Source organism: Typopeltis vanoorti, chromosome 6 (assembly GCF_054136105.1).
Source record: "Typopeltis vanoorti isolate ZY-2024b chromosome 6, IOZ_Tvanoo_1.0, whole genome shotgun sequence".
Classification (NCBI taxonomy): domain Eukaryota; kingdom Metazoa; phylum Arthropoda; class Arachnida; order Uropygi; family Thelyphonidae; genus Typopeltis; species Typopeltis vanoorti.
Window position 1 is genome coordinate 24003276 of NC_143554.1, and position 144179 is coordinate 24147454.

Sequence of the window (144179 nt, forward strand, 5' to 3'; positions counted from 1 at the left end):
TCTACTGTTTTCTGAAATTGCGTCGGTGTTTTAGGAATTCCTTTCTGTTCGTCTTTAACTTTCTTTTAATTATAATGTATTAGATTTCTAAAGTACTTGAAACGGTGCTCTTAATATTAGTTGTGTGGATATTTTAACATTTTATACACTATCTCCAATTTTTTATGTATGTCTTATATCCTGTGTACTCCAGAACTTAGTTTATTTGGTTTCGCCTATTTTTATAATAGAAGCCCTGGATTTTACTGTTTAATATTTCAGTATCTTTCTGGTATGTTCTCTCAATATTTGTTTCCGTCATCACTTCTCAAGAGACGTTTAAGTTATGTTTTATTACACGGTAGTTAGGTTTGGGTAAATGATACTATTTTTTTTTGTACTATCTTTAAGCCCTATTCTTGAATTTTGTTTCTATTTAAAGTTTTTCTGACAAGTTAATTATCTAGACACGATATACTAACATTGAATGTTTTCGTGGGGGACATTAATATATTGTTCAAACTCATACATAGAAAGTAAATCCATATAATCTTGAGACGAGGCGCTGTTATTAAGAAATGTTCATATTCCCATTTATGAGAACATTGGTAGTTTTGAGCTCATCTAGAATATCCTCCAGTTCTGGTATAAACTTGGACTAAGCAACAGAGCAACCTGTAGATAGCCATCATATATGCATTATACTAATATAATTCGTAATTTTTGTGTTACTTTTTATTACCTTATTTCATTTTTATTAACAGATACAGAATTCTGAATAAAGGTGAATGCACCTCCAGATCTCTTACTCTCTTCAGTGATAATACTCTTTCAATCCTCTGATGTGCAAAATTTCATCTTTCACTCGTATTTCTTTGAACATTTAAGTAATCCAGTTCATAGTTCAAACTGTGAAGTAATTCAGTGTGTTCAATTAAATCTGGAATTATATTTATATGCATGTTTTTAGAATACTCTCAGCGTATAAGTGTGATCACAGTAAACAATAGATGTTTTCAGTCAGGTTTATTTAAATATAATTTTTTATCTTTGAAAAGGTCGTATATTAGTAGTGCTTAGTCTATAATTAATATTCTTAAGTCTTATTATAAATTTCACAATTGGAGGCTTTACTTTGTCTCTATGCCCAGTAGGAAAACGGCATGTTCGACTAGCTTTTGTACCACGTGATGGTGACAGTGTCAGTAATTTTCATTAACGCAGAAAATGAAAATTGGCTTCATTAAGCAACAGACAAAGCAGCAAAACCAACCCGACACAGATAACATTTTGAAACGAAATACGAGTCTGTGAAGGACAAGTCAATCGAAATGATAAAAAAAAAAAAAAGTGCGCCGTAACTGATATCACTCAGCGTGCTGATCTGACAGCAGTGAGAGAAGAGAGAGAGAAAAACAGAACTTGCACTCCCTTTATTATTATTATTTATTTCAATTTTCAATTCAACATTCCCGTTATCATTACCTGGACATGGGAAGCCGGCAAAATTTTTTTCACTTGCCGCCTCATATTACGAAAAATTAACGCATCCCCTCCAGCTGCTCAAGAAAATGTGGATCTCATTTCTGCTCTAAGGAGGACAGGTGGAGAGGAAGCGATCATTTGTTACTAGCAGAACTTTGGCACACGCTGCAGTTTCTATAACATCACAGTGGAGATTTTCTGACGTAATGATTCAAAATTAAATGGCTTTCACAACGGAAGCTTTTTGTTTGTTTTACTGCTTCTATCTCACACTATCCTTCAAGTTTATAGTTTTTGGTAGTCTATTCGGTGACATTCACGTTTTCACCATCCAGAGAGCCTCGATACGGTATAGACTTGGTCGGTAAGACTTTACCAAATCCAGTTTATGATGCGAAGAATCATTATCAGGGCTCTTTCAAACTGAATATGAGTTAGCTGGTTTCATACGGTGACTGGAAACTCGGAAAAAACAGGCAAACCGTTCCGAACATGCATTTAGATAGTATTCCACGCATTTAGATGCGTGTTCGGAATATATGGAATACTAATTATCGAGCAAGGAATGCAACGAGAAACCATCCTATTCCTTACTTTTTTAGGATGTTTCTGTCTTTATTTCAATAGTAATTTTAGTCTAGTTTGGCCCGTAGCAGCAGCAGAATTGATTTGTGCACATGCACTAATGTGGCCAAACTATCTCATCTCTCTCTCTTGTGCATTTTTTCGTGTTGGCAAAAAACACTCTCAGATTTCCCTTCAGTTTCGTGTTTTATTTATGAAAAACTTTCGATTGAGGAATATTGCATTCATCCTTTAAATCTTTTGAATCTTTTCGGAAGTTCGATGTAAACGTTAACTCTTTGTTGAAATTTTTATTATTCCAGTTTGCTTAAAAACAAAAATTACATCTCTTTATTTTGTATAATATCGGCCTTTTTTTGCTTCTTTCGAAATTTCAAGTTTATATATATATATATATATATATATATATATATATATAAACTTAAAATTTTGCGATGATCCCATGGGATTTCAATGCATCCTTTGAGAAAATCTTCAGAAGAAGAAGAAAAAAATTCCCAGATCGAAAATGTAGCTGTGGACAGCGGAATGAAAGAGGTAAAGGCTGTTGCACTCCATGTTGCCATTGACAGCAAAGAAGTAAAAGAAGTTTCTTTCCTGTTTCTCTCCCCCCCTTTGACCTATTCTTCGATGTTATTTATATCTGATGTATGCGGAGAAAGACTTGGTATAAAATTGGGAATTTTAGATTAGTCTTTGTCCTACTCTCTTTACGTATGATCTCTTGAGAATTGCATGCAGATGCCGAAAATCTTTTAAGATAAAAGTTCAATTTGTGAAGATGTATGAAGCATTTTAAATAATGTGCCTTCATATGTATAAATATAATCGAATATCACGACGTTGGTTTTCATTCTGTTTATGTATTAAAAATGTCGGTATACAATTCAAGAAAAGCTACATACAATATTCATTTAAAATTCCTCCAGGTGATTTCATCCATTACAGATTAAGTGCATGTGCGGTGGAATTGATGCAGATGTTTCTTGTATTGGCCTAACAGGAAAGTTACTCATAAATTTCGTGAAGGTGTTTCTGTGGGATATCGTGAATCGGATAATGTTAGAGGTGAACTACAGTTCACCCTTCCCAAGTGGAAACACTTCTGTTTTGCAGTAGATCTCGCCTTTCATCGGATTGCCCTTAAAACAAACGTGGAATGACGCTAAAGAAAACTGAGTGACCGAAAGTCTTGAAACATTTAAATTTCTATTTAAAAAAACTGGTAATTAGTTATTTGAAATCCTTGGGAAAACAAAATCGATGCTTCATGAAACCTCTCCGCTTCAACAATTCTCGAGAAATATCATGGTTGCGGACATTCAAGTTTATTATTACCTTTTTAACAGAAGTCACCGTGGGAGTATTTTCCTGTATTGTGTCCAGTGTTTACTAAGGCAACTCGCAATAAACGTCGAGTTTTTTGTTGATTCAAAACGAATTTGAATGAACAAAATGTTAATCCAAAAATAAATAAGATTTTTCGTACCACGGATTTTGTAGACTGCGTAGGAATAAAGACTGTTTACCTTCAAACTGCAGGAAGGATTCGTTTAATGACAGCTTCATTTACCTGGTTTAATTGACGGACTGGATGGGAATAATCCAATTAAAATAATTGTTTGATTACTAGTCCGTTAAATCCCATATCCATTCAAATTGTCTGACCATCTCATTATTTTTCAATCCAAGATTTTCGTGCATAACATTCTTCCACGGCCCCTCATAAGCTATTAGAGATAAGGCAGACTTTACATAAGCAGGTTTGTTTTATAGCTTCTTAATCATAAGGCGCATATATGGGTTTAGTTAGTCTCTTTCTCTCTCTCTCTTACCTCCAAGAGTAGAAGTTTATCAATATAAGAGCCTGTGATGCAACCCAACTTGGTATATGTGTTCTCATCTAACATAAAACAATATTGAGTGCCGGGGAAGCCCTTAGAAATTAGGGCCCCCCCCGCATTGCATGATTTTTATCTTGACCTAAATGGTAAGATTAAGAATCTGCAAATATAATATGTAACTTTATCTTATCAAAACTTAAAGCATTAACGGTTTGGCCCTCTGTAATCTCGAGGCCCTGTAATGCATGGATATAGAGATATAAGCACATCTCTATATCCATGCATTACAGCGTAATTTGCTTTACTTATATAGACATATAACCAAAGCAAATTACGCAACACCTTAAAATTTCAGGAGTCGATTTGAGAACGGATTGCTCTAGACTCAGCAGTGCTTCCCATACTTATGGATGTAAAGGCCCCCTTTGGAAAAATTAAAATATTTCACGGCCCCCAATCGAAAAAAAATCGTAATACAGATATATTATTATATTTATTGTATTTATATTCAATACAATTTATATTCAAGATTTTGCGTTTGTAAACTTTTTTGTGCTTCTTATCAATACCTTTGAAATGAAACTTATAGGAATGAGCATATATTTACTAATATTCATTAAGCGAAGAAATACGCAGGAAGCAAAATTTGTGAACCAACACCAATGTGTGATTTTTCCATTAAAATATAAGAAATAACAAATAATAAAAACTAAATACGTTTCTTTTAATATTAAAAAAAGAACTACTTGGTCTTAAAACATTTTAAATTTGTTTTCATTATTTCACCCCCCCCCCAAGAAAACTTGTGTCCCCCAAGGGGGGCGCGGCCCCCACAGTTTGGGAAGCGCTGCTCTAGAGTAGGGGGTCTCCAAACTACGACCCGCGGGTCAGATGCGTCCCGCGATATGATTTTATCCAGCCCGCCAACTGGACTAATTTTTCAATAAGAATCCGCAAAAAAAAAAAAAAAAAAAAAAAAAAAACCGGGGTGTTGATAGATTTCAAATGCATTAATTAAAATTGTGTTCAAAATATATTCCCGAATAGCAAAAAAAGTAACCGTCATCCAAATTACGGTCTTTCTGACTGTAAAAGGTCGGTTAAAATGGACTAACGAAGAAAAAAAAAATATTAAAAATTCAAAACGAAATAAAAAAAGTTACATCCGAATAAACGTTTTTATCAACAAAAAAATTTGTCGCGCGAAATAAGAACACTTAAAAAAGTCGGTAAAAACACGGTTAAAATGAAATAACCAGCAAAAAACGAAATAAAAACAAAATTTCCCGATCTGTATTCATTGACAAAAAACTCGAAGTTATACGAAATTAAAAAAAAGTTACATGTAAATTGTCGGTGTATATTCGGTTGAAAAACTAACGACTAGCAAAAATTTGCTAATAATGTTCGTTGTCATTAATATACGATAATTTAATCTCCCATGCTCTGTAATCAGTTTTTATCTGTTATTTAAATTAAGGGGATAGTAAATCCCACATTGTTTTAAAACCGAATAAGAAACTCAAAGATTGGAATCAGAGAGTTTAATGCCGAATATAGTAAACTATAAAGCCGAATTAAATAAAAAAAAAGGTGCAGTGCATCACAAAAAGCCTCTTCAAATCTTAAACTTTGCATTCGTTATTTTGATAACGTAGCTAATCCTGTCTTCATACTGTTTCTTTGCATGTTCCATAATAGAAATGTTTGCTATGGAGATGGAAGTGAGTATCAGAGATGAAGTGTTTGAAAAGCTCCAACAGTGTTTCAACAATTTGCGCATTAACTCAGAGCATTCTCGGAGTAAATGCTAACCGAATATAAATATTCCTTGGAAATATCTTCTGATTTCGTAAACATTCTAATTAACTTCTACCCGTGGGAATTGCTAAGTCTAGAAGGAAATTGAAGACCAACTCCTACTTTGCCCCTAATTTCTTAGCTACGTCTTAAAATTCAAAGATAAATCCACCAATCCTACAGTGTCTGAGAAGTTATTAAGAATACAAAGATAACCTAAAGAATTACTTTTTTGAATATAAAATTTTTGGAATGTGGACCGTTCTTCATCGGCTGTCTTTGCATATTCGACGACACCGTCGAATATGTCCGCTCCTCAAATTGTCGCTAACATTTGCTGTCTTAACGAAATCTTGAGTAATAATGAAATACAAATTTGAACCTCGAAGCGACATATTCAATTTAGATTGGAACCAATGTTCCGTCCCCACCTTCAGTTGATGCGCTCCTTAAGCCGAGGATTAATTCCGCCTTGTAATAGTTGTTTATTCAACGTTCAAACACAGGGACGCAGATGCGACGTTCTCCGAGAGTTATGAAAAATTCATATCCGTCCTGCGACCATTCCAATGCTTGGCACTAAATAGTGTGCAAACTCCGATGCGACTCACTTTAAATTATTGATTATGAGATGAACCTCGAAAAGCTGATAGCGACACGTGTTTACTCCCGCCTACGAGAATGGAGGTTCCCCAGATTATTAAAGTCGAATAATGATTCCTTCTTGAAGGCTGTTCCTCGAAATTCTCAAGGCTTATACGATAAGCCAATAAACTTATACGATAAGTTTCTAGATAAGGACAGGACTCAAAGTTTCTTTAACATATTGGCATTTAAACAAATAATTGTATCGTATTGACAGTGCCGTAACGAGGGCGTGGCGAAAGAGGTTCCCGCCACGGGCGCAACTAGGATTGGGGCGCAAAATGTATAACATTTTTGAGTTGGGGAGGGAGCAAGTTAGACACTTGCCACAGGCGCTTCATACCCTCGTTACGTCAATGCGTATTGATTCCCTTCTTCAGATAATAGCTCCTCAAAACTATTACCATCCCCGCATTACTGTTCGTCTGAAGACTTTCACCTTACCACTACCAGGTGTAAGGTGTCCCTTACACCTGGTAGTGGTAAGGTGAAAGTCTTTTTTTTTAATGGCAAAATTTAACTTCCAGTTACTTGTCATAATCATTGAAAAAATCCCCTTAATTTATGCCAATCAGCTGAGAATTTCTTTTCTATGGATCTGTTGCTACTCTTTGTTGAACTTACGTTTCATCGTAAAAGGTCAACTAATAATAATAAAAGATATTGTCATTCTCCGTCACACCCACAGAGCGTTGGAGTTGTGGTCCGGACATAATTATTATTATATAGAAAATATGTCTGTAGTTTAAAAGGCTTGCAAGCTAAAACTCATAGAGTTGTAAAGCTAGAAGTAGGAGTAGTAGTTTAAAAGATCCTCGGTAGTTTTAACTAATTACAACATGGTCCACAATATTTTGTTATCACGCAATGCTTGAACTGTTCATTCATCTAATGGATAATCAGCGAACTTGGACAAATGTCCCATTTCTCCATGGCATCTGGCAATCATCATATGCCACCTGGAGCATGCGCAGCTGCTGTGGCAAGCTAATATTCAGTATTAGCATCCTAGGCAAGAAAATAGACGGTGAGGTACGTTGTTGTGTAAATCGTCATCTATCGCCTAATTTCGTTCTTGAGGACGTAATTGTATGTTTCATAGAAGCCTAAAAAAGTCACCGATGCAGAAGTGAATTCAGCTAGAAAAAGAACATCAACATGTGATTGCCTTTCGAGGTAAAGTAGAAAGAAACTTCTCTGTAGAATTTGGGTATTATTATTACAACAGCATTGTAATAATGATTACTTGACAGGAAACTAAATTCATAAGAAATCTTCAATTTATTTAAATTGCATTATTTTAGCTTAAAACAGTTGATTGCAGTTGTACTAAAATGAGCTAATAATTTTCAAATGCGTAATGAAGACTCAGTTGCTGATCCTTAAATACTGCCATACTTTTAAAGGAATGCCAACCATATTACAAAAACGAGATTTGATGACGGCGGGGGAGGGGGGATTTATATTCCTAAATGATCAACGCTGTAGTTTTCTTCCTCAGAAGAGGGCCTTTTAAGACGTTTAAAAAAATTGATAAAGATATTATGAAAATAGGAATCGCACTGTGTTCCTTTCATAATATGCTATTGTGGGCTTTTCCTTTAAGTCATTTTCTGATCACTACGGAGTGAAGAAGTGATCTCCACTAATTTATATTCTCATCTTCTCTCATCCGTGTGTGCCATCCATCGTATCTGCTCTTTCTCGCGTATCCACTGTTCTTCAGGGTAGTCACACAATCAGCCCAACATCACCACTGTCTAAGATTGCAAAGATAATCTAATCTCATTCAATCTTTCACAATCTTACTTTTTCATCCCAAGCCGTTTTATAGTTAAGCTGCTAATTGCCACCATTTCCTTGTGTGTGTTTAGTAGCTGCCCCCCCCCCTAACCATTACACTCTCTCATCGAAAAAAAAAAAGAAGAAAAAGTTGGAATTATTCATATAAGTTAGACTTGTGATTTAAAATTCATGTAACAATATAAATACGATTCAACTCAGCAGAGTTGAATCGTATTTATATTGTATATGAATGTGAGATGTGATCATATCTTACCCACCCCTTAACGTGGAGGGTGAAAGAGGGCAGTTATGTCGCCAATTACAGAGCTGAAACCAACCTGGGTTGGTCGATTGGTAGAGCCTCTGCTACTAATGGTTTACGCAAAAAAAAAAAAAAAAAAAAAAGTTAAGCAAGTTTGAGCGCGGTTAGTAGTTGGAAGGATCAATCGTTCGATGTTGTTGGCACACTCTCCTCCCTCGATGAGTCTTTGGACTCCCTGGAGGTGCATAATAATTTCCTGTCAGTCGAACTAGGCTAGTTTCCACATTCAATAAAATTTTGTTTCATCGCTATTCGATAGATGGCGCCACAGGTCTTTAATTTTCCATCACACCGATTTTTTTTTTTTTCGGATTAATATAATAATAACGTAGCGCGTTGGTGTGCATTGTCCGACAACGTTATTGGTTTTCTGCTACAGGGTTGAAAATTTACTGCATCTTTGTCACTTTTCCTGAATTGTTTCTCTTTAATGTGCTGAAAATCATTTTTAAATAAACCTGCAAGTAAAATCGAGTAGTGTTGGGCGTGTCTAACTTTCTGGGGTCGATTTGTCTGTGAGTGAGGGAGGAACCCCTCCCCTCACAGCCACGGCCCAAGAACGACTAACTCGGCGCTAAATGATAAAACCTAACTAGAGAAACACTCCGGCTAGATTCGAAATTAGATCGCATCACTTAGCGAACGCGCGCCACTCAGTTTATTTTATTTAACCAATAACAAATAAATACACCATAAATAGATACATCATATATTTACATATGTTTAACCTCCTCAAGGGTATTACTATTTGTTACAACTAATTCATTTTATGAATTTACTTTTCTTAGTCATCAACAGTGAATAGTTAGATGATACTAATTACATTATTAGTTACATTCAGGTTTTAACTCTTAGTACCTTTTGTTTTACTGTTATTAACTACAGTATTTAATTGTTAGCTATTTTAACATACCGTTATTTGATTACACATTTTGATTTCTTAAAGTTCACTTAGCATTCCAGAAATTGTCTTATTAACTGATGCTTTTTCTCTCTCTTACACACACACACACACACACACACACACACACACACACACACACACACACACACACACACACACACACACACACACACACACACACAAAACACCTATATATAAAAGTTCTTTCTGTTCAGCTATCTGAAAGGTAGCCTTGATTAATTTGATGCAAAGTGAATTCCTAAGGACTCCCATTCTTCAGCGTTCATCTTTTTCAAAAGGATTGAGTTATAGAGTTCCTCATGACATCTTGGAGGTATCTATGGAACTCTGCTTGGATATTTTCACTCTGGTCTGTCATACATATGGTCACACCTGCATGTCCAAATAGTATATATCGTTATAATAATTATGATTGTTTGTACTCTGCTTAACTTTTCTCGTTCAGCCAAAATATTACATTTTCATTTATTATTTGATTCTGTAGCATCCGTTGTTTCACAAGACTCCAGGTTTCTTCTGTTTGTTTTTTTTTACAATAAATCATCATGTGGAAAAATGTTTCTGGCTGTTTACAGAATTGACAAGTTGCAGGACCATCCGACGGTATTCCTTTTGCCACAACCCACGTTTTGGTTGGCAAACATGCATGATGAACTTGAAAGAAAAATGTTTTATAGAACGGACTTATTTGGAAGACGAAATACATTGTTTAAAACTGAGCTTAGTTTGATCTCTCCTCTTTTTTGGAAATTGGTTCTAGATAGTTTTGCATATATTGCTCTTGATTTGATATGTAGTAGCTTCACAATGCTGTAATTTTCTTCTATAAACCGGTATCCTCCAGCCATTTCAGTGAACATTCTTGGTGGTCTTTTTTGATCGAAAGAGGAGAACTGATGACTTTGACAGGAAGGCAATTTTGTAGAAAAGCAATTGCGTATCCATAGTATGATTTATTATGTTTTATTGCAGTTATGGCTCTGATTATCAATATTTTTAGGTATATATTAACTAGATATGGTTCATATTATGAACCCCATATGTATGTCACAAAGAGTCTATGAATTTTATCTGCCCATTGTGCATGGTATGGAATGTTATGTATTTTGTACCCACAGTCGAGAGGCTAAGTACATATTGAAATCCTAGCTTTGTCTCTCACATAAAAGTGTCTATTTCGCGTAACTAATTTTTGAATATGGCTTCATACAACTCTTTCCATTGATCGACATATGTCTCTGGCCCTCCAATTTTTATTCATAATACTGACAAGTAGTTTTTCCTCCACATTCCCGCTGGTATTTTAGGTTCCTTTTTCTAGTCGCCGACCACCAAACAGCAAGACTTCGCCACGTTCACCCTAAGAGCTGAGGCCTTTGAAGGAGTCCAATATTCTCATTGTTTCCTCCATGAATTTTTCATTTTCTAGAGTAAGTGTTGTCATCGGCATAAGCTAACAATTTTGCTTCGCTTTCTCCATGAATATTTGTTCCTTGAATTGGTTTATTGCTCTAATTAGTGGTTCAAGTGCTAATACAAAGAGGGCCATAGAGAAAGGGTCACCTTGTCGTACGGAACAGTTAATTTGGATAGGTGCGGAGAGTTTTTTTTATTTATGATTATACGGCTTTCTGCAATTCCATAAAATATTTTTAACCAGTTCTTGAAGTTTACTGCAAATCCTATTTCTGTTATTACTTCAAAGACTGACGCCACGCCACCGAGGCTCAACAACAGAAGACTCGTTTTGAAGTATTTGTAGTCAGAGATTGGCTCATTGTTCTTGTACGACCAATTTAATCAGCAATTAGGTGTTATTTTTTTACTTGCGATGAGTAAGCAGTTCAGGCGAATTATTATTCAGTGATGTGTTTCGTTTGCACGTGCATATTAAAAGTGCTTTTTGAATGTTTAAACTCGAAGCATTGACTCCCAAGCAGAATGCCGTGAAAACCATATTATTTATATTGTCAGAAATATTCTTGCAGAAGGGAACCAGCAACCAGTCTCATACAATAAAATGTCAACAGACTTTACAAATAAATAGACTAGTTTCTGTGAAGCAAGACACTATTTCATCTAGGGGGAGCTAGTGGAGATTTCTTGAAGCATCAACTAGGAAATTGTCAAATATTCTGATTTGGCGATCTCATACATAAAATTATGCTAGAGGAGTGAGGAGATGAATCATTGGAATGTGCATCAACTGACGATGTTCTCAGTAAATGCTTTATCCGTTGGGTGAAAATATCAGAATTCGAATACAGGATACTGAAGAATCAGCCCCTTCTCACATCGGATGAAAATTTTTATTTCCCATCGAACAGAATACGCGAAGTTAGCAAGCGACCACTCAACTTCTGTGGTATCCCTTGTGGTGTCCCATTATAGAACTCGCTTTAATTCAAAAATATTTTGGATTACAATGCATATCAAAAATTTGTAGTAGAAATTAAAACAAACTTTGAGTGAGTTAACTTTCACTTTCGTTCTTATCAATATTTTAAAATCGTCTTGTGCGATAGAAGTCCATTGACTTTCCTCAAACTAATCTGAATAAGACACGTGACCATCTTGAGTGAAATGTGCAATTGTATGGAGTTTGAATAATTTTTTCAAACCCTTCCATGCAAAATTGAGTTTTTCTAATTTTATGTTTTCAAAAAAAGAGATTTAGAAGTGTTCGAAATATGAAGTTTTGTTCAGAGCCTCTTCTTTGCATTAAAATACCCCATAACTTATCTCTTAAATTTGTATCATATGCGAATCTCCACAAACGTTTCTGCATGCTGCTATTGTCATTTCAACTGTGTCCGCTAGGTTCGCTTCGATCGTTTGTTTCTGTTTGACTAGCAAACTGCACTCATCAACAAATTTAGAACTTCTTGATCCGGTTGACCAGTTTTAATCCTCCCTTACCGAGTGTGTTACTGTTCCATCGCTCACTTGTCTGCTGTTGTTACTTGGTGCACGATGCACGCTCTATTATGGATTAGTTGGATGCCGCACAGAATCGTGTCGGCCAATGAGGGTTGGAGTTCTTTTATTTTCAACAAATATTAGTAAGCATTCACACGTGAAATTAGATATTTACATCTTTAACTTTTCCTCGCTTTTTTCCCCTTCTATACTAAGAAAAGAAAAAAAAATAATGAAGAAACAGCTGATGGTCGTAATTAACGAGAAAGTCTGTTTCTAGTTTTGCGTGTGTGGCGTAGAAGTTGAGCACGAAAATAAGCGGTGCGTGGCCGATCGAAAGTAAGCATCAGCGGATCATAATTAAGAACGAAGCCTTGGAAAGAAATCTTTCAACTCATAAATGATCCATCTGATTTCCCGATAAATTACTTTAAGTGACTCGCCGACGACCCTTCCATTAACAGGTTCTCGTGTGATGTCTGTATCCTCTAAAAAAAAAAAAAAAAAAAAAAAGTCTTAAAAGCCTACTCTATAATTAAAGGAAGAAATTTCGGGAGCAATATTTCAAGCTGCTCTTATAGTGACAATCAAGAATGCTCTTTAGGAATCACTACCCTTCCCAATGTCCTGAGTTCTTTCTTTGTTTTTATGTGAATCCTACCCACGAACCTGTTAGTCTTACAATACATTATTGTTAGTACCGTAGATAGACTAAGGATCACCTAATTCAGAACTCTTGCTGTAAAGCAGTGTTCCTCGAACTTTCAGTAATCACATCTTTTCAAATTATAATAATATTTCATTCAAACAGGAATAATTATAAAGATGTTTTTAATATTTGCGTCATGATAAAAGTGTGAAACAAAATAAAGAGATTTTTTATAGGAATCCATCATACATAATGTAAGGGAAAAATTATGAATTTAAAATTTTTCAGTACTAAAAAACTTTCAATTAGACGAATGGAATTGTTTCTTCGCAAAAGTTGGTGAAATCCCGTTCTCGATTGGTATTGAGATTATCAAGTCAAATGGATGGGATAAAAAAAAAATACTTGGGTTTTTAGATATATCGACCAGATAGGATAAGCAAAAAATTATTGGTGGAAGAAGATCCCATTTAGGAAAACATTCCGGACTTCGTATTACCCACAAAACCATCTTCTAAATAATTTAGGTGGTGGTTTTGTGGTTCATGTTATTAATCTCAGATAAGTAATTTATAAATAGGGCGATCTTCCACACAAACATGGATAAAGCTGATTTTGAACTCATTTTTTTACTTGAAATTTCAACTCCTCTAGTGAAGTAAGCAACCAACAAATCTTTTTTTCATGCCCATAAAACTATTTTCAAAGTGTTTTAAGTTTCCCTTGCTCAGCTTTCATTTAGGCTCGATAATGCTGCTAGGTCTTGAACATCTTCCAGAAAGATGTAGAAAGTGAACGTAGGTTATCACAACGATCTATTTAATTTATAAACACATTCACAACTGATATGCATTTTCATCTTTTGCTCGCTAAAAATATTTAGCAACTGAAAATTTTTTCTCGAGTCAGTGATGTTTGCAAAAATCATCCAATTTGCCAATTTAATTGCCAGGAAAAGTCTACAATAACTTATTAACTTTGAATGGCAAAAGGATAGCTTTCGGAAAAGCTGGAGAAATTTAAGAGACCATGTTTAGAAAGACTGTTCCAGAGGCCTTCCAAAAAGACGAACCGCACCGTTATCTGTTAACCCATTTACTACTGAGATAGTTTCGGGGTTCGAATAAACAATGGGGGGAAAATCATACTACTGAAAATGTTTTTTTTTTTCTTTTCATTATTTAAACCCAAGGTTTTCCAACCAACTGGTGTCTGTGTATCTTTCCTTGACTGCAGCATCGCCATCAGATAACAATATGCAGTAAACTCCCAGAGCTGGCACTCCAAAAACTGTTTTTAGAAAATCGGTTTTAATTCCTGTGACTGTGTGTGTGGCATCAATTATAAAGAGGATTGCTTATTTCGAAGACGACGTGAATGCCAATGAAGAAACAAAGAACAAAGTCGAGCAATTGTGGGGGGGGGGGGGCACAGATGACGCTGAAAATGTGATCAGTGTATTTTGTTATTTTTCACTGCGAAAAACTAATCTCTTCCTACTTGTTTGTCACGACAGTAGAGCACCGTTGATTTCATCCCACGCATGTATCCGAAAATTGAAATGATTTTGAATCAAAACTGTTTAATGTACTAAGTGACTGACTCGGGGATCAAAGCAAGGCGAACTAGGCACCACTAACATTGCAAACTCCGAGAAAGATCGGTAGGCTCGCAGCAAAGGAATATAGGAAAAGCTGATTAAGACTTTCATTTGCATTAATTCATCCCAGATATTCACAGTCTTAGTTGAAGATGAGCCCTTTAATTCCGTAACACTTCTGGAAATTAAATTCTGTGCATGTAAGCGACCAAGTATCCATTCAAAATCTGACTTTTGCTTTCAGAGTAGTTCTCCATATGACCGCTTCTACCGTGTGGCGCTACAAGTCTCATATTTTATATACTGTAGTAGGTTTTAATCTTTGTTTCGAACCTGTTTTTTCAGTTCAGCGATATTTTATTGATCTAAGTTCGACATTTCTGAATGATTACATTTATGACAGTTGGATAATAGAAAAGCAAAAATTGAATACTTGTAAATGATCTCTATAAATGGTATTAGAGCAAGATGATTGTATAAATGTTCGTTCTATTCTCCACTTGGAGTTCCATTAACCATTTGAAATTTGCGATGTTCTTGATTTATTTCGTTCATTTTTATTATCATAGTAATATTTTCATTTTGAAAATAGACCTCTAAATGGTTCACTCCTTGATTCACCCAAACGGAACGTATTAGTGTTTACAGAGGAAAAAGGGGAAGTGGAACTGCTTATCGTTAGCCATTACGATAGAGATCTCCAATAATGAACCTAATCACATTTAAAAACACACGGAATCCAGACAATTCACTTGAGACGCATTCATCGCCTTTATTTCTTGTTTCGATAAATTAAATGTGTCTTTTTATGACAGTTCAAGCGATAATCAATAATTTAAATTAAACTTTAATTTATCTTAGCTTCTATGGAATTCTTACGTTTAGTTTGTAGATTGTATTCACGGAATAAATTCATTACAGCGGCTCTTTAAGATCATCGTGAAACTGTCTTGGGCGATATCGGTCACCACTGTTTGACGAGTGGGCTTTTCTGTTATTCATTGCACGAGTATTTTCCTCGGCTCATCGACTTGGAATAGGCGGACATCGACACGAATTCTCCGATCGCAACGTCTTCGGTTTTACTGTTGTGTTTACTCGTTTAAGTGAAGCTTGTGCATACACAGACGATGTTAGCCGAACAGATAATTCCCCACCCTTTACCAACTCACGAAACACGATCGTCTCTATACGTTACCCTAAATTAATAGAATTTGGATCCACTTGGGATGTTGCCTTAGAACGTGCATCTGTTTAGTTTGAATTGATAGCTCAACCGATATGCAGCCTGCGGACTTTAACTCCTTGCTCGCAACTTTGGAGAAATTATTAGAATAGCAGGCTGAATGGTTATTTAACTTAATATGTTTCGAAATAACTGCACTGCGAGTCAGATTTCAAGGGAGATAAATAGTTACTTAATTAGATAGTATGGGAACTCCACCGGACGTTACTATTACATCTTCGTGCGAATGATGGTAGCTCGGTACCGAACAGCGGCCACACAATTTATGGAACATTTCGCAAGCATGACGGCGCTTAGTAACAGTATACTTTTAATGCACTTAGTTCGCAATGAATTCTTTTAATTTTGAGAGAACTCAATTCATTTCTTATCCTTATTATTCGTGAGAACAAATGATCAGTTGTCTGTTTTCCGCCTCTCGATCCTGTATTAAGATGCAATGGAACATTGTCCAGAGTACAAGCTATAATTCGTACTTTGCCCCGATATTGATTTGCTTGTAACGCGGTGAAGAAGGATTATTTTCCCAAATCAAATATGGCATTTCAGATCGATAAAATATGCTTTCTCTCAACCGGTAGACATTCGCAACCGAAGAATTAATCCATAAAATGCACTTCAATATCCTCATCTGTGGTAGACAACATCCTGCGTGGAGACCAAAGAATTCTATTCTTTCTTTCTCTCGTACTTCTCAAAATCGAGAGAAAGAAGAAACGAACTGGTCAGTAGCGTGTGCTGTTAGAGGGTCAATTCTGTTGTTTCCCTGATAACTCTGGACATTTTAAGTTTTTGAGTGAATCCAAAAAAAAAAAAAAAAGGGAAAAAAAGTAAATTTAGCTTACTTACTTACTTCACACGAAAAGAAAATAATTTTGAAATTTTCAATAATAATAAATTTATTTTAGCATTTGTTTTATGACAACTTTTTTCACGTAAAAATAAAATCCTATTATATGTTGAGATAAAGAAATAGAAGCAAGCAGAGTCTATAAACATCCGAAAACCAAAGTCATAAAACAAATGCTTTAAAAATAAAATAATAACAAAAGCTTAATCAGTTTGTTTTATGCACTTATAGTTTAGAATTTTGGTCCCTCGTGGTCGAAGTTTTATTGAAAAATTTCAAATTGCTCTGTGGGAAATTTAACTATTTATCGGCGCGAAGGCCACGGAATTTCTGTTTCTCTCTTTTAGTGGGTTTAAACGGAAACAGGAAAAACATGAGAAATATGGTAATCGAAATGGAAAGCATAAATAAGAAGAGATAAGCTGGTGGGGTGGAGGGTGGGACTTAAAGAAATAAGGTCCGTTTCAGTGAACTTCTAAATGCAAATACAAAACGTTTCAGTAAATATTGAGTGAGTGAGATTTACCCATTGCAGAAAAAAGGTAATACAGCACGATGCTGTAATTGGGGGGGGGGGGGGAGAGGAGAAGAACTGAAAGAACAAATACTTAGTTTGGTTTGATTAGAAATACGACCAAAATGATTAACAATATGAGACCTGTATGTTGTGTTCTCCGGCAGGTTTTTCTCTTTCGCAGAAGGCGAAAACCTCCCACCCAGTATGAAGCCGGCTAACCGACTACCGGCTAACTCACGTGTCGCTGACCTCGCTCTTACGCTACGAAGATCATGAGAACTTATCCAAGCAAATGAGCTGCAGTAAAAGCAACATTCGTCGACAAATAGTGTCGTAATTGTTTTTGTATCGACATTGTCGCCAATGGTTCGGGTATGGTATTACGTCTAAGTAACGCGCGTGCGAATAACTTAACACTCGTCCATCATTTGTGAATGAGACAACAGCAGATATAGGTTAATTCACACATTATACAATTTCCAAAACTGCAGTTAAATATAATTATTGTAATTTCTGTATTTACAATTTTGAAATATTCTTTGTGCAAAATAACAGTTTATACCAAAAGGATATGCAAGTAATCGTAAAAGTTGGAATGTTATAGAATTAGAGGAGAGAAATAATGATTCTCTAAGCTCTAAAATTAGTAACCTTTTTTTCATTCGTTGGTCCTTTAGAGATTGTTGAATATTTAAAAGGGCTAATGGGGATGCTGCATGATTTTGAATGCGAGAGAAACTATACTGCTAATGCTGAAGTGCGTTCTCCTCGAAAGGTAAAAAAAGAAACCCATTAGGAATCACTGGGTGATGATATCATTTTCAGAAAAAAAAATGGTACAACATACTTGAAGATAACAATTTTATCCTTATCGTCAAGTTCCGAATATGTATCCTTCGTGAGGATTATATAGGATATTATGCTAATGATAGTACAAAGTCATTGAGTTTGCATTATTACTCGCTCTCGATCGACAGTTTCCTTGCCAGTGAGTTCGTTATTTGTCAGGACTCAAATATTGTTAGAGTACATTTCAGGCTTCTAAACTACTAACTGCATCAATCGGTCTTCCTCTGGGTTCTTTTCCTGCCCAACTAGCATCAAAGACCACTTTTACTGAATCTTTTCATGTTCTGTTAAAGGGACCATAATATTACTACTACCTGAAATCAGCTCTACTCAAACATTCCTAAATGCTAACACTGTCCACCCATATATATATTCGTTTTTAATATGATTCTACTATTGTTTACCTCCCTAATTTTTTGAGCGATGGAGAGTTGTAGAGTAGTGCTCTCCCTCGATGAGTCTTTGGACTCCCTCGAGGGATCACGTAATAAAAATATTAATTCTCCCCGAAAGGCTAATTTCTCCTTTATTCAATTGGCTCTCCAGTATAGCTATTTCCATGTTTAATTTGGAATCTAAACTAAATATTTCCTGTTTTTCTGGTTCTACGGAGAATGCATTTATTTTCTATTATTCTAACTGCTTTCATAATTTTTAGTACTTTTATATCTGATTGTAATATCATATTTGCCGCAGCAATTATTTACTTTGGCTAAAAACCCTTTAAGCCCTGTAAAGGTTAAGAGTATAACATCATCTCCATGAAGTTCTGCTTAACATCTTCGATTTCTATATCGATTTTAATTCCACTTTCTTTCATAATTTGATCCATATCTGGATTTCCCTTTCAGTCGTTTCCAACCGTAGGTGACTTTGTAGGCATTTTTCCCACAAAGAATTGCTGGTGAGATTTTTACAAGGTAGTTCACCATTGCTTTCCACACACCCCCCCCCCCCCCCCCCATTTATCCGGACTCGGGACCGGCATATGGCTGGAACGTATTCATGACTGTAATCCATGTGTGGTCTGGGGGACGAAAAACCCCTACCTCCATATGAGACTGGCTAACTCACTTTTAGTGGAAAGAGACCAAATGAAGGTTCGTCACGGACGGGAATCAAACCCAGGTCTTTCCGACCAAAGGGCTTCGTCTATGCTGATTGAGCTACGGAGGCTTCCATATAGAAGATGAATAATGAAAATAGTGTGCATCCTTGTGTTAAACCTGATTTTACATCAAACTCTTTAACTTCTAATTGCTTACAACATAAGTATAGGTTGCATACTGCTCATTTACATGTATAATTGTGACGTTTTGAGCAACTTTTTTTTTTAATTGGCACTTTATTTGGTATAATAAGAGCTCTTTTCCAATTATCCGGGTTTGATCCTTATGATCAAGACTTCTTCAATTATACAATGCAGCCATTGCAAAACTTTTATACCTCCATAATTCTGGTCGAATATTATCTAAGCTGTTTTTCCACATTTCAGGCTTTTGATAGCTTTTCTACTTCACGTATTGACATATACCCTTACTTACATTCCTTTCTCACATTATTCTACAGTTTTCTAATTATTACAGGCATGTGCAGTATTAAATTTACATCAATGTTAGCAGCCTGCATTTGTCATGTGGTAATCTTTCCTCCATTTCTAATGTTTCTCGGTAGCCTTTTGTAACCTGCATGATATTTCTCTTCTACGTTCTTTCCAAAATCTTCCCATGATGTTCGCCTACAATTTTCACATCTGGCTTAGCTTTCCCAAATTCTTCTCCATATTCTCAAATAGCACATGCTGTCTTACTAGCTGAGAACTTTCCATATGATTTATTTTGTATTTTATCGTCACTGCTTCTTTAATGTCCAGCGGCCATCATGCAAATTTTTATTTGTCTGTGTCTATCTCTCTTTGCCGCCAACTTCACCTCTAAGCTTCCTTGGCTGAGTCAATGTTTGCTTCAGATTTTGCCACTAAAAGTTTCCACTCTTTCACTTCCTTGCACACCCGTAATGTTTATAGATTTGAGTGCACAGTTGACCTTTTTAAATTAGCTCTTCTTTATAAGAAAACTTTTAAAATAATCCGAGTGATGTTCGTATTTTGAGAGAAATCCAGCAAATATTTTCCATTATTGCAACCTCGGCCTTTTTCCCTCCGAACATTTCTTTAAGAATTCCTACTCTGACTTCCAACAAAATCCATATTTTAAGCGCTTTCACAAATTTTTATTATTATTCTTACGTGGCACCTCCAAATAGTAAGCACTTTTTCCTCCGTTATGTTTATCTGTTAGTTCGTCCGTTCACATGAAAGAAGAGAAGTACTGGCGAACCGAATTTGATGAAACGTAAATATTTAAGACTTTGTTTAGGGGAAAAAAAGTCGATAATTTTTATTTAAAATTGCAGTAAATACTATTTTACATGAAGAACAAAATACATTTTTCACACTGAGCGATTAGGCTTGGAGCTGGTGATTGTAATAGTGCCTTCTGGATACTTCGGTTTTGTAATCAGTATGTCGCATTTTTTAATTTTAAATCTTCTTGGCCCAATGCAAGTGGCTCGTAAATTGTTTAGCAAACAGACGAAGTCGTTCTTCCAATATTTTGTTTCAAACTCAGAAATAACCTGTGAATGGACCATGCTTAGAAAGCAGGAAATTTATGAAATATTAGGATAATAATCTTTGAATCAAACTTCTTAGATATTCGTGTTTTTGCTTTTTATTTACATGGCGATACATATCACAAAAGAAAACTAGTTGCATTAATACAGTTATTCTGGCCTCTACACGAAGATGATTTATGTCGATCCCACATCCTAAAGATTGAAAACCTCCAACACTAATAGTGTAAGAGTGGGATAAGGTTTTGTCAGCGGATATTACTTTAAAAAATTAACATCCGGTCAATCGACAGTGTTATTTGTTTTGAAAACAGAATGGAATTTTATTTACAAATACGGCAAATGATATTCCAGTACCATCCAAACAGTAAATATAAAGGTAAACGCTGTCAACCCCACTATTACAGGTTCAACTTGTGTTCGATGACACTGCTGCTGGTCATTTCACTAGAACCACGCTGTTGAGCTGCAACATCGAGAACCATCACTTATGATGGTTTGCAGTGATTGTGTAAGAGAATGTTCCTAGGAGACGATTATCAATTATCATCGTCTGTTTTCTCTCTCCTGCCTGATTACCTTCAAATTGATGAGAATGTCAACACGCCATTCTTGCTGGAAAAAGGCGAACAACTTATTCAATTTTATAAGACCTTCTTTGTAAGCCAGTTATTACTTTTGTGGTGGGACAATCGGGGAGGGAGATAGAAAGGACATCCACGCTTATTAACGAAAATGAACAGATGTGGTTTCCTAGAAATGATCACAACGAATTGGGTGACTTTGTTTATAATAGGAGGATCGATTGCTTTCTCTGTGGGGAAAAAAAGCGAGCACCCTTATCGCTAATGATCCTGGACAAAAGTAATTGCCGTACAACACGTGACAGTATTCGAGAAGTCTCCGCCTTGGTAGAGCGACATTCATTTAGGAGATGGTTTGTTTTTAATTTTCGAATAACAGAGAGCTGTTTGTTTGTTCTGCTGTGTCAGTAGCTTGCTTTATTTTCACTGAATTTTTTTTAAAAAAAGCTGAAAGCAAAATGAAATCGTTCCATTTTCTCTCGCTTGGATCTGCAAATTTCTTGCATTTCTCTGCTTCACCGGTATTTACTGTTTGCATCTTAATTTGTACTTAGTAATGCGATATTGCGTTTCTTTTTAACTTCCTGCTGCTGTAAACAACGTGCATTGTCAATTCCATGGAATATTAAAAAGCAAAATGGTAATGGTAGCATTCTCAATGGATTTTTTTTCCTTTGGGTATTTGGTGCGTGCCTTTAAGTACCATCTCTTATTATTTTATGTTGGGGAAAGTATACTCTAAATACTTCACTGATATTCAAACATATAGTCACTTGTGAAACAAGCACTGTAGTATTAAAAGAAAACAAAATAAAAAGAAACGTAAGGATAGCAGCCACTTCTGCATAGAGACAGAGAGAGCACAATATTGTGTGCTTTCCAGTCTCAAAGAATTAAAATCCCATTATTATTTTCTTAGTGTTATCTCACTGCAAGTAAACAAGTCTTCCAATTTTGTATCATGCAGTCATAAACATGCTTGCAATGTTATCGTGTGTTAACATGGCAACGAATCCTTCATTCTACATTTCTTTTTGAGGGCTAACATAACAGATTGTGGAATGCAGCCATTGCACGAACATTCAAACAGTAACATAACATAGAATATATACAAACAAATAGCCCACACAGGAACGTGTACTAGCAAACACATAATTCTAAAAGACATTTTTAGGAGTACTTTGAAAATTCCAGTATCTCCTTTCCGTTTAAGAATGACAAATATTAGAATTGCATCTTGTCTGTGATTGCGTTCCTCCCACATCACTTTTCTGAATTCATTTCTTTTCTCCGCAAATCTTTCCTCAGTTGCCCATTTTTTCCCTCATGAACTCCTTTCTCTGTCTAGCAATCACTTATTGGTCTTTCTTTTTCTAGTTTTTCTCTTACAGCTGTCTTTAGATTACGCTTATTGGAGTTCCTCGCAGTCGGAAAAAATTTTGAAGGCTTTATACATAAATCTGACTAAAATAGAATTTGTTTGCAAAATAAATCAAACAGAGGAAGAATTAAAATAAATAAACCATCGAAGGATAGAAAATTGTCTTCATATGAGATGAGCTAAAAACTTCAAAAGAACTTTTGGAGAAGACTGGGATTATTTTGAGCCATGCAAGTATCAGAAGAATGGATCGCAGTTCCATCCAACATACCGGAAATAGCGTTTAATCCTTCTTGCAGCTGTCAATCATTACGCTAATCTGTGGGCATGCTTACAGTAAGAGTTCTGCCCTAATTTTCAAACAACTTTGCCCCCTTCGGTTAGCCACCAATATAATCCACACTCCGACATCCTTTTGTTCCGTTGGCGTTTTCTGAGGCCGCCTTAACACCGCGTAATTATCCTGTCGTCTCATCGTTCAGTGGAAAATTACCCCCCCCCCCCTCTTTTAAATTGTTGTTTGCACCCACACGTGCACGATTCTGTTCGTTACTCTAAACGCTCCGCTTCCAGTCTATCAACGGGTAGGATCACTGTCATCTAGACAGCGTGTCAGGTGTCAAGCCGTCAGTGAGAGAGGAAATGGGCCAGGCTGTAGTTAGGAAATTACCTCATCATCACCACGGAAACAGGGATAAGGTAGTTAAATCATCCGCTTCTACTGATCAGTTGACCACCATACCGAGTTCCCTTTCCTCACCCAACCTCATTTCAGATTCTTACTTCCCTATTATTTTGCTTTTTTTTCCTTCTCTCATTCAGTTTTTATCATCTCCTCTTCGTCAACATTTTCCCCTTTATTTATGGCATGAAAACACAGATGAAATAAACGATAATATAATCAAGTTAGTCATATCAAACCAGAAAAGGGAAAAAAAAACTCAACATTTTTTCTTTTCATGAGTCTTATTGTGATATTCATTCTTTTATATTCTTTATATTTGGATATGTTAATTTTATTTCGTAAATGTTTCTTAAAAGCTGTTTTTCAGATAAACGAAATGGGAAGAGAAAGAGGATATCACATTAAAAATGAGAGTGGAACAGATCATAAGGTCTACATCCGTGTTTAGTGTTATGATGATTTTTGACAGTGCTTTATTTCTTCAGTATATTAGGGAGTCCAGCTTGTTTTGTATTTTCTACTTTGTTTCTGCCTCACTGCTTCATATGCTGCTTGAATTTTTACTTAAGTCATTACTTTGAGTCTTAATAACAAAAATATATATAATCTAATGCCTGAAAATACATTTTATCCGTATTAATATAGCTTTTTAGTGCAATGGGAAAAATATATAAGCATCTTACATGTTGTTCAGTGAGTTAGGAAATACACCTTTGCTTTATTAATATAGTTTTTATAATGGTTGAGGAAAATAAATAGCCCATTTAAAAAAAAAAAAGTTACCTGTTCAAGTTGTTTTGAAATTGAAAGAGTTTTTGCTCTCTTAAAGGTTTTTGCCCGCGGAGAGCTGTGGAGCATCCGGGGATTTTGGTTATTTATTGATATGGTCTTTATCAGGGTTGCCTCGGCGGATGCTTTTTCCCTGGATAGGAGAGTTCTGCATGTTGGTAGGGTAAGCCCGTTACTGAGTAGAATCACCACTGAGTTAATTGATCATCCTTCGTGTTACTGGTTCGGTGATCTGAGGGATCGCCCGAGTTTTTGAAGACTCTCTCTCTCTCTCCCGCACATAAACAAACTGGAATATTTCTATTGGTAGGGATGGAATAGTGCACTACAAATGTGCGACTTGGATAGAACTATAAAACAATAGCACTTCATACTGTCCGTAAATAAGAGACGGGCATAGTTAATAAAGACAGGAAGCATTTTCAAGGTGATGCAAGTTTTCAATACATTGCAGTGGTCTCGCACCAAGCAATGAAAATATACTTAAGCGCTATGTTAAAAAATAAAATGTTTACAATGGCGCCGTCATCGATTTTCTACAAAAAAAAAAAAAAAAAACCACTAATTTCATATAAAATTCTAGAGAAAGTTTCATTCTAATTATTTAAATAATTTATTCATTATCCAAATTTAGATCGCATGATTATTTTAGAATTAATTTTTTTACACCTTATTTTTTAAAATTAGTTATTTATTAAAGAATTTTAGCCATCTTCGGTTCCAAGTGTTTATTCTCATCTTTTTCGATTCTTCATTAAACTGGATTTAATAGAATTTTTAGGATAATAAACAAAACGGTGAATGAATTGACTGTTGAACCAATCATTAAAATATGGTATCTTGAATTTGTTTTAATTGTAAAGTACGAAATGAAACCAACGGATGATAAACAAAACACAAACAACAGAGCAACAAAATGGAACAGAGAGCATATGAAAACAAAGAATCAATGAAGAAGCAGTAGCGAATGCTTACGAAATTCGGAGTCATGAATAAGCAGTTACCTTGCGAGCAAGGCAATCGGAAATATATTGAAAGAAACCTCAATTCGCTTGGTGCCCCTATCAAACCACCCACCCGTGACAATTTAACAAGCAAGAGGTGATCAACAAGATTGCATTCTCTTTATTAGCTTCCCTGTCCGAATTATCCCAGAAAATCGGATTTATTAGAACATTCACGCGGTGCAGCACTGCTAGAGGATTCATTTTCCTTTTCTCCGCTACGGCAACTCCGAAAGCGTACGGAGCGTTGCAAACAACACGTCACTCGAGAAAACTACTCGAGCTGTTTGATCTTACGGATCTTCGCATCTCCTTGTAGCTGCTCAGTGGGTGCAAATGAAACGGAAGTGATTTCAACAATGGAAATGCTCCACGCAGTAGATAACATCCGGTAGGGCGATGTGTACATGATTAAACAGGATGCTTCGTAAGCGGAAGGGTTCAGTTGAGAGGCAACGTCAGATGGAGATGCTTAATGAACTAAGTTTGTGATTTCAATCGTTGAGACGAACTAAAGTTCGGCTGAGAGACGTCAAGAAATACAAAGGATCAGAATCCGATGAATTTCGGTAATTAAGGACGTAGAGGTTCCATAAAATTATGGGAAGAATTGAGCTCAAATGAGTGCAAAGAATCGCTAATGATAGGAATTAACTCTACTGTAAAGAGAATCAATGAGGTATGCTAGTTTTCGCTAACTGATTAACTTGGGAAGCATATATAATAAATGAGGATGACTGCAGGGAACAGTAAAGCGAAATGCTTTCTGGATGGCATCACGTTCATCTGATAGGGTCAGAGAGGCAGAAAGGATGTAGTTGGGCAATACATTCCCCACAAATGATGAAGAGCACGTAGAGTCGGACCAATGAAATTCCTCTTGTTTTGGTTGCTGCGTAGACAAATCTCTCTTTCGTGTTCTGTGTATAAAAGCTTATAGATTGATTCCTATAAATTAGCTGTAGTTTCAAATGTCGAAGTGATACAAGGATGCGAGTGTGTCGCCTCTAACTCATTTCAGATTATTTTGTAAAAATAGTGATGATGTTTTGATTCGTCTTACACCTTCGTACCAAACGTGAAAAAACATTTTTCTGTCTGGGATCTGTTTCAGTTCTAGATTAGATTTACATCACGAATGTCAAGCATTGGTTGAGTATATGCTAAACAAGCTTGTTCTAATACTGACGTTCGGGAAGAGAATTTAATTCTTAGTTCAGAAGACATAAATTTTAAAAAAGCGTTCGAAACCAGGATGGCCTATTATTTAAATATTTATATTTTTTATAATACTGATTACAAAGCATTAGTTTTATTTTTTCGGTATTTCTCATTTGTAAAAGAAACGACTCTATCATCGTAGTGTTTGAATGATGCCGTCCCGTCCGATCTTTGTCTTTAATCTTTTCCGTTCACTCTCCAACATATCTTTCTCTAATGTTTTCGAAGAAGATGAAATGATGGGTTACAAATCGCATATCAGAGGGAGAGACTGCGAAAATAAAGCACTTATTTTCACGGTCTTTCCCTGTGATATGCTATTTGTAACTCACAATTTATCTTCATTTTAACAAAGTTCTTTCATCTATCAATGCCACGACATTAAATTCTTTCCATTTATGAACCATCCAACCACTTGTTTTTTACTTAATGCGCAACGCTACGGATCTAATCACTGACTCATAGAGATAAATCTCTGGACTTCTGAGCCATTTGAAGAGCCTCTTTATATTTCGTTTCATAGGGTCATTTTGGAATTTCTTGTCACAATGAATTTGTCACAAAGTGCTGAATATTTATCATAGCGACACAATTAATCGATATGTGACCGTGGGCAGATGTATGAGATGTAGATTATGAAATGCACTCATACATTCTATACAGTTGTACAAAAGTCAGGATGCTGTAAATATTCCCAACCAATATCCTTGAAATACCTTGATTTGATTCAAAGAGTTTCTAGGTTAACTAAGAACTGCGTTCTAAGATTCATATTGGCTTTCTTTCTTAACAGCGAAGTAGTTTTCTACAGACATTTGAATGGGATAATCAAGGCTTAATTTATATTATCAGTTATCCCTTAATACAGGAATGCTGGCGATCCTACAACATCGATGCCTCTTCCTTAGCCAGCTGTGCTGAATATTAACCTAAAGCATTATATAAGATCACTAAAGCTTCCAGTGATCTTATATTTCTGTAATAGTCTTTCACACTAGCAGTGAGTGTGATCAATAAAAATAAAATGTAAAAAAAGAAAAAAAATAGACGTTCACTGACCGTTTTTCCAAATGATATTGTCCAGAACCTTATATTCAACCAGGAAAGCGTTATTTTTTACAACAGAATATCACTGAAAAACGTGATTTCCTGATACAACATACTAGAGTAACAGGCTATAATTAATATAAAACGATGTAGTCAAAGATGAGAGCGATTTTGAGTACTTCATCATATCCCCTATCTGGACACTAACTGGTCAAGACGTTTCCTGATTCATGAAATCACGTTCACTTCTGTGTACTCCAATGCGGGAAGGTTCAGGATCTATAGAGTATATTTGGCATGCCCTGTAAAGGTGGCATCTGCGCTGCATATGGAAGGAGTGTATAGAAAACGAAGATATTAATCCGGAGACTATACATGGCAGCATCCACTTCAGATCTAATTTATTTCGCGTCCTCTGGAAGCAGCTAAATCGCACAAATCATGATATAGGAAGGCAGGTATACAGCAGATAGCAAAACGTAATATAGAAAGGAAGATATATATATATGTATATATATATATATATACATACAAATATAGATACTAAAAGAATGATAATACAAGACAAAACTTGCTCTTTCTCATCCTCTTTAGAAATTATTTCGAGAGAATTAGGGAAACTTACTGTTTCCCAAAGAATTAGGGAAACAGTAAGGCAGCTGCTCTTCATGTCGTCTCCAGGAGTTTCGTTAACGACCACGAATGATCTGAAAATTATAAGTGAGAAGAACGACGGACAGCTTCTCCATTGTATGTTCCTCCTAAATCCTAATTGATATTATTGTCTGGATTCGAGTTTTGCAACAGAGTTTTCTATTCAAAAAGGTTAAAAATCTGATTTGTCTGAAGAAAAAAATCCTACTTCCTACACCAAAGATCGACTAACTCTGGAACTGACCTGTAGTCAGCGATTACAGGTCAGTTCTTTTGGAGGTGTAGAGTAATGAGTGACTACACACACAAGCTACACTTCCTCCCAAACTTATCCACATTCATAGTAGCGACAAATTCTAGTCACCGATGTAATAGGCATAATCTGTTAAGCAAAACATCAAAATACGGAGAGAATTTCCTGATATTTATTTTAATAAACAGCCGCCTTTCTCTAAAACATTTTGTATAGTGGAGGAAGTTTTCAGGTCATTCACCTTTTAGAAAGCGATACACATTACCTATCAAAATTTATTGGAGAATTAAAATACTTAAAATTATTTAATTTCATGATAAATCTGATTTATTCCTTGGAAGAGTTTGCTATAACAGATTGACTCTATTCAGCTCGCAATGTAAACACATAAATTTCATGAAAATATTATCCGTAATGTGCAAAGTTCGATCAGAATGAAATTGTGCATAAAACTACTTCCTTTTATTGACTAATGGAAGAATGTGCGTGAGAGAAAGCGCGCATGTGCAATAGAAGTGTATTACGTTCTTCGTTTTATTTTTAAATCTGTCACTTAAAAAGTTTCTCAATGGGTGTAAGAATTCGTAGAGAAGGAGGGAATAAAATATTCTTTGCGCCCAACATAAAGAATTTTTAGAAAAACGAACAGAGTTATGCTCTAAGAAAGTTTTAACTCCAAACTTTCGCGATGTTTATCAAAACGTAACCGAGGGAACAAACAAACTGAAAACCTGCTTCTTTGGAAAAGAAGAAAAAAAATGCGACTTTATGGATTTTGAACGTCGAACTTTGGCCACTTCCTTTTTTTCCCTTTGCACGCAATCTGACATCAAAAGGGAAAGGAAGAAGGAGAAATAAATGTGGAGGAAAACAACAATAACACAAAAGGTTCTCTTTAGCATAATATTTTAAAATATAATAAAATCTTGATACAAGATTTTATTTCAGTGTGTGCGAACAAAAATATTTCGGACCATAAACAAAAACCTACCTGAAATATTATAACTTGTGCATTTATTAAATAAAAACAACCGATTCTATCGCATTAACGACATTTATTTAAATATAATAAAGTCTAATAATAAATCTGGCATTGTAAGGGCACAAAATGAGTGGAGATAATCAGTTACATGAGTATAAAGAACAAGCAAGGAAAGTGACTCACTTAGTAAGGGTAGCAAAAGTGCATTAAACGGTAAAAAGTGCATGAACGGTAGTTAGAAAATGACGCTAAAAGCAATCCTAGGGAGTTTTTTACGATATATAGCCAGTAGAAGGAAGAATGGTTATAGGAAGATGATGTTGGTCAGTGATAATGGGAGAATGATAAACACTGAGGAGGATATACAATAGTAGAGGTGTTTCATGAGCAGTTCATTAAAGTATCCATCCTGCAGAACTTAGAGCAGTGGGAAGAGAACCAGTGATGGCGAGCGAGCGGGAGGTATATGAGGAATTGAGTAAACTTGATTTCAACAAGGTTATGGGACTTGGTAGTATATCACCGCATGTCTTGAGGGACTGTTCCAGGGAGTTAACAGCAGCTTTAACTTACCTTTTTAACATGAGTCTTAGACTGGCCCAAGTTCCAAAACTGTTCCACTTCATAAAGGGGATAAGACTAAGGCCTCAAATTATGCACTTTTATAGGATGTTAGAGTAGCTAGTGAGGATCACCATTCAGAACTGGGTTGACAGCAGCAGAATTCTCTTTAATGGACAGCATGGGTTTACTAAAGGAAAGTTGTGATGTAGTAATCTGCTTACTTGTTACAAATGTGACGAATGTATTGGACATGCATATACAGGAGTATATTTAGATTTTGCAAAGTCTTTCGATAGATTGCCACATGACAAACTAGTAGTTAAATTGGAACAGCGGGGTTGGACAGATTAGTGCGTTGGATTGGAGATTGGCTGCCTCATAGGTATCAGCAGGTTGTGTATGGGGGGAGGAATATCCCGAAAGAAGAAAGTCGCTAGTAGTGTGCCTCAGGGATCTGTTTTCGAGTCATTACTGTTTCATTTTTATGTAAATGACATCGGAAGGGACACGAGTGGTGACATATAGTTGTTTGCAAATGTAGAGTTTGTAGAGAGCTATGAGAAATAGAGCAGATATAGCCTTGCAAGGACACTTGAATGGACTTTGAATGAGCGAGTTAGCGGAGCTGCCAGTTAAACTGGGCAAAGTATCTGGTTTTTTAAAATTTGGGAAGCAAAAAGATGGGATGCAGAGTATATGATTGGTGATATCTTAAAGATGGAGGAAATTAAAATTCTGTGATTGATGGTGGATAGGGACTTAAAATTTCTGGGACATTTTGCTAAAATTGTGAAGACAACACAGCAGATTATGGAAATAATGCGGAGAACACTGGCGTGTAGAAGTAAGGATGTTATGAATCCATCGTAGAAGGCTTTGATCAGAATATGTATGGATTACTGTGCACCTGTTTGATCGCCAGGTTTTCAAAAGGATGATGAGTTGTTGGAGTTGGTTTCTGGTGTTTGGAATGTAGAGACAGCTTAAGAGAATGCAAATTACAAAGTCTAGTGGATAGGAGGAGGACATGGTCGAGACATGTACGTTGTTAAAAGGTAATTACCAGTTCAATGTGGATGAGATTTTTCATAAAATAGCTGGAGACTGGGGGGGGGGTGGAGAACAAGCGGCCATCCCTGGAATCTGTATAAGTAGGGTGTGAGCAAGGGGGCGAGCGAGGAGTTGAATTTTTTGCATGGAGAGTCGCGGGTGAAGAATGCATTGCCTGGTAGTTACCATGTACTTCTCTGTACTTACCATGCAGAGCGTGGTAAGTACAGAGACAGGTGAATGCACTTAATTCAAGGTATGGTGAGCGTGTGAACTCCACCAATGAGTCTCTTGACTCCATGGTGTAATGATGATAATATTTCAGAGCTTGGCAACCTATCGTTTTTTTGTGAAAAGGATTATAAACCTTTTGCGACTCATTTTATATATATGGACTGGTGATTTCTTTAATTTTTATTTTGTAAACTTACTGTTAGTTCTGTAATTAAAAATAGTGCATTGCACCTGGTCACAAATTTATACTAATATTTTTACTAATAAAAATATACTAATATTTTTAATAAAAGGTGTCGTTTTGATTCCTTAAAAATTTTCTTTCCTGTTTCATTAATATTTTAGAAATAGTTCCATTTCTTAATGGAGAATTCCTTATTTGGTTCTTTTAAGAAATTAATTCTGATGTTTGCTTAAAAATATAGTCTTTGTGGTATTGGATATTTTTGGCATTATTTACGATATTCACTTGAAAAAAATGCAATTTATTTTTTTCAGTGTTTTTTTTTTCTACATGAGTTATTTAGAAACGATCCTCTGGGATAAATTTAGTTTTATCAGTGTCAACTAGAAACGCAGGGCGTTCAATCTTCTTATAGTCACGCCTTCTATAGACCATACAAGTGACAATAAAGAAACTGAAGTGTATTTTTAAAAACGTGTTACAAGCGAGGTTTTCTCTCAAATTTTACAGTAATGAGTATATTTAAAGAGAACTAAAGAGGTCAAAACAGGCCAAACTGGCAAAATATAGTTTGAACGGCTCAAAGAATTCTTTAAATTAGCTGAATTAAATTAATTTAAATATTAATTAACTCGTCATTCTGTAACAGTGTAGCCACAGTACTAGCTTATTAAACTGATATATAATTTCTATAAATAGTATTTTGTATATATAAATTGAATGCATTCCTATCTATTTTGCAAGAATTCTCAAGAATGAATTGACTAGTCTCGTACGAGACTAGTCAATTCATTTTCAATTAGAAAATTCTTATAAAAGTACTACGCAACTAGGCGGGATCTCAATCCATTTGTTCACATCCAAATAGCATCCTGGATAGGTACCAGTTAAGCTGTGTAGAGTATGGTTAATTTATTATTAATGAATTAATCATACCCTACCAAAACCAAAGTTGATTTTTGGTTTTCATAAAGTAGTAATTATTACATGAATTTATTTATATTTGTTATTACTTCAAAAAAAAAAATTAAGTACTCTGTTTTAATAATAATAATAATAATAATAATACAGCTTTTGCAATTGTATGACAGTCTCAGTCTCACTATGAAAATATTGATCTGGGATGTGATATATACTTAATCAAACATTGGTTTGTATACAAACCTAAAGAGATCAATTTTTTAAACAGGCATTTTAAAGACCATTTAGTAGAGAAAAAGTAACTTATGGAAGTTCTCAGTAGTCCAACAAGAACGCGATTAATTGAGTGTTGGAAGATCTTATAGTCACATAATTATTTTATAACTGTTTCTTTTTAGGAAAAAAGGGTTGACTGCAAGAGAATCCACTGTACAATAATAGAATACAAATCATATTTTCTTTCGTAACACGAGATGGATAAATGATTTTTTAATGATAAACTATAATGAAGAAAGGACCAGAACTTATCCTAACTTGGCGAATCCTCCTTGGTTTAAATTACACCGCACTGGGCATGTATTCGGCCTTCTTTAGGGATGTCTTTCCTCTCTTTCACCATATTTAATATGGTGGTACGGATGAGCCATAAATTATTTGACGCCAGCAGTAGATTTATTATGGATCATTTTTATTATCATTTTGTGAAATTAGACTAAAATCCATTATACTATGTGTGGCCCTTTGTGACAGCAAGGCACAGGAGGAGGGATGGAGATGATCTAAAACTGGAAACTGAAGACTAGCATTTTATATTGACTGAAATAAAAATGAAAATAATAAATATCCAACATTACTTTACAGTAAAGTAAGCATACCTTAGAAAATCTTAGTTTTGAAATTATGTGCTTAACGCAGTTACAAACTTTCGGCGCGAGCGTAAAGGTATCAATGTGTTTTTGATAATGCAATACCAAAGCAACTCATGTCGAAGGTTTGCATTCTCCTGGTCACTTGGTTATAAAATAAAACTCAAATATTTATTATCCTTTAGATGTCGTAGAATGTCATTGTGTAATTAAGGGACGAGACCTATCGAAGATTTGCACGGTAATCCCACCCACAGGAGGTTGCTTCAACCTTTGAAACATTGGAGGGATTGAAAGTTTGAAGAGGAAACGTTGGATTCAAAGACCTGCCGATTATATATTATTTATAGAATGCACACAACGGGAGGTTATTCCAAAAGATAGCAGTAGAAAGAGAGAATGAAGAGAAGAGAAGAAAGAGTTTTTGTTCTCTTAGTATGGAGTTAGACGGAAGAGATGTGTTGAATAGCCATTAAGAGCGTCTATGTGGCGGGGAGGGGAGTTTTTCATTCACCTTCTTTTTAATAGAATTTTGGAAACAAGTAAAAATCGTTCGGAGCCAATTCGAAGAAAAAGTTGCTTGTGCAAATATCAAGATGTTTGTTTCATCTTTTGATCATGCAACAGCCAGTTTTGCGCACGTGTTTGTTGCCATTACTTTCTGATAGCCTTATTAATCCAATAATCTTTTCAAAATTGTTGATTGAAAAATAGAGGGAGAAATGAGTAAGTAAATAAAACGTCAATCAAATCATTTAGCACGACCTTCCTTTAAAGTGCCTCATTCTGTTTTTTACACTATAATGATGGAGAATTTTTATTTTGGAATTACACATGTAAACGCAGTATGCTGCACTCTGTCATGGTTCCATTTATTCCCTTCTGCTGCGGTGGGCTAGCAAATTTTTAATCATTCAACTCTGGACGTATTCATAAATTTTTTGTTAGGGTGAACTGAGAAGAAACAGATTTTGCTTGTGGTTCATTACATCACCAGTTGAACAATTAAAAACTTTGTTTTTCGGTTGCGGAGACGTGCCTGATGTTCTTCATATTTAAATGAAGTTCATCAATATTTGAAAAGCGACTGCACCACTCGAAACGCGAAAGATTTCTTTCGAGGATTTACTACACGTGCTGTTTTTAACATTTCAAGAGTTGCACTTCTTCCGTTTTTTTATTCCCACTCGCTGTTCTTTTACTAGGCGAATGTTAAATACCGCGATCGGAGCCAACAGAGTTTACAGAGCCTTTTAACTCGTGAGAATCGACGAATGCCACTCTTCTGTACACGTGACTTCATATGGAGGCAGTGAAACACCCCAACTATCGTCAGACAGTTGTGGCTTTGTAGTATGCACGTACTAAATTCATTTCAGGGTATTTGAGATTCCTCCCCTATGCCACTGTGTGTGCATTCAAGTTTATTTGCTTTTTTCATAGTTCACTGCTACTAGAAGACTGCGTTTAAAAACGAAATATTAAAAAAAAATCACTTAAACGAAGTCTCAAAATCATTAACTTCAGTGACTTAAATAAATTTTAAGAGTGGAAAATCGATTTTATTACAATGTCCATAAAAATACCTGGGCTTCTGATCCTTTAGATGTGTGTGTGTGCTCGGTTTGGGAAAAACCCTACCATATCCGTATGAGACTAGTTAATTCACGTGCAATTAAAAAGTGTGATAAAGGGTTTCGGAAGGAATTCGAACCCAGGGCTCTCCATGCAAATGCCACCGTCGCTACTCAGCGGATGAAAGGTTAACTTTCGTAGACATAAAGATGCATTTGAGATCCTACAAATTTCATCCTTGTCAATAGGGATCGACATTTTCTCTCGTTATTTATTTATTTTTCATTTTTCCACCGCAAAGAAGATGGCTTCCATTTTCCGTTCAGTTTTAACAACAGTACTAGAGATGTAATCATTCTTGTTCGAAAATTAGGTTCTCTGTGGAACTGCCCCTCCTTCACGATCTAGGATCGAGATCGACTAATTACTGGATTCAATCATGTATTGAGTCCAGTAATTGCTAATGTTCTTCTGGCTGGTTTGCAGGATCAAAAATCCTGTCACCTCCGTATGAAATGAGCCCACGTACTTACACGTGAGGGTGAGGTCAAGGGACGTCCGTTCCACAACAGTCCAGGACCTCATTACATGGCTACAGGAAGAATGCTCCAAAATTCTCATTGACTGCTATTGTACGCTTGTGGAAACTATGCCTCGAAGGATTGCTGCAGTCATCCCAGCAAAAGGAGGTCTTACATCTTAAGGTGGGCGCCATGGCTGTTTGTTCGCCTTTGTTCGCCACACTATGGTGTCTGTTGACTTCTTTCCAAGCAATGCATTCATGAGATGGAAATAATGAAATATTAAGAGAGCAATAATTGCTGATTATTTATTAGTAAGAAAATTTAACTTCATATTATAATAGGGTTGCCAGATTTCGGAAAACCAAATACGGGACATGGGTCACCCATATCCCATCTTCGGTTTTCCGAATACGGAACAATTTTGGTGAGTCCAAAAATATTACAGGAACAAGGTTACTGCTGCAATCATTAGAATTAAAAGAATGATGATGCTTTATGAAATGAAATGCCATAGTTATTTCGGCAGCAATAACTCTTTTCATTGCCGGTATTTGCTTTTACTAAATAAGTATCAATACTTTTGAAACTGGAACTCGAAATGCTCAATTTGTGTTTCTGAGTGTTAATGTGTTGTGTAATATCCGATCGTCCCCCACGAAACGTTCGTCTACAGATTTTGCATTCAACTTCGTCGTTAGGTCTTCCTTTTGCAATAAAATTCCATTCTTTCAAATAATCATCATTAAAAACGCACTTTCGATTTGGCCTTGTTAAGGGCTTAGGGAAAGAAACAAAACTTAATTTACCTTTGTGTAATTAATACAGAAAATGAATTTACCTTTAATTATATATTTTACGTATCAACCAAATATCGCACATTCGAAAAAGGCGAGATTATTTTTTAATAATTATTGAAATAATATCAACGTACTATATCGACACCGCACAATGTCCAAATAAGAGCCGTTTCAAAATAAGCAGATGCAGTCTATCTGTACAGAATTATAACTGAAATGCTTATATTAAATAAAAAGGGACCGTTGCCGCCATGCCGCCGACGTAAACACAATTAATTTCCTCGAATTGCCAGTTTTTATGGCTTACAACATAAAATTATAAATATCTTTTCATTAAAATACGGGACAGCAAAATTAGATGTAAAATACAAAACGTCTGGCAAGCCTATATTATAAATTCATGAAAAATTACATTTACTTATGAAAATTGTTAAATGGAAGAAGGGCCAGTTACCGCAGTTTTTAACATTTTTATAAAATACAACAGTGGGATGGGATGTCTAAACATTTCAGGAATAGTATTTTGCAATTTATAAGTGAGCCCTAAGTGTAGGCGAAATTCCAGGAAACCCTGACAGAACTAATCGCGTTAGCTATATTCGATAGTGTACGTCACTGTACAGCCCTCATCTTTAAATATTCTTTAATAAGAAAAATTGCAGCAGACATAACCGTAAGACGGAAAAATGAAGAATTAATAGATTTTGATTTTAGTTTTTAAGAAATTGGCGCGTATAAATTAAACGGGTATTTTGTATATTTGCTACGATATGTAATGCAAAGGGAAGAAATTGCATCTCTAAATTAAGATAAACTGTGAATGAGTTCGATTGGTTTAAATACTAAAGTATATTTATTATATAACTGCATCAATCCTTTAGAAATGTGCAGAATATTGTTGGTTTCTGAAGTTAAACTTTTGACAGATAAGCGTGTTTGCATATTTATGTTGTCTACCCTCATTCGGAGCTCTCAGTACCCCGAACTTGACGTGCATATTACAAAGCAATCTTCAGGCGTAGTAGCGTTGAATTTGGACAGCTGAAAGAACCACTTTCGGGAGCACGATGTTCATTCGAACGAACGGGATCAAAGCGAGTGTGCTGCTATTATGACGGGAAATATCGTAACCGTATTATCACGTGCTGTCAAGTAAGAAACACAATCACCGCAAGTCCATTTAAGTGTCATTATCATTCGTCCACTGACTAAATTATTAGTCAGTTTGTCACATTCTGTTTATCTTCCTCTGCACACTCGCTTCATTTCATTTGTGATGTTCAGCAGATGTCTTAGGAATAGCAAGAACGATGAGCTGATTAATGCAGAACACCGAGAGGCTTCCGAAGAGTGCCGAATGCAGAAAAGCCGCTAGATTGCAAATTGCTGTTCTACATTCATCAGCTGTTATTACGGACTTCATTAACTCCAATTTTGAAGCATCGGTGGTCGATTGCCTCGGATGCGTGACTTCTCTGTCGGATGTGCGTACTTCATAACGATGAGCTGACAGATCTCTTTCTCTCTCTCTCTCCACCAAGCTATAGAAACTTGTCACTGACCTTCTCTTTCGTTTATTTTACTTTATTAACCATCGTTTGCTTCCGTCCTCTCACCCAAACCTAATCTTTTCCCCACCCACGGCTTATCACCAGCGCCCCTTAGTTGGTGAGTTTCTTTAACCTCACCTCCGGCAGAGTGAACCGGCCTGATATCGATCTCGTATAAAAGTGGCGTTCCTCGTTGGCTCCGCCACTTTCGCTGAGTGTTAGGGATGTCTGCCGACCATCCGAGCTCTAAGATTAGTGTATGGATTCCGCGCAGTACGTGATACTGTTTGCGTGCACCTTTGCCCTGGGTAAGTAACTCCGTAGTCGGTACTTTAACGCTGTTTTGCCGCTTCCATTTGAATGTCACGAAGTGCCAACAAATTCCGTGATTGGGCGCGAAAGGCCGAATAGAGTTTTCGAACCATTGACGGGATGAAAAATGAACTCTGAACTCTTTTACCATTAGTTTTCGTTTTACTCCCTCGGACTGCTTTATCATGCGGAAACAGTTTTTTTTTTTTTTTTTTTGTCGTTCACTTCCGAGCGGAGATCTTTTAGTAAACTTGACTTCATTTAAGGTTTTCTCTTTTTCTTGGTACTGCTGTCAGTTTTGGTTTCTTAAACATTTGTCTTGTAAGTGAATGAGATCAGCAAGCCAAACACACGTTTCTTTGTTTTAGTATCCGCATAGAGATGTTTCTCTTTCTTGTTTCCTATATTACTTTCTATTCTCCTTCCTCCACCCCAAATAAGAAGAAATTCAATTAAAGCAACGATAACGTGACCAGTTGCGTCGACAGTAAAAGCAAAAGCCTTATACCGGACAGGACGTTAGTCTGTCCCGTGTGTAAAATGAACGCACTACCACCAAATTTTGCATTTTCAGTCGGCCTATGGGGGAATCTGTGGGTTGTTTGGATTCTTAAAAATTTGCCGAAGATATTCAGATTTTTGAATGCAAACAAAGCCTGCAGCCAGTTTATGCAGTTTTTTTTTATATAATTATATCTCGATACCCGTTTACAGTAGAGATGTGGGAGTGTCTTTAATTTATCTTTTTTGCCTTTCTTTATTTGTCGCTTTTTTAACGACAAAAAGACAGCGAATATAGAAACGTGTTTTTTTTTTTAAATTGTATAACAATGTTTTTTTTTGTTCTTAAAAATCTTATTGTAAATAAAATGAATATTTTTCTGTAAACTAAAAACAAAAATATTTTGTGCTAAATTTAGATTGAATATCTTTTTCATCGAAGGAGATTGGCTTTATAAATTCCTCCCAACGGATCTTATTTTGTCGAAACTGATATGGTTTACTCATAATGTCTAAGGTTCAGTCACTTCCTGTTTCATATTTTTCAATTGTTTGGTCTTCCAGTATCAGCGCATTATGAATTGCTTTTGATAGTTTTTAGATATCAATGGAGTCTAATATTTTCCCATTTCACAACTCTCTCTCTCCTTTCATAAGGCCGTCCTAGTTGGCGGAGTGGTTAGCATACCGCTTTCCGACCAACAGGTCGCGGGTTCAAACCCCGCTGCAGGCATGGATGTTTATGATGTCTTACCTTGCATACCGCTATAACCTGTGACATGGTGCAGTATGACCTTTGCTGTTCTTGCGTCATTAAAACTATAAATCACCCTTCATTGTGAACATTCAAGTAGTAACACGTAATAAATTGTGAATCTTTTAGAAGCCGCGAGGGAAAGTTGAATTTGAAATCCAGTTTAACTATACATCTCCAAATAATCTCCAAATCTCCAAATCTGTATATCTCAGACACCGTTGTCGGTAGCAACGACAACTTCCTTTCGCTGGAAAGGCTCGAGTTCAAATCCTGTCCAGAACGACGAATATTTTTGATTGGTGTCCAACTTCAGGAAGGCATTGCATTAATCTCTCTCTTTCTCCTTGTACCATTTTTTTTTTAATGACATGGAATAACAATTAATTCATTTATATTGGGTGTGAATTCTATCCACAAAAAGCTGATAAAATCCGTAGTACACAAATATCAGTACAGAAGGTGGGCTAAGGGTTTAGGTACTTTGGAAACCCTTTTTCTAGTCGGCAAACAATTTTCCTACACTTTGCCTTTCAAAGCCTTAAATCCTCCAGGCGATGTAATTCATTTACAGCATAAAGACGTCGATTCACAAACATCTGTGCCCTGGGTGGAATTCGAAACCCATACCTGGTTGACAAACGGATGCGTTAACTAATTAGTAAAGATATTAATTTAATATAGGTAATAATGTTTTCAGTGGTATTAACACTTGTGGAAATTATTTTCCTCATTTAAAGTTTAAATAAATATCTCTGAGATAATTAATGTTGCATCCACGGGTATAAAAGCTTTAACAGTGTGCTTTGCTATTTTTTAGATGTTTTGGAAAATAAAGTGTTATATAATTGATGCATAGAAAATGAGAATTAGGAAAGTATTGAGTTTGAGTCGACATCTGATTTTCATATCGCATTTAAGTAAAGTATCAGGAGAATGATAACAGATAAGGAAAACAAGAGATTATTTTATTAAACACTAATCTTGAACAATAATATACTTAAAGATGGGATGCTAATGGCAAAAGAATCAAAGGCTGACTGACTTAAGTCGCATTTATTAGATTTCCTTGCATCAGCGTATAACCCAACAGTTGTTTTAAAAGTATATTTTCTGTATTGGTGTGAAACAAAACATTCAGTTCGATTCCATTTTACATAGCTGACGTAGCAAGTAGGATAGTGGTCCGGATTATTAAAATAACCTGTTAATAATTTGAGGTTAAGCTAGAATGACAAGTAAGAAAGCCTCGTGGAAACTGGCGCTATTTTTCATCATTTAAAAGGAAGCTTCCAGGTTGGTCGAGCGAATAATTCTCCCACTTTCCAACCAATAAGTAACGGGTTCGAATCCAGAACTTTGACATGGATGTGGGTGAATTTGTTTAGTGATTGATGAATTTCATGACTTCCTGTGAGATCACCACCTTACTTATTGGAAGCCCGAAGTAACAAAGTACTATTTGCTTTTTAGAACAGAATTATGTATCCTTTGCTGGCCTACAATGCGGATTGACTTACTACTTTTCTCAGTACGATTCACATTTTTTTTTAAGTTATCAAATCTTAAGCTAATCACGTAAACCTTCAGTGGAATGGAATACCTTTCGCACAATCGCTTCAATCCCGCATTTTTTCCCTTGGCAATAATGTCATATTTATTTATTTTGGTTCTCCATTGACTCGCCGACATTTTTGAATTTTTCAATACAAACTAGGATCACCACTATGATTACTTTAAAACTTGCACCGATGTGTTGAAAATAGACTCCCTGGATGTAATAGGCCACTTAATTGTTTTTGTCCCACCTATTAAGCAATCGCATTGACAAGATTCGTTTCAATGGTACGAAATACTTAATGTAGCCAAAGCGATTGAACCAGCTGTCTATAATGCAATGACGAATAATTTGGAGATACTGAAGAGAAAAAAAGCTCTTGAAGCTCTTTTTTCCCCCTTCCCATTTAAATCTTGTGTTAAGTATACTTTTTTTGTAAATCTTAGACGTATATATAAAGAAAAGTTTGAGTACTCCTTATTTGGATCCTACATCAGCAGTATAGTGGAACCTTGCATGGCGATCTCTCATTCAAGTAGTCACCAAATGTCGAAAGGCTCACATTCGACTAGCAACAAATAATTTATTTTTTGCGGAACTGGAAATTAAAAGTAAAATAGTCGTCATTTTACTGATTTTCAGCTACTTGAACTAATCCAGTTTTCACCCCCTCCGTTTATTATAAACATGCGACGAAAACGAATTTGTGATCATGGATATATGGAATGTCTGAAATTATTTAAAAAAAATGTCACGAGCATTAAGATGCACTTGATGTATTCTCAAATCTCAGTTTCCAGGATGATACCCGCAACTTACTTAGCTGCTACAGAACGTTTAGCCTAACATAATAAGGGAAGAATGATATGAAGATACTGAGGATCTCTATAACTGTTAAGTGACAATTTTTTTTTCGACAAAAACTGTTCGAATTCATAAACCGCACTTTCTTCAATGCAACCAATCTTGCCACAAAACTCATGACAATTAACGCATAAATAAAAATGATTCATTTCGTGTTCGAATAGGTATGAGAATTCTTTTACAGGTATTTGACGTGTTAATTTACTAATGACTAAACGAACTAGCGTAGACTAAAATATACAATTATATTATACTACCTGATTGCATTTCTGTACAAACATGACAGACGTACTGCTGTCAAGACTGAAATGAATAAAAATCGCAAGTTCTGTTATTAGGAAATAAATGTTAGTTGCTAATCGCTCTCTTCCTTTTATAGGAACATCTTCAAACTTGAAACACAAGTGCTCAACAGAAGACTTCCAATCTTGCATGAGTACTCTCGAATCGGTTGCTCAAAGTGAAGAGCTTGCATTGGCAACCACACTCTCCGAGCTCGAACAGGTGTGCAAGTAAGTTTAATTCAGAGTTGGTTTTAAATAGCACCCTTCATTTACAGAAAAAGTTTAGTAAAACCGAATCAAAACCTTTAATTGCCAGTCAGTCAACATTATGAAGTATTTTCTATCTTGAAATGGAGAGAGAGAGGAAATGCACGTGCGAATATATTTGAAAGATTACGGAAATGGATTTTCAGTCATGCAGAATAGTATACCTTTTGATTCCCCTCCTCGTGCACAATCGATGCATCAAACAGGGGATTGGGAATCAAAGGCATGGATTGGTTATTAAATAATATTCCCGAATAATTCCTTAGAATAATCACGTTTTTTCAAGCAGTAACCAATTTATTAATAAATAAATTTACATATTAAAAAATTGCTTTATTAAAAATATTTCATCCTCACCACGAACACGCACCAATAATAAAAGTTTCGTATCTCACAGAAATAACGCGCGCAAGCATACTATTAATCTGTAAGCGAGACTGCCCAAACTAGCAGTGTCGGAATCACTGGTAACGTGCAATGACAAGCGTAAACGAATATCGGCGAGTCTAGCTGCAATTGGCCGAATGTGATAATTCCGATCGCAGTGCATTTGTTTCGTAATCTAAAGCGTTAATCGAATAATTCCAATTATTAACTATTCAAATCAATGTCAAAACATAAGCTGAAACCTTTAACACGTTGAACTGCATTTATATAATGTTGTAAGCATTGTTATTATTTATAAACACAAACAAAATTTAATTTTTTCCCTTGGGGATGCTGCAGTGCTTATTTACGAGCCGCCACTGATGTCTATATATCATGAAATAAGATGATGCAGTTGTTAGGGTGTAATTTGGTAAAGCGGTATGTCGCGGTTCTATTTACTGATTTATTATCCGTCCTTAGTTGGATGACCGTAATTTTAATCCATCTCACTCCATTACTGATCTCATTCGGATTTTTTGTAGAGCGTCAACAACAACGTTTCATCAACAGCCTTTTGGATGTTGAAGAAAAATAGAGATACAACACTTTGATGCCAGTGGTAGTGATTAGTTCTCTTCTTTTAGTGGTGATGGTTACGTTGTACCAACGCCGAAGTAACATTTTTAGACTGACCATACAAAGGTGTTGATTTTATTTTCCTTTTTTGGATTTACAATAATATTACTAATACTTCATATTAATTTTAAAGTTGCAGACGTAGACTAATAATTAAACTTTCGTTTAATATCGACTGGTACTGTCATTTAAATGTGTCTAAATTTTTATTAACTCAGTCATAAATACTTCTAAATTTTGTTTTTATTTTATTTCATTTTTAATTTTTAAATTTAGCCCCACATTAAAACACCTTCCCTGACTACTCATGAATCCACAATTATTACTTGTACTCCTCATTTCGATATTAGTTTGAAAGTTGCATTCATTGCCGTCTGTGCTCCGCAGGAAGCAAATGGTTGCACTGAAAGGTCTTTACCATTGATCCTATGTCAAAATGTAATTAATCAGTTAATATTTAGTAAAGACGCAACCATTTTATACGTAATTTCATAGTTTCTAAGTATGCTAATTTTTTTTTTTTTTAATTAAGAGGGATGGAAACATAATGGAAATATGTACGTTTCCTGTCACGCTTACAACGCCTTCTTCTGCAGATTTTCCCACTTAAGTAGGGTCGCTGTTTGTGGTGAGTCTCCTCCACAGCTTCCTGTCTTGGGCTGCAGCCACATCCAAGTTCTTCATCCTCAAGTCCTCCTCCACCATCTCCCTCCATCTCTTCTTTGGCCGTCCGCGCTTCCTCTTCCCCTGCACATCCATCTGCATGACCTTTCTTCCCACATACTCTTCCTCCCTCCTCATCACATGACCAAACCATCTCAACCTTGCCTCCTGTATCTTTGCTCCCAAGTTCGTAACTTTCACCGTTCCCCTTATATAGTCATTTCTCAGATGATCCTTTCTGGTCACACCGTACATCCACCTAAACATTTTCATCTCTGCTACCTCCATCCTGCTGATGTCATTTTTCCTCAGGGCCACAGTTTCCAAAGCATACGTCATAGCTGGTCTCACTACTGTCCTGTAGATTTTACCTTTTAGTTTGATCGGCACCCTCTTATCACATTGCACTCCAGCTATCTCTCTCCAGTTCCTCCATCCTGCTTGTATCCTGCATCCCACTTCCTTCTCAGTCTCACCATCCTCTTTCATTGTTAACCCGAAGTATCTAAAGTCACTGACCTTCCCGATGACATTTCTTTCCAGATCTGTCTCCTGGCTGCCATCCACTTTGCAACACATACTCGTACAACTCTTACTCGTACTCTCACTCTTACAACGCGCCTACAGGATGAAAATGCAATATCCATGTTTAAGAAGTTTGAACCCGAATCTGATATTACCATGAAAATATTACTTCGAACCGTATCACTCACTCAAGCAACTGTTTGGAATGATAGGAAAACTGGTACATTTATTTGATCACCCATGTATGGTTACATATCTTTTACAATTTTAGATTTCCACTGTTATTACATACAATTTCTATTTCAACAATATCCGGTTGATTTTCGCCAGTATACGATCAAGTGACATCTCTCGTCATTTGAGTTGCAAACATAAAGGGTCAATTCGATATAAAACAATTGGTCTAAATGCTAAACAGATAAATCATTGAGACAGTTTATAATGTTATCTTTCGACATTGCTTTCATCCATTTCAAGCCATAGATTTAGCTTCTCAGTGTTCTTGAGCATCTTACATACTTCGTCAACCCTTAGTCTCCAGAAAACTTCGTCGCATGCGAGCCAAATTGCCATTGATTTTTTTTTCATTATTTCTTCAGTTTGAAGATTATGCAAAAAATATCGGCATTTATAATTTCATCTAAAACTATTTCTTAAGATTAAAGTCCTTATAATTCAAATGAGCTGTCCTGCAAATGTGTGTGATGGCTCAGAGTATTAAACTGTTTGCAAAATACCATCCTTATCGTTTTCTAGTCCACAAAAAAGATTAAAACGGAATGCATTTAGATGACAGAATACTTTTGGAGTAAAATGCAAGATTTCAAGCAGAATTCGTGTTGTTCCCAAACAAGTCAATTTGTATAGTAATCAACTGTCAGCCTGGTTGGCAGAGAGGTTAAGGTATTCACTCCCTAACACGTATCGGTTTCTATTTCTACCGTAGGAATAGTTTTTTGCGATTGTCTTTAGGTGAGAAATAAATTTCATCACCACTCCGATTATTGGAGTCCTGCAGTGCCTTAAAGTGCTGTTTGGTCTCTAGAGCATAATTTCTGGACTATGAAAAAAATATAAAAATAAAATAAATAAAAAGAGAAAAATCTTTACCCCACCCATAATACGAATGCATATACTATAGGTTTACAAATAAATCTTTTCTTGGGTGGGAGCCAGGGACAAAAAAAAAATAATAAAATAAAATAAAATCAAAATAAAAAAAAAATATATATATATACTGTATATATATATCCATTAAAATATGGGAGAGGTCACCAAGCAGACCTGGTTGGACATTTTGGGATCTCCACTGCTTAATACCTGAACTGGGCTAGGTAGTGATCTTTTCCATAACGCATGGCAGTATACACATCAGGAATTAAGTGTGCTGCGCATTTAATTGGGGGGATATTGGAATGTAGTCTGCCTCGATATACAAGTAGCCTGATTATGAAGTTACTTTAAGCAAAAACATTGTTTGCTCACTCTTGGGTAACGGATAAAAATAATATAAATTTACTTTTTACCCTGAGGGAAAAAAAACTCGCTAAAGCTTTTAATTTTCTCTTGGTCAGTCAGCATTCTTTATTGTATATTAGTTTTTTAAGTACTGTATATATCTGTCCATTTACCTAAGTTTCAACCTTTCCCAAACAAAAAGTTGAATGTGCAAGCAGTCATTAATAATAAAAGAAAACTTAGTCTGGCGATCTTATTAACTAAGAGCCATTCCTGTTTGACTTTTTTTTGGGGGGGGGGGGGGTAGTGAAATACAGCTGTGGTGAATTTTCTTGAGGAACAAGACGCTGATGTCGGAAATGCGCTGAGCTCACAGTGATGAAAACCTTCAGTGGAGCCACATGCCGGCTGCGGACGATTAAGTTAAAAGAAGCAGAAATAATTCCTGATAGGACGAAAACGGCAGTTCTAACAGCTGCCACTGAACCTGCCTGCTTAAGAACAAACCTAGGAGCTCGTGTTAATAACATCTCGAGGACGGGTTTTAAACAGCAATGCACGGTTTCAGTTCGATTCGCTGTGTAGCCAGGATTAAATCCAGATTGATATGCAGTGTTAGGTGAGGAGTGCTAATGGAGTTATAATAAAACTGAAACATGAATAACTACACGCATCATTTTTTTTTCCCCAAAATCACACAAACCAACTAGAGAATACTCATTATACAGACCAAATATATTCCAATGGGCATAAGACTGGCCATTTCACCCCACTGAATTAAGGTTTTGTTAGTCCATAGACTTGGAAAGGAACAAAGAATAAATGGAAAAATTTACGTGGAAGATAAAACAATTAACTGTAGTTTGGAGTATGCACGTAAGGTAAGGCATTTTTTCTCTTTTTCCCCCCCCACATCAGCTTGGTTTTCACATTACCTTTCATATACGAGACATGGAAAAAAAAAAAAAAAACTTCTGCTTTGGTACCATGGGACTGTAGGGACCATTAAGCCAACTACTGTAGTGAGTCACTGACCCGCTTTATTACGGAGATCATTAAAACCAAACTTCGATCTATTCTAACGCCGATTCCAGGTTGAACAATATTGATCCGACACTTTATTCGAAGGAAATATTCAACAGAACACAACTAGGCTAATGTTAAAATTGCTAAATGTAATTAACGAACGTACATAAAATAAACACGCATCTATATATATATTTGTGTTTCTTTTATCTTGTTATATAGAGCAGGACGTTTTCATTTATTTTCCGTAGTTCCCTGTATGTGTTCCATCCAAATTCGGAATGTATTCCTACGTTGCTTAATAACTTGAAAACTTCAACGCAGTCTTATTAAAAATATAACATATACATTACTAATTATATGAAGAGCCAAAGGCTTCAATTCGGCGACATGAACTTATTTAAGTTGAAGGATATTACATCCCATATTGTTTCTTAGCCGAATAAGAAACTCAGAGTTTCATGCCGAATATAGAAACTATATAAAGTTCGGCGATTCCAAGCGTAAGCAAATACCTGGATAGCGCTACACAATAACTTAAATAAGTTCATGTCGCCGAATTGAAGCCTTTGGCTCTTAATATAATTAGTAATTTATTAGGACACCTTCTTGGCAATTCTCATAGAAGGGATGCAAGTTCTGTTCGCTACAAACTTGGTATTAACTAGGTCTACCTACTCAAAACCATAGGGAAGGCCTTAAAATGTAGCCATATTTCACGATCCCTAATTAAATACTTTCTAGGACATTTTCTCCCCTACTTAGGGACCACGAGACATGCTGATCCCAGCGCAGAGGTTGTGCCAGAATGGTATTATCATTATGCCAACAGCTTAAAAAATTTAAAACCGAAGGGATGGAAATCCTAAAATTAAAGCCACAAGCAAGATATTGGGAGTTCTTTCAACTTTCCAGATGTGATATGCCAAATATAGAAACTAACATGGAAACGCTATTTCAAAATAACAGAAATAGCTTGGGACAGCCATTTCACCGGGATCTGGCATGGCGAATAGCCTATGGTCAGCTACCGGTGAAACTGGTTATGTCCCGATATAATTCAAGACCGTGCGACCCCTTGTGCGACGTCTGCCAGAGCGTTGAAACCGTGGGACATTTCTTTTACTTGTGCCCCCCCCCTCCCGACATGTCTGGCAGAGGTTAAGCGCAGTACTGGGAATCCAGCCGCTTACACTAGAGGAGGTCTTGTACCTGCAATTTCCCCCGCCAGTGAAGAAATTTCAGAAATTTACAATTTTCCTCATCAATGTAATCAAGTATCACATCTGGAAAGTGCGGAAAAAGTCCCAAATCAGCGATGAAAACAGTATACAAGCCAGAATACTCAGCCAGCGGGATCTATTTCTTCCTCCCTAGGTTTTTCGCACAAGAAAGGCATACTAGGGGATGGGAGGTTTGTAAGTAAATGGTGCAAACCTCTTATCCTCTGTGTCCTGAGACAGGCCCTAATCATACCATGTCTCTTCCTTTAAAAAGTAACATCTGTTTTTCTTTTTCTTTCTTCACGGGTTCTTACAGTTCATATAGGAGGGAGGGGGGGCCGATCTGAGAACCCGGCTGCGAAGGCTTACAGCGAGGCAGTGCTGCTCCTTGGGAGCGGCATCTCTCGTGCCAGATTCTCCCCCAAATCTTGTTTTTTCCCGTGGTGTAACGTTGGCCAGTTCTTTACTGCTTCTTTAAAAAAAAAAAAAAAAAAAAAAAAAAAAAAAAAAAAAAAAAAAACGCTCATAACTTTTATGCTCTAATTCACGCAGAAATGCTTTCATTCTCGCAGTAATTTCACCTTTTGACTCCCGTAGTTAAGTGTTCCTTTTTTTCCGGGGGGAAAAAAAATCCGGCTTAAGTTTTATACTAAAACAGGTGAAACCTTTTAGCCACAACCTCTGGGTTATACAGGTTGACTGAGGCCTCTTTACTACCTCCTACTATCATACTCTACCTTTCGCTCTCTTCCCATCTTACTACCAGCTGACTCCCAGCAATCTTTTATACTCCAAAGGCCGATGATGAAAGACATGAACTCCCATTCTACCTACTCACTGATGAGACCCCAATGAGGGTGGAAACCGGTGCTGGGCGGATCTGGCTTTGAGAGGCTCCGCTTGGAGGTAGGTTTTTGCCTGTCTCTGAGTGGAGCCACCGCTGAGATTATGGCTCTGCTTGGTGGTGGGGTGAGCCTGTCAGTGAGTGGAACAACACTGAGTTGGGCGATCTTTCGGGATCGTCTTATTTTTAGAGCCCGCTTCACCTATACATAAGGTTGAAACCTTCTCTCATAATGTAGAACAGTAATACAGCTCCTAGGAGCTAAGTTCACATTATGGGTAAATACCAAGAATAGTGATCGGAGCTTGCTCCACCTTTGACACGAGTTGCCTCAGCTTGCACTACCTTTAGGGTCAGTTGCTGCAGTATCCAGGTATTTGCTTACGCTTGAAATCGCCGAACTTTATATAGTTTCTATATTCGGGACGAAACTTTTTGAGTTTCTTATTCGGCTAAGAAACAATATGGGATGTAATATCCCTTAACTTAAATAACATACATAAAATGTTGAGCCAATTATTCAGAAAACAAGAATTACGCTCTGAAATTCGGATGGTATAGTACCTAAACGACAGCAGTCCCCTACTAACTCCGGTATTTTGAACAGCATTGTTCCAATACAGAAATTAGATTTCGGTCAGAGGTTATACCACTTAGTTAAACTTATCATTTTATTTTAAGTGAAATACGATTCCTTGAGCCTCTGACCAAAGTTCTTTACATCCATAAAAGAACTGGGTGTCATTTTACTTGTCTGCATGACAGAGTGGTCGCTCTGCTTGAAGTCAGTTTGGAAAGACAGCTTTATTGACTAGAAATATAAAGATCGATATAATTTCGTACGAAGTCACAAATCTTTCTACACTTGAAAGGAAATTTTGTAGTTTGGAGTATATTTTTTATCTTCCAAATAGTTAAAGAAGTCCGTTTTATTCACAATGGGATTCAATCGATGAGCGTGTCTGGCTTCCGGAATGAAAAGTTGCAAAAGGCGTAGCAGCATACAATATCTAACGGACTCATTGTTAAGTGAGGGGGGAAGAACCTCTTCTGCGTATTGCTACCCTGCTTATTTACCACTTTTTATCTTTCACTTCTGAATTAAATAAAGCACTTCAATTTTTATCACGTGGAGAAATTAAGGGATAATTCTTGACTGAAATAAAAATAAGTTCCAGTAAATTGTGGATTGTATGCTGTAGCAATAAGAAAACCTTTTCGTCAAGATGGGAAATCCTTCTGCTTGAATATCGTTTGCAATTCCAGTAATAGGCCATGAATTTGAATCTGCCTGCAGTCATGAATTTTCGTGAATAACTTGCTCACGTCATCGAATATACCGTCCTTATAACGACCCGCACGCCACCTAGCGGAAGATTAAGAACCATAATGCGCCACCTTGCGAAGTAAAAGGAACTTACGCAGACTTTTCTTTTAACGAGTTATATTTTTTCGTGCTTTTCTTTGGCGGGGTTTTTGAAGTTGGTTGTAATATTTTGATTGAGCTCTTGTTTGCGATGAATGGCTTTTTAGTATTATTGTGTTCGCGTTATGCTAGGAATGGGACTTCATTCTTTATGATCAATGTGGCATCATCAGGAAGGCATGTGCGTTGCCGATTTGTAGGGGAAGGTGTGCATTTTGTGAAGTGGCAGGAAGGGTGGGTGGCTTTTTGAGGTGACGGATATGTGTTTTGGAAGTGGCAGACAAGGTAGTTTTTTTTTTTTTTTTGGTAACCCATGAATGTTTACAGGCAAAAGCGGGCGGAGGTGTTTTTGATGTGGCGTATTTTAAAGCTGAGTGGATGTGTTGTTGGAGGTGAAGGTAAGTGAGTATTTTTAGATGGCAATCGATAGGTGTGGGAGTGTCGATTGCACTTGTGACATCAATTACTTGCCCACAAGGTGGGTGTATCTTTTTTACAGTTTTGGAGTCGAGGAGGGTGTGTTGTGGGAGAAGGCAGCCACGGGTGCCGGGCGTTCCAAGTGGAAACGGATGGGTGGGGTGTATCAGGTGAGGGAACAGCGTGGCGGCGCTTTGTAACGTGTGCACAGGAGGTGAGTGGGTGGATGCATCCTAAGTTCTGAGGGCCGCAGGTGTTTGGCTTTTATTGGCCACAGCTTTTGTGGTATTAGTTTTTTTCGTGTTTTTGGCCGTGGACAGCTAACTTGATCATTTAAAGTCAGTGAAACGAGCAAATCACCATCCCAACACAAAAAAAAAAAAAAAAAAAAAAAAAAACACCCCAAAACGGGTGTTTGGATTTGGAACAAAATCCAAACACCAGTACCGTTCCCAGTTTGTTGTTCTCGGTTCACTCGAAGTGGATTGTGTATGTTATGGTTCCTATTTTTGAATTATTGAGGTGGTGAAACCATAGTGTGTTCAACTTTTAACTGACATCTCTTTAAGCAGAAATGTTTCTACTTACCTCGATACCCACGGTGGTACAATCAGTGGGTATTCATTGCGAAAGAAATAACACATATTTTCGCACCAAGCGAAATGGTATGTTGCACATTTATATAAATTTGATGTTAAGAAATACAACCTGTCACATCTTCATCAATGACTAAGTCAGCAATCATCGCGAAAGAAGAATATACAGAATGCAATATAACTTCTTTTGGTTATTAAATCATGTACCAACTTTTGCTAGCTTGCAGCAATTACACATTCTTTCTCTATATTCCTTTCTGTATTGAAAAGTCAGCTTGTCTTTGTTTATTGGTAACAGTGCTCTGCATTTTTTACAACACCCCAATTCAGGTAATAAATTACGTGAAAAAATAAGAGTTTGAAAACTTATCTTCATCCCATTTCTCAGGATATCCTGACAAATGGAATGAAGGTAAGTTTCATCCCTTTCTGTTTCTGAGTAGTGGCATCAGTGGAGCACCCAAATTGGGAGCCAAGGGCCCTACCCCCCCCCAAAAAAAAGAAAAAAAAAAAATAACACTAGAAAATTTTTCAAAAATCTTTTCCTAATTAAAATTCATTTTTTTTTTTTTTAATTTATGTCGTGTCGTGTCTACTATTTCTATACTACTTACGAATTAGCGATCATTGCAGATGCTCAGTCATAGGTCGTGTGTGATGCGTAGTGTGTATTCTCATATCGTCTACTCAGCTCGCCCCCCCCCCCAAGATTAAATCCTGAGTGCGTTACTGAGTGGCATAGTTAGTCATTGATGTCAATGGCAGTGGGGATATTTCCCTTTCTGTTACCAGTCCTGGAATTCCCCTTGATGTGGAAGGTATTGCCGCTATTTCTTCAATTCTTTGTTGCTCTACTCCATTTTCCCTCATAACTGTAGAGCTAATATTAACGCTTATAAGGAAGCCAATGAAAATTTGGTAACGTTGTTTATTATTTGCTTTCTTGCTTTTATTTATAGGATTACTAGTTTTTACGATTACTTTGAGTGTGATAAGCAATATTTAACATTTGTTTCTGGTTAGCACTTCGCTTGTTTCCTGTCGGAAATTTTTGTTTTTGTTTTCAGTTTGTGTAGCTCAGTGGATGTGGCGTTTGCATACCACGGCGCTTGGCCGCACGAAGGAAGACCTGGTTTCGAGTCTAGTTGGCGACTAGGGGAAATTTTTCTAAGCCTTTTTTCGACCGGTTCCCGAGTTAGTCGATCTCTGGCACGGGCAAGCGGGTTTTTCCTCCCGGAAACTCGGGTTTTTCGTCCTGTAAACTCAAGAAAATCGACCTTAGAACCCACATTATTTTCAGACATTAAATATATTGTGTTAGGGTTAGGGACCACGGGATGGCGGCACATTTGAGCCGTCTCTCTTCACTGCGTACCGCTTAATTAGTGATAGCCTTGGGCCATCTATCTCTGATTGGTACCAGTGGAGATTGAACTGCCCACTCAGTCTCCAAAAGTTAGATAGGGCTAAATGGCCTCGCCTACTCCCGTATACGCGAATAAAAAGGCGTTAGCTGATTTTTTTTATTTATTTTTTTTTTATTTTTAGTGTTTTTCGTGGCGGCGCATTCTTTCCTACTCTACCGCACCGTGGCAGGCCGATCGCATGTGTTATGTTTTTCTAAGGCTCAATTAGAGCCTTAGTTTTTCCTGTAACGATTCCACCCCTCCCACTCGATCAGATGACTTCGTTATGCAGCAGGTGTGGGACTGAGCATATCGTCGTATAGCGATATCACCAGAAGTTTTTTTCATTCTTAGATAGGCAACGTCGATCATAAATGTTTTTCATTCTAATTCTGTGCACTGATGTGTATCATTTTTAAGGCATATCGTTCGTTAATTGTAAGTTGCTTACGACATCCAAAGTTACCCTTAATAATAAACAAAGAGTCGCATAGATTCAGTCAGTCTCATGGGAGTTGCAGTCATTCCAAACTAAGGCTCTAAATAGAAGGTACGCCTACTTTCTGCCATGTTGGTCCCAGAGTGGCACCTCGTTCGAGCTCTTGAATTTTCCCAATTTATAGCGAAATGGGAGGTTGTTCTGCTCCGAATTGTACAAACAGGCATTCTAAAGGATTCAGTCTCTATCGATGAATATTAAGCCAGCAATAGGAAATTATTAATACTGTTAAATAAAAAAATAATTTCAATTTTGCCAAGAATTGTTTAAATAAATGTACAACCAATAATAAAGGACATGGGAAGTCTTTTCTTTACGAATTCCGTAAATCGAATTCGAATAATGAATGCTTATGAACGTTATACAGCTACTTCTTCTTTATACTGATAAATGATACGAGCTTTAACCTACAAAACTAGAAGAAGAAGAATGGCGCGCGTAGGCGTACTTCTATTTAGAGCCTTATTCCAAACATTTTCTAGGTAGCCTTGATACCAAGGCTAGCCCACATAAAGAAAAAAAATTTTTACAGAAGGTAATCCTTGAGTAAAAAAAAAAAAAATCATTGGAACAAATGCAGCAGAATAGATGATAAAATACACCGTTTAGAACTCGGTCTAAACGGTGTATTTTATAATATTACTTAAAGATTTTATCTTCTTTTTTTTTTTTTTTTTCGTACAACACTATGATAGCTATTTCTTTATGTTCTTGTCGCAGTGAAAATATTCCCAAAATAGCCTAAAGTAAAACTAGGAACGCCGCCCGATACATAACATTCAGGTCTGATTCCACTTTGCTAAAATCAATCCTTTGAATGTATTTAAACATGCATATATCTGAGAAAATGTTTCGTTTCACAGGAAACTGCAAGAAGGTGTACACTGCCTGGAACACCACAGTATCTACTGCTTCAATAGTGCTCAAAGAAGGGTGTTCGACTCAGTCGTGTCGGAGTCTAGAAAGGTCATCGAGGACTTGTGTTTACCGGGAGAACTACAAAACAGTAGGTGATAGCATTTTATATTAATTAAGCAAAATATATTCTTTTTATTAAAAGATAGGCATAGTTCGTTCACTCCTTTCAGGCATAAAGCACGTGGACTTCGTATTGTTAATTCATCTAAATGCATGCAGTAGCGCCCTCTTCCTTGAATGGTTCAATGGAAATTATGCTTTTAATTTGTCCAAATCAGTTTCGGTTTATTTTTTAAAACATCTTCTGCTCTTTTAACTGCAACATAAATTTCTGTCAGTACACTCAGTAATTTTTTTTCCCGTTTACTTTTGCCATTTGGACAAGAATATAATATTATATAATATAACATTATTTTATTTATATATATATATATATATATATATATATATATATGCTTCCTTAAAGCACAAAAAATCTTTCATTTGAGACTTAATATAATTTTTTGTCGTCCTAATGATGTTTCGAATATTTTTTTTGCAAAATTTCAGTCTCAATGGGGTGGGGGAAAGGAGGATGCCTATATCCGATATAATTGATAAAGTGTGAAGTATTTTGGTATTTCATGACAATCTCACAAAAACGAAGTAAGGTTATAACAAGAAACGTTTCAGCATTCATATGAGTAACTACAGAATCGATTGCGAGATATTCAAGAACAGTTTTTCTTCTGGATAGACCGCCAGATAAAATTATAGTTCGATTTTACTCGCCAACTAGTGGAACTATTTCTTTTCTTTTTTTTTTCTCCTGAAACTCTACGTTTAACAGTAGACCTCGAAGTATTTCATATAAGGTTTTATATATATACTAGGGGGCTCCTCCCCTGATGCCTACGGCGCCCCCTCCCCCGTGTTCCGGACTGGTAGGCCGGTTCTCCTTGAATTTTGAAGACTCGACACTCGGGGACTACCCTGAGTGTCGCGTCTTCAAAAGAGGGTTCTGCCCCCTCCCCCCGTGTTCCGGACTGGCAGGCCGGTTCTCCTTGAATTCCGATGACTCGACACTAGCCCCTGAGTTTCAAAACGTTTCAAATAACTTGACAAAAACGTTACAGCCTACATCCGTTTCCAATTTCTGCTTATCATTTTATATTATAGAACACACACACACACACACACACACACACACACAGCTTGGAAAGAAGTCAACGTTACCCATTAGGCAAGGTGTATCGTACCATGTCACGTGTTTGGAGGAGGAATATGATGCTCTAAAGTCAGTGCAGCTGTGTCCGGGTGAAATGTCCGAGGTCTACTGTTAAACTCTACGTTTAACAGTAGACCTCGAAGTATTTCATATAAGGTTTTATATATATACTAGGGGGCTCCTCCCCTGATGCCTACGGCGCCCCCTCCCCCGTGTTCCGGACTGGTAGGCCGGTTCTCCTTGAATTTTGAAGACTCGACACTCGGGGGCTACCCTGAGTGTCGCGTCTTCAAAAGAGGGTTCTGCCCCCTCCCCCCGTGTTCCGGACTGGCAGGCCGGTTCTCCTTGAATTCCGATGACTCGACACTAGCCCCTGAGTTTCAAAACGTTTCAAATAACTTGACAAAAACGTTACAGCCTACATCCGTTTCCAATTTCTGCTTATCATTTTATATTATAGAGCACACACACACACACAGCTTGGAAAGAAGTCAACGTTACCCATTAGGCAAGGTGTATCGTACCATGTCACGAGTCACGTGTTTGGAGGAGGAATATGATGCTCTAAAGTCAGTGCAGCTGTGTCCGGGTGAAATCAATGCGAGAAGCGAACTGACAGAGTTCGAAAAAGGGGTTGAGATAGAATGCTGTAGGCTTATCTGTTTGGCAAATTTTCGATAAATTAAGCCATGAGTCAGTGATACCATAGTGTGATTGAAAGCGCACGGAGTCAACTGCAAGTGCTACAGGCAGTGGCGTAGCTGGAGCTTTTGTCGCCCGGGGTGATCCCTGAGTTTTCCGCCCCTCTCAATACACACCAAAAATACTACAAAAAGTCAAAACGACGTAAAGGGAAATAAAGTAAAACACTATGTTCATTTTTTTAAGTAAAACTTTAATTCCAACATTCTAAAATATTATTTTTCTTGCTTTTCCGTTAACAAAATCGCTTATGACATTGTCGAAGTCTATTTTTTTTATCACTCGGTTGCTGTTCTAGAGACACTATGGCAAGATTTCTAATACGCAAAGTGCCGACCTAGACGGATCGTCCCCCTTTCCCCAGCTACGCCACTGGCTACAAGCAGTGTACGACCCACTGCACTCACCGGGAACATAGGTTGCTACGAAAGAGTGTCTAAAAACCGCTATTCGTCAGCCGAAACGTTGAATGCAGAGTTCCGACCATCGACTGGAACACGAATTTGCGCAAGACATTCAGAACTGAGGCTTATATGGGTTTCTATTGTAGGACCACATTATGTTATGCAAACCCTAGATTACCCGAACCAGCATGTAGCGTCGTGTACAGTGGGACATGGACGCTTCGAAAGCTGTGTTATGGAGCGATGAATTACGTTACATCCTCCACCGAGCAGATGCCCGGTGAACGTCTCTGAGCACAATGCGTAACCCAACTATGAAATTCGGAGATTGCAGTTGATTGTATGGTCCTGGTTTAGCCTCAGACTTGTTTGTGGTGCCTCGACCACTGAACTCAGAGAGGTATCTGAACATTCTGGACAATGCAATGTTTCCTACTTTGTGGCCTTTCTACAGAACTGACTGTTGTGTCTTTCAGCAAGACATTGCACCGTATCATAAGGCTGCTGATCTAATGGTGTAGTTTGTGGACATGAACGTCACCAAACTTAACTGCCCTCCACAAAGCCTTGATCTCAACCTTACTGAACACCTTTGGGATGAGTTGGAATGACGGGTAAGGTCAAGGGACGTCTATCCCACAACACTCCATGATCTCATTACATACATACAGGAAGAATAGGCCAAAAATTCCCATTGATCTCTATCGTACAGTTGTGGGAAGTATGCCCTATACGATTGCTGCAGTGAACGCAGGTCATACATCGTGTTAAAGTGGGCGCCATGGATGTTTGTTCCTAACACTATAGTTCCCGTTGACTTCTTTCCAAGTAGTGTGTATATATACATCTGGTAGGATTTATAGCCTCTACATGACAGCAGTTGTCTGCTATGCTAATCAATTTGTTGATAACCTCTGGTTTAACCTTCGTCGATACCTAGGGGTGGATACCAGCTGCTCATCTGTTTTCTATAAAGTTAATTAGGGATAAGAGTTCAGCTTACTCACTTTGTGGAAATAAATTTCCTTTTTTTTTGGAAATAAATGGCAAAGGATTTATTTTATTTTTAAACTAAACTTGTGATAATTATGTATATATGAAATTGCAGCACACAATAGGAAATACAGATATTGGATCTGATCTGGACATTGAGTTTAAAACTTTTGCTATTGATACTCTCCACAAATCGGCTGATTCTTTCGTCAACGTCACAAAGGTGGATGCATAAAGAGTATCCATTTTGATTAATGTCTTCTTATGACCCTGAGAATCTTCTATTCTGTCTGCACAAATGTCACAGTAAAGACTTTTTTTGACAAAAAAAGAAAGTGAAGATCGCTATTTGTTCTCAGTATTTTTCTTCCAAAACAAACAAACAAAAAAATATTTGACATATTACAGCCTTAATATTAATAATCTCTTGGAGCCTCTTATTCATGTGGTTTGGCTTTGGTGGATGATCATTTCCTGGATTAATAATAAATATACTTCAGTGTGGGAAATTAGTTTTGACATCCATAAAATAGACTGCCATTCTAAGATGCAATTCATAATGAACGTTATGTACTTTTGCGCATTATAGACTGGGTGCCTTTTCGTTCCGGGTCCAATTTCAAACTCTTTTTTTTTTCTAAGAAAAATATGGTATTATGCCGATTTTTTTTTTTTTTTTTTTTTTTTTTTTTTTTTTTTTTTTTTGACTGTGTGAGCTTTTCTATCTATGAAACAAACCCAACAGCTGTCATTAGTGGAGGTGTGGCTTAGATAGCAAAGATGCCAACCCTCATGGGATTATACTCCTAATAGTTTTTTTTTCCAGAACTTTCTTTTTATCATTTCGTGGTCCGTAGCGCGTTCTTTACGAAATATAAAAATAAGTGAAACATTTACTTGTTACATTAAATTCTCAAATTTTGAACGCAAATGATATTACCTCCTTTCTGTTAAGAAATTATTTTCCAAGTCAAACTTATGGGGACGACTGCATGGGGAAGTTCGTGTTGGTGAAACTTGTGTACTAATGTACGTCGTGTTTTTGTGACTTGCTTCCAAACGGCTTCAGTATCGCACTGTTATCAGTTCAACTTGACTCGTAACAGTAATTGTTAGATTACATTTTGATCTCTTTTATGTCCTAGAAGGAGTAACCAAAATATTTTGCCGAGGGTTTTATTAATCATCGGACCTCAAATCGTTCATAGGATAAGGTGATCAGCCCTACTCCCCGCTGTATCCTATGTCCTGTAGTGTTGAGTTCTCAAGGCCGGTTTGCCTGCATTGCGGAATGAAAAACCCCAGGATAAACTGGGGGAAAAAACCTACTGTCCACGCCCAAGACCGGCTAACTTGGCTACGGCTGAGGGAGATCCTTACGTCCGACGGGAATCGAAGCCAGGACACTCCTTCCTCAGGCATATGGATGCGAAGCGCACAGCCACTAAGCTAATAGCTTTTGAAAATCGTAATCAACTGGTAAGTTTATGGCTACCGATGATTGGATTACTTCAGCCGTCATTGCATTACCTCGGACTACCAAAGGATGGACAGCCTCAGGGCTGTCCAACCTTTGGTAATCCGAGGACCGCATTTAAAAAAAAAATTACCCGAGGACTGCATCATAATGCAGTAATCTAATAATTTGGTGAGCAGCAGCGACACAAGCTAGATAGCTGAACAAACGAACAACACTAATCGCGGCCAGATAATGCGCGTTTGAACAAAACAGTATGAGAACGCTTCTTTGACAGGTCTAATATTTGAAAAAACGTGTATAACACGTGTTAAGTGATGTAAACACACCATATAAAATTAACAGCATCGCGATTATCGATTAATGATAGAATTAAAATATTTAGTACGCATTCGATTCAAATTATTATTTTTTTTTTTTTTTCGCTCGTGAAAATCAAAACCCATAGGCGAGCCGCATGTGGCCTGCAGGCAGTGCTTTGGACAGCCCTGATGTACCTAAAACTTAATGCAGCCAGCTTGCCATTCCTCTGCTGTATCCCTCCAGGGAGATTTTATGTCTGTAGAATTGTGTTCTGAGGGTCAAAAAACCCAAGAGTTTCTGGTTGGTGAAAATTCCTCTATCCCTGTATGAGACTAACCAACTTACCATTTGATTGAAAAGACCTGCTAATGGTTCTTCACGTCATAGACACGATTCAAATCTACATTCTAACAAAAAAAAAAAAAAACCAGCTAACGCCGTTTATTCCCGTAAAGGTAGTAGGCGAAGCCGTTTTAGCCCTGTCTAACTTTTGGAGACAGAGTGGGCAGTTCATTCTCCACTGGCATCCAATCAGAGATAGCTAGCCCAAGGCTATCACTAATTAAGTGGCATGCAGTGAAGAGAGATGGCCCAACAAGTGCCATCTCTTGGTGCTTTCCCTTAACAGGATATGTTATTGACTGAAGTAATGCGAGTACTACGGTCGATTTTCTTAAGTTTCCGGGAGAAAAACCTGCTTGCGTATGCCAGAGATTAAGTAACTCGGGAACTGTCGAAAAAAGGCTTAGAAAAATTTCCTGTAGTCGCTGACTAGATTCGAAAGCAAGTCTTTCTTCATGTGGTCAAGCGCTATGGTGTGTAAATGCCACATCCACTGAGCTACACAGGCTCTACTATAAAATAAAAATAAATAATTTTTTTTATTTGTAAAAGGAAAAAAAATCATTGTTATAAATTATTATTACATTTCTTCTGCATATACGTGCAAGGGGAAGCTAAAAAGACTGCATTATCATTCTTGAAAGAATATCTTGGATGGGATGAAGTTGTCATTAATACTGTTGGAAGAATGGTCGTAAGGGAATATTCTGTGTCCCCCCCCCAAAAAAAAAAGAAATGCTGCACATCATGATGTTTGGGCACACAGATTGTTAGAGGCACTATATCCACCACTGAAAGTTCACAAAAACACATGCTCCTATCAAAAATGCTAATCAGATCTTATTAAAAGACCTATACGATCTGTTTCCCTGATTATTATTATTTACTTTAAATATCGTCCAAGTTTCGTGAACATTTACTCATTTCTTTTCTAAGATGCGGATTTTGATAGTCATAAAATTCCTTATTTTATATTTGAGTTCATTAATAATGACTGTTGATTAGTTATTCGAATTATGATAATCATACACAAATTACCGAAGTAGCTTTGTCAGGGTGATAGATTAAGTAAGTAAAATGCAATTTAAATGCTCCAAACGTTTTTATCTCAATTTTCCCTTTAAAACCAAAAATCCACTGATGTGGCTGGCGTCACCTGTCTTGTAGGACTGTCTGAAAAGAGAGTTTCACATTTGGTGAAATCTAATTAATGGCTTCCAGACATTGCTTAAAAATGAGTCGTTGGTTTTGGTCCAGGAAGTCATGTGAGTGAATGGCGGTAGTATATTCCTTGATATGACGTGAAAGGTAGTTTTCTTCAAAAAATAGTATACGAAGACGTGATTTGAAGAATGATGAAGTTCCAATTTTGTTTGTTTGTTTCTTTCTTTTTTGTATGTAAGTGCTCCTTGAATAACTATTAAGGACGAACAAGAACTGAAGTTTTCTAACGTGTTTTAAAATGGATACTTAATGATTTTTTTCAGGATGTGAAATTGTTGTGATGGAAGGTGAAGAGATGAAGATAGCATCCACTGGGTGGGGGAGGTTGGAAAATGTTCAATAAAATTCCTTTTCCTGCTGTTTTTGATATCAAAATCAATAAATTGGAGGATAGTGTGGCTGAAAAAAATCAGCTAACGCCTTTTTCTTCCCGTGTTAGGGGAATATGCGAGGCCGTTTAGCCCTATCTAACTTTTGGAGACTGAGTGGGCACTTCAATCTTCACTGGTAGCCAATCAGAGATAGCTGGCCCAAGACTATCACTAATTAAATGGCATGCAGTGAAGAGGCGGCTCAAGAAGTGCCGCCATCTCGTGGTCCCTAACACAATATTTTTAATGTCTGAAAATAGTGTGGGTTCTACGGTCGCTTTTCTTGAGTTTCCGGGAGGAAAAACCCGCTTGCCCGTGCCAGAGATCGACTAACTCGGGAACCGTCGAAAAAAGGCTTAGAAAAATATCCTCTACTCGCCGACTAGATTCGAAAGCAAGTCTTCCTTCGTGCAGTCAAGCGCCGTGGAGTGTACACGCCACATCCACTGAGCTACACAGGCTCTTCGGATAGTCTGTCTTCATTCTGTAATTATAAGGTTAATAATTACATTTTTGAATTTAAGGAATTCAAAGTTAATGCTGCAGATGTGATAATCAGAATAACACATTTCATCCTAGGGTACGGAAAGATGCATGCCTTAGGAAGTACTATATAAACCCCCCCCCGTTTTTTTTTTTTCTCTCTCGTCCCAAATCAAAGTTGCATTGCACTGTGGGATTTAATAAGTTGGTGCTGGGGACATTCATGGATACAGTAATTGCGCATGCTTTTTTTCCACCTGGAAATGATTTTTTCGTAATATATATTGTAACGTCTTAATATCCTTTATTTGGCATAATTTCCTGATGGCAGGGTTTTTCATTATGAAAATCGGGCAAGAAATTAACTGACCTCATAATTACATCTGTAATCCCAACCAAAACATAAATTCTCCCTATAAACTTATGCATAGGTGTTTTATTTGCCGTTAGGACAGTATATCGTCATTAAGCAAAAACATTTTAAATGTTTTATTTTTTTCAAAATTCAGATTATCTCCGATATGCCCCTTGTTTTAAAAACATTTCCAAAGACGAAACAAAATGTGCTGCTCAATACAAGGAAATGGTGATGCTGAGCGAAATAAGCGATACCGAAGATGTGGATGATAGCCTTAGAAAAACCTGCTGGTAAGTCAAAATATTAACCTACCTTGTTAAAAGAATAGATGTACTTTATATATTTGTGCTTAGTTATGAGCATTAGCAAAGTTATTTTAAAATGCACTAATCAGCAACGTAAGTTAAGTAAAAACAGCTTGAAATGTGGTAGCTTTAAATAAGGTTTCATGAAGTGATCGAATTCGAGAGTCGAAAAATGCGGTGACTGTTGATTGTTCGAATTGTTTCAGTGCATTAAATACGGATTAAACTTCGTACTAAAAGACATTTTCTTTCTTGGATATTTTTTATTTTAATTTATTTTTGCAGAAGCAACATTCGAAAATATCGTGCTACATCATCGATTTCTCGTCACTTACAATAAAATGTTTTCTTTAATTTTAGAAAGTTTTACCCCCTCCCCTTTAGAAATTTCTTGTTTTTACTTATTCTCCAATTTGAGAAAAGTTTTTTTTTTTTTTTTTTTTATGTTGCTCCCACCCACAATAGAGATTTACTAGTTGCATTTATTCGTTGTAAAAGTTTGTCCCACATAACTGTTAAAATTGCTGTTTCTGATTTGTCAAAATGTTCACCCAATGACGAGCTCTCTAATTTAGAAATAGGTTTTTCATGAGGAGAAATGTATAGTTAAGTAATGCGTCTTTAATTTGTTTATATCCACGTTTCAAAGCCAATATAGCATCGGCTCTTGCGGGCCACCTCATGTCACATAGTCATTTAACTGTTAAAGATTTTTTTTTTTTCTAAATGTTTAAGGAGTATACCCCATCTTCTTGTTGAAGATGAAAAGTAATTATACATTTTGAATAAAACAAAAATATTGAACTGCTTCCGGACAAAATTCCGCAGCACAGTTGCCAATTAAATTTAAGGAATGACTAGAGCACGATATATAATGTGCAGAGGGACTACGTGTTTTCAGCCTAGCTTGTAAAGCTGTATAGATACCTTTTCATATTGGCAGCGTTATCATAGCTTTGCCCTCTGCACACATTTTTATATCCAAAGATAATTCTTCTAATTTTTTTAATACTACCTCATCTAAATATAAGGAATTATGTTGTGTAATTCTGATGAACCCGATAAATGTTCCTCTAATGTCAGAATTTGAAGCTATTAACGCTATGAATTCATCACAAGTAGGGCAAGAAAGATAATTTGTTCTGCTAGAACCACAGTTGGCATACACTTTCATGTGATGTTTTAAAAAATCATCAAATTCACTTAAATAATGTAAACACGATAAATAATTTCCGCAAGAATCAGAAAAAATATCATTTGTATTTCCTCTAAATGCTAGTCCTAGTTTACTTAGGAACTTAATGGTAGCTATTATTCTTTTTAAAACACCTCTCTCCAATAATTTTCTTCAGATAGTATTTGTTTGCTCAATTCAGAATCAATTCGACTACTTACAGAACTTTATTTTCTTTTGCGATATGTGCACATCGCTCGTATATGGTCAGTAGAATGCTCGTGATCACACAAGGTTCGTGTTATATTTCCCCAGTCATTAAAATCCTTCATTAAGTTATTATTTGACTTAGAAAACAATTTACAAACAAAGCAGTAAATTGCTTTGCTGGTTTCTGAAAAAAATAGCCACTCGCGTTTCTCCTTTGTTCCATTCGCCTTTTTACAATAAAAATGTGATTCATTTACATTTTTGACATACATTCACATATTGCGTTCTGTGTATAATTTTTTTAAATTTTCGATTTTACCAACATTCTGGGGCATATTTATTAAAATATGCTCGATAAACTGTTCATTAATAGTAAGTGGCCACACTGCTATATCGGTAGGATAAGAGATAGCTTGTTTGCTGGTAAGTACAGACTCCGATTAAAAATTTTCTTCAGATCTCTCTTGATTTGTTTCATTTACTTCTTTCTCTCCTTCTCTGTTTTCCACATCATTTTGATGTTCTCCATTTTCACTTTCATCTCCTCCTGATAATGATACCAATGTTTTGTTTTCATTCCGAGAACTGCAAAGTACAACTTCAGTTATACGAAATAATTCATTTTCAGAACGCAAGAAAGACAAAATTTCCCCTTTTGACTATTTAGCTGTTTTTCATTTTCTCTAAGTCGTTTTCGTTTACTAGCTCTGGATTCAAATTTTCTTAGCATCATTATGTGTATTAATCTATCAAATGCGGAATAAATATTTATTAAATCCAAAATAAACATATAAATAAAACAAACAATTACGTTAAAAGCTTAAAAAAATACAAAAATATAAACAGTAATACCTTGGTTTTGTTAAAAGAAACGATAACAGTAAAATAAGAATAAAAATTAATTGAATAATATATTCTTACCGACTGCGACAACTACTTTAACCATATAATTAGGTATATACGCTTGTATGCAGTATACTGCTTTACAAGTACTAGCCAAATAACGGTAACTAAACTATCCGTTTAATTACCATTTTTTGGAATTTCCTTTACTGTTCTACGATATTTGACCATTTTTGGTGCACAATTTATTTATTGTCTCTTCCCAAAAACATAAACGAATTTCACATGTATACAATAAATATTAATATTAAAAATATCTTGGTAATATTAAACTAGTAACCTTGTAAGTCATTTTAAAATAAATAAATGACTAACTTATATCGATGGATTATAAATAATTATGCAACTTCTATGATATTTAATATTAAATTTTCTAAATAGTTTAAAATTTTTTAATGTAATTCTAAATATATATATATTATTTAAACTTTTAAAGATTCCATGCAATTGAATCATAATTAATTTAAAGAAAGATGTGATTAAAATCTTTCTGTGAAAGATTTCAATTGCAGTGTTGATTATTGATTTTGAGAACGTTGATTTCGTTTGACAAGCTTCGTTGACAAGCATCATAGTTGCTACAAAAATTCTGAATACCGAAAAAATATTAAAAAGGTATGGTAATAATTTAGTATAAGGATATTTTTTATTAAAAAAAAAGAATTTAAATGAAATCAAATTAAGCTTGTTAATCAAGGTAAAAATTGGAACTTCATGAAATGTAAAGTTCAGATATCCTCACTAAAAATAAAAATTTTGAATTTACGGTAATAAAAATTATAGCAAAAATCATCATATTTATGGAATTACAACATTTATTTATTACAACATTTATTCAACTCCAGCTTTGATTTTTTTTTCTAAGTTGCAGTAATAAGCATAATAATTCCAGCTTTAGCTAAAACGTAGAGGCAATAAATAGTAACGATAATTTGCTATGTTCGCTAACATCCACTTTTTTACTCGACATTTTACCCTAAAATGACTAGAATCTTGATGCACAAAAAAATGAACTGAAAAGTCAATTTAATTTATAAACAATAATAAACTTGAAATTCAAATGCTCTATTTATGTGATATAGAAACTGCTCTTACCCAACTAATTAATACAAATAGCAGCAACATACATAAAACCTCTGACTCTGGAACGTGTTTCAAAATGATCGCAAAAATTTTCTTTAACTCAAAAAAACTTAATTACTCTGTTTACAATTTCCACTTAATAAACTTCTAGTATACTTGCGAAGAGGTTAGCTAACTCTCTATTAAGTTACTTTTACAAACTGTATATCAACTTCAAATATGCCAATAGTTTCTCTTAATGACACTTCTTCTTACTGTTAATCTAAATCTTAATTGTCCAACTAAAACACATCATAAGAGGAATTGTACAAAGGTATATAACTCACAAACGCTCTGTATTGCACGTTCCGTCAAAGGTCTTGCACAAAAAGTTCTAAAGCAATTCTCTCATCTCAGATCATGAGCTTCCTTCAGGAAATCTGGCTTCAGAAATATCTCATCAGGAAAATTGCGGACTGTGAACTGCGCCCTGTGGTACTCATATACAGCTCCGGCATAAAGATATTTTCCCATGACGAAAAGAAAAACTTCCGAGAGAAGGTACTAAGGTAATTTGCCTCGCCTTTTCTCCTCTGCTTGGGCTCGCCAAAAATGTGTGTGTGTGGTGATAATTTTGGGAGGGGGGGAGTTAGCCATTAAAAGCTTCAAAAACCAACAGATTTCTGCCGCCTCCACTAACTCTACTTACCGCCAACTGTCAACCGGGATTTCTCTCTGGCCTGGAAGCTTTTCTCCGGCGATTGGAACATCTCCTTTCGGCAGCTTGAAACCTTCTCTAGCGACTTGGGGATCCATATCCGGGTCGCTATATGCCTGGCTCTGTCCCCTTTTATTATGCCTTCTCTGAGACCTCGCACGAAGTTTATAACCCCCGAAGAATTCGGCATGATTCTTTCATCTTAAGTTTCAAGTTCGACCCACTCTTTGTTCTCTTCTGTGCCTTCTTTTGATTGCAACTTGCCGACCATCGGAAAGTTGTTTGAACCTTTCTGACTGACTTCGGAGGTGTTTACGTGCAGAGCTTATAAGCCTTTCTCATACACACAAAATTTAATAAACAACTTTTCTAATGCTGCCATGTAGATCTAGTACATACAGCTCTGGCAAAAAACATTGCCTTTGTTTTTAACACTCTAACATATTCTTATTCAAGCAGTATATACAGTTAATTTCCAAAGAGCTATTTACAAAACCATCTAATACAAAATACACAGAGACAAACAAGGTTATTTTTTACAACATTCTTATGGGACTTGACCTAAGTAAAAAATCGATGTAATGTGCTTTGGAATTTTTAAGCTACAATCGAATTTTTATAATATTGATAAGAACAACAGTCTTAAAGTCCAGGTATTCCAGCGAAAAACATCTGTGACAAAATGAAACTAGTTTATTTATTTAAAAACACAAAAATACAAATTTATTAAGTATATATTTATAGAGTTCAATAATTAAAAGGACTCTAATAATAATAGATTTCTACAGATGTGTCTCATCTTGTTTCGGTATTATCTAAATTATCAACTTATTCTGAAGCATTATGAATTTTGCTATTTTATTATTATGCCCCTAATATTTCTTCAAATGCGGCACTTTTTACAACAAAACTGCATAAGTTATGTTGAATATATCTGTTCGCAAATATACTCAAAATCCCTTTGACCTAATAAAAAGGCAAGATGCTGATGAAACTTCATCAGCATTCTATCTGTTATAATGCAATTATCCCCCCCCTTCCCGCAATTAACGGATTATTGTAATTATGTGCGCTGTATTTCTTGGATTGACCTTTTTTTGCTGCACGATTTACTTATTGTGTCTCTTCCCAAATTAAAACGAATTTCACATGTGCGAAAATAAATAATCAAAATGTTTGTTTGCATTGGAAATATTATGTCAAATATTTATATTTTTTAAATAACATTTATTGAAATAAATATGACATTTTGCTTCCTTTCCTTGCAAAATAAGATTATATGGGTCGTACATTTCAATTTTAGGAACGATTTTTTTTATTTTATTTATTTTTATGAACAACAAATGGTGTTAAACTGCATTACTCGGAGTTTCCGATTGTGAGGCTTTTTAATTTATATACAATGATATTTTATCGGATTCTACGCCTTTGTCTTTTGCTTAAAGCTGCAACAGTACAATTCCTTTGAAAAATTAACGAATTCAAACAAAAAAGAAAGTGCGCACATGTTATCTAGCAGTATTTGTGTGTCTGGTGGTGGTGATTTTGGGAGGGAGAGTTAGCCATTAAAGGCGAATTAATTCTGTTATGAAAATTTTGGCGCATGCACCTACACACGTTTCAAAAGATAAACTGTAGGGAAAATATCGTTACTTCAAAACTGCTGCATAATATCGAACTTAGCCGAAAATATGTACATAACAGTTGACTTCATAACTGCCGTTTATTTTGATTTCTAATGGGGGGGGGGGGGGGAACCAAGAAAGTTGAAATGCAAAAACCAACAGATTACGTTATAAAAATTATGCACTACATGATATGATTCAAGATTTACGTATGATAACTAACCTTCGAACCAAGATTATGAATAAAATAGGAAACTTAATTTGGAAAAGATGGAGGCTGTATTAATTTTTAGATTCGGATTTTCATGAAGTTATAAAATAATTGTTTGACAAAAATAATTATCTTCAATCAAGTTCTTGGAGAATCTTAAAATGTATTGGCGATTAAAATAATTACCAAAACAATTGATAGTGACATTCATCTTCCATACAATACGAAGTGAAGAAAGTATGAAAGGATTTATTATTTTACGCTGGCATTAAAAACTATAACTATACGAAAAAAACAACCAGCAAAATACATATATAACTCATAGGTATTTAGTCTGATATAACTTAGATTCTGGTTACCAAACGTCAAGCCACTGGGTTTCTTGCTGAAGGCCACAGAACGTAGCTACTACATACACCAGGTAATGTAGTTAAGTGTTCTTTTCAGCCCGAAGGATTATCGCACCTTCTAATGGACATGACGGTCAAACTACGCTTCTTATCCATGTTCTTCAAGCAGGTGGACAGAATGTTATCCAGGTTTGCTGGACGTGTATATACGTCCAGCAAAGAAATGGTGCGCTTACATACATGAATTTTATGGAATACAGAGTTCCTGTTAGTTTTATATTCTAAGGAAAGAACAATATACTGTATTTCAAATGGAAGCGGGAAGCCTCAAACATTTTTCAGCGGCCGCTAGTTTTTATATTATGAATTTAATATAACTACGCTGTGTTTTTTATTGTTCTTTGTGAGGAGTAAGGTTTTAAAATGAGCCCCCCCCCCTAGAGACTGAGGCCACATCTTGCGCCCCTGGAAGTTCATTAAGTAAAACTCGATCACTCACAACGATGCAAACAACTAGCAAAGCCTATTTTTGCTATTAGTGTAAACCTATGAATCTATTAGTGTAAAGAATATGCCTTTTAACGCATAGGTTCACTGAGGGGGAAGGTCTACATAATACGGATGTAGACCTAATGTTCTGTTCTAATCGCATTTTTAATCTAATCTGATAACCTCATTTGAGGTCTACCGGCCTTCTCTTCCCAGTTGGATTATTTATCAATTGTTAAGCTATAGGCCGGTTGGTTTACATGTTCTAACCCATTTTGTTCATATGTGTTGAGTGTTTCTTCTATTAATTTTGTTTTAAAATATCCCCGTTTCGTCTAATGTGCGTTGTGCAATTCTCATGAATTTAATTTCATTGCCATATACTAAAGTGTGATATATTTTTAAGCGTGTTACGAATTGATAATTATGTTTATCAGGCCTATAACCTGTTACAAATTTATGCCTTTTTTCTCCTTCATATGATATTTCACATAAAATTATTTTACTTTCGAGTTTATCTCCACAAAACTCCATTATTTTAGTTTTATCTATGGAAATTTTAATTCCAAACCGTTCTGCTTACCTTGATTAAGATAAGTAGAACAGTTTGGCCTATACCTGGGCTATTTAAAGTACTATATTGATTAAATATTACTGTCGTAATATTTAATCAATATAAATATTAAAAAGCGCTAGATACAGAGGACGTCCTGCCTTACTCATTAGTTGATAATTGTTTTTCAAACATTTTTGTATGTACAATGAACATTACCTGTAGTAAAATATTAGGTATATTTATTCTTTGTAATATATCATACAATATTTTTTCATGATCTACAAACAAAACGTGAGGTTCTAAATTAAATTATATTCTTTAAGTAGTTTTAAACTAAAAGCTGCATCTAGTGTATGGCGTTCTTTTCTAAACCCATTTCGATAATCTAATACCTCTGTAGTTAGTATATTTTAATTTATTCCCCTTTTTTATCGCTTTCTTGGTCTCTCGACTGGTCATTTAGTAGTTGGTTCGTCTCTTGATAGTTTAACAATTCTTTTTAGATTTTATTCCTATTAACATGTTGATTGCATTCTGACTTTTTTTTATGCACGTGTTTTATGGGTTGTAGTTGACATTCTTCATAAACCCTTCAATTTTTTACTCTATCAAATTTTGTTTTAACTATTTTTCTTAATGTATCTATTCGTTTCTAATGAATATGGAATTATTGGTGTGTGTGTGTGTATATATATATATATATATATATATATACAGGGTGTTCGGGATAAATTTGACATATTTATAATTAATTATATTTTTCCGTAAGTTACATGTATTAACACACACTTCTCTTCATTTAAAAGTTTGGACCCTTCTTCATTCATATACAAGATGTCAGAAAGGATGGATAGCTGGAACCCACCTGAATCATGGAAGAGAATAACTTGTATCATGATGATTCGTGCCCACCATCAAAATAAGGATATTACGACTGCTGCCCAATGCTCCCTGAATACAGTAAAAACAATCAGGCATGAACTAGAGACTTGCAATGGTGACTACGAGGATGTAGCAAGAAGAAAGATCCCTAGCAGACGATCTGATTGCGTTCGTACAGCAGAATTCCTCGCAAATCTGCAGGAACAGGTGTTGAAGAACCCTGGCATTGGAATTCGGGCTTTGTTCGTGGAGTTGCTAACTGTAGTCAAGCCCTGGATAACAAGGGTAGCCAATGGTAGGCCGTATGTATGGCAGCAAGATTCGGCCCCTTGCCACACCTCTGGGAAAAGTCAAAAATGGTTGTCTGAAAATTTCTACGACTTCACCAGTCCAAATGTTTGGCCTCCAAACTCCCCAGACCTTAACCCCATGGATTATTTTGTATGGGGCGCAGTTGAAAAAGACACCAATCGCACTTCCAGTAATACAAAAGCCCAGTTAATGGATAAAATTAAAACAGTTTTTGCGGCCCTTCCCAGGGAGACTGTAGCATCAGCTTGTTCGAGGTTCCGAAGCAGAATTGAAGCTGTGATCGATGCTAATGGTGGTTATTTTGAGTAAATCTTGTTGATAGTATTGTAATTAACTCTGCCTGTAATGTTTTTTTGTCAATTCATTAAATTTAATAGATACAAAGAAGATTTTCTTTTTCCTTACGAAACTGTCAAATTTATCCCGAACACCCTGTATATTACTTTTAAGTTTTATATTTCCATATTGTTAGGATATATAATATATTTTATTATATACAGGGTGTTCGGGATAAATTTGACAGTTTCGTAAGGAAAAAGAAAATCTTCTTTGTATCTATTAAATTTAATGAATTGACAAAAAACATTACAGGCAGAGTTAATTACAATACTATCAACAAGATTTACTCAAAATAACCACCATTAGCATCGATCACAGCTTCAATTCTGCTTCGGAACCTCGAACAAGCTGATGCTACAGTCTCCCTGGGAAGGGCCGCAAAAACTGTTTTAATTTTATCCATTAACTGGGCTTTTGTATTACTGGAAGTGCGATTGGTGTCTTTTTCAACTGCGCCCCATACAAAATAATCCATGGGGTTAAGGTCTGGGGAGTTTGGAGGCCAAACATTTGGACTGGTGAAGTCGAAGAAATTTTCAGACAACCATTTTTGACTTTTCCCAGAGGTGTGGCAAGGGGCCGAATCCTGCTGCCATACATACGGCCTACCATTGGCTACCCTTGTTATCCAGGGCTTGACTACAGTTAGCAACTCCACGAACAAAGCCCGAATTCCAATGCCAGGGTTCTTCAACACCTGTTCCTGCAGATTTGCGAGGAATTCTGCTGTACGAACGCAATCAGATCGTCTGCTAGGGATCTTTCTTCTTGCTACATCCTCGTAGTCACCATTGCAAGTCTCTAGTTCATGCCTGATTGTTTTTACTGTATTCAGGGAGCATTGGGCAGCAGTCGTAATATCCTTATTTTGATGGCGGGCACGAATCATCATGATACAAGTTATTCTCTTCCATGATTCAGGTGGGTTCCAGCTATCCATCCTTTCTGACATCTTGTATATGAATGAAGAAGGGTCCAAACTTTTAAATGAAGAGAAGTGTGTGTTAATACATGTAACTTACGGAAAAATATAATTAATTATAAATATGTCAAATTTATCCCGAAACACCCTGTATATATATATATATATATATATATATTTATTTATTAATTAGTCGTTGGGAATTGTTCATTTACCATTGTTTTTGGTTCGTCTGCAGCCACTTGTATGTTATACACACCACAGTTTTATCTGTTGGGGTTTGAATAATTGCTTTTGGAGATTATTTCCAACCCAATGTAAATTTTAGTTTTTCATTTATTATTTCGCCCATAATTCTAAGTCTTTTCTCGAGTTAGCTGAACTCTGGCACGGGCAAGCGGGGTTTTTCGTCCCGTCGAATCCACTATTTTCAGACATTAAAAATATTGGTTTAGGGACCACGAGATGGCGGCACTTTTTAGCCGTCTACTTCACTGGGTACTGATTAATTAGTGATTAAGGTAAGAATTCCAGAAATAGCTGTCTCTGATTGGCTACCAGTGGAGATTGAACCGCCCACTCAGTTTCCAAACGTTGGATAGTGCTAAAACGACCTCGCTACTTCCAATGTGGGAACAAAAAAGGCGTTAGCCAATTTTTTTTTTTTTTTTTAATAAACATCATTAAAGTGCAATCACCTTGCCCCTGGTGTCTTTCTTTAGAGGGATTTTTTGTGTATGTATATGTTTTGATAATTTTAATGATTTGCTGTGGCATCTTCCTTAATTCTAGTATTTTCAGGCCATCCTGTGATCTGATTCTATCGAAGCTTTCTCTAAGTCAATGAGGCATAAATATCGGCTTGTTAAATACTGCTGCTTTTATTTGCTTTATATAACAAATATGACATTAGTACCTGATCTCCCTTACGGAATTGTCGATGCTCATCATTGTGATTTTTGATTCTAATTCTTCATTTACGATTCTAGTACATATTTTTTTAGAGTAATGAAGAGTAAGTTTATTCCTCGATAGCTTTCGGGTTCAGATTTTGTTCCCTTTTTTAAATATTGGTATCGTAATATTCAGTCTCCATTTATTAGGAATCTGTATTTTCTCTAAGATATATTGAATTAAATTTCTCATTCAGTCACTTTTTTTACCCTCATATTTTAGCATTTAATTATAAATTCCAGCAATTGCAGATGATTTCCTATTTTGAGATCTGTGTTTTCTGGCTGTAGTATTTCAGACATTTTTATTTCTTCTTCACATTCATATAAGGTGAAGGCCTGGTTAGCATGTCTGCTTTCTAGCCAAAAGGCTGCGGGTTAGAATCCCGTCGTCATGTTTGTGGTTGTCTGCAGAAATATACTAGTCCTGGTGGATGGTAGATGACATTGGTGGAGACAGCTGTAGAGTAGGTGCCCTCCCTGAATGAGTGTGGACTCCCTGTGGAGGTGTCACATAATAATAGTTTGATAAAATAATTTTCCCTTGACTCTCTTTTGCTGATTGGTGTATTTCTTTTAGATCATTTTCCATGCTCATTTTTGTGCTCATTAACACATTCGAATTGTTCAAGTTGATTTTATTTCATTTCTTATTCTTTTATATTCTTCATATTTGACAATATTAGTTTTATTTTGTAAATGTTTATTAAATGTAGTTTTCTTGGTTTCAGATAGTACTTTTATTTCTTCAATATACCAGGAAGTCCATCTAGTTTTGTATTTTCCAGTTTTTTTGTCCCACTTATTTAATGTGCATTTTGAATTTTTCAGAATGAGAATCCATATCTTCCTTACTAGTAAGATTTTTTGGAATTGCATTTTTAGTCTGTTTTGGTAAAGCATTCTTATACTGTCCTCTTCTAATAATTCACCCTTAAATTTATTTGTCCATTTGTATATACAGGTATCCCTCGATTAACACGATTAATTAATCCCTCGATGTCGCCGCGTATATGATGAGATGTGTGTGTGTGATAAAAGGACCTCCCAGATGAGTCTTTGACTCCATGAGGTCTTGGGAAATAATATCAAAATCGCGTTAAGCAAATCTAATAATCAATGGTAAAAATTACAATTCGTCCATGATCGATTATTGTATTAATAATTCGTTTTATATGGTACTCTTTAGGAAAGATAAAAAATGAATAAAAAGTAAATGTTTAATAAATACTTGTACCTACATTATTTACTGCAATTTTTTTATCAAAAGAAGTTATCAAGAGTTTGAACAGTTTTAGTTTTTTTTTTCCTTATCGGTATAAATTCTACGATAACAAGCAAAATGACTCTCCTGACCTTAGCAAACAAGCAATAAAATAAAGAAAAAGCAGTGCGAATATAATACATGATGGTACAAATTAAGCGGATATTGAATCCAACATTATTTCATAGCCGAATATAGAAACTACAAGAGTTTTGTGCTAAATATATAAAAACTAAACGTTTCAGCAGATGCAAGCATAAGCAACCTTATGGGTAACTTGTAGTAAAGGTGGAGTAAGCTCTAGATCACTTTCCTCAGTATTTTCCATAATGTAAAACACATCTCCTAGAGGGCATGTATGATAAATAAGCCTTTGGCTCTCTATTTCAGAAATACATGGTTTATTTATTTTCGGTTACAATCTAGAAATTATTAAACAAAGAAAGAAAAAAAAACAGCAACTAAGCCATACTAAACTGACATCGGAGGTCGCGGTATCTCTCAGATACAATTTACTATCAAATATCACAAACCTTTATATAACGTGTTAAACCAAACTGACAGCAAAAACCAGTGTGGAAAATCATTCGTAACATGAATGCACAGCTACTCATGATCTCCAAGCTATACACTAAACTGTGTAAGAATATTTATATTAAACATTTTGCATGTATCTGTCAGATCAGCTGCGAGCTCTGCAGGGTTAAAGGCGTGCTAATCAAAACTCTTGCTGCGTATATCAAGGGATTGTTACAATTAATTTCACCACGTTAAGCAAGGGATACCAGTACTTGACTATTTTAAAATTGATTTTATTTTTTTCTCCAGCAAATTTATATAGTTCAGAGTTTGTTGCATCTGCTGATTTACCAATTTTTATTTTACTTAGACTATCATTTAATTCTTTCACTGTTTTTGGTGCAATTTTTTTTTTTTTTTAAATGCTTATCTGTCCAAAAATCTGTAAAGTAATTTATGAATTTTTTAAAATCTTCTTTACAATTTATATTTGCAGATTCTTTTATATATCTGCATTGGGTCTTATTTGGTGTGTGTGTGTGTGTGTGTGTGTGTGTGTGTGTGTGTGTGTGTGTGTGTGTGTGTGTGTGTGTGTGTATATATATAAATCAGTCATTTCCTAAAGTATGATACAAATTTTCCCCACTTTCTCTGTCTCTTTCAGCTATTGCTTGCTATTTTTTTTATATATGTTCATCTTGTTTTTTTTTTTTACTACTTATCTTTTAAAGGCTAATTTTTTATTTTTAATTACTGTTTTTAATGGTATACACAATTTTTTGTGTGTCCCTATACTTTCATATTATTTCCATTCTTTCTTGACGTCTTCTCTTTGTATTTTTGATAAATAGTTATTCTCTGTTGGCATAAATATCTTTACAAAACAAAATAAGTATGAATTACATTTAGTTTCTCTAAGTTTTTTTTAACCAATTTTGTGGAAACCATGGAGCCTGCACAAAATAATGATCTATATCTATTTCTAATCCTCTACTTTATAGCAAATGAAAAAGCAGCAAACTTCTTCCTAGGTGTTAAAATTAGTAGTTTATTATGGATTTTTGTCCTTTTGCACTCCATGTATATTTTTATGTTTATAGAATTTATTCATTATTTTTAAATTAATATATAATCAATGGGCTGTATTTTTTTCCATGATGAGTAAATCTTTCACCTATGAGGGTCACAAGATGGAAACAGCTGTCTGCCATATTCTCTGTCTGATGCTAGCTTCCAAAGGGATCAACTGCACATCATGTTCCAAAAGTTAGATAAACGAGCTGTGCCTTTGGGGATAAAAAGCATCATAGGATTAAAAAAAAAAAAAAAAATGATCTTCTCAAAATATATATATAATCTTCTGAAATCTTTCAAACAAACAAAACTTGGCTTTCAGTAGCTTGGTATTACAAACACTAGAGAAATATAAACTTGGTATATTAAGGATGTGAATTTGCTAGATTTGACCATTGGTATTTAATATATATATATAAATAATATTGGAAAGAGTCTAATTGATGTTCAACTGTTTGCTGATGATGCAAAGATAGGCAGGGCAATTGCAGATGCTACTGATATAAGGTTGAAGTTTGGGTAAACAATAATAGCTATCAATTCAATGTTAGTTATGCTGTTGAATATCTTAACATGCTAAGGTGGTTATGTTAGCAGGATATTTGGAATAACTGATGAGGCTAGAGGTCTTGGAGTTATGATGGACAGGAAGTTGAAGGACAAGGGTTAGGTATATGGGAATGTCAGTGTGCAAGATTTAGGCAACTAGTGGTGTACCACAAGTATCAGTTCTTGGTCTATTGTTATTCATTCTATACATTAATCTGGACAGGAGACATACAACTATTTGCTGATGATGCAAGATAGGCAGTTGTGTCATTGTACAATCAGGAATGCAGCTGATATGCATTACTTGCAGAATGATTTGAATATGCTGGAATTGTGGGCATGTGAAAATGGCTGTCAGCTCAATGTTAGCAAATGTCAAGTTTGGTGTAATGAGATTAAACTAGAAAAAAATTATCAGAATCTTGGAGTTTTAGTAGATAGGAAGTTGAAGTACAAGGGTGACATAATAAAAATTGCAACTACAACTCTGAGTATATGATGTTGAAACAAACATCGACATATGACTCTTTAAAAGACCTTTATACGACGATCTCACCTGGATTACTGTGTGCAGTCTCCTAGGGTTCTGAAGGGATAAAGCAGCCGTGGAAATGCAAGAAGAGTTACAAGGATAAATGGAGAGTACGTGGACTGCAGACACTGATAAACAAGAGAAAGATATTACATATATGTTCATAAACTTTTGCAAGGGTGTTATTGAATATCAATTTATAATGGGGGGAGACAAGGGAAAATCTGTGGATGTTGCCTTTTGTGTAGTTAATGAAGGGGTGAAAGCTAGATTTTTCTCTCAATTTAAGAGAAGGTTTGATGGCTGGTGCAGGCGATGTATGGCCTTCCTTAACGAGTTTATGACTCCCTGTTAAGTCTAATAACACTATTGGACTAGTATTGTATCGTAATCATTGCATGCAGACTCAATCATATAACTTTATCCGAGATTGGCTGATTCGATTTTACTTTGTTGATGAAAACTCATTTCTTTACATTGGTTACAGTTACTGAGGAAAATAAATTTTATTTTCTCACTTTTGATTCACTAATTTTGTATAAAAGTAAGGATAGAAAGCAATAAATATCTAATCCACTGAGCTAATTGGTTGGAGAGCGTGATTTCTGTAATAATTAGGCATGTACCTTTTAGCAGTGTATATAAATTTTTAATTACACCAATGTATGATTCTGAATTATAATTAACTATTACCAGGAAAAAGACAATCCATTTCGAATGTCTTTACATGTATGCTAATCCCACCCCTGAAACTGTAAATCATTGTACACTAGCACCTCGGCATGACTAAGTTGCAAACATCCATGCCAGGATGAAATTTGATCTCTACCACAGCATGGCGCAGATTATCCCCTTTCCCCACATTTCATCTGGCAGGTTTGCAATATGCTGTCATCTTAATATTATATTGCCAAGCTAGATAACACCTGCAAGGTAGGTATATGCACACACATAATGGCCGTGAATGCCATTTAGGTAGTAGTATATAATTTTCCTACTATGACAGCCCACCTCTATGCTTACTAGATGTGTGAAACATAACAATACTAATTAAAAAAAGTTTACTATTTAGTCAAGGAGACTCATCATTTGTGATGTGTGTTTAGATTCAGAATAGGAATGGCAGTTTTTTCCCTTTGGAAAAAACTCAATTCCAAAGAAATTTCACACAATGGTGCCGAGAAAAGTAATCCCCTCCTCCACCCATGCAAAGTGAACATTATGCAGACACTGGCAGTATCGTCTTTTTAAGAGGCCAAGTTATTTTGCTCTGACAGGATATCGAGCCTAACAGAAAAGGAAATATGAGGCATAGGATCCATATCCTACCCAAATAAAAAAGCTCAGAATTACTCAGTGAAGTGTTTCAAAACAATGCACACTGATAGAGTAGTAAACCTTTTTTGTGTTACCACTCAAAAAAAAAACATGATACATAAAAGTATATAAATTTGACTTTGCTTCACTCCAACGCAAACTATTACAATGCAGAATGTCCGAAAGAAGCAAGACGAATTAATGTGCTGTACATTTTTCACTTGAAGGAAGAACCATGTTGTCTCATTCTTAACCCAATAGTAATTACTTTTCATTCAATTATTCACATATCATTAAGCAGAACTATTTTTAAGAGCATAATCTTGTTAAATCTTGATTTGTATTTTCTATTCTGTGATGTAATTTTAATTTCAGTACTTTTGCTGAATTCGTCCAATGTAAATATACCCACGTAGTGAATGACTGTGGCCACCATGCTGGAAAATTTCTGCATCGACACATGGAACGCATGTCTGGATCTCTATTGACACAGCACTGTGCTGCCTATACATATGATCTTAAGAGCTGCCATACCTACTCCCTTGGATCAGTTTCTTACTGCACTTTTAGTGACAGCATGATGTCCCTGATGTCTTTAATCATTGTAAGCTGGATGACATATTGAATAACAATATTACTGAAGCTGTAAAATTTGTAAACATACCTTGTAAATACAACTGATTGTATATTTTGTATAATGATAATTAAATTTCTTATCATGGGCTTTACTATTTTTAAGTATACAATAATTTTGTACTTCATTAAACTTCAAATACATGTAGAAAATAAACTTTCAGTTCCATTTAATATAGACTGAAATTATGATCACACATCAAAGTGGTCATTAGTTGCAGTGAAAAAATGGTTAAATATATGCAGTTGTTAAATATCTTAAGTCATGTCAGACATCATTTTAGACTGGTCTTCATTAAATGACATTTTTACATTTGTCAAAAATTTAAGTTTGGAAATATAATGAAGAATCATATTTCTAAACAAAGAAATCTACTCCAAATCCCTGAACTTGGAGAGGGCCAGACAGTTGGTCGTGTTTTCAGGGAGCTCCCGAAAGCTAAGTACAATTTTGAATGAAAATTAGAATATAGGTTAAAATCATAACGTAATATTGTCTAATTTTGGTAGCTTGTTGTGTCTGTGTGATTTTGGTGTGAATTCCGTTATTTAATTTAGTATTTAACGATACGTTTCATAGATTTGAATATGGCGCCAATGCAAAGTAAGATAATGGCGTCCAAAAATACGACGCCATTGTTCAAAAACTATAATGTGAGAGAATTTGTACAATGTGATGTGTGTGGAATGTATGCATTCCCAAATGAGGCTGGAGTTTGGATTGAAAGTGATAGTGGTGGGAGAATGTGCAGAAAGTGAAAGCAAAGTGAGGAGTTGAAGTATGTGTCAGGGTGTAAGACAGTTATGGTTGAAGAAAGCCAGAATGTGAGTGAAAATAGTGGCTTGATAGGGAATTGCGATGTACAAGATGGCAATGAGAGCGGTGATCTAAGAAAGAGTGAGAGCAACTATACAGAGAGAGAAAATGGTTTGAATGATAAAAAAAATGAGGAATTATTTGTAGGAAGTGAGATCGCTAGGTTGCGCGCAGTGATACAAAATGCGCAGCGGCAATTAGAGCACCTGCAAAGTTCTTTCCTGAGTGATTCGGTTAACATAAATAAACAGCGTAAGAGTGGGCGAGTTTCTGAAATGAAGGAAAGAGTGTTGTATGGTGACTCGTTATTAAGAGGAATGACAGATGGGAGTGTAACTAAATCGTACTTACCAGATGCAAAATTTAAGGATGTGAGAGTATTAGAGTGCAAAAACAGAGGGTGAAAGAATTAATAATTGTGGCGGGTACGAATGAATTGAAAGGTGATAAATTTTTTATGAGAGAGGATTTGAAAGTATTGTTAAAGGTAGCGAAAGAAAAGAGTGACAGAGTTAGAATGATGAGTCTGTTGCCGCGGTATGATAGAGAGGAGTTTAGAAGGAGGGCCATAATCACAAATGACATTATGTGCAGGTTATGCAGACGGTGTGGTGTGGAATTCGTGGACGTGTGGAATGAGTTTGATGGGCGAAAGGACTTATACAAGATGGATGGCCTGCATTTGAATGGACTAGGTGTGCGGAGACTGGAAAAAGTGTTGCTGAATGAAGTGAAAATGGATGTGCAGAACCAGGGAAACTAGAACTACCAAGGAGTGGGGGGGAGTGGATATGCAGACATCAGTGAGACAGTTGAGTGTAAAAATGTATATAATGTACCTGAGCCAGCACTAAGGACAAAAAACGGGAATGGGACATTTAGAATAACGCATCAAGATAGGGGTGGGACAAAGGGATCACTGCATTTCATGTATACTAATGCCAGGAGTATTAGGAACAAGAAGGAAGAATTTTTGGCCTTGATTGGCTCTTCCTGGCCACAGGTTATTGGCATTAGTGAAACATGGCTGACGAAAGATGATACAGTTACTGGGATAGAATGTGTAGGTTATAGTGTGTTTAGGAGGGACAGAGAGAATAAAATGGGGGGAGGGGTGTTATTGATGATAGCTGATAAACTGCAGCCAAGGAGAATTGAAATTGTATTGCAGGATAGTGAAAGGAGCTCATTTGAGGCTATTTGGTGTGAGATTGAGACTGGCAGAATAAAATATACAGTTGGGTGCTGCTATAGACCAGGTGATGGAATAGATGGTGGAGATAGTATGCATAAACAAATTGATGAAATGAGTGGAAGGAGGGTAATTATTATGGGGGATTTTAACTATGGTAACATTGATTGGAAGGAGGAGAGGACACATGTGAGGAAGGAAATGGATTTTATTCAATCATTAAGGGATAACTATCTGAGACAGCATGTAATTGAAAATACTAGGGGTGTGAGAGTGCTTGACCTGGTAATAGCATCTCATAATTTCACTGTAATGAATATAACCATGTTGCCTCCTATTGGTGAGAGTGATCATAAGGTCTTGACCTGGGAGGTGGCGAAAGGTGTGGAATTTTTGATTAAGACAGGGTACATGTGGAATTACCATGCTGGCAAGTATGACAAGCTTAGGAGATTGCTTGGATCAGTGCCATGGCATGTACAACTGCAAGGGCTAGACGTCAATAGAGCATGGGAAATGGTCAAGGAGCATTTACAGGAGGTTATGGCTGATTGTATACCTAAGGTCCGAATAGTAAAACAAGTAGGGGTTAAATGGATGAATAACACCATTAAGCTTGAGCTGCAAAAAAAGAAACAACTGTGGAGGGAATTTAAAGAAAGGGGTGACCTGCAGGCACACAAACGGTATAAAGTGCAGGCCAGAAGGGTAACGAGTGTAGTAAAAACAGCAGAAGCCGATTATGAAAGGAAACTAGCTATGCAAGCAAAAGAGAATCCCAAACAGTTCTTTCGATATGCTGCAAGCAAGGAAAAAACTGTACATGGAAAATGATTTTAAGGAATGACGATGGTAAGGAGGTCACTGAACCAGTCGATATAGTGGAGTTACTGAGCACGCACTTTGCAAAAGTATATCATCCAGGTGGTGACATTGAAAAAATGAAGGAGCCATTAGTTTATACAGGAATTGTGATGAATGAAGTGGAGGTGAATAGTCTATTACAGAACCTTAATGTGAATACATCTGTGGGATTGGATGGTATACTGGCACGGGTCTTGCGTGAAGCGGCTAAGGAATTATCATTGCCCTTGACCATATTGTTTAATCTGAGTCTCGGGTCTGGTTTAGTCCCGAAGGCGTGGAAAGAGGGGAAAATAGTTTCACTGCATAAAGGAGGATCCAAGACTATCGGTTGCAAATTACCGACCAATCAGCATATCAGGAGTTGTTGTCAAGGTCTTGGGGAAAGTAGTCAAGAGAAAATTACAGGAATGGATTGATGAAAATGAAATACTGTATAGTGGACAGCATGGCTTTGTAAAGGGTACATCATGCCTGAGTAACTTGCTCAAGTTTTATAACAAGGTGACGGCTGAACTGGATAAGGGAAATGGGTTTACAGTGATACTGCTGGACCTGGCAAAGCCGTTTGACAGGATACCACATGGAATTCTAATCCGTAAACTACAACATATGGGAATGGATATAGGGTTGGTGAGATGGATAGGTGGGTGGTTGATGGAGAGATATCAAAGAGTAGTTTATTCAGGAGTAGAGTCCAAAAGACGGCCTGTGACTAGTGGTGTGCCGCAGGGTTCCGTTCTTGGACCACTGCTGTTTAATCTGTTCATTAACGATATAGGGAAGGATCTAAGTGGAACAGTTCATTTGTTCGCTGATGATGCAAAGTTGGGGAGGGCAATAGTGAATGCAGAAGATGTCAAAGTCTTGCAGGATGACTCAGAGAGATTGGAGTTCTGGGCTAAGGAGAATGGATGTCAATTTAATGTGACAAAATGTAAGGTTATGCATTTTGGGGTGAAAAGATTAGCAGCAGTATACCACATGGGTGGAACTGTACTCCAAGAGATTGATGAGGCCAGGGACTTGGGAGGGTTGGTGGATAGGGAGATGAAGTTTAGGGGGCACATTGCGAAAGTAGCTAAATCAGCTCATCAACTCACTTGGTTATTGAAAAATACCTTGACGAGCAGAGACAAGCAAGTTATTGTACCTCTGTACCGAGCCTTGATAAGACCTCATCTCGACTACTGTGCCCAGATTTGGTCACCTTGGTTCCTTCTTGATGGGGAGGAGGTGGAGAGGATCCAGAGGCGAGTGACTAAGATGATAGCAAGTCTATGGAATGAACCATATGAGAACAGGTTGAAGATTTGTGGGTTGCAGAAACTAGTTGATAGGTGGAAAAGGGGAGATATGATTGAGACATTCAAATTGCTAAAAGGATTCTATAAGATTAATTCAGAGGATATTTTTGAGATCAGGACTGGTGGTGGGAGAACTAGGGGGACACCTATGGAAGCTGGGCAAGAGTGTGGTTAGCAGAGGTGTCAGAGCTGAGTTCTTTACTTTTAGAGTGGTAAATGAGTGGAATAAGCTGCCAGAGTCTGTTGTGGGTGCTACAACAGGGAGCGAGTTCAAGGCAAGGTATGATAGATACTGTGAGAATGTAGTATAGTTGTGTGGACATGATGTTTAGGGCCTCCCTCGATGAGTCTAAGGACTCCCTGGAGTAGTCCGAAATAATAATAATAATATCCCAACTCAACATCAGCATCATGAATGGAAAAGACTTGGAACTAGCAGAAGAATTAAATAAGTACCAGATCAACATAATAGCTGTTACCAAAACACACACACACAAAAGAAGACAAAAACGGGCGAGATCTTTCTAAGCAACAAATGCAGGACTTCACATTCAGGAAATATCAAGTCGAGTGAAGTTGGCAAATATCACAATTGGAAACTTGATAATTAGATTTACTTGCGTCTATGGTCCCACAGAAAGTTCTACTAAGGAGGAACACTAAGAACACCAGAAAAGGCAGATGACTAAAGGGAAAAATTGGTCCTTGTTGGAGATTTAATAATTACCAGACAAAAAAATGTGGGAAAATTTGGAGAAAAGAGCATAGCAAAAAATTTGCTAGATTTCTGTTTTGGACATGGACTAGTTATTGCTAACACCATTTGAACATAAAAACACAATAAATTCACTTGGGGAGAAGATGCAGCAAATAAAATACCATGTTATTATTGATAACATAGTATAAAGACAAGCAGAGACATTGAAAATATCAATTGCATTCTGAATGGAGAACCTACAGAACAAATAAATTATTTAGGCATACTTTTTAATGAAAGAGCAAATTAATGTGTTGTATGAAAGGAGAGGAGGTTAGCACTCCCCTTGATAAGGATGGACCAGCCTCTGGGCCTAATACATATAAGGTTAAGGCACTGCTGCTTACTTCGCGGCACTTAACTAATTTTTTCAGGACTCTAATTTTATGGACTATTGTGCCCAGATTTGGTCACAGAGTTTTCAGAAGAATGAAGAGATGTTGGAAAGGGTCCAAAGGTGACTGACTAAGGTAGTTTGACCTCTGGAATGTCGAGTATGAGGAAAATTGAGAAGATGGAATTTGCAGAGTCTGGTGGACAGGAGGAAGAGGGGAGATATGATAGAGACCTACAAGTTGGTAAGGGGTTGTTATAGGATCAATGGTGGAGAAGTTCTACAGAGAATAGTGGGAGTTGTGAATGATTGGAATGCCTTGCTTGAGAGTGTGGTGTCTGCAAGGAGTTAGTGTGTTTGAGACATGGTATGATGAGATGTGTGTGTGTGATAAAAGGACCTCCCAGATGAGTCTTTGACTCCATGAGGTAATAATAATAATATGAAAATAAACAGTGACAAAATTATCAAAGCTGATATGGCAGGAAGTCAACTGAACAAGTTTATATGGTATAAAAGAGAGTCAAAACACAAAACTAAATACAGCGTTCAAATCAATTTTAACTTATGGATCTAAGAACTGGGTTAATAATAATAAAAAAAAAAAAAAAAAAAAAAAAAAAAAAAACTTCATCAAAGACTGGAGACCACAGATATGAAAGTTCTTGAAAAGATTAGGAGAATGAACAAATGAGAGTATCATATTAAAAATGAGGATACTAAGAAAGAACTTGACATGGTATGGTTATTTAAATAGAATTGGAGGGGAAAAGTTAGCAAAACAAGTGTTCTTTGCTAAGATGGACAGGAAAAAGATATAGAGGAAGACCAATCTAGGCAGATTGATAAAGTAAAGATTGCCTTAGAAGAGAGAAATAAAAGATCTGATAATAGATAATATTGAGTCTTGACAGATAACAGTTTAAATTAGAGGAAAATTGTTGATAGGAAGTTAGTTATTTTTGATTTTTATGGCACAAAGATCAAAGGTCATACTCTACCAGGACACACATTATTAGCAGTACGTATGGTAAACGGTTAGTAGGACAATCGCAAACATCCATGCCCCTGGCAGATTCAAACTCGTAGCTTCTTGGCTAACCACTCAACCAGGAAGTTAGTAATGATGTACCTTTTTTTTTTATGTAGTTCTACCATAATGAGTAGTGCACCCAGAGGGGGGGAGAAAGGGGCCCTGGCACCCCCCAAAGAAAAAGGAAAAAAAAAAAAACTAGGAAATTTTCCAAAAATCTTTTCCTAATTAAAATTCTTTTTTTTTTATGTACATTGTGTCATGTATTCTATTTCTATACCACTTATGAATTAGCAGTCCCATAAGTTGGGAACATGGTATAGCTCTTGGGAATCACAGCCGCTGTGAACACAAGGTGAATGAAGTAGTGCTTGTGGGGTGGGTCAAACACTATTTTGTTTGCCTGAGCCATGCCAGAGGAGATGACAGGTATCATGTATTGGCAATCATTGCAAATGCTCAGTCATAGGTCGGATGTGATATGACACGATATTATCTACTAGTGTATGTTTTCAAATCGTCTACTCAATTGCCCCCCCCCCCCCAAAAAAAATTAACTCCTGAGTGCGCCACTGACCATAATATCCTTTAAACACTGAGGGTACATGATGTCAGGAATTTGATGATGATAGATCTATGAACTGTTCCCCTAGAGACCAAACATGTAACTTTTTAATCCACTTCAAGCATCCATTAAGTGGGATGATAGTACCACAATATATGAAGAAATTTATCTCCAACCTGAAGACAATGTCTGTGCCTGCAGCAAGATTTGAACTTGTTGGTTGAAGATCAGATAAGCTAACCACCTGACCAACTAGGATGGAATGTATTTTGTATTTATTTTTCCATAGTCTTTGAAACCTTGATCTGGTGATTAAACAGAAATTTTTAGTCCACTTCAACCCTCCAATAATTGGAGTAGTAGTCTCACACTGGGCAGTAAGATTCATCTCCCCCTAAAGACAATCACAAACGTCCAAGTCCACAGTGGGATTGAAACGTGCAGCCTGTTGGATGGTAAAATGGAGTAGGTGTGTTAATCACTAGCTTTCAATATGCAACAATATTCTAGCTTGTGCGAGTTCGCATCTTTTTAGAGGCTGTAGCCATTTGTTTCTCAGTGGGATTCTTTATTACATGTGCTCCATATGCTAATCATCTGTTTCTGAATTCACTCAAATAGACTGTGATAAGTTATAATATATTGGATATATTGGACAAAACATCTGTTACTGAAGAGATGATGTAAATATCATCATCATTCACTTTCAATAACGAAACTTAAAATCCACTTTTTGTAAATATGCAGCATGTCATTTCCCTTCATGTGGAAATATGCTCTTATTTCTTCCAAATTACATTTAACACAAAATCAATGTACTATCATGGGTATACAGTTGAGAAGAAGCATTCCTGCTTACATAGATGTCATTCCACCAAAACTGGCACTGTGGTTTCACAACCACAAAACTAATCAAAAAAAGAAAAGAAACCATAACACAACATAACTCACTTAAAATGAAAAACCCAAAACATGGAAAGGTACTGGTGTTTTTCAAGGTCCTGGCATGCCTTGAGAGCTAATCCAACAATTTAAAAAGTTAGTGAAATAAAGAAATCATTCCCAACACAAACAAAAAATACCCAAAATCATGGGGAAAAAAAAAAATACTAGAAATGTAACACTACACCACCCCATCCCCAGGGGAACACCCTCATGATTCCCCCCCCCCAATGTCTTCCTGATGATGCCACATCATAAAAAAATTAAACAAAAATTCCTCATATAACATGGACATATAAAATTAGCAACGTAAACAAGAACATAATAAAAAATATAACTGAGTAACTTAAAAAAAAAAAAAAAAACTCCACTAATGAAAATCAGGAAAAAGTGTACCCAGCTGGAAAAAAATAAAATAAAAAAAGGAACATCATACCATATCCATGAAAAATGAAATAAAATAGCAAAATATATTGAAAATCTCATTAAATAATGCTTAAAGTTCATTTACTTCCATCTAATGCTGCAAACTACACCATACATCCAAGTTCCAGACATAAGTTCTCGAAGTACTGTTGAAGCTCCTTTGACTCATTTTCTTGGAGGCTCACCATGAGAATCCTTAATCAGTGCTGTTGATACAAGAACCTGATCTTTTCTAACATGCTTTCAATGGCCTTGCAGATGGTTGGATGGTCATGACCCACAAGCCCATGGGAAAAAAAATTCCAACTCTCAGATAGATTGTTGGTGCGATTACTCTCATCAATAGTCACTTGATGGACATTCCATAAGTGTGGTGGAAACAAAGGAAGAACCTTTCTCGAGCAAACTGAAGGAAGTGTTCTACTAGCAACAGCAAGTGTCATACTCATAGGTGCTACAGAAATAGTCTGCAAGGGCTTCCAGACCTTCAACATCAGGTATATTATTCATTCCATCCCATTGGCCACTTCGTCTATCAGTAGAAAAGCCAGTCCATCCAACATTCCACAAAAATGTTTTGCCTGATCATCAGTATAGTATATTCCTATATGCAGCAGTCAGCCCTAACCTTTACACTTTTCTCCATATACTTCGTGTCAGATGGTAGAAACGGCTATGAGATGATACATGTAGCCCAAGGACTGTTAGAAATAGAATTGATCATTACAGTGGCAGTATCTGGATTGAATCCTAAATGCTCACATTTACCCAAGATTACCTGGAGGAGTTCTTCATAGGTTAATTGGCACTTTGCAGATGGAAAGGCATGCATACATTACAACAGATAGTCAAAGGGGAGCTTGGATGGTGTATAATTTCTTAAATAACATCGGGGCTGTTGCAAAAGCCCTATCCAAAAACCATGTGTTGTTGCAGGCCCAATATTCAAGTTCCTGGTTTATTGCAAAAACTACAATTCTCTCTGTCAACTCAGGTCTGTTGCCACAGATTAGGAAATCCTGGTGTTCTGGAGCCCACATGGTTTTCCATTCCACACTGATAAGTTCTAATGCTTGTAGGGATAATGGATCCTTTGGAAATGCCTCTTTCTGTAGATGGCACACATCACATTTCAGTAGTGTGCAGTCAACCAGTAGCACAACATACTACAAGTGGCTATTGATATATTGCATCTGCAACAAGTATGTGCAGATCTGGCTCTCTTGATCAAAGCACCTGCCATTAGTGTTCTTTACTTTGGCTGCTTCAATATTGTAAGGTCATGCCTGTGTTTAGTCATAGAAAGTAGTTTCTTCCTCCAAATCAGTATAAGTACAACATTTGCAAGAAAGTGCATTCCTTTGTGAACATTCCTAATATATTCTATACTGTTGTAGCTCTTCATGTATAGGTAGCCTTCTGTACACAGTTTATTTATACCCTCCTTTATTGTTTCTGATGATCTTCATGGTAGATGAAAAAAGATAATTGATTTTTGTCGACCACACAGAGAAAATATAAAACGATTAAGAACATTATAAACCTCACAACAACAGTATGTTCTCACTGACATTAATATCATGGTGAGTGAAGTGGAACTGATGGCTCATTACATCTAGCATCCCTATATACACACCCGACTTGAAACGAGGTTAATTCTGATTTTATCACTGAGTGACTACTATGACATAGGTCTAGGTCACATCATCACTAACTAGTAACCTGTGTGATACAATGATGATATTTTTCAGGATTAACTTATAATTTAATTTTTTTTTTAACATATGGCTCCCACCCATAAAAGGTTATTATAAACGTAAAGTGCATTTTGTAACATGGATGGGCTAAGGATTTTTTTAAAAATCAATTTTATACATATTCTTTGCAATTTTTTATTTTATTTTTACATAGTCTGGAAACTCTGCTCTTAAGACCATACATAGAAATTTTTCAAACCACTTCAGGCCTCCGATAAGTGGGGAAGTGGTCTCATACCAGGTGATGAAATTCATCTTTCACCTAATATATTTTATTCCATTAAAAAAATATAACCTGTTAAAAGAAAAACAATAATTCATAACACTTTCTCTTCATTTGGTGGTGTAATGGCTGTTGATTCTGCTTGGTGGTGTGCCAGACTCTATAATGGATTCATTTTCATCACCAGAAGTGATGCCATTAAAGAGATTGGCATGAGATTTGGCCTATCTATGAGAGTATCGGAGGGCTATTTTTGTATAGTCATACCAAAAATATAATAATATAGCTTCTTTTCAAGTCTGAGATAACAGGGGTTTTGTCTACACTCGTTTCACACACTACCCATCCCTAGTTTCTGTTGAAGTATCTAAACCTGCTCTGTTGTTCATCATCAGCCATTGTCACTGACTATGTTCTGAAAATAAAATCCTTTCCTGACTAAAATAACCCTCCCTCCCCCTCCACACCGCATTAGAAAGCTTAACACAGTTCACCTCACACCATCATTCATTTGTTTGGTACATTTCAAAGAGTTTTGGAATACATACCAAATTCCCAACAATCTAAGAGCTTAGATTGTTGTCTAATAAAAATTGAGTTGTTTAACCTAATTACTAAAAAGCAGTTCAATTCAATTTAATGGCAAGCAGTTATTCAATATTTAAAAAATAATTACTGTATGTGCTTGAATGTAACTTGCACTTTTTTCCCCAAAATTAAAGTTCATGGTGTGAGATATATGTTGGGGATTTTCAGAAAGTAGAGTTTTTCAGGAAAAAATTAAACTGATGTTTATAATTAAATCAGGAATTATATATTTGGTTTAATCCTTTATCCATTACTTCATTTCAGGTGTTGACCTGAAGTGATTTCAGGACTGGGGCAACTCGTGGGAAAGGTGGTATGACTTCACATCACTTGCCTTAGTATTCCATTATGCAAAACACATCTCCTTGCAGATATGAATAATGCTATGTATTAAGGAAGGATCACTACCCATACTGGTTTTGACCTTCATTGAGGTCTCATCAGTGGGAGGCAGACCCAGAAGTGGTGATACCAAGCTGGAAGTAATGCAGAAGTCATATTTCCATATACGAGTTGCCAAAAGGTGTCACACCTAATTATTAAAATTCTCTGGATTAGAGATAGTTGATGGAAGTTGTTTTCCACTTGGTAATGCTAGAAATTATGTATTTGGTTTAATCCTTTATCCAAGTGTAAGCAAACTGATGAGACCTCAATAAAGGTCGAAACTGGTCTGGGTAGTGACCCTTCCCTTACTGCATAGCATTATACACGTCCACAAGGAGATGTGCTTTGCATTATGGAATACTAAGGCAAGTGATGTGAAGTGATACCATCTTTGCTACGAGTTGCCCCAGTCCTGAAATTACTTCAGGTGCAAACTTTGTTTGTTTACACTTGGATAAAGGATTAAACCAAATATATAATTCCTAGCATAACCAAATGGGGAAACAACTTCCATATAATTTAATCATCAGTATTCATTATAATTTATAACTGCTCGCATTATTTATAAAACGAATGCATTTAAATTTTAATTGTCAGTGTTATTTACCTGATCAAGTTACTCACTTTCATCACACAATTTATTTGAATCTTTAGCAACAGTACTTCTGTAATTAAACTAAAACAGTTTCATTATTGCTCATCCTTTTATCATTTTGGAATCATATGATAGTTGAGTTTAAAACCAGCATTGTAACTTGAACATTTCTCCATATTTGAGGCAAAAATTACCAGTAATTTACAACACTTGAGAAATGTTATGAACAATCCTTCACAAATTACTAATGACAAGTAAAATGGACAGCAAAGATAGGCGGGTAGAAATAGTCCAGCTATGAAGATGTGTAAATGACTGGTGCGGTATTAACAAAAGATCATGACTGTTGAGTTGAAATGTTGATTCTCTTCAACCAAATTCCAAAGTATCTGAAACTGCCATTAAAACATCCATTATCTATTTCTTAAAGTTTTAAGAAATGGGAACAAAGTTGAGGATTTTGGATGCAGTTGTTTTTCCAATAGCAACTTCTGGATGTGAGACTTGGGAAAGAAGTCAGATAAGAAAAGGATGCTGCTTTTGAGATGTGGTGTTACAGAAGGCTGTTGAGGATATCATATACTGAAAGGCATACAAATGAATGAGTGTTAGAAAAGATCAGTAGCACTGTAAGACTCCTTAAGGATATTGACAGGATGTTAGGATTTTAAGTTCATACATGCTTTCTGTATTCACTTGGAATGTTTAAAAAGTTGCAATTTTATGTCTGAGGTGATTGTAAACATGTTACTGAGTTTTTTTTTAATAAAAAAAAAAATCAGTTTGAAATCCACATTCATGTCTATTAATAAACTGAGTCAGCTGTTATCTTAACTGTAACTGACTTTCTTTAACCAAAATCTGGGAAATTGCTCAACTGAATTATATTAAATTACTGCTATGATATACTAATCCAAATAATTTGTTGGCTATTGGCTAAATGGATAAGTATACTCACACTCCAACAAACAAGTGTTACTTCGAATTCTGCTCTGAGCATGGATGTTGATGAAGGATGTGGTGTTGGTCTTAACTCAGGTAAGTTAAGACCAACCTAAAGACTCCAAGTCTTTAGGTTGATCTTAAATTTTGATGCTCGCCATGAGACCTGAAATGGCTCGAAAAAGTTCCATGCTTGGTGTCAAGAGCATAGTTTTCCAGATTACATAAAAAAAAAAAAAATTAATAATAAAATAAAGTAATAACTTGTTCAAGGTTGTATTATGACTGGTCAGTGAATTCAGCACAGGTAATTTTTTTTTTTTTGTCTGTTTTACTATATTTTTCCCTTAGAAAATTAAAGTTTTATTATATATTAGTATACATTTTTGTTTTTTAATATTTTATAATATATTTTTGCTAACATATTGCAATATTAAATATAGTTTAAAATGGCACTAAAAACATACAAGAAACGTAATGTTAAGAAAACTAGTGAAGTAGAGATTAAGAAGGACATTGAAGAGGTTATAGAAAATGAATTAACTTCCAAAGTAGTATAATACAGTTAAATCAGATTCTCAGAGAAACAACTCAGGAATTACAGAAAGTCCAGCAGCGTTCAAGTGAACATAAGAAAATTAAGCAGAAAAATAAGAAACAACAAAGCAAGGAATAAAGTATAAGTAACGAAAATCAGGTAAGTAAAGTTGATTGTAAAAAGAAGGATATCATTTGATATGGTGATGAGCAAGTTATTATTAGAATCAACACCCAACCTCCATGGAGTGAGAGACTCATCGTGGGAGGTACTCACTATTGCATACAATGCTCATCCAACTGCGTCAAACTGATTCAATCTGTCCACATCCACAACACACTAAGGCAATGCATTTCACTCACCAACCACCCTCCATGCAGAGAACCTGCTTCTCACACCCTCCTTATACAGTTCCCAGCAATGGCTTCTTGTCCTACTACCCTCTCCAATTTTATGAAAAATCTCTTCCATGTCTACCTGATAACAACCCATGACCAGTTTGTCTCAATCATATCCCCCCCCCCCTTTCCTCCTATTCATGAGGCTCTGCAACTTACATTCTCTCAATCTGTCCTCGTACTAACTCTATAACTAACTAACTAAGTTATAACTAATGTTATAACTCCAAGTTTTCCCCAAGCACAAATTAAAATATAGCACATGCAATTCAAAAACAGAAAAGAAAATTTAACGAGATTGCAATTGTATTTGGCAATAATCACTAGCTAACGACTTAACTAGTGATAAGTTCAGTATGATAGAAGATAAGAAAGGATTGTTGAAAGAAGCCAGAGTGAGAAAGTGAAACTCCTAAGTATATTACCTTGATATGATAAAAATAAATTAAGAAGGCAGTGTTTGCAAAGGATTTGATGCATAGGCTATGTAGAAAGAAAAGACACAAGTTTTTGGATGTATGGAGTGAGTTTGAGGGAAGACTGGATTTGTATAAAAGGGACAGCCAACACTTGAATGCATTTGGTGTTAGTAGTCTTGAAAACCTAATAACTGGTATGAGACCTAACATAAAGAGTCAGTGAAATTAAATTATGATGGGAGAAATGGTGAGAATCTGTGTGTAAGAGTGAAAATGTTATATAATGTGTTAGTGACAGGAATGGATAGCCTATGTTTGTACAGAAATGCCAGGTGTAAAGAAACAAAGGGGTAAAGTATTGCTTTGGTCAATAGGTTGGAACATTGTATTGTAGGCATTAGTGAGACCTGGCTATCAGAATCAGACATGCTAATTGGTATCGAGTGTAAAGTGTACTGTATTTTAGGAAGGATGCAGCTAACGATATCAGATACTTGAATCCAGTTGGCATTAAGACCTATGATTGTAATACCAGTAATACTTTTTCATGTTAATGAAATTTCATTAAGCATCAGGCCAAAAGTCATAACTATTGTATGGAAAGCTAAGTCTGAGTAGGAAAAGAAACTGGGTCTGCAAGCTAAAGCTTGTAGACCAGAGAATTCTATCGATATGCTGCAAGTAAAAGAAAGAATGAATATGAAAGAATAACTCTAATGAATGCAAATGTGTAAGGGTGACAGATGCAGAAGAGATTCTTCAACTAATGACTGCTCATTTTGCAAAAAACTATCAACCTGGTGGATGCAACATTGAGTTCACTGAGCTCTTCTGAAGAAACTCAGGTGTATGAAGAGGAGGTATTAGAGTTGTTGCACAAACAGAATAAGAATTCAGAAATAGGGACTGATGGGATATCAGCACGGGTGTTATGAGCGTTCAGCAGAACTGGCTATTCCTTTGATCAGGCTATATTAATTGGAATCTCAGAACAAGAAAGATTCCACAGGGGTGAAGGAATGTATGGTAATCCCAATGCACAAGGGTGGTGCAAAGACCGATGTATCCAACTATCGATCAATCAGTATTTCAGAAGTAGTGGTAAGGATTTTTGAAAAAGTTGGTTAGGGCTTACATTCATGAGTTTACTAAGAGAAAGTAATGTTTTAGCAACTTGCTTGCATTCTATTATAATGTTACCGTTGAGTTGGGCAAGGGAAATGGATACACCATGATACTTTTGGATTTTGCTAAGGCTTTAGACAGAATACAGCATGGAAGACCATTACATAAATTAGAGAATATGGGATTCGTTTATAAAATATTAATGTGGATAACAGGAGAACTGACTCGCATCCCCATATATCAAAACGTGATATATGGGTATGTGCTTCTGCAAGATTTAAGGTAACCAGTGGTGTACCAAGGATCAGTCCTTGGTACACTGTTATTCAATTTGTGCATTAATGACTTGCTGATGATGCAAAAAAAGGCAGGGTAATCAGGAATATGCCCAATATGCAGTACTAGCAGAATGATTTAAACAGGCTGAAATTGTGGGCATGGGAAAATGGATGTCAGTTTAATGTCAGTAAAGTCAAGCACTTTGGTGTGATTAGATATCCATTGCCATGTTATATTGGTGGGATCATGCTAGAAGAAACTGATCAGGCTTAGGGATTTTGGAGTTTTAGTAAATATGAAGTTGGAGTTCAGGGGCCATGTAGCAAAGTTTGGAAATACAACTCAAAAGATAATTGCAATGCTGAAACAAACATTCACATGTAAAGATAAGGATGTTATTTTGCCTCTTTACAAGCCCTTGATAAGACCTCACTTGAACTATTATGCACAGGTCTGGTCTCCTGTTTTCCATTGTTATTCTGATATAGTGGAGAGAGAGAGTGCAAAGGAGAATGCTAAAATCATATCAGGATGTTAGTGGATAGATTGAGATTTGTAGACTGTAGATACTAGCAAAGAGGAGAAACAGGGATGATATGATTGTGACTTAAAAACTTCTGAAAGGGTCATACAGGATTTCAGTTGATGGAAATTTTCATTTTATATAGGGGACAAGAGGGCATCCTTGAAAGCTAAGAATGAATGCCACCAAAAGGGGTGAGATCGAGATTTTTCTCTTGTAGAATGGTATGCCATTGGATGTTGTGGGTGTGCAAGCCGTGTGAATGAATTCAAGAACAAGCATGATAGCTTGGAGCAAGTAGTATGTAGCCTCCGTCGATGAGTCCCGACTCCATGGATAACAAGAAAATAAAAAAAAAAAATTTAGCCTACCAGTGTGGAAGTCATATATCTAAAAAATTTAAGATGAATGCAATTTTTTAATTCCATACACTTAATCAGTATAAGCGGTATGAGGTGAAATGTTTAAACCTTTTTAAAAAAAAATTTTTATCGCATTGCATTACATTTCTATTCTGTGTTAGGTTTCCTGCAATGTATATTATCATATTAGTTCCATGTATACATGTGCTGGAAACTAAATGATTGTTTGCATATAATTATATTTAGTTACTTTGAATATTCACTTTATTGTTTTTTATATTATTATTATCATCATATGAAACCTCCGGGTAGTCAAGGAATCATCGAGGAAGGCTATACATCACCCAAGTCAACTGTCAAACTTTTAAGCTGCCTTAAACTCATTCATATTAAATGCACCCACTACCTTTAAAGGCAACCTATCTCACTCACTCATTCACTACTCTGTGAGAGAAAAACATAGATCATGCCCCTTTCTTGACTGCAAACAAACTTGACATGGATGCCCCATGTTTTCTCCCCACCTTCCTTATAATTAAAAATTTCATCAGATAATATCCTATAACACCATTTAGATGATTTTAGACCTCTATCATCTCACCCTTCTTTCTCCTGTTAATCAGAGTCCATAATCCACATACTTGCAATCTGTTCTCATAATCTAAATCCCATAATCCTGATATAATCTTTGTAAATATTATTTACAACTATCCCACAGCTTTTTTATCCCCTTAGATCCTGGGTGACCAGATATGTGCATAATAGTCCAGATGCAGTCTTTTCAAGGCCTTATAAAGAGGCTAAATGACTTCCTTGTCCTTATAAATGTCAAGGCTCGCTTCAACATTGCAATTAGCCTCTGAGTTCTATTTGCAATTTTTACTATTTTTTAACCTTTGAACTTCAAATTCCTGTTCGCCATTATAAGATCCCTACAGTGGTATAGCTAGAGCTTTTGCCTCTTGGGGCGGTACCTGATTTTGCTGTTCCTCTCAATGCATACAAAAAGTCAAAACGATGTATAGGGAAATTAAAACACTGTTTATTTTTGAAGTAAAACTTTAATTTCAACATTCTAAAATATTATTTTTCTTGCTTTTCTGTTAGCAAAATCGTCAATGACATCGAAGAAGTCTATTTCATAGTAATGTAAGTAATTTTTAATTTTATTTAGAAAAACTCCTCTCAAAACTAGCAACACTTACAGCAGTTGTGAGGAAAATTTGCAGTAGTATTCCAGTATTTGGAACTGAGTTCTTGAGACTGTATTTTAGAATTAACTGCAAAAGTTCAAAAAGATTCAAAATGCTGCCTGGGGTGGACCGCCTCCTCTGCACTCCCCTAGCTATGCCACTGGATCCCTAGCCCCATCAGTTTAATGTAGCATAACCCCACTAATAATAACAATATTATTATTATTATTATTATTATTATTTAGGCCTCCAAGTCAAAAGACTTATCGCAGGAGATGCTTTCTAGGAAACACAGTATATCAAGACTCATCATGGGGGTTCACTCCTAGGAAACACAAGGTCTATCATACCATTCCTTAAATTCATTGACCATTCTCGCTCTTACCACTCTATCAGGCAATGCATTCCACAGTTCAATCTCCCCCATGCAAAGAAACCACTCCTCACCCTCTCTCACAGTTTCCTTTCATAACTTCCAGGGATGGCCCCTTGTCATCACTCCTTCCCGCTGCACAACCAAGCAGAAGAACTACCTAGTGTCAACCCTGTAACCACCTCTCAACAGTTTAAAAGTCTCAATCATATCACCTCTCCTTCTTCTATCCACCAAACTCTGCAGTCCACATTCCCTCAGCCAATCCTCATAACTAACATTGTACAGTTCTGAAACCATCTTTGTTATCCGCCTTTGTACCCTTTCCACAGTTAATTTATCCCCTTCAAATCCTGAGGATCAAATCTGAGAACAATAGTCTAAGTGTGGTCTGATCAGGGTGTTATACAACGGAATGATAACTCTTTTATCTCTGCAGGTCAGCGTACCTCTCATTATTGCAGCAATCCTCTGTGCTATCTTCACCACCTTTGCAATATGACCCCAGAATTTCAGGTTTCTATCAATCATCAACCCCAGATCTCCCACTTCCTCCAGTATAGCTCCTCCAAGAGAGAGTACGCAGCATCTCACTGATGTGTCCCAAACTCAAGACCTTACATTTTGCTTCATTAAACCTATACCCCAATCATTTGCCCATCTGTCTAGCTCATTCAAATCCTCTTGCAGGGCTACCACATCTGTACAATTACTAATAGCCCTTCCCAGCTTCGCATCATCTGCAAACAACTGAATATCCCCTTGCAATCCACTGACAATGTCATTGATATAAAGGTTAAACAATATAGGTCCCAGGACTGAGCCCTGTGGGACCCCACTTGTAACCTTCTGCCTCCTTGAAACTGCCCCACCATACACAACTCTCTGATACCTATCGGACAGCCAATCCTGAATCCAGTTGACCAACCTGACATCCAAACCAATGTGCTACAACTAAAATATCAGCTTATGTGGCACCCTGTCAAATGCCTTTGCTAAATCCAAGGAAATGGCAGTATATGCCTTTCCCTCATCTACTGCTCTTGTAACTTTATTATAAAAGGCTAGCATATTACTAAAACAAGAGCACCCCTTCACAAATCCATGTTGACTCTCATAGATAACATTACCCTCATCTGCCCAATACTGTATACCAGTGGTGTTCAACAGTTTTTACTATGCAAACTACTTTTCTATAAAAGGTTATTATTACCCCAAGACCTCATGGAGTCAAGGACTCATCTGGGAGGTACTTTTATCACACACATCTTATCATACTGTGTCTTAAACACACTCAAACTCCTTGCAGACACCACACTCTCAGGCAAGGCATTCCAATAATTCACAAATCTGCACGGAAAAAACCTGCCTCTCACACCCTCTTTATTGAGTTTCCAGGGATGACCTCTGGTTCTCCCCTGATCTTCCACTATTCTCTGTAGAACTGCTCCACCATTGATCTTATAACAACCCCTTACCAACTTGTAGGTCTCTATCATATCTCCCCTCTTCCTCCTCTCCACCAGATTCTGCAAATTACATCTTCTCAATCTTTCCTCATACTCAACATTCCCGAGGTCAGAAACTACCTTAGTCAGCCGCCTTTGGACCCTTTCCAACATCTCTTCATCCTTCTGAAAACCTGGTGACCAAATCTGGGCACAATAGTCCATGTGTGGCCTAATCAAAGCATTATACAATGGAACAAGAATCTCCCTACTTCTACATGTCAGTGTCCTCCGCATCATTCCCAGAAACCTTTGTGTTGTCTTCACAAATTTGGCTATGGGTCACCCCCCCCCCCCCCCACCCCCCCCCCCCCCCACCCCCCCCCCCCCCCACCCCCCCCCCCCCCCACCCCCCCCCCCCCCCACCCCCCCCCCCCCCCACCCCCCCCCCCCCCCACCCCCCCCCCCCCCCACCCCCCCCCCCCCCCACCCCCCCCCCCCCCCACCCCCCCCCCCCCCCACCCCCCCCCCCCCCCACCCCCCCCCCCCCCCACCCCCCCCCCCCCCCACCCCCCCCCCCCCCCACCCCCCCCCCCCCCCACCCCCCCCCCCCCCCACCCCCCCCCCCCCCCACCCCCCCCCCCCCCCACCCCCCCCCCCCCCCACCCCCCCCCCCCCCCACCCCCCCCCCCCCCCACCCCCCCCCCCCCCCACCCCCCCCCCCCCCCACCCCCCCCCCCCCCCACCCCCCCCCCCCCCCACCCCCCCCCCCCCCCACCCCCCCCCCCCCCCACCCCCCCCCCCCCCCACCCCCCCCCCCCCCCACCCCCCCCCCCCCCCACCAAACAGATTTTATGTCAGATGACATGACTGTCTGTGAAGATATGTCTGATCACTCAGTGGAGATCTTAATTAACTTCTTAAATTTCCTGTGCTACTTTTTTAGCCAAACCATATATATAAAATATGTATCTAAAATAATAGAGGAACACATATAGAATATGTTCCTCTATTATAATGGTACACAATGAAGGAAAGCAGGAGGATTTTTATGCAACTGAAATTACTTTCAGTTTTCTAAAAAATGTATCCAAAAGAGATAAAGGGTATTTGTTACATTAAATTAATGTAAATTGACTGAAAAAAGATTAGTACATCTCATTATCTGTTCAAGGGAGTCAATATCTGATGAAAAGATGTAATGTTTACTGTAAAACAAAGCAGCAATAATAATTACTGAGTATTGTTAAATTTTTCATCACAATATGATAAATGACTTTCAAATGAGTTTTGTAATGTTATTAAAATCTATTTAGGCTAAAAAAGAGCATGTGCATCAAAAATATTGGGATACTATTGCCTTTTGTTAATATATTTTAGTTTATGCATCCCCCCCAAAAAAATAAAATAAAATAAAATACCAGTGATACACACAGTACTGTTTATGACAATCTGCAAAATTATTTATCAACTAGAAAAATAGAGGAATAAATTTCTACTGCTAAATAGGAAAGTAATTTATCTAATATGTGCACAGCTGAGTCACAGACTATTTAAGAAATCATGAAATTAAATTAATATCATTTCAGAATTCATTTTATTGAATTATAATGATCCATTCTTCATATGCATGAATATCTTGAATTTTAAAAGATTTTATAAAGGATAAAGGCATAATATTGTGCCGCTCCATACGGGAGGTGATAGAACCCAAGCATCAAATTATAGGTCTGTCTGTGTGTCAGATGTTTCAGTTAAGGTGTTGGAGAGGCTGGTGAGAGCCAGGATTCAGAATTGGGGTGACAACAATTGGTATTATCTTTGATGAACAGCATGAATTTGCTAAAGGGAGGTCATGTTTTAGTAATCTACTTACTTATTACAATAAGGTGACTGCTTCATTGCACAGAGGAGAGGGATACACAGTAGTATACTTAGATTTTGCATAGGCTTTTGATAGATTACTGCACGATAAGTTGATACTCAAACTAGAGCATATGGGATTGGATATTAGGTTAGTGCATTGAATCAGAGATTAGTTATCTGATAGGTACCAACAAGTTGTGTATGGGAGAGCAATATTGCAGAAAAAGGAAAGTCACTAGTGGTGTACCCTGGTGGTCTGTTCGGTTGTTTTCAGATGATGCAAAGTTGGGAATATGAAGTATCAAATATGAAGAATAGAGCAGATGTTGTGGCCTTACAAGAAGACTTCAACAGATTGAGAGAATGGATAAGGGAGTTGGGATGCCAGTTCAATGTTGTGAAATGTAAGGTTTTAAATTTTAGTAAAAAAAAGATGGGATATATATCTACACTTGGTGGGGCTATACTATTGATGGTGGAGGAAGTAAGAGACCTTGGGGCGATGATGGATAAGGATCTAAAATTTAGAGGACACATTGCCAAAATTGTCTAGACAACAAATTCTGTGAATGACGTAGAGAACACTGACTTGTAGAAGTAAGGAGATTCTTATTCCATTGTATGAGTTTCTGATTAAGTCACACATGGACTACTGTGTACAGATTTGGTCACATGGCTTTCAAAAGGATGAAGAGATGTCGGAAAGGGTTTAGACAGAGGTGACTGATTAAGGTAGTTTCTGATCTCTGGAATGTCGAATATGAGGAAAGGTTAAGAAGATGGAATCTACAGAGTCTAGTGAATAGGAGTGATATGATACAAGTTAGTAAGATTAATGTTGAAGAGGTTTTACAGAAAACAGTGGGAAATCAGGGGGAGAACCAGAGATCATCCCTGGAAGCTGTATAAAAACGGTGTGAACAAGAGTGAGACACAGGTTTTTTGCGTGCAGAGTTTTGAATGATTGGAATGCCTTGCCTGAGTGTGTGGTGTCTGCAAAGAATTTAAGTGTGTTTTAGGCATGGTTATGATGACCTCTGTGTGTGTATGACAAAAAGATCTCCTAGATGCATCTCTGAATCCATGGGGTCTTAATGTAATAATAATAATAATGATACTATTTTTTTTCATCTAGCTGGTTTTTTTTTATTTTTTATGAACCACTTCTATTTTTCTAGCTGCATCATCTGAAGTTTAATGCTTTACAGAGATATACAGTCTGTGAACTTTAGTGAAACACATTTTACAAGTTATTCTATACTATGAAAACAGTTAGTTTTGATTATTTGGTCACAATACTTATACACCACATACAGAAGCAGTGCTAGGGTGTTTGGCACCTGCATGCGATTTCTGTCTAAGCGCCCCTGTAACGATCTGGGCGTGTGTGGTTCTGCAGGCACGAAGGGGGGGGGCGTCTCCCGGGCGGCAGTGCCCCCTTCGTAGCGGCACCCGCATGCTCTGAATGCCCGCTTCTGCCAGCTCTGACCACATACATAGCAGGAAACATCTAGTACAAATATAAAAAGGGATTCTAAAAAATTACAAAAAAGCAAGCTAAGAAAAATAGTCTCTCTTCAATGCAAACCATATGAAATCTTTCACTTTATACTGTGTGGACAGAGGAAATGGTAGCATGCTAGCTTAAACCATAATCCATTTAAAGCCATCCATTTAAATGAAAAATAAAAAAAAATTGTCAACACCATACATCAATGTTCACCCATCCAGCCATCTATACAGTATGTTGTTGAAACACTGTTAAATATATTTTTATCAAATATATTTAGGATCAAATCATTTATCTGATCTTCAATATCAGAATAGGAAGAGTGCCTGAATGTATTCGCAATAACTAAACCAACATCAGAGAGCATATTTTCCTAAAAGACTAAAAAAAAAAAAAACATTAAGCACTCTGAACCTTTACTTGTCAACTTATAAACAATGGAAAATATCATCTGTCCCAAAAGTAAGGTAAGTAAAAATAATCAGTATATAGCATGCTATTCCTCCAGGGAGTCAAGGACCCATCGAGGGAGGCTGTAAATTACCCAAACCAGCCATCATACCTACCCTTGAATTCATTCACACTGATGCACTCACTACCCATAAGGGCAAATTATTCCACTCACTCACTGCTCTCTGGGAGAAAAAACCTAGCTCTTACCCCTTTCTTGACTGCAAATAAATTTAACTTCCATGGATACCCACATGTTCTCTCCCCACCTTCCATATAATAAAGAATTTCATCAGTTGAAATGCTATAACACCCATTCAAAAGTTTATAGACCTCTATCATATTATCCCTCTTTCTCCTGTTAACCAGAGTCTGTAATCTACATACTCACAATCTGTCCTCATGATCGAAATCCCATAATCTGGATATAATCTTTGCAACCTTTCCACAGTTTCTTTATCCCCTTGGAACCCGAGAGACCAAATCTGCACACAATAATCCAAGTGTGGTCTTATCAAAGGCCTTATAAAGAGGCAAAATTACTTCCTTATCCTTACACGTCAAGGTTCACTTCAACATAGCAATTATCCTATGAATTGTATATTTGCAACTTTTGCTATGTGACCTTTGAACTTTAAATTCTTATCCATCAATACACCAAGATCCCTTGCCTCTTCAGTTTCTTGTAGCTTAACCCCGCTAATATAGTATGCCACTGGAACTCTAATCACACCAAAATGCATAACTTTACACTTACTAACATTAAACTGACAGCCATTTTCGTTTGCCCAGATTTCCAGTCTATTCAAATCATTTTGTAACTGCTGAATATCAATAGCATCCCTGATTGCCTATCTTTACCTCATCAGCAAACAATTGCAAATCTGATGATAGACCCTGCTTTGTCATTAATGTATAGATTGAACAATAATGGCACAAGGACTGAACCCTGAGGTACACCACTGGGTACCTTAAATCTGGCAGATTCACACCCACTGTATACCACTTTTTTGATATTTGTCTGTCAACCATCTCCTGATCCAAGTCAATAGATTATGTTTCAATCCCATATTCTCCAGTTTACGCAACAGCCTATTGTGTGGTATCCTATGAAATGCCTTAGAAAAATCCAACTTGGCCATAACATGAGCAAATTGCTAAAACATGACCTTCCTTTAGTAAACCCATGCTGTTCCCTGCAGAGTATAGAATGCTTGTCTACCCATTTCTGAATGCGAGTTCTTACCAACTTCTCTAAAATCTTCATTACCACACCAGAGATACTAATAGGTCGGTAGTTAGACACATCAGTTTTTGCACCACTGTTGTGCAATAGAACTGCTATACATTCCTTCCATTCCTGTGGTATTATTACTGAGCTGAGACTGAAGTTATACAAATGTGTGAAAGGCCTAGCCCATTCAGCTGAACATTCCTTTAACAAACGAAAGGGGCAGATATTCCATCTGTCCCTATTGACAAATTCTTATCTAGGTTATGCAAGAGCTCTTCAAACTCATTTTCATGAACTTCTAATTCTTCATCCAACGTAGCAGTAGCACGATGCTACATACACCTGGTTGATATATCTTAGCAAAGTGAGCACTCATTAACTGAACAATCTCCTTAGCTTCCGACACTCGTGTACCATCTGCATTCAATAAAGTTATTCTTCCACATTCATTCTTTCGCTTGCAACATAACGATAAAATTCTTTTGGATTGCATTTAGCTTGCATGGCCAATTTCTTTTCATACTCTGTTTTAGCTTTTCCCACAATACTTGTTACTTTTCTGGCCTGAGCTTTATATATTTCATAACTCCTCTCACTCTTATTCTGACTATATTCTTTCCACATCAACTTCTTCTTGTGGTATAATCTTCTTAATAAGGAGGCTGCACATCCATTTTACTCCCAATCTATTTATTCTTCAAACACTAGGGATACATTAAGATACTGCCTCATTCAAGCACTTTTTCAAAAATGTTCATGTGCTGCTGAAATTTTTTCATTAAGTAACTGATACCATGGGACCAAAGATAGTATTCTTCTAAGTTGATCATAATTTCCAGCTTTGTAATTCAGCATGTAGCCTGATTTAATCAGAGCTTCAATACAAGTAGATACTTCCCAAGAAAGAACAGCATGTTCACTGTCAACAATTGGTGGTAAAATAGTCATATTCTTGACAGAGATCCCTTCTGATGCTATGAGCAAATCCAACACTCTTTGACCTTGAGTTCCTTCTTTCACATGTGCCTTGAGAAAGTTATCTCGCAACAATTCAATAAATTCCTGTTCTTTCTGATCATGAGATTTCTCTTCTACCCAATCAATGTTTGGACAATTAAAGTCACCCATAATGATCATTCACTTGGTACCCATAAGGTTAAATTGGTGATGCATTTCATCGTCCCCTACAACTGAGCTGCCAGGTCTGTAGCAACACCCCACCATATATTTCATTATGTTAACTTCCACTTCATACCAAATTGACTCAAACTCATCGCTACATGGAACATTGTTACCATCATTGTTTTCTTGTATTTCTACCTTAACTGGACTTAAGTCATCTGATATTAGTAGTACTCCTCCTCCTCTCCTATCTCTTCTGTCATTCCTAAAAATGGTATATCCGTTATCCTAAAAATAGTATATCCCTTTGTTTCTAATGCTCTTGGCATTTGTTGTCCTAGCCTACAATCTGGCACTGCAATATCTCCAATTATCTGGATGGTACTCAATAACTCAACTATTTCATGTTTTTCTGCTTCCTCTCTATTGCCAGCACTCGTTCTTCCTTTTACTTTTCACATAGTGAAAGAACTCTAAGATTTCCTTTTGCATATCTAATTCTTATAATTAGGTATGCAATTTGTTTGGTTTTATTCTAGAATTTTCTCTTTTCCCTCCCCAGACATACTTAAAAGGTTCGAACCTAATGCATATTTTTCCACTCCTTCCCCACATACATAACCTTAATATATAATGGTCTCAATATATAATGATGACATATCTTACAGACATGTATAATGCATAGCAATATCCATGTCTGTAAGAATATGTGCATTGCATTATAGCATTCTAAGACAAATTGTGTGAAGCCATTAGCCTCTATATAGAAGTAGACCAGCCCAGGAAGTAACTTCACATGCAAAATTTGTTTGCTTATACTTGGATAAAGGATGAAACCAAAGACATAATTTACTAATGCTGCAATTTCTATCTAATAATGCCAGAAGAATCAGTAACAATGAGATTTTGACATTGATTTGTGCAGCCTTGCAAAAAGTTATGGAATTTATACACCTGATGAGAGATAATTACTAGAGATAGCTTGTGATGGAAGGGATACTCTCATCCTATGACCAGATTCAATACTCTCTGGGTATGGGTATTGGATCTGATCATGGGATCAGAAGAGCTATCCATAACCAAGATGGCCACATTGCCTTTGACTGGGGAGAGTGAACACATAGTCTCCTGACGTGACGTTGCAACATATATTCCATCAGTAAGGGCAATAAATGCCAGAAAAAGCAAAGAAGGTAAAGATGTTAGCAGTGCATGGGAGATAGTTAATGGGTATATGGAGAAAACAATATCAAGCAATGCCCAAGGTCAGGAGGGTTAATCATGCAGAAGGTAGATGAATGAGTGGTATCACTAAGTAGAAGCTTAACAGAAAAAAAAAAAGAAAGAAACTGTTATGGTGGGTACATAAGGAAAAAAGTGACCAACTAGAAGTCAGGAAAGAAAGAAAGATGACCAGCTAAAGGAAAGCAAAATCAGATTTTGAGAAGAAACTATACAAGCAGGTTTTTTTTAAGGAAATCTAGGAGTTCTTTTGTTATTTGTTAGCAAGTAAGAAAAAGAATAGCTACAGAAGGATACCTTTAATGTGTGCTGATGATAGCAAGTTGATAGAAGCAAATAAAGTTGTTTAATTACTGAGTGACCAGTTTATAAAGGGTGTATTATCTGAGGTTTCTGCACTGACATGAGAATAGAGGTAGATGAACTGGAGATTCTTAGGATGTTGGAAGTTTTTTTCCCACTTGGTTAGACTATAATAAATTTAGTTTAATCCTTTATCCAAGTGTGAGCAAACAAAGTTTGCACCTGAAAATATCTTCAGGAACTGGGTAAGGTAGTACAACACCAGGGAACTCGTAGCAAAGGTGGACCAAGCTAACATCACTCCTATCTCAGTATCTCCCATAATGCAAAACACATCTCCTTGCAGATATGTATAATGTTATGCATTGAGGGAAAGGCCACGACCCAGAGTAGTTAAAACCTTTATTGAGGTCTCTTCAGTGGGAGCCAGTCCCAGAAGTGGAGATACCAGGCAGAAGCAATGGCGAGGTCATCTTTACCTATAGGAGTTGCCAAAAGGTGTGCCACCTTTTTATAAAATTACTCTGGAGTTAGAGAAAGATGTTGAAAGTTTATTTTCCACTTGATATTATATAATAAATTTAGTTTAATCCTTTATCCGAGTGTAAGCAAACAAAGTTTGCACCTGAAGTATCTTCAAGACTGAGGCAACACGTGGTAAAGGTGGATCAAGCTCTCATCACTCCTGGTCTTAATATCTTCTGTAACATCTCCTTGCAGACATGTATAATGCTATGCATTAAGGGAAGGGACACTACCCAGACCGGTTTTGACCTTTATTGAGGTCTCGTTCAGTGGGAGCCAGACCCAGAGGTAGTGATAGTAAGGCAGAAGCAATGGAGAAGTCATGTTTACCTAAACGAGTTGCCAAACATCTTTCATTCTGGATTTAGTGAAAGATGTTGGAAATTTTTTCCCACTTGGTTAGACTATAATAAATGTAGTTTAATCCTTTATTCAAGTGTAAGCAAACAAAGTTTGCGCCTGAAGTATCTTCAGGACAGGCAACTCGTGGTAAAAGTGGACCAAGCTTTGTTTGCTTACACTTGGATAAATTTATTATTAGATTCTTAGGATATAGCAGAATCTCAATGTAAATGAGGCCGTGTGATTACATTGGATATTAGCCACATTTTACAGGAATATGTAATGGAACTGGCAATGCTTCTGACTTGTCTCTTTAATTCAAGTCTCAGCTCTGGTAGAATTCCAAGGGAGTGGAAAGAGGGCAAAATAATTCCCTTGCATAGGGAGGTTTTAAGACTACAGTAGCAAATTATAACTCAATCAATATCTCAGGCATGGTGGAAGTAGTATTGGAAAAATTGGTCAAAAAGAGAATTAAAAAATAGGTAGATAAGAATATGATGCTGTATGAGGGTGCAACATGGCTTTCTGAAGGGTCAGTCATGCCAAAGTAATTTATAAGAGTAAGTAATAAGTAACAGCTGAATTATATAAACAAAATGGCTACACAATGATTCTGCTGCATTTTGCAAGGACATTTCACGGAATACCATGTGGAACTCTGTCATGCGAATTAGAGAAAATTGCAATTGATATGACACTGGTTACATATGAGAGTGGCTGATGGACAGATGCCAAAAAGTGGTATATGAGGAGCAGAATCCAGATGGAGGAGGGTGACTAGTGGTGTGCCACAAGGTTCTGTACTAGGACCACTTCTGTTTAATCTGTACATAAATGATATACCATAGGAAATAATCTGAAGGGAAATATTCAATTGTTTATGAATGATGCAAATCAGGTAGAGTGATGGTTAATCAAGGCAATGGTTGTTCAGGTTGGCTGAGTGGTTAGCATATCTGCTCTCCAGCCAAAAGGCTGTGGGTTCGAATCCACCCATGGGCATGGATGTTTGTGATTGTCTGTGGAAATACTAGTGTGATGGTGGACAGTAGATGGCATTGATGTGGTTGCGGTTCATTGTAGTTGGTGGAGACTGTAGAGTAGGTACCCTCCCTCGATGAATCTTTGGACTCCCCGGAGGTATCACATAATAATAATAATAAACATAAATAAATGTGGGAGAGCTTGCACAATGATGTTAGTATGAGCAAAAGATAATGGTTTTCAGCTTAATGTGGAGTAATGTAAAGTTACACATTTTAGGATACAAAAATTACAAGCTATGTACCTCACTGAGAAAACTGTACTCCAAGAAATAGATGAAGCTAGTGATTTGGATGATGGTGGTAGAGAGATGAGGGTTAGATGGCATGCTGCTAAGGTTGATAAGATGGCACACAGGGTTACTTGTCTATTTGAAGAAGAACACAATAACAAGGTAGAGATTTAAAAAAAAAAAAAAATTACTATTTTTCTGTTTAAGACCTTGATATTTCTATCTAGATTATAGAGTGCAGGTCTGGACTTTTGTAATGAGGAAGTAGTGGAGAGGCGAGTGACAAGATAGTGAGCGGGATGCTGCTTATGATAGCTTATGGGTTGTATAAGTTAGTTGAAAGACAAAAAAAGAGGGGATATGGTAGAAACATTTAAGTTACTTAAAGGATTGTACAGGATTACTACAGGCAAAATGCTTCAGCACTTAGCTAGAGTGTGAGGGAGGACAAAACTCAGAGGTCTCTAAAAGTAGAGTAACAGTGTGGTTAGTAATGAATGTGAGAACTAGATTTTTTTGCTTGGAGAATGTTAAATGGAATGGGTTGCCAAAGTCAATTGTGAGTGCTCTGTATGCTAATGGGGGTCAAAGAAAGGTATGACTGATATTGTGTGGATGGTTTGAGCTCCAGTAATGAGTCTTTGAACTGAATGGAGGTGACCATAGAACAACAATTAATCTCTCTCACTGAACTCATTCACTGATTAAACTCAATCACCCCCCCCCCAAAGGTAACCCCCATTCACCAACCTCTAAACAAAAATGCAAAAATTCTAGTCCTAGTGTCCTTACTGACTACTCTCTCATAACTTCTAAGAGTGATCCTCTTGTTCTCTCCCTTCCTGACAAGTACTGAAAAGTCATTCTTACCTCCTTAATAACTTATATGCTTCTATCAGTATCTCCTCTTTTCTTGCCTATCAGCTAGTTTTTGAAATCCACAGAGCCTCCAACTCTTCTTATATGGAACATTCCATAAACCTACCATAATCTTGGTCACTCACTTCTGGATCCTCTTCATCAATTCATGGATCCCATGAAACACAGGCCACCTGATCGGCATTCACTGGTCCAGATGTCCTGCCACCACCTGTAATAGTAGTGTTCGATATCTGGTTTTATCTCTGGTCATTCTCTACAAGTCATAGTAGATGCCTCCCTCTTTTTGAGCCCCTCCCCAATGCTGGAGTGTTCCAAGACTCTGTACTATCACCTACTCTCTTGCTCATGTATATAAAAGACCTACTTCAATTTTCACTAATTCTATCCACAGCTTTGCAGATGATAGCATGCTCCACTCATCCTACTCATTTGACAAACCATGCAGTACTCTGGATCCAGGCTAATATATTTTCTACAACTAATGCTTTAAACATTTAACTACATACTATCCTTCAGAGGGGCAAGAACAATCTTGTCACGTTCAGTGCAATCAAAATACACTCTTGCCTCTTTTCTCACAAAAGAGAACTCAGCTTATATATCCTTATCCTCAATAATAAACAGATCACCAGATAAGAACACATCTCTTCTTGGACTAGCATTTACCTCCAGTCTCTCCTGGTGTAAACATATCACATCAATAGCCTAATGAGTCTAAAAATCTAGGTGCTCTTTCATTCAAGATGCTATTTTACACCCAACCAACTGTTAACTAAATACAAATCCCAAATCTACCCATGCTTAGAATAGTATTTACATCTTTGGGGCGGTGAACTTAAAACTTCCCTTAAAACGATGCTGTCCAGAGGTGAGCAGTTAGGCTAATAGATAAGTCCTCTCTTAGAGATTCAATTCAACCCCTATCTCAGATGCAGTGTTTCAACATTGTATCTAACTACAGGTACTTCAATGGACAATGCTCCATGGAACTAGCAACCATCATTCCTTTACGTTTTTTGCTGTACTTATTAATACATGAGCAACAGTTGTCCAGCATACCTTTACCGTATGATTGCAATACACACTGAATCACCTGCTCTTCCGAAAAAACCACAATCAGCAACTCTTCAAAAAAAAAACATCAATACACTTCTATCTCAGTCCTCATCTGCACCCCCCCACACACACACACAGCACCAATATGCTTATTATAGGTTCTTTGACCATATTGTGTCATATGGGATCAATATTATTAAAAAAAAAAAAAAAAGTGGCCTTATTAAAGCCTTATGAAGAGAAACAATAACCTCCTTATCCCTATTTGTCAATACGTGTTCTTCCACCACACAGTCTACTGTTTTGGTCACTTTTGTAATATGTTCTATTAGCTTCAACACCCAAAGTGAAACCCTATACATGGCCATGTAAAATTGGCAGCGATTTACCTTAGCATATACTGCCAGTCTATTTAATTCATCCTGGAGGATTTTTATATAATCGTCATTGACTTTCCTATCTTTTCAAGATCAGCAAAAACTGAATATTTCCCCATTAACCATTTCCTAGATCACTGATGCACAAATTACAAGCAGAGAACCAAGTATTGAGTCCTACAGTACACTGCTAGTTGACTGTCTATCTCTGTCCTGGTCTTAAGTGCAACCCTTTTTGCTATTAAAATCAACTCAACCATTGAACACCTTCCTCCCACTGTAGACAATGCTCTGTATGTTGATGACTTCACAATTTACCGTCACTCACGTAACATGAGGGTAATTGAAAGACAACTTCAGCAAGCAGTTGATCATGTCTCTCTGTGGGCTCTTAGTAATGGGTTTAGGTTTTCAAAAAAAAAAATTGTCTGTGTACACTTCTGTCGAAAACGCACTCATCACCCAGATCCTGAACTAAGAATGGGACCTACTGTTATTCCAGTAACTACAAAAACCAAGTTCTTGGGACTCATCTTTGACAGAAAACTGACATTTCTAGCACAGATTTGTGAACTATGAAAAAAGTGCAAAAGAACTTTGAACCTCCTTCGCACTCTATCCTCTACTGGGTGGGGTGCTGATCGAGCTTAATTGCTCCATCTTTATCGTGCACTTATATGTTCAACGCTGGATTATGAGTTCCGAGTCTATGGCTCGGCAAGACAGCGTAACCTACAATGGTTAGATTCCATCCATCATCAGGGTATACGGATAGCCACTGGTGCCTTTCACACCTCACCCACTCCAAGTTTCTATGTAGAAACAAATGAACTGGCTCTATCACTTCGACGGAAACAGTTGTCTCTTAATTACGCCCTAAAAATAAAATATCTCCCAGATCACCCTACATGGAATAGTATCTTCTCTCTGCATTGGGAAACTCCATATCACACACATCAAACTGCTATACATCCTTTTGGTATGCATATTAAAGAAATTGTGCAAGCTGTTAGTATAAATGTTGACAACATTAGCTACACTAAACATAACAGCATTCCTCCATGGCAAGTTTGGACGCCATCCTGCAACCTCTCACTTTGTCAGCTACAGAAATCTTATATCCCATCATCCACTTACCTGCAATTGTTTAATGCACACAGAGCAGCTCACGCTGATTTCTTACCTATCTATACTGATGGTTCAAGAACTAACACCTCTGTTGGCTGTGCTTCCTGACATTATTATCTCAAATCAGATATCCCACCAGACTGCAGTAATTATACAGCAGTGTTACATGCCATTCAGCTTGCACTTGTGCATATAAAAGAAAACTGCTATCAAAAGTGTATAATTTATACAGACTCATTGAGCTCTTTACAGGCTATCTCCTCTCATATGCATAACCCACATCCAGTACTTTATTAAGTGCTACACCTGCTTCACAAAATGAAAATCCTTAATTTCGATGTTCAGTTCTGCTGGATTCCCAGCCACATCGGAATCATAGTAAATGAGGCTGCAGATGCAGCTGCTAAATCAGTCCATACCTTCTCCACATACTATCTGACAGTTCCATATACAGACAACTTATAAGATCAAAGCTAATTACTCAGTGGGAGTTAACATGGCAAGAAAACACCAACAAACAAATTAAATAACATTAAACCTGAAATTAAACACTGGCATTCTAGTCAATGTACAAAGAGAAGGTAGGAGGTTGTCCTTGCTAGGCTCCGCATAGGTCACAGTCATCTTTCGCATTCTCATTTACTGAGAGCTGATGACCCTCCCATATGTGAAAAATGCAACACACATCTCACTTGAAAGTTTATTTTTCACTTGGTTAGACTATAATAAATTTAGTTTAATCCTTTATCCAAGTGTGAGCAAACAAAGTTTGCACCTGAAAATGTCTTCAGTACTGGGGTAAGGTAGTACAACACTCGGCAACTCATAGTAAAGGTGGACCAAGCTAACATCACTCCTGAGATAGGAGTGATGTTAGCTTGGTCCACCTTTACTATGAGTTGCCGAGTGTTGTACTACCTTACCCCAGTACTGAAGACATTTTCAGGTGCAAACTTTGTTTGCTCACACTTGGATAAAGGATTAAACTAAATTTATTATAGTCTAACCAAGTGAAAAATAAACTTTCAATAAATTTATTATAGTCTAAACGAAGTGGGGAAAAAACTTCCAACATCCTAAGAATCTCCAGTTCATCCACCTGTATTCTCACATGTCAGTGCAGAAACCTCAGATAATATACCATTTATAAACTGGTCACTCAGTTAAAAAAAAAATTATTTTTTTTGCTTAACTTTTATACATATATATTATTTATTAGGTTAAATCTGACCAATTATGTATTACCATGGGCCTTGATCTTGTATATTTGTATCATCCTGCTATAATTTTGTTAATATGTAAATACCATAATGCTGAACTTAAATTGATGCATCAATGCTGTATAATAATTCCTTTCTGACTCTTTAAGTATTAGTATAATAATGTTTGTTATAATCTTACTAGATGTAGACACTGCTTTTCTTGATTTGTTTTGTATATACATATGTTTACCTATAGTTATCTATTTATATACTGCTGAAACCTCTGCAATAATTTTGTTTATATGTAGATACTGCATTACTTAACATACATTTTGTGTATGCATCTTATTTACCAATTTATTTTTCGAATAATCATGTAGTGCTGTAGGACATCTTACCTATTTATGTACTTTCTAGTAATTCTGTTTATATGTATTGCTAAATTCTGTTTATACTGCATTGCTAAATTTAATTTTCATCCATGCATATTGTATAATAATCCCTTTTTGCCTATTTATGTACTGCTATAAAGGCATCTATTATAATTTTACATATATGTAGATACTGCATTTCTTGGCTTAATGTTTCATATACTATGTATTAACTTATATTGTTAACTATTTCTGCACTACTGTAATAACCTATGACCTTGTGTGTTGCTGTGCCCTCTGCAGCAGTTCTGTTTACCTAGAGATGCTGCTTTGTGAAACTAGATTCTTGTACAGACATTTGTTTGCAATTTTCTGTAAATGCTAATGTTGTAACCTTTAGTATGGCACAGTATGACCTTTGTAGTTTTTGTGCCAAATAAACTATAAACCAACCAACTCTCTTGGACTCAGCTTCCCCCAAACACCACTCTTTGACATCTGTTCAACAACCACCCTCTTAACCAAATTATCATCATCATGAACCATGGGCTCACTGCCTGTTGGTGTCCAATGCCTCCTTCACTTATCTTCTTCCACCTTTCTTTGCACAGTGTCGCAGTTTCTGTACACCCATTCCACATCAGTCCTTTATGTCATCTATCCATTCATAATACCAAACATGAATGTCTCGATCTTCCAGTCCTCACTCATTCTGCAGATGTGTCCAAATAATTGCAGCTTCCGTTTTATAATCTTCTGCATCAGATTTTCCTTTGGTTGTAACTTCTGATAGAGCTCTTCATTTGTGACTTTCTGTACCCATCATATTTTTAGAATCTTCCTGTAACAAGTTATTTCAAATGCCAAAATTCATTTTCTTGATTCCTTATTTATTACCCACGTTTCAGATCCATACAATACACAGCTAAGGTTGCATGTTTCCAGTACTCTTAGTTTTGTTTGCAGGCTGATCACTTTACTTTTCCAGATGTTATCCATGGCCTTCAGATTTGTTCATCCCTTTGCAAGCCCGAATGGGGGTGTCAGTTTAATGCAGCAAAATGTAAGGTCTTGAGGTTTGGGACACATCGATGGGATGCTGCATACTCTATGGGAGGAGTTAAACTGGAGGAAGTAGGAGAGACAAGAGATCTGGATTTGATTATTGAAAGAAACCTGAAATTTAGGGGACATATTGCGAAGATAGTGAAGGTAACACAGAGGATTGCTGCAATAACGAGAAGGACACTGACTGGGAGAGATAAAATGGTTATCATTCTGTTGACTAAGACTCTGATCAGACCACACTTAGACTACTGTTCTCAGATCTGGTCCCCCGGATTTGAAGGGGATAAATTAACTGTGGAAAGGGTAAAAAGGCAGATAACAAAGATGGTGTCAGGACTGTATACAATGTTAGTTATGAGGATCGGCTGAGGGAGTGTGGACTGCACAGTTTGGTGGATAGAAGGAGAGGTGATATGATTGAGAATTTTAAATTGTTGAGAGGTGTTTACAGGGTTGACACTGGGGAGTTCTTTCTTTTGGTTGAACAGCGGGAAGGAGTCATGACAAGAGGCCATCCCTGGAAGTTACGAAAGGAAACTGTGAGAAAGAGGGTGATAAGTGGTTTCTTTGCATGGAGGATGGTTGAACCATGGAATGCATTGCCTGATAGAGTGGTGAGAGCGAGAACGGTCAACGCATTTAAGGAGTGGTACGATGGACTTTGTGTTTCCTAGGAGGGACCTCCCTCGATGAGTCTTGATAGACTTATGTTTCTTAGAAAGGACCTCCCACGATGAGTCTTTTGACTCCATGGAGGCCTGAATAATTATAATAATAATAATTTAGCTCTTAAAAGTGGTGATTTTTATCTGTTTTTGTTTTCCTCTTAGAAAATTAGTGTACATTTTCATGTGCTTTGTGTTTCATAACATATTTTTATTAAGATATTGCAGTATTAAATAGTTTTAAATGGTGCTAAAAAAAAAGACAAGAAGTGTAACACTAAGAAGAGCAACAGAGTCAAGAAAAAGAAGGCTTGCTCTGCTAAGGAGGATACTGAAGATACTGAGGAGGTTATTGAAAATGAATTAACCTCCAAAATTGCGAAGTTAAAGCAGATTATTAGAGAGAGAGACAAAGTGGAAATTACAGAAAATCAAGAGGCATTTGAATGAACATAGGGAGGAAAAGAAAATAAGCAGCAGAATAAGAAACAACAAAGCAATCAGGTAAGTCGCTAAGTATGAAAATCAGATAAGTAAAGTTGAATATAAAAAAGAAGGATGCTATTTGGTGTATGGTGACTATAATAAAACATGCTGTTGATGAGTGGGTTATAACTTCAAGTTTTCCCAGAGCAAAAATTAAAAACATAGCACATGCAACTCGTAAACAGAAAAGTAAACAGCATCGTAATTGTAGTAGGTACCAACAGTTGAACTAGCGATAAGTTCAGTATGAGAAAGGTTATGAAAAAGGGTTGCTGGAAGAAGCGAAAGTGAAGAGAGAGACAAAGTTAAATTTGTACGTATATTACTTCAATATGATAAAAATGAATTAAGAAGAAGGGCTATGATGGCAAATGATTTGATGTGTAGGCTGTGCAGAAGGAATGGATGTGAATATTTACATGTGTGGAGAGAGAGAGAGTATGAGGGTAGATTGGACTTGTAATAAGAGGGACAGCCTACACTTGAATGTGTCTGGTATCAGGAGTCTTGAAAAATAAATAACTGCTATGAGACTTAACACTAAGCCAAGGAAACAAAATTATAATGGTCATATTTGTAAATTTAGGGACACAGAAACACACGTGTTGAACAGATTATTTTATTAATTACTAATAAAATAAAACTTGATGTTTCGACCCCTGTATCGAGGTCATCATCGGAAGAATACAAATGTATAAGGAACCAAGCTACATGCTCATGCCCTGTATACTGGTAAACTAAATCTATGTAGTTAATTAATCCTTTTCCCTAGCCTGACCTCCAGTGATAAAAAAAAAAAATTAAAAATAAAATAAATAAATAAAAAAAAATAATAAAAAATATTAAAAATAAATAAATAAATACAACTACAATAAACTGTTAAAGTCCTCATGTATTAACATTCTTCTGGATAGTTCTGATTGTTATAATATGATTTCTTTCAGTTGCTGTTGAATGTTACAAACACTTCACCAGGTTGTCTTCTTGTAGTGGGATTTTTCTATGGCTAGTTTCGGTTGTTATACAGGTTGTAGATGGGTCCTCCAGATTATTGAAATGGTTAGGCCATCATTTTTGTTGAGATTTGGGTTGTGTTTGAGCATTTTACATGACTCTTTAAATTTTCTCTCAAACCGGTTTTGGTGCGGTGAAGTCACTTGTTATTTTTCCAATCAATTCTGTGGTATGTTTGGAGTGCGTGGTCAGAAAGGCCAGTTTTACCAAAATGGAGGTATTTAATATGTCGTTTGTGTTCGTCTTGTCTGATTGGGATAGTTCGCCCTGTTTCCCCTATGTATGGTATGTCACATATGCATTGTATTTTGTATACCCCTGGGTGGGCTAGGTGTGGAAGAGGATCTTTAGAAGAACTGAGTAGGTGTCTTAACTTATTTGGGGGGTTTAAAGGTGGTTTTAATGTTGTATTTGTGTAGTGTTCTGTCTATTTTTTCAGAAATGCCTCTAACATAAGGAATGGCAATAGCATTCTTGAAATCTTTTTTGTTCTTTCTGGTATCTTTATGGAGGATCTTGTGAATAGTTTTTTTACTGTATCCATTTTTGATAAATGTTTGGTTGATGATCTTGTATTCCTGGTATAGAACCTGTTCATTAGAACAGATAGTTAGGGCTCTGTGTTTAAGGGTGCTTATGACATCTAGTTTTTGTGTTGGGTGGTGATAAGAATTTTTGTGTATGTATTGGCCTGTGTGTGTGTGTAGGTTTGCGGTAAACTGAGAAGGAGAGACAGCCAGAGGGAAGACGTGTGACAAGTGTTTAGGAAAGGAAGAGAGTTGTTTTTTTCCATTTCAATGGTGAATTGGATACGTTTGTGTTGTTTGTTTAGGTGGCTAAGGAATGTATTTAGAGCTTCACGGCCGTGGGGCCAAATGGCAAAAATATCGCCGACGTATCTGAGACAAATTTTGGGCTTTAGACATGCTGTCTCTAGAGCACATTGCTCAGAGTCTTCCATATAAAAGTTAGCTATTGGGGGAGAAAGTGGTGAGCCCATGGCTGTACCTTCTTTTTGAAGGTAAAAAATTTTTACCTTTATTAATTAACCCTCCTACCGGACAAGGTGGATGAAATAGCAAGACTACCCCAGACTTTTTCATGGATCAAAACTTCATCGGCATTCTATCTTTTATCAAGTATTTACCCTCCTCCGCTGTTAATCCCTTAACGGCGATTTGAGAGCCATTAGCGGATTAACTGTAGTTGAGCGACTTTTGTGTCACTTGTCTTTACATGTACTCTGTTACTTCGAATTTTCTTCACTGTACTAGGATATTTGATGGTTTTTTTTTTGCTGAACAATTTATTTCTTGTGTCTCTTTCCAAAAATAGAAGTTTCACACTGCCAAAATAAATAATCAATCCTGAAATGACCATAGATCAGCCTTTGCAATGAATATACTTTAGTAATAGTTAATTTCCTCCACTTTACTGACAGTATAGATTCTTTTTCGCGAATTTTCAAATGTTTGTTTATGTGTAAAATATTTTGTCAAATATTTATATTTTTAACTAATATTTAGTGAAATAAATAAGACATTTTGCTTTCTTTCTTTGCAAAATACCTTTATATGGATTGTCATATTTCAATTTCAGGAACGATTTTTTTTTTTTTTTTTTTTTGAACAACAAATGATTATAAACTGCATTGCTCGGTTTCTGATGTTGTACCTTTTTTAGTATCAAAAATTTATACATGATGGTATTTTATCAGAGACTCTTCACCTTCTTCTTTTGCTGAAAATTGCAACAGAGATGTTTTTTTTTTTTGTAGGATGCATATTACTATAATATCCAGTGCTTAACCACTGTAGATATGTTGAAAATATAATAGGAAGGATATCCTGTATGGAATGATTAAAAATTTATGCTCATTTTTAGGATTTTTTACTGCAACCCCCCCACCTCCTGTCCTGGAACTGAGTTGCATAACTACTTTAAATTTCTATAGCTTTGAAAGCTTTCAGACGGTATTCAAAATCTCTTATTTCAGTTTACTGTTTTGACAAAAGAAATAAAGCAATAATATTGTTGTATATCGAAGCTTCTAATTCTGTACTCTTTTTTTGAATCTGAAATCAGCAGTCTGCTGAAATTATTCTAAGATTTAAAAATAACATGCTGTATTTTCAACATGTAAAACCCACACAAAGAAATTTCAATTGTGTTATTTCTGTTTCTTTTTTTTTAAAAAAAAAATCTAAATATTACCGCTTCTATTTCTGCTGATTGCTATTTCTGAAATAGGTCTTAGAAATGCTGGACAATAATCTTCTTACCTAGAGAAAAAGCTAAAAGTCTTAGATTACTCTTTTGAGAAACACAAGGCAGAAAGTTTCCTAGAAATCGCACTAAATTGCCTCAAGCAAGAATGTGTTGTTTCGTTTTCTGTTGTTCAGATATCCTAACACAGTAAAACTGACATTTCTTTTACAGGCTGATGAAGTATTTATGCCAAAAATGATTTCTTTATTTATAGTGATCAGTTTCACTTTTATTATCGAAAAATTCTAAATTATTTGATAATTATCTTGAAAAAAATTACTGCTATTGCTGCTCTTGCTTGCCATCTCACAAATGAATTGTATATTGGGTATACTTTCTAATATTCCTTTCTGCACAGTAACAAGTTGTAGACTAACGGAGATTACCAACTCTCCACCCCACCACCACTGGGAACCAGATCAAAAGAACATGCCCAGAAGGCAGCACACTAAAGTACCTTGTGCAGTAACTGAATATTTTATAGGCAGAAATTCCTTGTTCTGTTTTTCCATCTTTCTGATTGATTAGCAGACATTCGAAGCATATTCTGATATTGCATTTGTAGGATGACGGTGTTTTTAAATATTAATTTCCCCTATTAGCCAACGTCACATAACTTCCTGATTTATAATAATAGAGAAATAATATATATTTTTTCTTATTTATAATTTGCAAATTTATAATAATCAAAACTTAGTTTCTGTGTCGAAAAAATTAAACGTTATGTGGAACAATTATTATGGAAAAATCACGAATGAAATAAAAACTGTACTTATGTTTCATAACAGCTTTCGGGTGTCTGGTAATGTTGCAACGGGAGGGGGGGGGGTAATGCTATCAAAGTCGAAATAAAGTTCATTTGTATTGTGAAAGGAAATGAAATTTCACATTTTTTTTATAATAATTATTATTATTATTATAAAAACCTCCATGGAGTCAAAGACTCATCGTGGGAGGTCCACTAAGTCGAAATGAAGTTCATTTGTATTGTGAAAGGAAATGAAATTTCACATTTGATGCATTTGATATACATATTTTGAATGATAAAAATAAGCAAATGTATCGCTTACTTTAAAAATTGGAGAATAAAATATCTGAATTATGCAGTAAATATCTATAACTGTTAATTTCATTTTGTAATGACCAATTATACAGGGAAACCAAGAAAGTGAAAGTACAAAGAACAGTTGATTACTATATAATATAAAGAAAAAATTTAGTGATATGATTAAAGAATTTCACGTTATTCTCTATAAAGCAAAGTTGCTCCAGCGTGTCCTAAAGGAAATCTGTGAAGTATTATTCGATTTCAATGGTTTTGTATAAAAATAATATAATCTGGAACGTCAGCAGCCAGTTTTCTTTTCTTATTTTAAAAGAATATTTCAAATAATTATCGTGAATTAATTTCTTCGAGAACAAAGAATAATGTTTTGTCTAGAAAGCGATTAGAAAAAAATTAGCGCAAAAAAATTAAAAATGAAATTGGTTCTCTAAGGTAAGGCAATATTTAAGTGAAGAAATTATGCAAGACCTTTATTTTGTCCAGAAATTAAAATTGTATTGTACAATAAAAAGAGAAAACAAAAATATAAATAATTTCTCTATTTTTAGTCTATCATATATAACTAAAATCCAGTTGACCAGCATAGAACAAGGATGTGCATTTCTTGTTATAGACAACTGAGAGGTAGCTACGAACATGAGATAATCCGATTAACCGTTCTCTTCAGCGTGAGGGTTTATCGCACCTTCTAATGGACAGGATGGTCATATTGCACTTCTTATCCTGGTTCTTTAAACAGGTGGGCTGAATCATATCTAAATTTAGTTGGACGTCTACAGACGTCCTGGCCATTTGGAAGGTTAATTACTTAAGTTTATTGTAGCTGTATTTATTTATTTATTTATTTATTTATATATATAATTTTTTTTTAATCACTAGAGGTCAGGCTAGGGAAAAGTGTTAACTACGTAGATTTAGTTTACCAGTATACAGGGCTAGAGCATGTAGCTTGGTTCCTTATACACTTGTATTCTTCCGACGATGACCTCGATACAGGGGTCAAAACGTCAAGTTTTATTTTATTAGTAATTAATAAAATAATCTGTTCAACATGTGTGTTTTTGTGTCCCTAAATTTACAAACATGAGTGCTGATCACTGTGTAACCTTAAAAGAAAGAAAATTATAATGGGAGGAATGGTCAGAATATGAGTGTAAGAGCAAATATTATTTAACTGTGTTAATAACGGGAATTGGTATTTTCATTTCCATGATAATACCAATCATTTCACATGTTTGATGGGTAAAGTTCGGACCCATGAAACGTGTGCAAAGATGTCTACATATATAGTACTAGAGAAAAACAGTGAACTGAAGTTATCCAACTGTGTCATGCAGACTACAAACAAGGGTAAACAAAAAAACATACCAGTAGCTTATTACCGTATTTACTCAAATATAACTTGTCCTCATATGTATCTCCCACCCCTGATGTCACTTTACGAAAAAAAAAAATTAAAACGTTTTGCATTACCTCACACACGAAAAGTTTAAAACTTTAAGAAATAGATAGTAAATGTTGTTATGGCAGAAATAGTAAAAAAAAACTTTCGGATGTGAAGACCGATGTGGCCATTATTCCTGGTGGTCTCACACCTTGTCTACAGCCCTTGTATATATATCTGTCAACAAGCCATTCAAGGACTATGTACGCAAATTCTACACGGAGTGGATGGCAGCCAGCAGCTACAACCTGACTCCAGCAGGGAAGATTAAGAGACCATCAGAACTGTTGTGCAATTGGATTTTGAGAGGTTGGGACATGATTTTGCCAGAAATAATTGCCAAGAGTTTTTTTAAAAACCAACATCTCTAATGCCCTGGATGAGAATGAAGATGGGGCTATTTGGGTAGATTGACAATGCAAACAAGGAAACTACTCTCAAGACCAGAAGTAGCAATAGTGAGTAGAAGATTCTTGGTAAGTCATTCCCAATTTCATTTTTTTTTTTTTAATTATGGTGATCTTATGATTCCAAAATGATAAAAGGACTAGCAATAATGTTTTCACTCAAAACTGTTTTCATTTAATTACAGAAGCATTGTCGCTAAAGATTCAAATATATATCGCATGATGAAGATGAGTGGCCAATCATGTAAATAATGTTCATATTTAAAATTTAAATGCATTCATTCATTTTATAAATAATGCGAGCAATTTATTCATTTATATGGGGTCACCCTCCCTTTCTCACCAGTCTGTTAGGATGGCTTGAGCCCACTTAATGAATGATTAAATATATGCATTTTATGACTGTAAATTCGTGTGTGTTCACAGGGCTGGTTTTCCTGTTCTGAGGTATGAAACACCGGAGTTTCCGGGTGGAAAAACGCTTTTCCTCCATATGAGATTGGCTAACTCGCCTTTAGGTGAAAGAGACCAGATAAAGGTTCTTTCACATCTTGGATGGTAATCGGACCCAGGTCTTTACGACCAAAAACCTTTGTCTATACTGACTGAGCTGCGGAGGCGCTATATGAGAAATTAAAATTACAATGAATAGAGGATTTCATTATAAATGACAATTTAGTTCCTTTTCCCTGAAAAACTTTAGTTTCTGAAAATCCTTGCATATATCTCGCACCACAACTTTTTAACTTTAATTTTTGGGGGAAAAAATGTGAGTTATATTTGAGTAAATATGGTATATCTGTACATGAATGCTGAGTATCTGAAACAAAGGGGTAAAGCTTGTTGCCTTGGTTAATATGCTGGGATCTGAAATTGTAGACATTAGTGACACCTGGCTATCAGAATTAGACAGAATCCCAATCAAAATCATCCATGAATATTAATTGGGTAGCAGCAAAATCTCCATTACAAGAATTAAACTGAATTTATTGAGCTGAGGCCAGGGGATACAGGGGGGGGGGGATATTGAATTCATGCATCAGCAAATTAGTGCAATGAGTGCAGGATTAGTGATTATTATAGGGGATTTTAATTATGGTGATATTAATTGGAAGGAGGAAATATCATGTGGCAAAAAGGAGATGTAATTCATACATTTTCTTTGAGATAATTACATGAAACAGCACATAACCGAAGGGACACATGGTGTGAGAGTGTTGGACCTGGTCATTGGTTCAGAGGATATATGTATAAGTAAGGTGTCCTTGTTACCTCCAGTTGGTGAGAGCGATCATGTGGTATTGACTTGGGAGGTCGCAAAATTTGTGGATTTCTCTATTAAGAAGGGATATACACAGAACTACAGTTTAGGCAATTATAACAAGCTTTGGAGTGAGCTTGCAGCCGTCCCATGGCAGAACATATTGCAGGGGAAACATGTTAGCAGTGCATGGGATAAAATCAGCAGGTATCTGAGGAAGGCAATATCAGATTGTGTCCCAATGGTCAGGAAGACAAAAAAAATTAGGCGTTAGATGGATGAGTAGTAGTATGAAGCTTGATCTGCAAAAAAAGAAAATGTTATGGAGAATTTACAAGGAGAAAGGTATTCAGTACACCATGAGTAGTACAAGGCTCAAGCTAGGAAGGTTACCAGCATAGTAAGAAAAGCTAAATCAGATTATGAGAAGACCTTAGCCAAGGAGATCAAGGGTAATCCCAAAGAGTTTTTCCGCAATGTGGCAAGTAAAAGGAAGAATGACTTCGGAAGGATAACTTTAGTGGTTGTTGATGGTATGGAGGTGACAAATTCAGATGTAATAGTAGAGTTACTGAGTGATCACTTTTGAAAAGTCATCCAATTGATATCTCTGTACCAATAGCAATAACTAATGTGAGTGATGTTAAGAAATCAGAGGTACTTAGTAAATTGCAAAATTTAAATGCAAACACCTGCTATAGGTTTAGATGGAATATCAGCTTGGGTGATGCATGAATGTGCAAAGGAATTGTCAATGCCTCTTACTTGGTCTCTAGGGAGCAAAAGGAAGGCAAAGTAGTTCCTTTGCATAAAGGTGGCTCTAAAACTGCGGTAGTTAATTACAGACCAATCACCATCTCAGGTGTGGTGGTAAAAGTATTGGAAAAGTTGGTTAAAGACAAAATTCAAGAACAGGTGGATCAGGATATGATACTCTATAGGGGCCAACATGGTTTGGTTTAAAGGTCGATCCTTTAAACCAAATGATTGGAATGCAGCAATGCATTCCAATCATTTACAACTCGGGGAGTTGTAAATGATTGGAATGCATTGCTGCTGCTGCTGGCTTTCTGAACAAAACAGACTAGTCATCACTTGCAATCTATTCTAACATGAAAATGGGTAAGAAATCGACTTGGGGTAAAAACACATCAACATATGAAAAATTCTATTGATTATGTTTTTGTTGAAAGTGATGTCTTCAGATTGGCAAAAGATAGAAGCTCATATAGGAAATGTTTATTATTGAGTTTTCAGCAGGGTAACACCGGATGTCACGTTGAAAACCAAAAGGTGCGAAAGTTAAATCAACTCATAGTAGTTATCAGCAACGTGAAGTAAAGAATAAAATATACAAATAGCGTTGAGAAATTAAGGAGTTAAAAAACAAGAATAGATCCTTAAAGACCCAGTGGAAACATTTGAAAAAAAAAAAAAAAACCTACTGAGCTAGGATAGTGCATAGTGACTTATTCATAGAAAAAAAACAATCAGAACTTCACAGTTAATTCAAGACATTGAAGAAAAAGTTTTGAAAGATAAGAATGCATTATCAAATGTGCTTATCAAGAAGTCAGCATGTGTTCGTAGAAAATACAGTTAAAAATGAAATTTAATAAAGTCGTGTATAAAAATTAGCTATGCCAAAGTCATGGAAGATATTAAGTACAATATGGAAGATAAATATGATGAAGATGGCAAAACTGTTCTGAAGATACTGACAAAGCTTAAAAATAGAGAAAACAGTAGTTTATAAGCAATCAGAGATCATAAAGATGACAAAAATTAACGGACTTCTTGAAATATCCAGAAGGATGTAGTATGAGTACATATTGCATGAAAAGATTTCTACTTTAACAGAAATAGTTGAGAAACTGTGGCAATTAAACAAAGAAGGATCTGTATTTAAGCTTTGTAGATTTAGAAAGTGTTTTTTTTAAATACTGATCCCATACATGAGAGGACAAAGGACCAAAAAGAACGTCATTGCTATGTCTGAGGTGCAAGTAATTAGTCAAATAAAAGTTGACGTTTTTCTTCATGCGGTAAGCTGTTCCAAAGGACAGAATTAGATGGAATGAAAGAGGAAGAAGAAAAGTATATTCACTGTGTTTGCAGTCACCCAGTAAAAGGGTGCACTGTTGCTCCTGTATGATTAGATGCAACAGAAAGTGGAGAAATGATGGTTGACAGTTCAGTGGAGTAACACTATTGAAATACCTGTAGAATAGATAGAAACACTATGAGATAGAGGTTGAAGAGAATCAGTAAGAGAGGGATTGTTTGTGAGCCAAATCGCTCTTTTTTGGACAGTGCCAAGAATTCTTAGAGGTTTTAGGTGCTCCACTCTAAACATGTGAGCAGTATTCTAACCATAGGTGGATTATGGATTTATATATCATTAAGAGTGGGTTTGGTGTAAAATAGCATCTTACACAAAAGAGATAGATGTTGAAAGTTTTCCAACTTGGTTATGCAATAAATTAAAGAAGCCTAGAAATTACATTCTTGGTTTAATCCTTTATCCAAGTGCAAGAAAACAAAGTCTGCATGTGAAGTAACTTCACACTTGCTTTAGTATGTGATGTGAACTAATCAGCATCTCTGTAGCAGTTGCCCAGTTGTGAAGTTACTAGACATGCAAACTTTGTTTGCTTATGCTTGGATAAAGGATTAAACAAGAATATAATTTCTTGGCATCTTAATTTATGAACAAAAGAGAATGTCTAATTTTTTCAATGCTGAGGAAGTTTTGTTGAGATGTATTTGTTTGTGCCATGAGAGGATGGAGATGAATATTTAGTCCAAGCAGAGAGAGAGAGAGAGAGAGAGAGAGAGCTGAATTTGAATGGTGATTTGTGTATTACTGAAGGTAAAGGAATATGAACCTGAGATTTCATTTGCGAGAGAAGAGGCAAGACTGCATTTAATGTACTAGTTATAATACTGATGCTTGGAAGATGTGCACCGTGTGGCTATGAGTAAGATGAATGGAGAGTACTATCATCTACAAAGCTGTAGATAGGATTAATAGTAATTGAGAGCAGGTCACATGAAAGAGGGTAGGCAATAGGACAGAGCCCTGAGGTACTCCTACATTGGTAGTGAAGCTCGAAGAGAGGAAGCTAGCAATCCAGTTACGTAGGAAGGTGGGTAGATTGAAGGATGGCAGTTTGCTTAGCAAGACAAAATGCCAGACATGACCTGAAGCTTTGAAAATATCAAGAGCAACAGCACAAGTTTCACCAACCTTTGCATTGCACATGTCCATTGGTGAATAATTTAAGCTAAGAGGTCAGCAGGGTCTTGAATGGTGGAATCTATACTGGTGGTCACTGATTAACTCATGAACCTCTGGGCAATAGAGAAGATGGCTATTGATTCCTTTATCCATTATTTTGGAGAGGCCTGAGGTGATGACAATTGGTCAGTAGTTTGATGGTCAGTAGATTTCTTTCTCCTTTTTTTTGGAATAGGATGGATATGAGATTGTTTCCACATGTTGGGATAAGTATCTTCTATGTATAATAGAATGTAGAGATGATACAGGATGGGTGTTAGCTCTGAAGGACAATGTTTGAGAACAAATGGAAATATGTCATCTGGACCAGAACACTTTTTTTTTTGTGTCCAAGTTCTTTAGTAATTTTCTGATGTCATTTTGTCAATAAACTACAGGAGGCATATGGTGCTTGCATTCATCGCTTCTATTCGCTTGATCTCATCTTTCACACTTCTCACCTCATTCCCGAGATATTCCATCTCCTGTTTCAGTGCATCTTTCTCTCTCTCTGCAAGCTACCCACCCTTGCTCGCCATTCATCTGCCAACTAAGACCATCTCCGAAAACTTCATAATAACTCAAACTTTCCACACTCCCCTTTTTTTTTTTTTCATTTATATTTCGCTTGTTATCCTCCAAGCATCGGAAGATAACTCTCTAGGTCAATATTCTCCCGCCTCCGACGCAACACTGCCGAGGTCTGTTATGCTAATCTCCAACTCACAAAGTCTTTCCCATTTCCTACATTTTCGCATATATATATATATATATATATATATATATATATATATATATACACACACACACACACACACACACACACACAGTACATACTCCCCCATCTCTCACCTGCTATATATCCAACTGCCGGGATGTATATCTCGTATAAAAAAAAGGTCGCCCACCGATTAGAGGTCCCTGGACACTTCTGCGCATCTCAGAAAAAGGAGAACCCATTCCGATAATAGGGTAATCAGTCCGTATTGTGGGATGAGTTGTTTGTTATTACCGGTCGGAAAATTAACTTCTCTTTTATGATTAATGTAGTTAACTATGTTGCTTGTATAAAGTTGGAAAATTTTACCTATAAAGCACGTAATTTCGCGTGTTGGCGACCAATTCGGACGTCCTTCATTTTTTTCTCCCTTTCAGCATGAATTGACTATTCTTGGAAAGACGCGAAGCAGGGACCTACAAACGGTGGGCGAACTATAGTAAAATGTAGTCTTTAAATGGGAGAGGATTTGGTGAAAAGTCATTAGTAATTTGAGCTGCGGTGCTCGCCATCATTCAAATAGTGTCGAGTACTAGGAACTACTACAACTCTACTAAACGCTCCACTATATTATATGCTCTATCATAAGATATACATATGCGATACTGCAACTATACTAAATAACGAAAACTTATCTTTTTCTTCTCGGCTACCTCAGAACGCTTCCAACTCTAACCTCGCCTCTCGGTACAATAAACACAATATAAACAACTAAACTCCAATAGCAACACTACTGAAGAACACGTATATTATTGAAAATAATGTAGCATAATTTGCGAAAAAAAAGCCACATTATATACTAATTAAAAACACTTTTTTCCAGTACAGCTCAAATCTACCGCCACGTTCTTTCGTGACTCGAGCGCCCTCCCTACCTACGAGGATGGTCTGAAAAGTTCTCGGCCTAACAATGAAAAAACGAATTTATAATTTCAAAATTATTTTTATTTTTCAACATAATCTCCCTTAAGACATACATTTATTCCAGCGATGCTACAAAGCCATTATCCCGCCCCTGTAGTGGTTCTCAGTAAGATCTGCAAAATACTCCTCTACAGCTGCAATCACCCCTTGATTCGAAGAATTAAGAGGTGATCAAATCAGATCGGTTGCGTAATTTTTGTCATTTTTCTCTTTCATGTTCGTTTCATCATAATTCATTCATCATTCTCAACGCATGTTTTTTTTTTCTTTATTCTTTCATTATTTGCATTCTAAATATCAGCTGTACAGTATTCTGAACGTGAATCGACAATAGTACATTTAAAAACATTTGTGTATTCAACGGAGTCATACCAACATCAGCCTGCCTATAGAAAATAGAAAGCGCTTGTCGTTTAAATGGGTCCACACACGCACGCACGATTTTTGCAGATCTCATTTGTGATTTCTCTTACTTGTTCAAGTCAGCAGTTTCGAAGAATTAACATTTATTAATTTACTTTGAACATATTTATTTTCTTAATCGTGTAATTCTGATTACTCTAAGTACGTGGTAAAGCCACACGGAGTGCTTTTTGTTTTGTTAGTTTTTCTTTCTTTCTTATATGCTGTGCTCAAAATCTCTCTCTCTTTACACACACATACGCTTTTGTCTTCGCTTGTGTCAATCATTCATCATATGAGAATGCTCATTTACAATTCACACATTGCAAAAAAAAAAAAAATAAATAAATAATAATAATAATAAATAAAACATTAAATGTATTAAGCACACAGACAGAAACAAAGATAATAGAAAAGACCGGTGTTTTTATAACATTTCTAGTAAATCGGCCTGCTGTGAAAGCAAAATGCGATTACCCTTTAGCCACATCCAACGCACATAATTTTTATATGAGTTCGTCAATCTGGTTTTCATGTTCAACTCAACTGGCTCGAAAAAATCTCCTTTTACATTTTCTCCATTTCTCAAATATTTCTATAATTTCTGAATTCTAACTTTTAAACAGACAGATGAAGTCGTAGAATGAGAAGTCTGCGGAGAGTGAGCGACGTTTGAGACAAATATTCAGTTAAGTCATTATTCTTTTTATTTTTTCGGAGTTTACCTTTGTATGTTTTCAAGGTATATTTTTAATAGGACGAAAATGACACTGAAATTGATTTGATCGTTTCAAGAATGATAATTACTAATGAAACTAATGTTATTTAATAGTGGCACAGCAGTATGTGCAAAGAGAATGAACTCATCACGCTTTTGAGACAGAGGATATTTGGTGAACGTCGTTGGTCGTACTGCTGAAAGATGCTCTCTTTTTTTTCAAAATTTTACTAATAATACTGATTTAATTTATGGTACAGCTTTGTTTTATAAGTACGAATAAGTAAATCGTGTATATTTCATTAAAGAATATTGTAGATTGTGAGTGTTAAGTTCGCTGATGCTCTGATCTGATACAGCACTATCAAACTTCGTGTCCGTCCCGTAAATGCTGCTTTAAGTAATTATCTCTCAGCAGATGCAAAAATTCTATTTTCTTGCCTCCCTGTGACCATTCTTTTCCCGATCGATGTCCCTATAGTTGAAATACCGTAATAATTACTCGACCTGCACTCATCGTGCTAATATGCCAGTGCATGTCATTTACATTCTCCTGAAAACCCACTAAATTATGGAAGCAACCAATTGCATATTTCCTTTTCGCCTGAATCTCACACTAGATGGCTTCGAACGGACTTCCCTCTGCATTCCTGTCTCCTGATGTACTTCTTCATTTTGTGGCTTCAATTCGTCTACTCTTATTAGCAACATCCCCCCCACTTTCTTCATCTTGTTCTTTCTGCCCTCTAGAGACACTATACCCTTTGCATTCTTTTCCTATGACTATGTGATCTTCGGCCAACCAAGTCTCACTGATGCTTATTACTTTTGGCCACGTGTTGCTGACCAATGCCCAAAATTCCTCACCCTTATTTCGATTAATTCTGGCATTAGTAAAAATAACCTGCAACACACCTTAATCCCACAACCTTCTTTATGCCTTGTGTTGCTTAGCCCAATACTGTTAAAAACACGAGAAGCAGCTAAAGAATTGTCAGTACCCTTAACCATTTTGTTTAATTTGAGTCTCGGGTCTGGGTTAGTCCCGAGGGGGTGGAAAGAGGGGAAAATAGTTCCACTGCATAATGGTGGTTCCAAGACTGCTGTTGTAAATTACCGACTGATTGGCATATCAGAAATCATTGTCAACGTCTTAGAGAAATTAGTCAAGAAAAGAATACAGGATTGGATAGATGAAAATGGGATATTGTATGGGGGACAACATCGTTTTGTGAAGGGTAGATCATGCCTCAGTAACTTGCTCACGTTTTATAACACAGTGACGGCTGAACTGGATAGGAGTAATGGGTTTATAGTGATACTACTGGACCTTGCCAAGGCCTTTGATAGGATACCACATGGAACCCTAATCAGTAAACTGGAGCAGATGGGGATAGATATAGGGTTGGTGAGATGGATACGAGGGTGGTTGAAGGAGAGATACCAGAGAGTGGTTTATTCAGGAGTGGAGTCTAAAAGACGGCTTGTGACTAGTGGAGTGTCGCAGGGCTCTGTTCATGGACCACTGATTTTCAATTTGTTCATCAATGATATAGGAAAGGATTTGAGAGAAAGTGTTCACTTGTTTGCTGATGATGCAAAGTTGGATAGAGCAATTGTGAGTGCACAGGATGTCAAAATTTTACAGGATGATTTGGATAGTTTGGAGGACTGGGCTAGGAAAAATGGATGTCAGTTTAATGTGGCAAAGTGTAAGGTTATTCACTTTGGGGTGAAAAGAATAGCAGCAGTATATCGCATTGGAACCATACTCCAGGAGATTGATGAGGCCAGGGATTTGGGAGTGTTGGTGGATATGGAATTGAAGTTTAGAGGGCACATTGCAAAAGTGACTAAAACAGCTCACTAAATCACTTGGCTTCTGAAAAATACTTTAACATGCAGAGACAAACAAGTTGTTCTTCCTCTGTATCGAGCCTTGATAAGACCACATCTGGACTACTGTGCTCAGTTATGAGCACCAGGGTTTCACGAGTGCTGAATGAGTGGAATAAGCCTCCAGAGTCTTGTGGGTGCTACGACCGTGAATGAGTTCAAGGCAAGGTATGATAGATACTGTGTGAATGTCGAATTGTTGTTCTTGACATGATGTTAGGGCCTCCCTCGATGAGTCTGTCGACTCCTTGGAGTTGTCCGGAACAATAATAATAATAAACATGGGATGCTACATTTTGAATCACGTGATCACTCTCCCACTTATTAACCTCGAGGTTGCCTGGACCTACGCTCACCTGCATCCCCCCCCCCACTTTTCAAGACTCCTGACACCAAATCCATTTAGTTTGAAGACATCCACTTTCTATAAATCCTTCCTTCCATCAAAGTCACTCACACATCCACCAAGTCCACTCCATACCTCCTATCTAATCTTCCAGTGACTCATTCGCGATCATTGCTTTTCGTCTCATTTAGCCTCTATCATACCACAGTAACAGACTTACAATATTTACTTGCTCATTTTTCTTTTACGCATAAACCAAGCGACTCTTTAATATCTTTTCGCATATTCCACTGTTAATGATTTGTACCTCAAAATAAACATCTCTTTCACCTTCGTGCTTTGCATCCATACATTATCATCGCCACAATCCTTAATCTTAACACTAGAAAAACACGATTTTCTGGCCAAACGTGTTCAAGATATCCTGATATATTTACAACGTAAAGTTGGTGTACATGTGGCTCTTGTTATACGCTATTTCGTGTGTGTGTGTGCGCGTGAGAGAGACCTATTTTTGAAGATATCGAGAAACCCCAATTAGGTTTCCGAGTGAGGTCGGAAATATAATGAAAAAAAAAAACACAAAAACAAAAAAGGCTGAATATATAGTACAGTAAAACATTTATCTTGTGCAAAATATAATATAAGCAAAAATTGCCGATATATCTTTATACATTTGATGATGAGAAAATGATGATTGATATTCATTTTTGGGACGAATTCCAGATGATTGGAGTAGAGCTCTCATAGTTCCCATATATAAAAAGGGAAATAAAACAATGTGAGAATTACAGAGGTATTTCTCTAGTTGTAGAAGAATTGTGGATGAGAAGCTTTGTGACGAACAAGCTGGATTCAGGCCAAATAGAGGCTGACAGGATCAGATTTTTACTTTACGACAAATTGCTGAGAAGGCCTTCTTGGGAATATATATCAAAGATCTGTATTTAAGTTTTGTAGATCTGGAAAAGGCATATGACAAAGTGCCAAGAGAGAAGCTATTCAAAGCACTACATTTGTATGGTATGTCAATGGGGCATTAAATCACGCAATATTCAGTCTTTATTTGAGTTGTAAGTCAGCACTTAAAATTGAAGGAAGTACAGGAAGATGGTTTAATGTTAAATCTGGTGTTAGACAAGGATGTACATCATCTCCTCTGCTATTCATTATCTATATGGATCACATTATGAAGGAAAGTGGTATTAAACCTGATATAAAAATTAGAGATGTTAATATCAGCTGTTTGCTTTATGCGGATGATGTTATACCTCTAAATAAATCCGCTACAAGTTTGCAAGATTCCCTGACTAAATTGAATAACTGTTGTAATAGATGTGGCATGAAGGGCAGCAATAACAAGATAAAGACAATGAAAATAGGCAGAAGCATTGAAAATATCAATTGTATTTTGAATAGAGAACCTATAGAATAAGTCAAACATTTCAGCTACTTAGGAACGATTTTTAGTGAAGATGGTAAATTATGTATGGAAATAGACAATACAATTAACAAAACTGGGATGGTAGGAGGCCAACTGAATACATTTATATGGAATAAGAGAGAAATTAGTCAGAACACTAAATTAGCTTTGTACAAGACAGTGTGCAAACCAATTTTAACTTATGGATCTGAAAGTTGGGTCAGAAGTAAAACACTTGACCAAAGACTAGAGACCGCAGATATGAGAGTCCTGAGAAAGATTAGAAGCGTGAATAGATGGCATCAATGGCAGTATCGTATTAAAAACGAGGACATTAGGAAAGAAGTTGACGTTGTTAGCATCCAGGAATGTGTTATCAGAGTTAATCTCAGGGGGTATGGTAACTTAAACAGAATGGGAGAGGAAAGATTAGCAAAACAAGTGTTCTCTGGCAGGAAAACGACCCAGAGTGAGACCAAGATATAGGTGGATTGATTCAGTAAAAGTGCTTTAGATAGAAATATAAGATCTGACAATGTTGGAGCCTTGACAAGCAACAGACTGATTTCGAGGAAAATTGTAGATAGGAAGTTAGTAATGATGTAACTTTTTCATTTAGTACTATCGTATCCAGTAACACCCCTTGAGGGTAAATGTCAGGAATTCGATGATGACGATGATGATGGTATTTTGTAGTTGTTGAAAATTTAACTTCTCAAAAATATATTATTTCATGTGTATGCTTTTGAGAATGTTCTCTTCTGTGTTATAATGGGTCACTGCGAAACTACATCTTGAATATGATTCATTTGCACAACACTATGATTAACAATCCTGTTCATCAAGTCTTAAGATTCAGTTTTCTTTTCTGTATTATGTTCACTTTTATATCTGAAGTAAGAACTGAATTTTCATTAAGACTATCGTTTCATTACCAATGGTATAAAGGTGTTTATTTTACTGTAACGTTTAACATAAACATTAATGTTTGTAGTCTATTTTACTTGCCTGATAATATCACCGGGTCAAAAGGTATTTCTATATTTTCATTGTTATTTAAAGTTATCTAACTACCCCCCCCCCCACACACACACACACATGCGCATACTCCATGCTGTGGCGTTTCTCAGTTTACTTAACATACAGTATAATCGAAGTGCTTATGTACACTTCGGTTTTCCCCAGAAACTCGGGTTTTTCATCGTGACTACAGGCAAATTGGCCACGAGAATACACGCAATTTACAGAAGAGAAAAAACGGTTGGTGGTGGTGGACTGCAGATAGCGTTGATGATAGTAGTGTCGTTGTATGTAGTTGAAGAATTAAGTAGTAGGAAAGACGGTGAGATGTGTGTAGCACAGCTGAATACAGTTCCCTCCCGCAATGAGTCCTTGCAGGTGTCACGTAATAATAATAATAATAATAATAATAATAGTAATAATAATAATTATTATTATTATTAAGATTCAGTTGTTGTCGACGTGAGGATCTTTTTCAGACATTGCCAAGTTAACCGGCCTTGGGCATGGACAGTAGGGTATTTCTCTGCAGTTTATTTGGGGTTTTTCCTCCCGCAAGTAGACAAACCGGCCCCGGGAACACTTGCAGCTACAGCCATAGAATATACCGAGAGGCATAGGGCTAGTCACCTTATCGTCGGGACCGGTATCGATAACAGTCCGCGCGGTTAGCCTAGTGGCTTTGCGCTTCGCAACCATATGCCTGGGGAAGGAGTGTCCTAGGTTCGATTCCCGTCGGAGACGTGAGGAGCTGAAGGATCTTCCTCAGCCATAGCCAAGTTAGCCGGTCTTGGGCGCGGGCAGTAGGGTTTTTTCCGCCAGTTTATCTGGTGTTTTTCATCCCGCAAGCAGGCAAACCGGCCCCTTGAACACACAGGGATACAGCCAAGAATACCTTGAGGCATAGGAGTGACCATTCTATCCTCGTATTTCGGTTACGAAATCCAAGCATGCTTGGAAGGTTGTGGGCCTTAAAGGCCTGGTAAAGCCATTGGGATAGATAGATAGGGCTAGTCACCTTATCGTCGGGACCGGTACGGCTTAGAAGGGCTTAAGATATACTGTTACAGGATAGTAGGCCTAAGACGTTGAAGGGAGGAGAAGAAGAACAACAACATTATTATTATATTATTACTACTATGACGCCCGGGTCATCAAGGTCTGGCAGATGTCGGGGATCCTGGGTATTATCACGCGACAAGTGGGCTACAGGACCTAGCTCTCCTTGCTGCGGAACCAAGGCAGGAAGCTGAAAAGTGACTGGAAGAAACCAAACGCAAAAAACGAACTGTTGAAGTAAACAGACAAGTCATAAAATGTTTTTACAGATCAACATCAGAAAAACGGGGTTTTATAAATGTTTCCATTTAATTTGGAAACAAAAATTATGGACTAAAAGAATTTAATTTTTCGCAAAAAAATATTTACTGAACCTGAGCTGCAAGAGTTACGCAATAAACCGACAACTCATCAGGGGGTAGTAGCTATATCTAACTTTGGAATTCAACTCAGTGACCATCAAGCTGACGACATACCTCAGAAAGTTTTGACAGAAGTGCAGTATAAAATGAAGTCAGGGTTATTGGAACATATGAACTCCACAAATTATCGTATACGACTATCACCATTAAAATCTTTACATGAATTTAAACTAAAACAGCTCCTCTTAGACTCAAATGCTGTGATTAAAACCATCACAACCAAAAGTATAAAGCAAACAAATCAGCTCCTATACACCACAGCCTATATCATTACAGTGAAGCTTGGTTGCAAATCGCAAGAGCTAAAGCCCAGGATGAAGCAATTTGCATCATGGAAAATCAGGTTGCAACGAATAAGTCAACAAACTTCAACCTCACCTGAGCAACTTAAAGAGCCTTAGAGGACGGCTGAAAAATAATAGCATAAAAAACAAACTGATAAACACATGTAATTTGGCCAACAAAATAATTGCTGAAGTTAAGGAAAATAGCTAAAACAAAGAATTATGGCGCTGCACAGAAAATTAAAAAATATGAAACAAGAATAAAGCAATATGTACAAAATATGCAGTTTAGACAGAACCAACGTCAATTCTTTCAGTCTCTCCATAGAAATACAAATGCAAAAATCAACCACCAAGAAAAGAAGAAACGCTCAAATTTTAATCATCAGTCTGGGATAAGCCTATTGAACATGATAGATGCCTCATGGATTAAGGAAATAGAATTAGAAATTAAACAAAAACAATGCAAAATGTCTTTATCACTAAAGAAATGGTCGGTGCACAAGCTAGAAAATGAAAAACTGGAGTGCACTTGGAAAAGACGAACTACATGGATTTTTGTAAAAGCATCTAACCAGTCTACATGATAGAATGGCGGGAGAATTTAATTATTTGTTGCAGTAAAGCTTAGTGGAAGACTGGATAATATCTGGGCTTACTTTTTTCTTCATGAAAGATAAGGTGAAAGGTGCAGACCCAAGTAACTATCGTTCAATAACATGCCTACCAACTTAAGCTGCTCATTGCAATCATAGCAAATTCCATATACCAATTCTCAGATAATCATATTTATCCGATTGAACAAAAAGGCAAATTTTAAAAATCTAGAGGAATAAAAGACCAGATCCTTATTAATAAAATGAACCTCAGAAAAGAGTCCTGTGCAGCTCCGTGGAAGTAGCACTTGCGTCCTCTGCGCATGGTTGCTCGAAGTTAGACTTAAGCTCAAGTCTAGTCGCCGACTGGAGGAACTTTTTCTAAGCCTGTCTTCAACCGGTTCCCTAGTTACTCGATCTCTGGCACGGGCAAGCGGGTTTTTTATCCCGTAAACGCAAGAAAATCGACCGTAGTACCCACATTATTTCTGACAGTAACATATCTTGTTACAGTTAGATACTAAGAGATGGCAGCACCCCCCCCCACCCCCCCCCCCCCCCACCCCCCCCCCCCCCCACCCCCCCCCCCCCCCACCCCCCCCCCCCCCCACCCCCCCCCCCCCCCACCCCCCCCCCCCCCCACCCCCCCCCCCCCCCACCCCCCCCCCCCCCCACCCCCCCCCCCCCCCACCCCCCCCCCCCCCCACCCCCCCCCCCCCCCACCCCCCCCCCCCCCCACCCCCCCCCCCCCCCACCCCCCCCCCCCCCCACCCCCCCCCCCCCCCACCCCCCCCCCCCCCCACCCCCCCCCCCCCCCACCCCCCCCCCCCCCCACCCCCCCCCCCCCCCACCCCCCCCCCCCCCCACCCCCCCCCCCCCCCACCCCCCCCCCCCCCCACCCCCCCCCCCCCCCACCCCCCCCCCCCCCCACCCCCCCCCCCCCCCACCCCCCCCCCCCCCCACCCCCCCCCCCCCCCACCCCCCCCCCCCCCCACCCCCCCCCCCCCCCACCCCCCCCCCCCCCCACCCCCCCCCCATATCACTTGCAAGCCTCAGCATTCTCATTTCAGCTACATCTGTTCTCTTCCCCTATTCTTTGGTCATCTGCCAGGTCTCACTGCTAAAAATCAGTATGGCAGTGAAGCCTGGCAAGGGTGATCTTTTCATACAGTTTACCATAAGCTTCAGTTTTAGTCTTGCTACTCTCTTTGCTTCTCTACCCGTATATTCTATTCTGCTATTCTCATCATCTATTTTGTCCCACTTGGCCATTTTCTTTTCTCTGGTACACTTTTGTATCTTTTCATTCAACCACCATTTTTCCTTGTCTGTCGTAATATTTCCTGTTGTCTGGTGCCCAACATCACTTTCCCAATATTATGGATGTAACGGATTCCATTTTGTTTTCCTTTTCAGCAATCATTGCTTGTAGCTTTTTGACAGGCTCTTCTCTAATCATTTTCTTCTTATCAACCATGTTGTTTTGATCCTTTCACTTGCTTCTGGTTTACCCCTTTTATCCCATTTGGTATAGTAGGTGCTTGTGCTGCTCTCCCACTGCCTCTTCTGGTATTACCTTGGCAATTATTTATCTCCTTCATATGTTCTGTTCTACAGAGCGTATAGTCCATCTGGAGCCCTCAGATTGCTACAAAAGAGTAACAAGAACAGTAGATGAGGGAAAGTCATACACTGTATTTTTTTTTTAATTTTTCAAAGGCATTTGACAGGGACAAATTGGTTTATAGGTTGCAGCATGTGAGTTTGAATAGTGGAATGGATTGGTCACTATTTTTCTGAGAGATATCAGAGTTGAATATGGAGGAGTAGTATCAGGGAGTGGGAAGGTTATAAGTGGAGTTCCATAGGGTTAAGTACTGGGACCATTACTGTTCATTTTTTTATGTCTATGATAATGACATGGGACTACTGGGAGATATTCATTTGTTTGCAGATGATATGAAACTTCGGAGGATTATTAATAATAATGCTGATGTTTGGGTTCTTCATTTGAATAAGCTGGAAACCTGGGCAAATGAATGCAGATGACAGACTGCAAGATTTTGGAATTTGAGATCCACAAATTGGATGCTTCATTCTCACTTAGTGGAGTTATTATTATACTGGACGAAGTAGAGGAAGCAAGGGATGTTGGGGTGATTATAGATAGAAATTTGAAGATCAGAGGGCATTTACCAAGATAAAAGGGTGACAGTTCCATCGTATAAAGCTTTGATCAGACCACATCTCAATGTCTGTGCTCAGATTAGGTGCCCAGGATTTGAAGGGGGATGAAGTAATCTTGGAGACAATATAGAGATAGGTAACAAAATGATATCTATACAATTGATACTCTACAGTGTTTATCATAAATAAGGACTGAGGGAATGCAGATTGCAGAGTTTGGTGAAGAGAAGGCAAAGTGGGGGATGTATGATTGCAAAATTTAAGTTATTGAAGGGTTAGTATCAGATAAACACTGGGGGGAGGTTTTTTATATGATAGAATGAGTGAAAGTAACAAAGATACAGGACCATTCCTGAAGGTTGCAGAAGGAAGTAGTGAGTAAAAGGATAAGAAGTATGTTTTGCATAGAGAGGAGTGGGAGCATGGAATGAATTGCCTGAGAGGATAGTAAAAGTTGATGAATTGAAGGAATTATAAGGCAGACTTTGTATTGACTAGCATCGACCATCTATGATGAGTCAGTCTATGGGGATCAAGAAAAAAATCATAATAATAATAAACATTTATTAAAAAAAATGTAATAGAGTTCGTTTCAATGAGAGAAAAATAAAAACTTCATAAAATGTTATATAGTTAGAGGCAGTCCTGTAATAGAAATGACATAAAATATTTCTAGCATTTTAGAGGTGCTCTGAGAGAATGCAGATAAAAATGCAACAAAGCCATCTTCAGAAGATATTAAGTCACTGCAAGACTTGGGTAATAATATCATCATGCTTTTCAAGGATTTAGGCCTAGAATGGCCTGTTCTGGCTTTAGAAGTCATCGATGACTTCTAAATCAACCTCTTTAGAAGATTTCCTGGTTTTCTTTTTTCCTAATGGTTTATAATTTAAGGCTTGTTTTGTTAATCTTTCTATTTTTATTCTTTCAACATGTTCATATGTGATAGAATAGTGTATACTTTGCAATTTTTCTCAAACTTCATTTCAGCTGTTATTAATCTTTGTTTGTCTTTTTGTTTTAGTGTCCAGATTTCACTTCCATACAATAAGACTGGTAGGGTTGATATTATTATTCCATAATCTTTGGCTACTTCATTTAAATTTAAAATATCTTTCTGAAAGTTATCTTCATAATTTGTAATTATTATTTAGTCATCAGCAAAAAGGAGAATGTTTAAGTTCACAGTAGGAGGAGAAAATTTAATATCCTGATGGAAATTTTTATTCCATTTTATTATTATTTTGATTTAGATAAATATTAAAAAGAGCTGCTGAAAGGGGACATCCATGTCAGACTCCTTGGTTTATCTCTCTCAGATAATAGTTCATAATTTAATGTTATTTGTATTTGATTGTTTTCATCATCAAATTCCTGCCATGAACCCTCAAGGAGTGTACAGGATATGATAGTACTACATGAAAAATTTACATCATTACTAACTTCCTATCTACAATTTTACTCCAAATCAGTCTGTTACTTGTCAAGACTCCAACATTGCCAGATCTTATATTTCTATCATCTAAGGCACTTTGTACCGTATCAATCCACCTATATCTTGGTCTTCCTCTGGGTCATTTTGCTGCCAACTTGGCAGAGAACACTTGTTTTGCTAATCTTTCCTCTCCCATTCTGTTTAAGTGACCATACCACCTGAGGTTAGCTGTGCTAATGCATTCCTGAATGCTGACAATGTCAAGTTCTTTCCTAATATTCTCATTTTTAATATAATATTGTCATTGATGCCATCTGTTCATGCCTATAATCTTTCTCTGGACTCTTATATCTGCAGTCTCTAGTCTTTGGTCAAGTGTTTTACTTCTGACCCAGCTCTCAGATCCATAAGTTAAAACCGGTTTGAATACTCTCTTGTATACAGCTAATTTAGTGTTCCGACTAATTTCTCTCTTATTCCATTTGAATTTATTCAATTGACTTCCAACCATACCAGCTTTGCTGATTCTGTTGTCTATTTCCATATTTAATTTGCCATCTTCCCTAAAAATCGTGCCTCAGTAGCTGAAATGTTTTACTTGTTCCTCAGGTTCTCCATTCACAACACAGTTGACATTTTCAATGATTCTGCCTATTTTCATTGTCTTTGTCTTTTTATTACTGACCTTCATACCATATCTATTACAACAGCTATTCAATTTAGTCAGAGAATCTTGCAGACTTGTAGCAGATTAATTTAGAAGTATAACATCGTCCGCATAAAGCAAAGAGCTGACATTAACATCTCCAATTTTGATATCATGTTTAATACCACTTTCCTTCATAATGTGATCCATATAGATAATGAATAACAGAGGCGTTAATGTACATCCTTGTCTCACACCAGATTTAACATTAAACCATCTTTCTGTACTTCCTTCAATTCTAACTGCTGACTTACAACTCAAATAAAGACTAAGTATTGCTTGATATAATGCCCCATTCACACCATATAACTGTAGCGTATTGAATAGGTTCTCTCTTGGCACCTTGTCATATGCCTTTTCCAAATCGACAAAAGTTAAATACAGATCTTTGTTATATTCCAATGATTTCTCCACTATTTGTCATAAAGTGAATATCTGATCCTGACATCCTCTATTTCACCTGAATCCAGCTTGTTCTTCCACAATTCTTCTCAACCGTTTCTCAAGTATACTTGCATATATCTTACCAGGAACACTCAATAGGGATATAACTCTTTAATTCTCACATTCGGTTTTATTTCCCTTTTTATATATATAGGTACTATGAGAGCTCTCCTCTAATCAGGGGGAATTTGTCCCTCTGTCCAGGCATTCTGAGCTATGCAGTGCAGGCCACTGTAAGATTCTTATACCACCATCTTCAGCATTTCTGGTCGAATATCATACACTCCTGCTGCCTTTCCACATTTCAAGCCTTTGATAGATTTTTCTACTTCAAGTATGGATATGTATTCCTGACTGCATGCCTGGTCAGTGTTTTTTATCACTGTGCTGTCATCACTGCTTGTTTCATTTAGCAGATTTTCAAATTAATTACTCCATACTTCAAGGATATCTTTTTCTCCTGTTTTCATGTCACCTTTATCATCTTTAATTCCTTTTACTGCACTCTTTCCTCCATTCCTAAGCGTCTTCAACAACCTCCAGAATATTTTGCCACCTTCTTGATATTTATTTTCTATGTTCTTGCCAAAGTCCTCCCATGACTTTTGTTTAGCTAGTTTTACACAGTGTTTAGCATTCTTGCATTTGTCTCTGTATGCTCTAAGAGCACAAGCTGACTTATTTGACAGGAACTTTTGATATGCTTTCTTCTTTTCCTTCATTGCCTCTTTTACTTCCTGTATCCACCATGGAGTTTTACTTTTTCTATCCTTGCAGACAACTTCATCACATGCCTCTCTAGCTGAATCAATCACGGTTTTCTTCAAGGCTTGCCACTGAATCTCCAAGGTTTGGTTCCTGTTCTCAAACTCTTTCATTTTTCCTTCAATAATCTTTGTGTATTTTAGTCTACAGTTCACATCTGAGAGCTGCTCAACTTTTATTCACTTTAAAACTTTCTTACATGTCATTCTTTTCAATATGAAATTCAATTTTATCCTTCTCAAGACTAAATAGTGATCACTTCCAATTTCAAATCCTCTGTACACTCCGGTGCCCTGCATCAGGGAGAAAACATCACTATCAACAATATCATGGTCAATGAGAGTTTTCTAATTCCTTGCCACTTCTCTCCATGTGAATTTGTGCACATTTTTATGTTGGAACATAGTTTTAGTAATAACCAGTTCATGTCCTGTGCAGAAATCCAACAGGTAATTGCCATTATTATTAGCTTTGCTCTTTTCTCCAAATTTTCCCAAAACATTTTTGTATGTCTGACAATCACTTCCTACTCTGCTATTTAGATCCCCAACAAGGACCAACTTTTCCTTTTTTATTGTGTCAGTGGCTTTCTCTAGAGCCTCAAAAAATTCCTCCACTTCTATCTTAGTAGAACCTTCTGTGGGACCATAGGCACAAATAAGTCTCATTGTCCAGTTCCTCATTCTGATATTTGCCCAAATCACTCTACTTGCCTGCCATTCAAGAAGATGAGCCTCATATTTTGTGTTGAATACTATGGCTACTCCTTCTTTTCCTCGATTGTCATTGCCTGAATATAACATTTTGTATTTATTGCTCAGATGGATCTCACCAGTTTTTGTTTTCTTTGTTTCAGTCACCCCTATTATGTTGATCTGGTACTTATCTAAATCCTCCACTAGCTCCATTTCTTTGCCATTCAGGCTTTTTATGTTGATAGTACCGATCTTTCACTCTGGTGATCTTCAGTTGGGGTGTGTTTCCAGATGTGTTTGATTATTTCATATATACTTATTATCATAAGTTTTTATAATATTATTTGGTCTTTGTCTTTCTTTTAATATGTTAAATAAAATACTTTTAACTTTTTCAAATGCTTTATCAAAGTCAATAAATGTAATATGTGTTTCTAAATTGTATTCTCTTCTTTTTTCTGTTATTAATTTTAGGCAAAAGGCCAGGTCTATACGTGATCGCTCTTTCTAAATCCATTTTGTACTTCTAAAATAAAACTTTCAGTCTACGGAATTTTAAAATTCTGCAGAGCCTGTGTAGCTCAGTGGATGTGGCATTTGCACACCACTACACTTGACTGCACGAAGGAAGATTTGCTTTCACATCTAGTTGGCGACTAGAGGAAATTTTTCTATGCCTTTTTTTGACCAGTTTCTGATTTAGTCTATTTCTGGCATGGCCAAGTTGGCTTTTTCTCCTGGAAACCCTGGTTGTTCATCCCTTAAACTCAAGAAAATCAACTGTGGAACCCACATTATTTCAGACATTAAAAATATATTGTGTTAGGGACCATGAGATGGCAGCACTTGTTGAGCCATCTTTCTTCACTGTGTGCCACTAATTAGTGATAGCTTTGGACCAGCTATCTCTGATTGGGTACCAATGGAGATTGAACTGTCCACTCAGTCTCCAAAAGTTAAATAAGCCTACTCCCTATATGGGAATTATTATTATTATTATTACCCAAGACCGCATGGAGTCAAATACTCATCTAGGAGGTCTTTTTATCAACCACACAGTTCATCATACCGTGCATTAAAACACACTCTCAGGCAAGACATTCCAATCATTCACAACTCTACATGAAAAAAAAAACTACCTCTCACTCCCATACTCACACTCTCCTTATACAGCTTCCTGGAATGACCTCTGGTTCTCCCCTGATCTGCCACTATTTTCTGTAGAACCTCTCCAGTATTGAACCTATAACAACCCCTTAATAACTTTTAGGTCTCTATCATATCTCTCCTCCTCCTCCTGTCCACCAGACTCTGCAAATTGCATCTTCTCAATCTCTCCTCATACTTGACATCCCACAAGGTCAGAAACTACCTTAGTCAGTCGCCTCTGCACCCTCTCCAACATCTCTTCATCCTTCTGAAAACCAGTTGGTCAAATCTGGGCACAATAGTCCATGTGTGGCTTAATCAAAGCCTTATACAATGGAACAAGAATCTCCCTACTTCTCAAGCCAGTGTCCTCCACATCATTCCCAGAAGCGTTTGTGTTGTCTTCACTATTTTGGCTATGTGTCCCCTAATTTTCAGATCCTTATCCACTATCACCCCCAGATATCTTATTTCCTCCACCTCTGACAATATATCCTCACCAAGCATAAATTCTACATCCCATTTTTGTTTTCCAAATTTTAAAACCTTACATTTTGCAACATTGAACTCGCATCCCCATTCCCGTGGCCAATCACTCAATTTATTCAAATCTTCTTGTAAGGCCACAACATCCTCTCTCCTCTTCATGGTTCATACCAACTTTGTATCGTCTGCAAACAACTGAATATCTCCATCCAAATCTTCACCAATGTCATTAATATACAAGTTAAACAGCAGTGGCCCTAAAACAGACCCCTGAGACACACCACTAATAACTTCCCTTTTATTTTATATGACTACCCCCCCATACACAACTTGTATGATACCTATCATATAGCCAGGCTCTAATCCAATGATAGGTATCAACAAGTTGATACCTATCA

General features: G+C 36.7%; 1 protein-coding gene and 1 non-coding gene across 2 annotated transcripts; both read left to right on the top strand.

Moving 5' to 3' along the window:
* Positions 1 to 37729: 37729 nt before the first annotated feature.
* On the top strand, positions 37730 to 78899 carry LOC150105339 (uncharacterized). The gene is made up of 5 exons (XM_090394740.1): positions 37730 to 37807; positions 41868 to 42000; positions 53991 to 54137; positions 62061 to 62199; positions 78551 to 78899. The coding sequence occupies exons 1-4, from the start codon at positions 37759 to 37761 to the stop codon at positions 62086 to 62088; spliced, it is 357 nt and encodes a 118-aa protein (XP_090250866.1). The 5' UTR covers positions 37730 to 37758; the 3' UTR covers positions 62089 to 62199; positions 78551 to 78899.
* A 5097-nt stretch (positions 78900 to 83996) lies between these two features.
* LOC150105340 (U6atac minor spliceosomal RNA) lies at positions 83997 to 84118 on the top strand. The gene has a single exon (XR_016548509.1). It is a non-coding gene; the product is annotated as a U6atac minor spliceosomal RNA (small nuclear RNA).
* The last annotated feature ends 60061 nt before the right edge of the window (positions 84119 to 144179 follow it).

What these genes read in the sequence shown, in the direction of transcription:
- LOC150105339 (XM_090394740.1), top strand. Translation starts at nt 37,759, where the DNA reads ATGGATTCCGCGCAGTACGTGATACTGTTTGCGTGCACCTTTGCCCTG. An exon ending in TGCGTGCACCTTTGCCCTGG is followed by an intron (nt 37,808 to 41,867) that starts GTAAGTAACTCC and finishes TTCCTTTTATAG; the next exon opens with GAACATCTTCAAACTTGAAA. An exon ending in GGAGAACTACAAAACAGTAG is followed by an intron (nt 54,138 to 62,060) that starts GTGATAGCATTT and finishes TTCAAAATTCAG; the next exon opens with ATTATCTCCGATATGCCCCT.